General features: G+C 36.2%; 5 protein-coding genes across 7 annotated transcripts; 1 reads left to right on the forward strand and 4 right to left on the reverse strand.

Annotated features, from left to right (window-relative positions):
• Positions 1–2,948: 2,948 nt before the first annotated feature.
• NRPA2 (nuclear RNA polymerase A2) lies at positions 2,949–57,375 on the reverse strand. Of its 2 annotated transcripts, none has more exons than XM_082867034.1 (27): positions 57,003–57,375; positions 56,204–56,286; positions 56,003–56,122; positions 54,024–54,096; positions 45,741–45,804; positions 41,120–41,190; positions 39,692–39,769; positions 39,561–39,606; positions 32,052–32,232; positions 31,920–31,972; positions 31,688–31,761; positions 31,393–31,510; positions 21,267–21,354; positions 19,938–20,053; positions 17,394–17,521; positions 17,208–17,287; positions 15,848–16,089; positions 15,606–15,770; positions 15,266–15,430; positions 15,086–15,160; positions 13,478–13,581; positions 13,321–13,396; positions 11,231–11,359; positions 11,014–11,154; positions 7,420–7,632; positions 4,737–4,991; positions 2,949–3,665 (listed from the first exon to the last, which is right to left on the reverse strand). In XM_082867034.1, exons 6-27 carry the CDS (start codon positions 41,185–41,187, stop codon positions 3,249–3,251), a joined length of 3,012 nt encoding a protein of 1,003 aa, XP_082723160.1. In that variant the 5' UTR covers positions 41,188–41,190; positions 45,741–45,804; positions 54,024–54,096; positions 56,003–56,122; positions 56,204–56,286; positions 57,003–57,375; the 3' UTR covers positions 2,949–3,248. The 2 variants fall into 2 exon arrangements, with proteins under 2 accessions (XP_082723160.1, XP_082723159.1); XM_082867033.1 differs by having other exon boundaries at positions 54,020–54,096.
• On the reverse strand, positions 43,492–44,666 carry LOC145789728 (uncharacterized). The gene has a single exon (XM_082867035.1). It carries the CDS (start codon positions 44,580–44,582, stop codon positions 43,515–43,517), a length of 1,068 nt encoding a protein of 355 aa, XP_082723161.1. The 5' UTR covers positions 44,583–44,666; the 3' UTR covers positions 43,492–43,514.
• Positions 57,376–65,276: 7,901 nt separating the features above from the next.
• On the reverse strand, positions 65,277–66,767 carry LOC145824273 (uncharacterized). The gene is made up of 2 exons (XM_082923896.1): positions 65,890–66,767; positions 65,277–65,715 (listed from the first exon to the last, which is right to left on the reverse strand). The coding sequence occupies exons 1-2, from the start codon at positions 66,765–66,767 to the stop codon at positions 65,277–65,279; spliced, it is 1,317 nt and encodes a 438-aa protein (XP_082780022.1).
• Positions 66,768–85,037: 18,270 nt separating this feature from the next.
• On the forward strand, positions 85,038–86,945 carry LOC114307848 (amino acid transporter AVT3C). The gene has a single exon (XM_028253285.2). It carries the CDS (start codon positions 85,135–85,137, stop codon positions 86,692–86,694), a length of 1,560 nt encoding a protein of 519 aa, XP_028109086.2. The 5' UTR covers positions 85,038–85,134; the 3' UTR covers positions 86,695–86,945.
• A 12,635-nt stretch (positions 86,946–99,580) lies between these two features.
• On the reverse strand, positions 99,581–125,782 carry LOC114307847 (uncharacterized). 2 transcript variants are annotated; one of them, XM_028253284.2, is made up of 14 exons: positions 125,367–125,505; positions 124,034–124,161; positions 121,601–122,774; positions 114,568–114,786; positions 114,255–114,478; positions 110,465–110,539; positions 108,315–108,386; positions 108,131–108,229; positions 107,909–107,977; positions 107,721–107,835; positions 106,473–106,541; positions 105,861–106,242; positions 105,540–105,663; positions 99,581–100,647 (listed from the first exon to the last, which is right to left on the reverse strand). In XM_028253284.2, exons 2-14 carry the CDS (start codon positions 124,052–124,054, stop codon positions 99,823–99,825), a joined length of 3,468 nt encoding a protein of 1,155 aa, XP_028109085.2. In that variant the 5' UTR covers positions 124,055–124,161; positions 125,367–125,505; the 3' UTR covers positions 99,581–99,822. The 2 variants fall into 2 exon arrangements, with proteins under 2 accessions (XP_028109085.2, XP_028109084.2); XM_028253283.2 differs by lacking the exon at positions 124,034–124,161 and having other exon boundaries at positions 125,367–125,782.
• Positions 125,783–144,179: the final 18,397 nt, after the last annotated feature.

Raw genomic sequence — 144,179 nt, forward strand, 5'->3', positions numbered from 1 at the left:
GGATTCTCAATTCATAAAGTCACATGACAACAGTGAATTCACTGATTTACCTTACATTGAGCATATCCTTATTTTGTCCGTATATGCAGATGGATTGTCAAGTCACGTGACTTGGTACACAGTATTTGCTTTTCTTTGTTTTTTCAATCTAGTGACAACTCATACCTTGTTCATATATGTGGGATTGTCATGCAGAGGCATCTTTCTAAAGCCGTTCATAACCAACTATATAAACGACTAAAGGTGAAGACACAACCTTACAACTCATTTCGCCCTACAAAATTATCATTCATTTGTTTTAAAAAATTAGCATGGCTACACGATTCATGGGAGAGAGTGGGAATCGCAGAGGTGGTAGGAACTTGCAAAGGGGTGGCAGTTCACGATGAGGAGAGGGAAGGGGCCGTGGCGATGCTGAAGACGATTCATGGGAGGGAGTGGGAATACCTGTTTTAGATTATGCTTGTGGTTATCGTGATAGGTTTGGGAAGTGACATTTTTTGATGCCCAAGTATTATCCAGTTCAAGGAGATTCATGTATAGAGCCATCTGACAATCAAACAGGATATGGTTTATCTGACGCTGCTCGTCTCAAGTGGCCCGCACTATTTATAGAGCGGGTACAGCTGGAAACCTTAAGTCGGAAAAATCAACTTAAGGTGCCAAAAGCACGTTCTGTTGAGATCCAAAAGGAAGATCCTGATAATGTTGATCGACTATGTGAAAGACGACAACGTGAGATTTCTCAAATGCGCTGTAGGTTAACCCGCGATATGCAGCTATACATAGTTAAGAAGGATGCCCAGAAGAACAAATCAGAACCAAATGTTGCGGCTATCAAGGGTATCATGGAGGATCCTGAATTTGTCTCTGACGCTGAGCTTTCGGATTATTCAGACTCTGAGCCACCTGCTGATTTAAGCGCAACTTAGGTGTTAATGTCTACACTTCGGCAATATTAGGTCATGCATTAATATGTAATGTCTGTGTTAGACTAAGTATAACTGTTATGTTATGTTTATGTTTATGTATTGTGTCTGTCAAATGTTGCGGCTATTAATATGCAATATTTGGTCATGAATTAGGTGCTTGTCTGTCTAACTGTTATGTTTATGTATTGTGTGTTCAGTTCAGGGTATCCAGGATGTATGTAATGTGTGTTCAGTTCATGGTGTCCAGAATGTATTTTTGTGGGAGACTTATGTCTGTACTACCTATGTAACTAAAAACTATTACATTTGCAAGTTCAGTTATGTTGTTTTCATGCCTGTATGAGTATTTAGTAAATTAGTGATTTCGTATATTATGTATTAAGTTTTATTACAAAAATGTGGATAAAATTTATTTTAGGAGCTCTCACGGTGGCCTTCGTCTTCTTGGCCTACTCCGTGGTGCTCTTCGCGTCTCACCCTTCGTCGTTGCTCGTCGAACTACACAGTGTGTGGGTGTGCTTCGGACTGTAGAGCATGCATGTCACCTTCTAACCCAAAACAAAGACGAAAGAAATTTTTTTATTTTTTTAATGAAAACGGATACAAAATGGTTTTACTAAACTGGTTTTCTGAATTACATTCTCACCTTGTAACCCAAAACAAAGACAAAAGAAAAAAAAAATTTACATGAAAACGGCTTTAGTAAAGCAAAAAAATATATATTAATTACATTATCACCTTCTAACCCAAAACAAACACAAAACAATAAACAAAAAAAATTTACATGAAAACGGCTTTAGTAAAGACAAAAAAAAATTCTGAATTACACTTTCTAAACCAAAACAAAGACAAAAAAGAAAAAAAAAATTTAACATGAGAACGGCTTCAGTAAAGCCAAAAAAAATATATGAATTGCATTATCACCAAAACAATGACAACAGGAAAAAAATAATAATAAAAAAAAAATAAAAAAAAATTTACAAAAAAAAATTAAATATAATTTAAATGAACAGTGAAATCGTGGTTTCAATCCATTCTTACTATGATAAACAGTGAAAGCATGAATTTTGTAAATGAACATGATTGGCTTAATAAAATCTAAATGAACATGATTTTAAAATTATATATATGAAAAATATTATGTAAAATTAATATATGAAAAGAGGCTTTTCCCATAAAAATTTAAATGATATATAAATTGGCTTAATTCCCAAATGTTTAGTAATTAGTTAAAAATATTATGTAAAATTAATATATAAAGAAGAAGCTTTTCTCATATGATGTAACACAAATTAATATATGAAAAGAAAAAAATTTTCCCATATTATGTAAAATTTCTGAATTACACCTTCTAAACCAAAAAAAAATTCAACATGACAATGACTTTAGTAAAGCAAAAAAATTTATGAATTACATTATCACAAAAACAATGAAAACAGGAAAAAAAACAAAATATTAAAAAATAAATAAATAAATGAACAGTGAAAGCGTGGTTTCAATCCACGCTTATATTTATCAACAATGAAAGCACGATTTAAAATAACATTTTCTTCAGGGAAAAAAAAATTATATGCAGAATGAAAGCGCGATTTCAAATAGCGTTTTCGAATGCAAAGTGAAAGCGCGATTTCAAATAGCGTTTTCTGTATAAAAAAATTTTATGTTGAAAGCTTGATTTGCAACCACGCTTTCTTAATTAAAAGCGTGATTTTCAATAGTGCTTTCACTATTCATCACATTTTGAATTCCAAACAGTGAAAGCGCGATTTGTAATAGCGCTTTAGCCTAGTTTGGAAATTCCATACAAACTATGCCTAATTTGGAAATTAAAATACAAAACAGGCTTAATATGGAAAAAAAACTCCCCAAATTAGCAGTCCTGAATCAAACTTTATTTAGCAGAGTAACCTCCAGCAGTGTGGTGTTGGGATCAACCAAGAATTGATGATCTCCTAAAAATAACCTTATACATGCGCAACATCTGAAGTTATTCAATCAAAGCACAATAACATCACATCCCAAAACTTTTATACGCTTTCATGATTCATGATTCATTTAAGATGTTATCCACAAAAGGGGGAAAAAAGTGTTGCATAAAAAAAGTAATTCATCAATTAAATTTTACAAGAGAGATAATAAGTTAGCTTCTTAGATACCACTCTCAACTCAATGTTCAAATCCTTTCACCTTCACTTGAACCCCTGATCACCTGCTGCTAACCGATTGCGCATACGCCACTGGTCACGCAGAAAATTATACTATAGTAGCTGTTGAACACAGTAAACCAAGCTACCAAAACGCAATCCTTGCTGTCTATCAGGCTCCTGCCCCGTTACTTAGCTGGAGTGTCATTTTTATGTTCATAGCAGCTAATTCTGCAGCCAAGTATCTAAAGACATAGGGCATTGCAACCGTCTCCATTCCCTTGCTTGTCTGGCAAGCAGTACAGAAAACCTTTTTCGGGGCCCTACCAGGTGGGAGCCCGCCAATCTCACGCACTGCTCGCTTCTGTGGTTGATGGATGAGTGATGTTGTGAGGATGCTTCCACAAAGGGAACACACATCGGCAATGTGATGATCAGAACATGTATGTAGCCTGTCATGCAATAAATATGCAGCCCCATGAGCAAGGAGAGAATCTCGTTCCATTTCTCCAAAACGTATACCCCCGCCACGCTTCCTTCCTTTAATAGGCTGTCTTGTAAGCTGGTCCACAGTTCCGGTGGACCGAACCTGTAGATCAAAATGAGGGCAAATTTAATTAGAGAATCCATCATTTTCCTCCCTCATTAACCGGTGATTAGAGGACATGTAAATGTAAACCAAGAACACAGCTCCCATAAAAGCTACAAAAACAACGACAATATTAATTGATTAACAAATAAGTTAAGAAAGATGAACACTTCCAAGGAGAAAGCGTGTCATCTTGGATACCCATGTTACACACCGACACTCTTAGACACTCCTACATGCAAATGTGACACTTCTTCAACTTGGCTTAATTAAAAAATAAAATTTATAATATCACACACCTCATCAACACTTACTAAACCCACCAATACCTCCATTATAACAATGCTCTGCATTCTTTAAAACACAACTTATACACTCGAAGTATGATTTGAAACATTCATAAGAATAATACATCATGTATATTGCAACGTTCTATAATTGTTTGCATTGTTTAGAATGTTATTGTTACGTGAATGATAACTTGATGTTTAAGTCATGAAAAATAACTTCTGAAGTAATTAGTGTTATATTATATTTTTTTTATTATCTTTGAATAAATTATTCAAACATAATAAATTTAAAGAAATATAAAAAAATTTAATGTGTTCCAAGCGTGTCATGTCTGCATTTTTTGAAAATTGGCATATTAGCATGTCTGTTTCGTATGCTACTTATAGCTTGTATAGCTAATAAAAATTTCAAAAGAACACCAATCTGCCTGCCACTAAGGGAAAATATTTGCACTTGCATAAAATAATAATCAGCAATAGGTCCAAATTTCTGACTTCATTGTTGGTTGACAATTCATAATATACAGAACGTTGAAGGGAAAAAAAAACACACCACACAGATTATTGACACACAGAGGCCAGCAAAGACCATTACAATAGATAGTAAAAGAAGAATTAATGGAGAAGGTTTTGACGGATTTAAATGGAGAATTAAATACTTAATGGGAAGATAATCTAATGTTCAATTCAAAATACATGATCAGAAATAAAACAGATGTAAAATTATTACCAACTAAAAAATCGGATGCATATTTATCAATGATTGTTAGGAAGTCCATACCTGAAATTTGTCTGAAACCATATGTCGAAGACGCTGATAATAAACAGGCCCAATAAAAATCTCGCAAGTTAATTCGGTCCCATAAACTCCACTATACAATACTTCTAAACCATGGTAATTAAAACCACGTTCAGCTAACATGGAACCAAGTTCTTTAACAAGTGAACTGGATTCAGATTCTGACTCTCCCCCAGCCTTCTTTACCGAGCTAGAAAACGGTGTCGCATCCACAAATTTTCCATGTAAGCAACCTCCCTAGGACAGGACAAACAGTAAGCACTAAAGACATTTTCTGTATCTATGCGCTATTAATGGAAAAGCATGATAAGAGACCGACACCCATGTGTGTGAGCTGCATCTGCATGTTATTTCAAAATTTTGACTTAGATTGCCCTCATACAAACCAGTCAACCTCTCTTTCGTTTTTTTTGTTTTTCCCAAAAAAGGGCAAGTTAAACCAGTAGTCCTTATAGTTTGTCTCTTGTGCCGATTTAGTTCTTGTAGTTCTAATTGCATCAATTTTAACCTTAAATATTTTACATTGTGTCAATTTAGTCCAATTGACAATGCCCTATAAGAAATTAGATTAAAATCAAGGAGAAAAATAGTCCGTTCACACTCATTAAAGTGATTGTGGGGTTGGTGTTCAATTTGAAATGGTTCATATCCTTTTTAACGGACTTTTTTTTTTTTTTTTTGATTTATGTCCAATTTCTTAATGAATGTTATCAATTGGATAAATTGACATAATATGAAAAAATTAAGAGGCAAAATTAATACAATTGGAGCTACAAGGACCAAATTGACATGAGATAAATTATACAACTTATGAAGCACGAACACATCAAAATAGGTGTTGTAGTGGTGTTAGACACATATGTGGTGTGTCCCTATATTTAATTAATTTGTTGTTTTCAGGGGAGACATTGGAGACACGCCAACTAGTTTTTTTCACCTCTTCTTTAGTGCTTTTGATGGATGTTAGATGTGAAATGTTTATTACTTTTTGCTTAGATTTAAATAATTAATAGATCATTCATAAAAAAAAATAAACGATAAGAGTTAAACTTGAGTGGAGTTTTTTTAATACTGAATCTATTTTAATTTTGATTGTTTATGGATGTAATATTAATATACATAACAAATATATATATATATTATTTTATTGTTGTATACCCACTATGTTCGTGTCCCCAATTCGATGAACCCATAACAACCCCTGATTGGGTGAGCTAGCACATTTGATTGTACGGCGTGAAATCCATCTAGACCCAAAATATCTAGCTGTTTAACTGGCCATCTGATGCAGGACAATTAGGTACAACAGCAAATCTAGGGGACAACTAGGGTTTGTTTAGGGTAATAAGTAGGTAAGAGTTGAAGCATGAAAAGATGGGATTTTGGCACTGTTTAGGGGTGTGAACAGTAACTCATGAATAGTAAACTAAAACGGAAAAGAAGAAGAAAGAAGAGTAGAGGATAGGTCTAGGCATCGCACCTAGATCCCTTAGGCATCACACCTAGGGTTAGGGTTGCATCACACAAATCCAAAGAGGCTTCAAAGCTCTCAAAATTCTATACAAAATCAACTCTCTTAAATTACAAGTATTAAATGGCTTTATCATCACTTCTCTTAATTTAGACTTTCTTGAGCTTCTTATACTCTACATCACCATCTAACCCTAGTCAGCCACAATGCCATAAAGAGTATTAAAAATGATTAAGCTTCCATAATCCGTAGTGTTAATGTGAAAAGCCTTAGCATCTAGACTTCACATCTAGAGCAAGTTGTAAAAGTGTTACTATTATTATTTGCCTACTAAATGTATAAAATGTAGAGAAATTACATACATGATAAAAGTACACAATTAAAGGTGTATGCCCTCAAACGTATTGAAAAGACCGATAAAGGCAAATGGATTCATGTGTTAAAATTAGCCACAAAATTCCTTGTATCCTTACTTGGAGAATCTAACTTAGTATCTATGCCTACAGGACAACAACCACCCATCCAAGGGAACTTCCCTTTCAGGATTAAGCCTCAATCAACTATGTATAACAATCAAAGCCATTGGTGCCTTGACCTTGGTATTGTCAACAAAAGACATAACAAGGTACTCTCATTAGCTTTTCAACAGCTCAATAATAATCCTTTGAATTGTAAATAGACCGCCACCTGCATATACTCTTACGCATAGCAGATAACTACATACAGTAGGCCTCTATCTGTCCTTACACACAATACCCCAAAGGAACCCTACATACATCTTTGGGATTTCTCCCACTGTAACTTCTCTTTCACTTCCACCCTCTCTCATTGGAGACAGTTCTCACCCTATTCATCTCTCCGCACTCCCGCACCATCTTATGTGTTCACAATCCCATCACTCGCTGACACCAATCAACCTATCCTTCAAAAGGCAATAAGCCTAGGTCACATCAAAGTACATATTAAATTTCTTTTAAAAAAAAGAACCCTTTAAAGAAGCTCACAAAATTACGCTAAACCATTGCGCATAAGTATATAATGAGGTTTCAACAATGTATTCATGAGACAAACAAATTTAAAGTTAGTGAAATAGCATTTTTCTCTATTTTATTTTCTAACTACTAATTTATTATCACCAAACAAATACAATAAAATACAAATGAAGCAACTAGGAATGATGCATATTGATAGTACCTTTGCAGCAATAGATTCCAAAAGCATTGCAATTGTCATCCTTGAAGGAAATGCATGTGGATTGATAATAAGGTCAGGTCGCATTCCTGTAACTCCTGAAAATGGCATATCAATATCTGCCCACAACTGTGAGCAAACACCTTTTTGTCCATGCCTACTGCTAAATTTATCACCAATTATAGGATTTCTGGACCGTCGAAGACGTATGTTGACCTGCTCAAGAAAAAAATTAATTAAACCACATAGGTGCATACTGTCAATTATATGAACCATACCAAAGCATTTTGCACAATTAACTTTCATACTTTAACTTATAAAATTCTAGACATTTACAATTCTTTAGTGTAATGTTGACAAATGATGTCAAACAATTGCCATCTAGTTACCAAACAACATCCTGAGGAAAGAATGTCAATACTTTACTAGATAGGATGCTAATCAAAAGCATCTCACAAAACTATCTTATGCTCTTTCATATGTTAGCCATGTAAGTGCTAACTTCATGTCAAGTCCTGAATATCCTCTAATTGCTAGACAAAGTTGACATATTTACCTTCAACTATTTATAGCTATATTTTCCAAAGCAAGCCTGAACAGAACAGATGAATTTTTTGCATTGACACACACACATAGAAGTAAATATATACATGCAAAGGAAGTTTGATCCAGATTTGTTTGTCTTGTTAGATTTTTTAGATGATTTTACAGTTTAGGGGGTGGTAGGTTCTCTTGGTAGTTCTGTATTCGTTGCATCTTCTTGATGCTCTTTCAATAAAGCTTGTTTATTTATCAAAAATATATATATACATGCAAAGTATACACTTGTTAACATTCATCCTTATAGATCGACCACAAGATTGTTAATAAGATTATTGTATACTCATGAAAAAGTTTCTTTTGCTTAACTTAAAAAAGAATATGTCATTTATATGGATTCTAAATAGGTGGATAGGTCCTTGAGAATTTTTCCTTATAGAAACTCAAGCCCAAAAAAAAAAAAGAGTCAAACATAAAATTACTTTTCTACAATTTTTAGAGCCCTTTTTTCTTTTAATCACATCCTAAACTTTTTGTTCTAATTATAACTTTTTTATTTTCAATATCCCCAAATTCATACTTTCAAATTTGGTTTAATTTTTAAAAATAAAAAATTGTATTATTCCTTTACCAAAATTCAAGATTCACACATCTGCTCACTTTTGTTTCTTGCTTGACAAACTAGATGCTCACATCAAGAGTTTAAAGGGGATGAAATATATTTAGTTAAGGAATATTTTAGTCATTAAGATAAGTAGGGTGTGCTCTTTAATTATGCATATAAATAAGTGGGTTATGTGATTAAGATAATATACATTTTTTTGCCTCATATCTTAAAGTTAGTTCTATAGTATAATAGGCTAAGAGACAACTATAGCACATAGAAAACAAATCAATCTTCGATAACCACCCAAAAGCCAACCGAATCTTAACTATCTGATTAGGTAATCAATTTTTCACCATTGAAACGACCAGGTAATCGCCAAGTTCATCAAAATCTACGATGGGAAACAATATCAAGCAATTAAAAAAATGGTCATCGCATGAAACATATTGGAAATATTAGTCATAAATGTTCCAACTATTACAAAGTTGGGTAAGTCTGAAGAAGCCATGTTTTATCAAAGCTAACAATTTAAGTAAAGGACACAACAATTCCTAGTGGGAAGATATGAACAATATGGATCACTTAATAAAAGGCCAATAGTGACCAAAGTTGTCCCCATGTATGAGTTTGAAAAAGGAAAAACCTACGGGGGCAGCTACTTAAACCCAAACATTCAAACTGTAAAAAAAGAAGAGGTACAATGACTAATTTTCTCTCTTGCCAGTGTTTTGAGGCTCTGTCTCCCTCAGTGTTTTTTCTTTTCCTTCTACCCCCCCCCCCCCCCCCCTTCAACCATCTATCTCTCTGTGGTCCTGTGTCTTTATTCATTTTGACCACATAGTTGCTTGATTTTCTGCAATTAGGCATTCCTTTTGGACAAGTAATTAGGCATTTGGTTGGATATTTCACAGCAATTTTTTTTTTTTCATTTGATGGGTATAACTATGCTGGTTTAATTTTTTCACTTCTGTTTCTTGGGTTTTGCTGCAACTTGCAATTTTTATTTTTATTTTTTCAGTATTTTCTTTTTCTTGTAAGCTAGCTAGAATGTAATTTTTTTTTTTTTTTTTGGGGGGGGGGGGGGGGGAGGGGATAAATAAGCTAGCTGGAATGCAGTATGTACCTTAACCTGCAATTTACTTTACTGAATCAGGATGTTCATTACTTTCTGGTTATGCATTTTAGGTATCAGGATCAACAACCCATGATTTAAATTTTCTATTTTTATTCACTTCAAGGTAGGCCAGGTGGATATTTTTTCTTCACTTATATTCATAACTCAATATCATTTTTTATTATATGACATATATGTACAAGTTTACAATTGCAACATCCATATATTGCAAATATACATTGTTATTTGATTTATATGGAATTCGATCCAACATAGACATTATTTCAGCAAGCCCCGTGTCCCATCCTGGGTCCTGCTCCTGATGTCCAGGAGACATCAGTGCTTTAGTGCACTGTGCACCTTAAGCCTCATCCTAGGAACCAGCCCTGGTGGCATTAATACTAGCCTTTCTAGTTATTTAACTTGATCTCTATTATTTCCCAACTCTTCTACTTATGTATCAATAATTGAAGAAATATAAAGATTTAGAAGGAATAGATCTTTTGCTTTACACCTTGTCAAGATACTTTTATCTTTAAAAACACCAATATGAAAACAGGTACACTTCCGTAAAACGTCTGATAAATATATGTCTTCAGGCTTACCATGAATTGATAATCACATTTAAAAATAAAAATAAGGACAATGATATTTGTTGCTGGATGTATTTCACCTCTTACGTGCATTCATATAATAAATACCATGTGTGTAAGAATCACCATATTTAGAAAAAGTGAATAGTGAATACTAACAATTGCCCTTGGCGCATGATTAACGTTGGAAAATGTGTAAAAAGCATATTAAAATATGTGAAAAGTGAATAAATATTTATAAAAGTGTATGGGAATAAATGAAATGTGTATTGAAGTTTTAAATTGTCTTTATTTGACTCTTAATCAATGCCCTAAGGGCGGTGGTTAGCAAGAACCTTTAAAAAATAATGGGGCCCACCATAAAACATGGGAAGCCATACATTAGGTGAAGAGTTTAGGCGAAATATTCTGGTCATATATGGCTGCCCTCTAATAATAAATGTTTGAAGTAAAGTGTAAAACTGCACAAACTATCTACCATTAAATTGGTATTAATCCCTGTTAGTTCCAGATTATCAATTATCTTATGGTACAAACAAACTTGCACAACAGTTTTTCACTGAATTCATAGAAAAAAATTCCATGTCCATATACAAAATATTTTAAAATTCATGCATGAATAGCAGATATCAGAGCAAATCTTAAGATGGCAAGGAACAAAAACATCAAGATCCAAATATTATAATGCTGATTGGATGCATGACAATTATAATCCTGCAACAATAATAATACGACCCACTTACCTTCTGCAGATTCCTTTTGCTCTTCGCATCAACAGCAACATAATCAACAACAACAGGTTCCAAACCCTTTAATTTGGTAGTTTTTGTAGTACTTGTTACCTCATTATAGACACTACAATATGGATCATTTGGGTTTATTTTCTGAAAATTAGAAATCAGAGTTGGTTACTGTAGTAAAAATGACCATTAAAAAAACACTAATATATAGAAGGCTAACCTGCCCAACGTAAGGAAGTCCATCAGAATCAATCAAAGAATGCACTGACTTATCAAGATTGCTTCTTCTAAATATTCTCTGAGAACGATCTGACCTGCCACCTCGTTGGGCCAAGTCAAAAGTTTCTGTCTGCGAAAAAACAGCTCATAAAAATCATTAAAAAAAAAAAAAAGCCACAATTTTAATCAAATACCAACCAAAAATCCTAAATTTAATGGATGTCCTCAAAAATAAATAAATAAATAAAAATCAAACAAAAAATAAATTATTATGACCTTTAGTTATGGATGAGTTGATGAGAAATATTCAAGATGATATGCCATGGTATATACTTTTTGCAGATGATACCGTGTTAGTAGATGAGACTAGAGAAGTAGTTAACATTAAGTTGGAGACTTGGAAAAAAACACTTGAATTTAAAAGATTTAAGATAAGTAGAATTAAGACCGAATACATGGAGTGCAATTTTAGTAATAGTAGGAATGAAAACAGAGAAGAAGTGAAGATTGAAAACCAAGAACTACCTAAGAGTAAATATTTTCGTTATTTAAGCTCGATTATCACAATGGTTGGGCAGATTAGAGCAGATGTGGTCCATAGAATTAAAGTTGGCTTAAGTGGAAGAGTGCGTTTGGGATACTATGTGATAAATGAATACCCACTAGACTAAAAAGAAAGTTCTATAAAACGGCTATTAGACTAGCAATGTTATATGGGGCGGAATGTTGAGCAACTAAGAAACAACATGCAGATGAGTGTTAGTGAGATAAAGATGCTAAGGTGGATGTGTGGTAAGACTAGAAAAGATAGAGTTAGGAACGAGTATATTCGTAAATGGGTAGGACTAGCACCGATAGAAGATAAGTTGAGAAAGAATAAGTTGAGATGGTTTGGTCATATATAACGAAGACCAACAAAGGCAGTAATAAGTAGATGCGATATAGTCATAGTAGATGGAAATGTTAGGAGAAGAGACAGACGTAGATTGACGTAGGATAGCTTAGTAAATAGAAAGATAAACCTCCTTAATTTGATTAACCAAGTAGCCCTTGATAAAGCTGAATGGAGAAGAATGATTCATGTAGCCGACCCATTTGATGGGACTTATGGCTTGGTTTGGTTTGGTTATATAAAAACAAAATGATAAGGATTCTGCATAAACTACAATATTGCTGTTAGGGTATGCTATATATCAGACTACAGGTGTTTAGGAAACAGATTGGAGGGCTTTGGAGTTAAATTGGAGCTCATGAGGGTCATTTTAATGATTTATAGGCTGCTTCTCACTGGAAATTGAAAACAGAATATTGCAAAGCAACTAAGAAAAACTAAAAGAAACTAAGACAATGAAAAAGAAGAATAAGTCAATCACAAATCTAGGCAAAGCATCAAGCAGCAAAGAGTTGACTAGAAGATCATTAAATTTACCAGTTTTGATAACAAAGATTTCATAGACTATAAAACCATAAAAACACTAATTGCACAAAACAACTCTTTGCCAGCACCCAAAAAGACGAAAGTAACCATGAGTTCATTACTAAAACATGAATAGTAGCCACTATAGTTAGTTGTACATGGAAACAATACAGCAACTAGAAGTTTCTATGGTCCATTTAAAAATTAACAAATAAAAAATTTAGGAAATGCAGACCCAGGGGGCTCTCAGTTTTGCATGGTTTCTATAACAATCTTTCTACCAAGTATGCCTTTTTCACTGGACTACAACTAGTACTTCAAATATACGCGCGTGCACACACACACACACATATATAGAGAGAGAGACAGAGAGAGAGATCTGGAAGAGAACGCTTGAGTTTACCTCAAATAAGACTGCTTGCCTACTATATATATAAACTATTTAATCATCGTAGTACAAAAATACCCCTGCCACTTTTATTTTACCATACTGAACTCTCCCAACAGATTGCATTAAGATTATCTTGTCACAATTTCTTCACAATGGTAAGAAAGGGAGCATAAGAAAAGAAAAAGATTGGGGCCAAAGAATCCAATAGAACCAAAAATAGGTACTAATTGAAGTACCGAAATCAAGCCAAAGCACAAATTTTCAAATGGTAGCAACAGCATACTTGGTATATGTGTCCATGACACAACCCACGATCCACAGATGATTTATTCAAAACCATGGCATCCTCCATATCATATCTGCAAAATGTAAAAGAAAACACATCATACAAATGCTACAACATAAAAGTGATAACCCACATACTTGTCCAAAATGTTTACCCTGAATATGCCAGAACAGCAACGATTGCATTTGTTCCTAATGGGAATTCATCTAAGCTGTACTTTTCATATGCTTTGGTGCGTACAATGGGAGTCTGAGGAGTCTGTGAAGACATTATTACAACATGAGAGAGAGAGAGAGAGAGGGGGGGGGGGGAGGGGGAGCACAGAGAGAGAGAGAGTTTCACACGCACACATACATGAAGCAGGTTAATGGCAAAGTAAATAAGACCCCTTCACATGAGAGTGTGTTGTTTCTACATAGAATACCATATCACATAAAATCTAATTTTCAGTACAATTGCAAAGATCTGGGTTTTTCATCATTTACGAAAACATGTACCAAGAGAAAAGGCAGAGAAGATAATAAACGTAAAGAAAGATTGCAGAGACTTCTCAAGTGTCTCAAAAAGTTTGTGCATACGTTAAATGTTGATAACAGATATCTGTTGGACATGTAAGAGAGTCAACAATAAGAACTGACAGGAATCCTCTCATACGCTTATGTTTTTGGTGTACCTAGAAACAATTCTGCGACACCACACAAAATATGTTGAGAAGGAATATAGCTAAATTGTTCGAGTCTGAAATTTCACATTCTTCCACAACAGGAACAAAGAGGGGGCAAGGTTTACTAATTATTATACATTGCCTCGTGGAAGTGCAAGTGCCATACATTTACATCATGCTATTAACAGTGTGCATGGATACCATGATCGTGTAATGCTCATGCCACTGAGCCAGAATTTTTTCTTCAAAAGTAAGGGCATGTATGATAGTGTAGGACTGCAGCCTAGAAAGTTTTAAGTGGGTTCTTCTCCATATGTATCTGTTTTCTTCTTGTAGGTTTAATTGTTTCCACATGGGAAAACCATCATAGTCAATTTCAAGGAGAACCATTAAACATGACAATTTTCTATGTATAATATTTTCTACCTTAAAGTACCTAATCAGTAGCTCTGATGTACATTGGCAACAAATATGGTTGCTAACAAAGTTGCGACAGTCATTCTCATTAGCAAACACGTATTTCAGAGACACAAATTTGACAAAAATGAGGTCCTCGCATTATTAACAAAATAAATAACAAGTCAATGACCTTGAAGGATGCACCTAAGAAATGAAAGAAGAGAGGCCGAACAAACATGGAATTTGATTTTCCGTTAATTTTTTATATTACTTAACCTCCATTATGCGCTGTAACCTCTTAATCCAAAACTGTAGCCATTTCATCACAAGTTTTGAATTTTGTTCTAAACCATTTCATCCCAAGTTGAATTAAATCTTTTCTGTTTTACACTTACATTTTGTAACTTCTTAATCCAAAATACTAGTGATTTCACCTAAACTTTTGAATTTAATTTTTAATATTCTACATCATGTGATGCAAAACAAACTATTTCCAGCTATAAACTATATCTCATGGCATCAGCATCAGCATCAGCATCAGTCAATGGAATAATATTATCAACAGAAAAAGTTGAAGGTAAAATACAGGCAAACAATGAAAGATTGATTAACAAACAAATTGTCCAAGCACAGATGATTGTATTTAATTACGACTTCTCCCAAAACAAGTAAACTAACAATAAAAATTTTGGACCAGACCTGAAGATGATAGAGCTTTTGATCTGCACGGCAGTGAATCGCTTGTGAAGAGAAACCCATTGTTTGTTTTCCCATCTAAAGCTCATCGAAATGAGTAAAGTAAAATACTGATCATTTAGAAATTTTAATGTACAAGATATAAAGCACAAAGGACCCCTTTGGTGAACATGTGAAAAAAACCTGACACTGGTACATGTTACGCGGACTCTGATTATGATCAGACCAAGGTGTGAGATTAGCAACCACACTGAGAATTCCAGTAGGATGAATTTCTTCATGAGTAGCAGGTAAACTATTCCCCCTTCCTCCATCACCACCATCTGCACACCTTATTTCCATATAAACCTACTCACATGACAAAGATAAATAACTTAGCTATTAGCATATTGTGGTTGTTACATAAAAATCCGGGTTAAACAGACTTAACAGAAGTTTTTAATGTATTAATTTTCAAAAAATAAATTACATGCAGAAAGACCTCTAATAAGATATAAAATGGTAAATGAAATCTAGCCTGTACCTGTTCAAAGGGACCAATAAGTTCAATATCATTATTTTTCTCAGGAGGGACAGAAATATTTCTGACAGGCCGAACGAATCTAGACGGAGATGTGAACAAGTACAAACCAGGAAATGTTCCACCCATGCTCAGAGGAACATATCCCACCTCCAGATCAGCAGGAATCTGATACATATTATGTGAATGTTAAGTCGAGGAAAGGAAAATAGGAAATGAAGCAAAGGGAATTGGACAAAACAGACCCCTGCGGTTTCTGAGAGCTTTAATCTCCGTAGGTGATTGACAGCTTTTTCGACTATATCAGATGGAATGAAGCCAACAACACGACCATCTAAAAGAACAGAAAGCACTTCAGGAGGACCAGCTTGCACAAGCTTTGGCAGTGAAGGTGCCATACCAACTCCAACCAAAATACTAAGAATAGACATTCGCATTTTGAAGAAGTCTCTAACATTTCCTTGTGAATCATAGTACGATGTGATACCTAGAACAGAAACAAAATGATAAATGTCATTTGCTCTGCATCCTCAAAATACATTCTACTAAACAACAAAGAAATTTTGATTGTTGGACCATACTAAGCAAGCCAAGATCCTGCACATCAATAAAATAATGTGATAATATCTTCCCAGTTCAACTCTTTTCATAGTTAGGGGAAAGGCTAAACATGTATCTATGCCACATCATAACCCAAAGTGGTCTCTGATTATGAATCAAAGTGGCGTTGGCAATGAATTTGAAGTGGTGATGGGGTCAGTCTATGTCAAATCAAGGTGGAGCGAGTATTGATTATGGCACAAAGTGGTGAATTGGTAATGAGGTGAAGTAGTGTTATAGTTATTATGACCCAAAGTAGTCTTGGTTACAAGGCAAAGTGATGATGGTTATGAGATAAATTGTCTCATAACCAAGACCACTTTGGGGTGTAACAGGACATACAGTACACATTTTGGGTGTGTGCATGATAGAATTAGCCAGGAACACTAGATATTAATCTTTTTTTTCAGTAACATAGAAAACTTTTTTCTGTTGAGTAAGAAAATAAAATTAGATATGTAACACTGGAACATTCTATGTAAGATTGTTTTAGTACACAGAAGAATGGTTTGGTTGATTGCAAGCAGAATGATCTAGTTATAACATTTATCTTTTGTAACGACTAGATCATTCCACTTGCAATCAACCAAACCATTCTATTTATCATGGAATGAAAACCTGGACCATTCTAATTGCGGAAATGGGAAGGTTCAAATGGGTATCTACCACCAAATATTACCATGTTATCTTAAATGGGAAAATTTATTGAGTGAGAGAGAGAGAGAGAGAGAGAGAGAGAGAGAGAGACTCCAAATCACAATCTATACTCGTCTGTATCGTAGTTTTTTTTCCGTCTCTGTTGTGGCACTTTCCTGAGAGCCCCAACCACTAATGGTTAGCCATGCACCTAAAAGTAAGTACTTTTAATTAAGGAACACCTTGCATAGCATTGTGTGATTCGGAAGGGATTCCCATTCTGCCTAATCGCATATGAAATTACAAGCAACAGTAATCAAAAAAATTTCAGCAGGAAAATATGACATGGTGAAATGGAAATAAACTTACGAGAACTACAAGTCATATGGTTCAGCAGCCCACACGGCTCCCCATCAGGTGTGTGAACAGGGCAGAGAAAACCCCAAGATCTGTAGATCATAGTAAAAGGGGGACCAATAAAACAAAAAGACAACTGAGAGTAACCATTCATATAAATGAATAACTTAGCTAAACAAACAAACAAAAAATACATACTCAGGTAACAACTTCCTCACACTTGTACTGCGAAGTCCCGCAAATGAAGCCCCTCGATGAACAGCTCGAAAATGTGAAATAAAACGGAGAAAATTAAGCCTCTCTGCCTGAACTGTCATGCCAGCTCTCTAACAAAGATAAAGGTAATCAATGACTTACAGTCCAAATATCGAACAAGCAACATATTCACAAACTCAAAACATCATGTAAACCAGAGATCAAGTCTGGGATTTTCCACTTACTTTCAGCATTCTACATAAATCAATTTGAGGGGAGGGAAGAAGATCAAATGGGGGAGGGAACTGACCCAACCATTGATCTAAATCTCATACTAACTTTCAACAACAAATTGCCATAAGAACTCACGCACAATAAGAAACCTCTAAAACTACTTTCCAGGAACCACATTGTTCTTGAGCAAAAGCTTTGTTTTTAGTTTACAATATTTTGCAACAAGATCCCTTTTATTTTTTTATCAGCAACAAATAAATTTTATTGATAAAATGAACAGCAAAATCAACACCTTGTGGTATGGCCTGGAAGCACTTTTGGGGAGGAGGCAGTGGTGAGGGAGGTTGCGGAGATGCAGGGAAGGATGAGGTGACGGAGAAGATGGGGAGGGAAGGAAGGAAGCAGTGGCTGGGAGATCAGGGAGGAGGGAGGCAGTGGGGGAGGTAGCTGGAGGGGGTGGTGGAAGGGATAGGTTGGTTAGGGTTTGAAGTTAGAAGATGAAGAAAAGGGCAATTTTGTCTTTACACATTGAAATTTGACTTTGACCTTAGAAGCACGGACACTTCCCGACACGTGTCTGATACTCGTCAAAACGTGTCCTATTTTTTAATTTTTTTTAAAGATCCAAACACTCTTCAGACACTTGGAAGATACACATATCTATTGCCTAAACACACGTGCCTATCAATTATACACAGGTGAAACTAATTATAAGTTCGAACAAAACAATTTAACATATGATAATAAAAGAAAAATCATATAAATTTATAAGAATTAATGTCATATTGCATTTTTTATTATCTTTAAAAGATATATTCACATATATATAATAAATATAAGAAAATTATATATTTCAGCATGTCCCCCACGTGCCATGTCCTTCACTTTTTTAAAATTAGCTTGTCGGCGTATCCGTGTTGTGTCTTGTGTCTGTGTCATGCTTCTTAGACATTGACTAAACGAACATTCTTCCCCACTCACATGGCGTAACTCTTATCCATTGAGATGAAAAATTTAACAAAAGCACTTTAGTCCAAAAACATGTGGGCGGCCATTTGCATATTTTTAAACTACAAGGGATAAAGTGCTCTAGGGCTATACCATGGGATAAATTGGATTTTGCCATGAGAGAGAGAGAGAGACAGAAGTCCACCACAAAATATGAAAGCCAACCAAAAGATTACAAAGCTTACACACCCCTCCGACCCCTACTAATCAAAAACAAAGGAATTCTCCTAAAAGAAGAAGAGATACAAACCCAAAAGGAAGATGCAAAACAAATCTTATCCCATAATTCCTCCATATCCCCAAATTATCATTAAAAAAAACCTCACTTTCCTTCAAATCTCCCTAGGTATAACAACAGTGACTCAATCCCAAAGCAATTGAGCTTTCTTATACGTTCCAAATCCCGTATAGCCAATCAAAAGCATCTATATAGAAGAGCCCCATCCACCGAAGAAATGGTCAATGCTTTCTTCACCCCTTCTACACAAAATGCAACCATTGAGGGAGCAAAGAGGAATTTGGTCTCCTTCATTGAAACAAATCGTTAGCAATATATCTTATTATTAGCCAAGGACCATAGAGAAACTTCTTCTAAGTGAGGAGGGGTCTACTCTCACCAAGAATTGTCAATCAATATTTGCCTCTAAGAAAGTCCTAAGAATTTAGACATACTTTCCTTCTAGATAATTAAAAGTCAACTCTCCTCACTTGGACACACACACATAGATACAGAGAGGAATTTCCTCATTTAGCACTGTAATTCATACAACAATTGTGAACATTTCATGAGTCGGTTTTAGCATGTTTACTATAGTTTCTATATAACATGTTTGCTGAACTTACCAATAAATCAATTCCAGAACAGGTCTCACTCAAGCACAAATTACTGATAATTATACAGCGCTTGAAACATCTCATCTTAAACAGTAAGCACACAGCCGACAAAAACCGTGATCTTGTCAGTAGTTCAAATTCAGAAGAACAAAAATAAATTCATTATACCATGTGTACTTGGGCTCGGCCCCATGCACTCGAGTGATTTTGTCTATACATAAAAATAAAACAAATCTAAATTCTTGAAAAGTATTCCTGTATATACAATGCTTGAACTCTTAGATTCAGCCTCATGAACTCAAGTGATTCAGTTAACTAACATTGTCAGCAGAAGAAAAATGAAAAGGTACAATCGATCTAAATTACTAAGCCATCATACAGTTATTACAGTCTCTGTAAAAGAAGAGCATGGCATTCAGTTATGAAGTTAAATATTAAAAGAAGAAGACAATCCCCAGTATATGCCAATACCTGCGGTAAATCTAAACCTGATAGTGTGGCAAGTCTTCCAGTTTTCAACATATTCTCAATTGCTGAGCCAATCTGTTTAGGATGATTTTTATCCATGATCTTCTTCACACAGGCTACTGCATTCCATAAGTCAAAAACATCAAAAAATAAAAATGTGAATATTTGTTCCATTCCTTGGGGGGATGAATTAGGAATTTCGCAGATCAAATTTGATGTAAATAAGTGATTACAAGAGTACATATGTCACCTAGTCCAAGATTTGACATATAAGTACCATAAATTGGTAATGTAATTTTTAATTTCTCATTCTACTTAGAACATTGAAAAACCATATATTATCCAAGCCAACAGAATACAACATCACTGGAAATCTAAAAATATGAAGCATAAGCTGTCAAGAAATGACTTGATGAGGAGCTGCTCTGGCACTGAGACAGAGAGGATGCCATGCTACCATGTATTTCAACATAATAAATTTTGTACTTGAAAATAGAAAACACTTCAAATAAATGTCAAGTTTTTAGATGAAACCCAGATAGCAGTATAGCAAAGAATGAAGCTGGACCAAACAAGTTCAATGCGTCTGTTGCCGAACCATTCTGTTACTACGCACCTCCTGAGGGTATAAACAACGGTTAACATTTCACAAAAAGAAGGAACCAAGCACAAATCCTTAATATTCACACCCTTGTTTTCTGCAGCCCATATCAAGCAAGCATTGGTGTTTCCTCTCGACAATAGGGGAAAATCAAAGGCCAAAAAACAAGTAGCTAGCAGAATAGTTACTCATCATGCAAACACTCCCTGGGGTAGGTCTCTCATGGACCCTAAGGACATGAAGGCTTTCTTCTATACTCTGTATTATCTAATTCCTATTCATCTTCTTAATTGCTAAATTCATGAACCAAACCGTCTATGAAGGAAGAACCAGATACTTCAGTGGCCACCAATTGACACCAGGCAACCAACTTCCTTCAACTCTACAAAATTGATTTAGAGGAACATCAATGTGGAAAATGATATTCTTCTCTTGACAAGAAAATTATCCAGCCCGAGATATTCACAAATAATTTGTATACGAAACAAATATTCAGGACCTTGGAGACCTCCCCAAAGAGGAAAAATAATTATCAACAAATTAAACATGCAAACCCTGCATCCTCTTCCTACCCACACCAGAACCCATTCAAATCTAATAAAACTGGGAAAACTACAAGATTCATAACCCAGACAAAACCATATAAACAAAATAAATAAATAAAAGGTCGATCAAAATATTTAGAACTGACTAGCAACTGAATAAAATAATAAAACAAGGACATAACATACAGCTGGTGAAGTCAAAAGTTTTGCTCTCGTTATTAATTTCATCATCAAGAAGTCGTTTTGCCTTCTCCAGCCAGTCCTGTAGCTTTTCCTACAAATGACAAAACACAATTCAGAATTTTTATCAACTCAAAAGGCAGACTACAATAGCAGTAAATCTTAAAGTGAATATCCAGCATAAAATGCAATGGTATTATTTATACACAAGCAAATGATTGTTACGTAGAAGGCAGAGCATTTAATTTGTGTCATTATAATGACAAATAATAGTAATAATAATAATAATATTTAAAAAAAAAAAACAATGCATGGGCACCATGCGAAGTAAACAGAGGTGTAGAGTGAATGTTAATAGCTACAAACAACACTGGAAGGATATAGCATATATTTTGCAAAGCACATGAAAATGCTTCCACCAAAGGTGGAATGTTGCAAATTGAAAGTCTTATGGTGAGAGCCTACAAGCTGCACAAAAAATATCACACATTTAGTAGTATACATAAATGAACAATATAACTTTTATAAAATTCCAAGGGCCATGGAAGCAATTTTTCTCAGCATTTAATTGACAAGCATCAAGTTCCACATCTTGGCAGAAAAAATTATCATAGAAATCCTAATTTCAATATTAAAACTGGCAAAAACTGCATGAATTACATAAATGAGAATTTATGCTTAAGTTCAAGAAGACAACAATCTAATATGAGCCATCAATGATCCAGTTCACAAGTTGGTTAAAAGCATGAGAGACCAAATTACATGGGCCTACCTAATCCTGTCTAGCTGTGCCTTGTTTTTGGTTTTAATCCACTTCTTTAAGTGGCATTTCAGTCCAGGGAATTAGTCTCACAGTATATTATATGGGCTCAAGCATACATGTTGCATAAGAATAGGCTAAACATCAAATGCATTTAATTCCCAACAAAAACATCAGAATGGCTACATATTCTTACCAAACCATCTTAACATGTTCTTGTTCAACTTATCTTCAATAGGTGCTACTCCTACCATTTCATGAGTATATTCATTTCTAATTTTATCTTTTCAAGTGTCAACATACATCCATCTATACATTCTCATCTCAATTACACAAGGCCTAGTTTGGTTTGCTTTGCTTTTGTTCTTGGATAAAATAAAGTGCTTTGATATAATATATAATAAAAAAATCAAGCAACATAAATTTGTCATAAAAAACAATATAATATACAACATCATGAATTGAAATCTCATTTTGAAGCCGACTTGTCCCCCCCCCCCCCCCCCCCCACCCAACAAAAAAAAAAAGAACGAACATAATAAAAGACTTTTATGTACAAACACATCACAAACTTGAGGCAAGAAACATGCTTGCTAGTAATGACGAACTAGACATGTTACATGCATATATCCTTTCCCAAGTATCATACATCCAAGATGGGCATCATTTGATTCACTAATTCTTCTGGCAAATAACACAATAAATAAAAAACAAATCAAGCCAAATCACTTAAGCCAGGGGTAGTGATAGTGATGTTTTTTTTTTCGTTTTAGGGCAGCCATGTATGAATGTTTGTTCTAAAGATTGGGATACACTTTTTATTCTATTCTAGAAATATACAGAAAAGCAATTTTGGGCATATTAAAACCCTAGAAATCATTGTCATCTTACATCCTTTTCAATTTACTACATTTATTTTAATTTTTCTATGATATAAACCTAAATAAAGTGCCATTAATCCATTTTCATGGGTGATCTCATGCTTAAGGATACGATTGCGCCAGGGTCAATTCCATCCAAATTCTTATCAAACCTACAACTAGACAAACCTTGGTCAATAATAGAATTCCAACCCAAAACTGAGTGGAGAAACAATCTACTAATATAAATAAAACCAAATCAAAAATCCTTGGGTGGTAAAGGCCAGTCTAATTTTCAATTGAAAAATAAAGTTCTACAGCAATGGCCCTATTTGGTAGGGCTTATTTGCAACTTATTTTAGCTTTTAGCTTAATTTAAGCTATTTTGGTGCGTTTGGTTCAACTTAATAAAACATATTATAGCTTTTGGTAAGCCAAAAATCAGCTTTTTCTTTGAGTGGGAGAAGAGAAGCTTTTTCTTTTAGCTTAAGCGCGCAGCTGCCATTTGAGGGCCAAATTTACTTAAATACCCTTCACCAATTTGAAGTATTACCAAATTGCACTATATAAACAACAAAAGGTCATTATTCACTTTTTGAGAGAGAGAGAGTGGCGATTTCCGGCGCGAGAAAGGCGATTCCTAGCATGACGATCGGCAATTTCCGGCATTGGGAACTAGAGCTCTCTCTTTCTCTCCCTCCCTCCGCCGTTGTGAACCAGAGCTCTCTCCAGCGTTGTGAACCATCGCTATGCGATCTAAAACCCTAGCAATTTGAAACCCTCTCTTTCTCTTCGCGATCAACCCTCTCTCTTCGCGATCTAAAACCACCGCGATTTGAAACCCTCTCTCTCTCTCTCTCTCTCAACGCGATTTGAAACCATCACGATCTGAAACCCTCTCTCTCTCTTCGCGATCAACCCTAGCTCTCTCTGTGTTCTCTCCGATTTTGCAGAGGGTGGCCGGCAGTGGCTAAGGCTCTGGCAGTGGCTAGGGTTTGGTATGAATTAATAAATTAAATTATTGTAATGAATTAATAAATTAAAAAAACTTAGCAATTTTTACAATATTAATTTATATTGTAATGAAAAAAAATCACAATTTTTATTTCACAATTATTGATATAAATTGCACAATTTAAATAAAGAAATAAATAGCACAATTTTATTTCAATTAATATTGATATAAATTTATTTCAATCAAATAACTTCTATTAAAAGAATTTTATAATATAAAATTCTTTGGTATTGTAATAAAAAGTATAAAAAATAAAAATAAAAAATTGTTGCTAATTGATATTAATGGGAAAAAAAATGAAATAATAAAAAAATTGAAATAACTTCTATTAAATGAAATAACAATTGTTGTAATGAAATGAAAACTAAAGAAAGAGAGAGATTAACAACTATTAATGAAATAACATTATTGACTTCTTAATGAAATGTTTTTTTTTTTTAAATTAATGACAAAATTACAATTTTTATGTTCATAAGGGCAAAAATGACAATTACACAACAAAAAGCTATTTTACAACCTTGTTACCAAACACTACTCTACTGCTTAAATCTATAATCCCACAGCTGCACCAAACAGGTTACCAGTTTATGTTCACAGCTATAAGCAATAATCTGTTAGGCTACAATCTATAATCATTTTCTCACAGCTCTACCAAACGAGACCAATATAGCAATATTTCACTGTTAGCATATTATATTAAGTGATAGCATTTTATATTCGCCGAAAGGCACACTAGGGTCTGTCTGTAATCACTGTAATCAGCACTCAGGGATAGCACTCAGGGATCATCTTGTAAATTGCATTTCTTGTAAACCCTAATCTTCTTTTATAAATAGGGGGTGATATTCTATCATTCCCCAAGCTGGTTACCCAAGCTTCATGGTATCAGAGCAGAGCTCTAGGGTTAGGGTTCAAAACCGTACCTAGTTGGATCATCTGCTTCGTCGATCTTCAGCCACCGTCTTCATCAGCCGCTTCGTCTTCATCAGCCGATTGGATCATCTGCTTCGTCTTCGTTGATCTCCTGCTTCGCCGATCTCCTCAGGTCCTCAGCTCGTCTTCGTCTCCTCAGCTCTGTCGTCTCCGTCACTCGTCGCCCTCTTCGTCTCCGTCAGCTCTGTCGTCTCCGTCACTCGTCGTCCCTCGTCGTCCTCACTGTGGTATACTCTCCGACTCTAGTCTATCTATAAATATATATATATATATATAAATAGCCTGATATATATATATATATATAAATAGCCTGATATATATATATTTATATATAAATATATGTATATATCCTGATATCTACATAAATTAATCAAAAAAAAAAAAAATCAAAAAAAAAAAATCAAAAAAAAAAAAAAAATAAACAAAAAAAAAAACAATCAAAAATAAAAAAAAATAAAAAAAAATAAAAAAAAAAAACAAAAAAAAACAAAAAAAAAAAAAACAAAAACAAAAACCAAAAAAAAAAAAAAAAATGGTTTCTTAATTTTGTTATATCTTTATAGTGGTCATTGTGCCTGTTATATCACTACCACCTTCCAGGTTTGTGATTACCCCTAGTTGTGTTGCGGGTTCGGTAGTATTGTATCCATGACAGACTCCACCAGTGTGTCTCCTTCTTCTCAAACACCAAAGAGTGAGAGTCCCATTCTACCTACTGCCATGATTGAGAATCCCAACCCTAGTCTGAAAATCACCACCTCTCTATTTAATGGTCAGAACTACCTAGCATGGTCCCAAAGTTTGACTATGTTTTTGAAGAGCAGAGGGAAGATGGGATATGTTGATGGCAGGATACAGGCCCCTAGTACCACTGACTCAAGTTATGAACAATGGGAGATTACCAACTCTTTAATTATGAGTTGGCTTATCCATTCGATGGTTCCAGAACTTGGTGAGGGCTACTTGTCTATGGAGACTGCCCAGGATGTTTGGGAGGCTGTGGCTGTTACCTATTCCCGCAAAGGGAATTTTTCACAGGCATTTGAGTTGCGCCGCTCTATTGAGAGCACACTTCAGGGGGAGCAAACTGTTCTTCAGTACTTCACTTTCCTCACCAACGGCTGGAAACGCCTTGATCACCTGGAAGACTATAAGCCCGTTTGCCCTACTGATTCTATCGGGTACAAGAAGTTCATCGCACGGGAACGGGTCTTTAAATTTTTGGCCGGCCTAAATGTGGAGTATGATCCAGTTAGGGGTCGGGTTCTGAGTATGGATACTCTTCCTTCACTTCAGGAGGCATTTTCCTATGTACAAAATGAGGAGAGTCGCCGGTCTGCTATGATGTCCCCTGTCTCTACTGACCGTTCCGCATTACTGTCTACTCCTCGAGATGGCCTCAGCCTGCCTCATCCGTCTGCTGCTAAGGAGTCTGTATTTTGTGATTATTGCAAGAAGCCGCGGCATACTCGTGAGACGTGTTGGAAGCTTCATGGGACTCCCTCCGGGGGTCGCAGTGATAGGTCTGGTTCTCGAGGAGGTCGGTCAGGTCCATCTAGGGGACGTGGTTCCTATTCCCGGGCTCATCAGTCTAGTGCCGTTGATACCCTTGATACTACTTCTACTTCTGTTACCCAAGCTTCTGATACTGAGCTGGAGGATGCTTTGCGCCAATTGTTGGACCGCCGATCTTCTACTGCTCTCAGTACCGCTTCCTCGTCCTTTGCCCGCTCAGGTAACTTAGCATCTTCTCCTTGTGCTTTTCTGTGTCATACATCTTTGCCTTGGATTATTGATTCTGGTGCCTCAGATCATATGTCTGGCTCCGCTGATCTTTTCTCTGTCTATAAGCCCTCTTCAGGTCAGGACAAAGTTAGGATTGCCGATGGAACTGTTTCTTCCATTTCTGGCAAAGGTTTAGTCCAAGTCACTCCTACCATACATCTATCTTCTGTTCTCCATGTCCCCAAGTTTTCTGTTAATCTATTATCCTTAAGTCGTCTTACCCAGGATTTGAATTGTCGTGTGACGTTTTTTCCTGATCATTGTCTTTTTCAGGACCTTGTCACGGGGAGGACGATTGGCAGTGGTAGTGCAGCAAATGGTCTCTACTTCCTAGATCAACCGGACAAACTTGCTTATTCTTCCACCACGTCTTCTACTAACCCCGCTGATGTATGGCTGTGGCATCGGCGTCTTGGGCATCCCTCCTTTCATTTACTTAAGCATTTATTTCCTTCTAGTTTCGCAAATCATCATGTGTCTGACTTTCTTTGTGAGTCTTGTCAACTTGGAAAACAACATAGAGCTTCTTTTGCTCCCAGTTTGAATAAAAGTTTTGTTCCTTTTTCATTAATACATTCTGATGTTTGGGGTCCCTCTCGTGTTCTGTCTGTGAAAGGTCATCGCTGGTTTGTTACATTTATTGATGATTTTTCTCGTGCTACTTGGGTGTATCTCATGAAAGATAAAAGTGAGGTTTTCTCTGTGTTTCGCACTTTTCATAAGATGATTTGTACTCAGTTTGGGGCCACTATCAAAATCTTTCGTTCTGATAATGGCGGGGAATACATCGATTCTGGGTTAGGACAATATTTCTCTACTCATGGCATTATCCATCAGACCTCTTGCACAAATACCCCTCAACAGAATGGGGTGGCCGAACGCAAAAATCGGCATCTTCTTGACATGGCTCGGTGCATGTGTTTTTTTATGCATGTGCCTCGACCCTATTGGGGCGACGCTGTTCTCACCGCTGCCCATCTTATTAATCGTCTCCCTACCCAGGTCTTGGCCAAACAGGCTCCGCTTCACGTCCTCCTCGGTTCTCAGTCCTTGTTTTCTATTCCTCCTAAAATATTTGGTTGTGTCTGTTTTGTCCACAATCACTCTCCCTCTCGTGGTAAGTTGGACCCTCGCTCCCTCAAGTGTGTTTTCCTTGGTTACTCTCCTACTCAAAAGGGGTATAAATGTTACCACCCTTCGTCTCGTAAGTGGTTTGTGTCCATGGATGTCACTTTCTTTGAATCCCAGTCCTATTTCTTGTCCTCTCCGGTGTCACCGTCCTCATTTCCGGGGGAGCCTTGGTGTGAAGTGAGTCCTGTGCCTCCTATGGTGGAACCAGTTGTTCTTGCACCACCCTCTACTACTGTGCTTCCTATGGTGGAACCAGTTGTTCTTGAACGGGGACTATAGAACCCACTGTCACCAAGAATACGGATGGGCATGTTTATGTCCGGGACATAGACAGAAAACAAGTTAACTGGATACACGGGACCGTTTCTGCTACCCCACTGCCATCGCCTGCTTCTGATGAGAGTCGAGGTAATTTTGAATCTCTCGAGTCCATTGATCTTGATGTTCCTATTGCCAAGAGGAAGGGTGTGAGATCTTGTACTCAACATCCTATCTGACAGTTTGTATCATACTCTCATTTGTCATCCTCATATAGAGCGTTTGTGTCCAATATTTCCTCTGTTAGCATTCCTAACCATTTTCAGGATGCTCTTGCTACCTCTGAATGGAAACTAGCCATGATTGAGGAAATGAAAGCACTTAGGAAGAATGGCACTTGGGAATTGACTGAGTTACCTCCGGGCAAACGACCTGTGGGATGTAAATGGGTATATACTGTGAAACACAAAGCAGATGGGTCTATTGAGCGTTACAAGGCAAGACTTGTGGCAAAAGGGTTTACTCAGACATATGGCATTGATTATCAGGAGACCTTCGCACCCGTGGCTAAAATGAATTCAGTCAGAATACTTCTCTCTCTAGCAGCTAATCTAGATTGGCCGCTTTATCAGTTTGATGTCAAGAATGCTTTTCTCCATGGTGACCTCGAAGAAGAAGTATATATGGACATTTCTCCGGGTTTTGAGGATCATCAAACAGAAGGCAAAGTATGCAAACTTCGGAAGTCATTATATGGTCTCAAACAGTCTCCAAGGGCTTGGTTTGAGAGATTCACTCAGGCTATGATTAAATATGGCTTCAAACAAAGTCAGGCAGATCACACATTGTTTGTGAAACATTCCTCACACGGTAAGACTACAGCACTTATTGTTTATGTAGATGACATAGTTCTTACAGGCAATGATAGTGGGGAAATACCTCTGTTGAAGAAATATTTAGCTAAAGAGTTTGAAATCAAAGACTTGGGCAGCTTGAAGTATTTTCTGGGCATTGAAGTTGCTCGCTCTAAGGATGGGATATTTATTTCACAGAGAAAATATGTGCTTGACCTGTTGAAGGAAACTGGGATGCTTGGTTGCAAGGCATGTGCCACCCCCCTGGAACCCAATCAGAAATTAGGGGATGATGAAGGAGGAGAAGTTGTGGATAAGGGGAGCTATCAACGATTAGTGGGAAAGCTCATTTACCTCTCTCACTCCCGTCCTGATATTGCTGTTGCTGTCAGTATAGTTAGTCAGTTTATGCATGCTCCTCATCAGATTCACCTTGAGGCTGTCATGAGAATCTTGAGGTATTTGAAGTCTGCTCCTGGTAAGGGTCTGTATTTTTCAAAGTATGATCATCTTCGTGTAGAAGCCTATACAGATGCTGACTGGGCTGGGTCAGTAACTGATAGGAGATCAACTTCAGGGTATTGCACCTTTGTTGGCGGCAACCTAGTTACTTGGAGGAGTAAGAAACAGAATGTGGTTGCCAGGTCAAGCGCAGAAGCTGAGTTTAGAGCTATGGCACAAGGTGTGTGTGAACTTTTATGGATCAAATTATTGTTGCATGATCTAGGTATTGATCAGACGGACTCCATGCGGTTATACTGTGACAATAAGGCCGCCATCAACATCGCTCACAATCCAGTTCAACATGACAGGACAAAACATGTTGAGATTGATCGCCACTTCATTAAGGAGAAACTCACTAGTGGTATCATTTGTACTCCCTTTGTCCAGTCAGGTGAACAACTTGCTGACATTCTCACCAAGGGAATTGGGAATAAACCATTTCATGACATCGTAGGCAAGCTGGGCATGATAGATATCTTCGCACCAGCTTGAGGGGGAGTGTTAGCATATTATATTAAGTGATAGCATTTTATATTCGCCGAAAGGCACACTAGGGTCTGTCTGTAATCACTGTAATCAGCACTCAGGGATAGCACTCAGGGATCATCTTGTAAATTGCATTTCTTGTAAACCCTAATCTTCTTTTATAAATAGGGGGTGATATTCTATCATTCCCCAAGCTGGTTACCCAAGCTTCATTCACTACTGTACCCCAAATCTTGTATGAGCAAGAAGACCAAACAATTTTAACCATGGTAATAAAATCAAGTCTTTGAACCCAAAAAAAAAAAAAAAAAATTTCAAACCGCCAGCCAGTACATTGTAATGGACCCCATTCCTGGACATTTAAAGGGCCTAAGCAGTGGTCTACATAGGGAAATGAGAAAAGGACATTTCTCTGGTAGGCTTAGGTTATACAACCACCCAAGTTCCAATACAGAACTAAACCAAAGTTTAGTCAACTTAACTTCCACCCAAGGCCTTCAAAAACCAAGCCAAACCAAATCAATTCGTCTCATTCAGCTCTCTGAGTCAATTGATTCCCACGTGCAACCTTACTAAATCAAAATGTGGAAAAGGAAGACAGCTCGACGAAAGGCAAGAGGTAGCCCTGAAGTGCATAATTAGAAATCTATCATAGATTGTGCAACTGCTCCCACACAATACCATGCCAAACAATGAAACCCCGTGGAAACTAACATCAAGTGTGGCTTGAAGCCTTTGTTTACACAAAAAGAAAAAAGAAAAAGAATAATAAAACTTTTTAAAGAAGAAAGAAAAGAAAAAGAATACTTCAATCATTACCATTGAGATTAAAGAAGTCATAAATGATTGACAAACGAAAATGATGTTGCTTTTCAAGCCAGATCTACACATGGGGGTACATGATTGAAGTTACTGATGTCCAATAAAGAATGCATGAGTTAGACTTTTAAGACTGTCAAACTTATTTTGGACAGAAATGGGTAATCTAAAAAGAGAGGTTCTACATGTAAAGACAAATTTAAAGAAACACAAGGGCACTCAAATTCTGCTTGAAGAGCAAAATAAGGGACTAAGGCAAGCAATGAAACACACAAAGTGAAGCAATTCAACCGTGCCACAATAATGAAATAACATAAAATTAGTCATTCCAAAAAAATCAAACCTCCATGTTCCATCATCCGTTTTCCAATCCATCGACTTCCTACGTTTACTCAAATGTCTCTCTCATCCTTTCACATGTGGCTCTCTCTTTTACCTCCCTTCGATCTTTAATATCAACTGTAGTTATATATACAAATGAGTAATGGTCACATGCATCTAGTGTGCACCACTACTAATATCTTAGACATCAATTTGCATGTGTATCATATTTCCTTGATATTAAGCTTTCAGGCATATCACTCCCAACCTCACAATTGATTTCTAAAATTAGAATGCATACATGATACAAAATATACAGAAGCAAGTCATAAATCATTTGTTGACCACATATAAAATAAGAGCAGATTGAGACAGTTCATTTCAACAGAATGAAGTTCAAAACTACCTTCAGGTAAATAATAATCAAATGACCGGGCAGTAACACTTCCTGATTTTGCAAGGAATCTGGGTTGTCCGGCTCAGAAGTGTGGTCTATAAGTGAGAAAAGCTTCTGCAACAAAAATCTGAAGTGAAGAACTATGTTAATGAGATATTGATATAGAAATTGCCGCCCAAAAAAAGAATAAAGAATAAAGAGAGAAATTATAGAAAGCAGCTACACATAAGCCAAAAGGGGCAAGAAAACATATTTAAAGACTGAATCACAGAAGAAATTTGAAGTTGTTTAGAAAGTAGCTAACATGAGCAGGTTGAATTTGTCCTCATTGTTTTCGAGGTGGACAAATATGTAGTCTCTTAGAACAGCATTTGCAACCTACAAAAAGGAGGAAGATAAAATAAATATTAAGGCATGAATACTCTAAAAAACTGTTCCAATGTGAAGACCCATTGAAACCCATTGCACTTTGTTTTCTCTCTCTCTATTGTTTTGGGAGAACCAAATGAAACAAATGATTGGAATGATAAACTCACATCGAAGTAGCTTTTATTTTCCATTCCATACATAACAGGTTGGAAATACTCTCCTGAAGAAGGAATAAGTCAGTGTGGTCATCAAGTAAATATTGAAGATCAATGAACAATTATGAACAATAAATTAAGTACCAAGATGCTGCAAACACTGAATGCGGGTAAAAAGAGACAAGTCTCGCACTTCATCAAGAATAATTTTCACTCTTTCACCCACAAGCTGCGTGCCAACACAGCCCTTTCCTCTCCCATGTTTCTCATTATAGAAGCATGTCAAACTAACATAGATTTCATGATCGGTTGTATCAGCAAGGGCCTGCCATAGGAAGTCACGTAAAAAGTGATTCAAATATGTAAATAAAAACAGGTCAATAGTAAATGCATTTAGCTGGACAAAGCCGACATAACTTTGTATTGAAGTCAATCTACACAAGCCTTTAGAGAGAGAGGGAGAGCATCTGAAAAATTACTTCATATAGTTTTAGGGTTGGAGAACAAAAACTTAGTTACCTTCATGCACTATTCACTTTATCAAATTCTAGTAAGAAATTACTTTTCAAAAATCTTGAAGAATATTCTCAGGATTATTTTTGACTTTCAACAAATTATGTGAATTGACATAATGACAACCAAAGTAGTAAAATATCTCCGGAAGCCTAATTAAAACAAATCAGAAGCCTGATAAAACCAATGAATAGCAAAGCAGAGTAACCCACCCCAGTGCCAACAGAAACCACTCACCATCACTCTTAATCCTCCACCACCTGTCACACCCGTACCTCCAAGAATACAAACAAAAAGATAAAACCCGTCACTTCTGGACCATCTTGTTGAAGGCACATAATGCATTATTCTATTGCCTTTGGCAACTATTATTTCTCTTATCACCATTGTTACTACAGTTACTGCTACTGTATCAATCTAAGAAGCATGGACACGGACACATTACACAACACCGACATGCCGGCATGACAATTTCTCATGCAATTCATCTTCTCTCACTTTTGAGACTCGTAGTGTTGCTAGATCTTTTGACCATCACGACAATGCTTAATCAAATATCACATTCCTTAATGTGTAGCAACAAGCAATTGTGGGTTCACAACACCTCCATCCTTTCCTTTGATTGTCGTAGCTCATAAAGATACATTGAATCACCTTCTGATCAAACTTACTAAGTAATTGATCAAGCACAAATATATGGCACACTATCAAAGGCTCAAAAGTTGCTCACCACTGATTTAGGGTTCCATAACTTCTGAAAATGTGAGACAAACCCGAGTTTTTCCTAGGAAAGCATGATATAATTATATCGGTTGTCATCTTCATACCTTAGTAGCAAGAAACTCCTACTTAGGTGATGTTTCTTACTAAGAAATGCGTTTTTGAGCTCCCAAGCAAGAAACTCTCTCCTATTGAGAAAGAAACTCGCTCCCAATTAAAATAGAAACTCTTAAATATACAAATATCAAAGAAACAAAAGAAAAATAACTTACTATAGTACTTTCTATTTACATAATATTTATTCATACTTGACAAAGACAATTTGTAATTGACATCAATCTCAAATATGTATTCATATCTTAACACATATTACACAACTACCTAGAAAAAATAACAGTTAGAATATATTTATATATTTAACATGTAAAACACATACACACTCCCATAGGCGCTCCAAACCTTAGAAACTTCTATATGCTCCCCCCCCCCCCCCCCCCCCGGTGCTTTGTGCAACTAAGCTTCATACACTTGGCCCAAATCTCCATGGCACATTTTTCACATGTAACATGCTTCAACAGATTTCTGCAACATGTTTATTCTTTCTCTCAACTAGGCCACTTTGTTATGGAGTGCTTGGACAAGTTAGTAGTTGTCATATGTTGCACAAAATTCACATGAAGTATACTCTCCCCCATTATTTGTACGAAGAAACTTAATATCTGTACCTTCTTTATTTTCGACTTTCAAATGAAACACCATAACATATGAGGAAGTCTCAAATTTTTCCTTCATAAAGAATACCCAGGTGTTACATGAAAAGTAGTCGATAAAATAAATAACCATGTATCTGTAAGTTTTCTAAATGATCTGTATATTCAATTGTGAGTTTGTAATATAAGAATACATCGGTATATATAACAATCTAACCCTAAAATTGAAAAAGGAAACAAAAAATATTTACTCAATCCCTAATATATACAAAATATATATACTACCATATATACATAAAACCTAATATTCTCACACCCCCACTCAAACTTAAGGTGTTTTAGCAAAAAATACTGAGAGTTTGCCAAGAAAAGACTGAAACCGAGCAATGAATCTTAGTAAAGAAGTCAACAAGTTGCATAGATGAAGAGACGAAAGAAGCGAGATAGAGCCAAATTACAAATGCTGACGGACAAAGTAACAATCAATCTCAATGTGCTTCGTCCGCTCATAGAAGACAATGTTATGAGCAATCTGAATAGCATTGTGGTTGTCACAATAGAGAGAGGTCGAGGAAGACTGAGGGACTCCCAAATCAAACAAAATACAATGAAGCCAAACAATCTCAGCAGTGGCATGGGTCATAGCACGGTATTCAACTTCGGCAGTGGAATAAGCAACAACAATCTATTTCTTCCTCTTCCAAGAAATCAAGGAATCACCAAGAAACATGCAGAAGCCAAAAGTGGACTTGCGATCAATGACATCACCAGCCCAATCAGAATCAGGATAGGCCACCAAGTCTAAGAAAGAAGTAGAAGACAAAAAATCCCTAAAAAAAAATTTTGCGAAGATAACGAAGAATCCAAACCAAAGCAACCCAATAGGTAGAGCGAGGAGCAAAAACGAACTAGCTAACCATATGAACAACATAGGTAAGATCAGGGCGAGTAACCGTCAGATAGACTAAACAACCCACGAGTTCTTGATAGAGCGTAAGATCATCAAGAGGGACACCATCAGTAGTGTTAAACTGCACATTAAGCTCAATAAGGGTATCAGAAACCTTAGTGTCAATAAGACCGGCACGATGAATAACCTCATTGGCATACTTAGCCTGCGATAGAAAGTAGCCCTTAAGAGAAAAAGCTACTGCAATACCAAGAAAATACCACAATGGGCCTAGATCCTTTACTTCAAAGAAGTGGAAGAGATGCTCCTTGACCTCAGAGATAGCAGAATAGTCAGAGCCAGTGATGATCATATCATCCACATACAGTAATACGCCAACAAAAGCAGCAGACATGTAGAGGAGAAACAAAGCTGAGTCATGGGCACTAAGATGAAACCCAAAGTTATTAACAACTGTCTGAAAATGATCATACCAAGCTCGAGGAGATTGCTTCAAACCATACAGAGCACTCTAAAGACTGTCCAGAGGAATGAGGAAGGCCAGGGAGAAAACGCATGTAAACGTTTTCAGCGAGATGACCATTAAGAAAAGCATTCTTCGCATCCATCTGATAAAGAGGCCAATGACGAACAATAGCGACAAAGATCAAAGTACGGACAGTAGTCATCTTGGCAACAAGGACAAAGGTGTCCTCATAATCAATATCATACTCCTATGAGAAACCTTTGGCAATCAGGCGAGCTTTGTAGCGCTCGAGAGAACCATCAAAATGAGTTTTGACTTTATAGAACCATTTGCAACCAACCAGATTCTTGCCAGTAGGCAAAAGAACTAACTCCTAAGTAGTACTCTTCTGCAAGGCAGACAACTCATCCTCTATAGCTCGAATCTAATTAGGATCCTGACATGCCTCCTTGTAAGAATAGGATTCTAAGAAAGAGTAAATAGCAGACAAAAAGGTGCAGTATGAAAAAGAAAATTATGTTTTAGCAAAACCAAGTTTGACTAACTATTTACGGATGCGAAGGAGATGCTTACAGTTGGCAAGATCAGAGTCATCAGAGGCAGGAGGATCGACAGCAGCGGCAGAGACAACCGATGAAAGGAGAGCTTTGCGACGAGAATAGACTAGCAACGAATGAGGAAATGGAGATCGAGATCGAGATCGAACCAGAGCAGAAGGAGAAGGAGTTGGAGTTGGAGGAGAAGAGGGAACAGACTTAGAGGGGTCAGTGGAAAGGGGCTCATTAAGAGGGGTGGAAGACGGAACAAATTCATGGGAAATAATAGAGATGTACTCATCCGGAGGGATCTCAGAAGGAAATAGATCAATGTGAACCAAATCCTCTTTAGAAACCGGAGTAGTGAACGGAAGAAGCTAAAAGTAAGATAGACGTTCGAAAAATACAACATGCCGGGAGACATAATGACGACGAGAAACAGGGTCATAACAACGATAACCTTTTCTGGGTAAGACTGTAACCCAAAAAGACACACAAAACAAACTAGGTACTAAGTTTGGTCCTATCTTTACAGGGAAGAAGGACAAAACAAGCAAACCCAAAAACACATAAGAGGGAGTAATTGGGAAGTTAGGAGAACGAAGCCTCATAAGAGAACAACCAAAGAGGAAGGGAGTAGGCATACAGTTTAGAAGAAAAGCAACAGTAAAAATTACTTCACCCCAAAAAGGAGTCAAAACAGAGGCAGAGAAAAGGAGAGACCTAGTTGTCTCAAGGAGATGATGGTGCTTATGCTCAGCGCAACCATTTTGGGCGGATGTATCAGTGCAGAAAGTTTGGTGAATGGTATCCAAATTAGCCAAATACTCACAAAACTTAGTTTTAAAATATTCTCCACTCAAGTCAGATCGTAACAATTTAATTGTAGATCCAAACTGTGTAGTGATCATAGACTAAAAAGTACGGTATATCTGGTAGAAGTCAGATTTACGAGTCATAAGATAAAACCAAGTATAGGGTTGCAATCATCAACAAAAACCATATAGTATGCAAAACCCCCTTTAGTGAGAACAAGGGAGGGTCCCCAGACATCAGTATGCACAAGAGAAAAAAGAGAAACATAAATAGTACTTTTATTAAATGGTAAAATTGACATTTTGGCAAGTTTACCCCCCTCCCCCAACATTCATCAATTTGACTAAGAGAAACTTTACCCAACAATCTTGACTGAGCTAAAGACCGTAAGCAATCACAAATAAATGACCTAGGCGAGAATGCCATAAATAAAACTAACTCAACTGAGAATATAACTGAAACGAGGAAAGTGCAACTGGAGAAGTGGATAGAGGGAGATGCAAGCTTTCTACCACATAGAGATCTCCAACTCTACGACTGGTTCTAATCTGCTTCTTGGACATCCGATCCTACACAAAACAGACAGAAGAAGAAAAGATAATATGAAAACCAGAAGCATCAAGTTGACTGATAGATAATAAACTGACAGATAGCTGAGGGACATAAAGAACAGAGGGAATAGTAACAGCAGACGTGGCAAAGGTAAGACAAACCCAATAGATAGAGCAGACATACCAGACCCATTAGCAGTATGAATAGTAATAGGAACAAGAGGGGAGGGGGATACAGTTTTGAAGTTTGTAAAAGTGAAGAGTCATATGATGAGAGGCACCAGAATCAAAAAGCCAGACAGAAAAAGAGATACTTGAAGAGGACCCAAGCAAATCTAAATAAAGAGAGGTAAGAGCAAAGGTAGGTGGGGATGGCTAAGACGTGGACAAGATATGTTGAAACTGAGCAATCTGAGCACTCAAGGAAGCCAAGTCAAGATTAGGAGTCAAAGTAGATGCAGTATAAGCGGCAGGAGGCCGAAAAGTACTTGAAGCAGGACCTCAGAACTATGTATGAAGCGGCTGAGAAGACGGAGCCAACTGACGTCCCTTCTTGGGACAGTTGTACTTCCAATGGCCCCTCTGATGGCAAAAAGCACACTCATTAGAAGCCAGTGGCCCCTTCTTGGGCTTCATAATGGCCTGAAGCTGAGAAGGAGGTGGGGTCGATAACAGAGAAGGCTAAGTAAGAGCCAAGAAGACAAAGGGAGAAAGAATCTAACTGGCCGTCTTAAGACGGGTTTCCTCGGAGAGGAGCTCACGAACAATAACATCCACAGAGGGAAGAAAAGACCGGTGAAAGATGCCACCATGAATAGCCTCATACTGAAGGAAGAAAGCTATTAAGAACTGCACTAAATGACCCTGCTCCCGAAACTCAACATAAACATCTAGGACCTTGAGGCTAGATGGTTCCATGAGAACCAACTAATCCTAAAGACCTGTCATCTCAATGTAGAAATCCTGAATAGACTGATCCCGCTGACGAGCACCCTAAATAGTTGTTTCCAACTCATACCGCTTAGCAAAATTGGGTTGCTGATACATACCTAATAAATAGTCCCACACCTCCTTGGCAGTACTATATTTGAAAAACATCATCCCAATACGGTCATTCACAGAATTATGAAATCAGGTCAGAACTTGGGCATTGTCACAATCCCAAGTGTCATAGGAAGTCAGATATCCTTCTTTTTTTGGATCCGATGGACGAAGAACAAAAATAGAAACATAGCCCTATTTTTTCTAACCAAGAAGAAAATTCTTTATAACACTTGCCCAATAAGTATAATTGGCACCAATGAATTTGCATCTGATAGCTTAGATTTTTGTGTATTGTAATAAGCCAGAGATGGATTGAAGTGTAATAAACCGAAGCCTAAGGGTTCACACTATTATAAATAAAAGAAAACAAGAGATTAACAGAGAGAGAAAGAACTAGGGTCACAAAGTAGACGTCGTGAATCCAGAACCAGAACGACAGAGATCTCACGAGCAAATCAGATGGTTCGAAGGGCTTGAGGAGTCGCGATGCTGATGAGGTAGAGAGAGAGAGTTACGATGAACCAGAGAGAGTCAAACCAGATGAACAAATGAATCAAATGAACCAGACCCAATCTCAGATTGGTTGGTTCAAACCAGATATGTCACGAATCGACAATGATAAATCGCGATTCGTAGCAGATGGGCACAACAAGGAATCGTGATTGAACCGAGAGGCAGAGAGCTCTGGGTCAACTTCGAATAGTCTTCGAACCAGACGAAAACTTTGAGTCAAGCGAAGAACTAGATGGAGCAAACCCAAACTCAAATGAGTCAACTTTGTGAAATCAAAGAACAAACTCATAAATGGCTTGACTACGGCTACTAGGGTTTCGAACCTTGAAGCTAGGGTTTCAAACCAAGCTCTAATACCATGTAAGTTTTCCTAATGATCTGTTTATTCAATTGTGTGTTTGTAATACAAGAATACATCGATATATATAACAATCTAACCCTAGAACTGAAAAAGGAAACAAAAAATATTCACTCCATCCCTTATATATACAAATATATATATATTACCATATATACATAAAACCTAATATTCTCACAGTATCACATCTCACTGACAGATGGTTGGCTTTACACTAAATACTAAAGAGGCAAGAACCCAACAGGACATGCAGGCATGTGCTAACCTATTTAACCTATCCCATGGAAAAAGCTTTCTCTTTATTCATCAGGTTTCTCAAACAAATTCCGTTTTTAACATTAACATGACATCAAAGCACATTTGAATTAGACATGTAAACATGTATGAAAATGATGTTAGCCCAAAAAATAGAGGGGACAAATAACTAGTTACAAAATTTTAAAAAAAAGCACAAGGGATTTAATTACAATAAACAACAAAACAATATCAAAATGAGTGAGTATGCATTCACAAAACCTTAAGAACAACGCCCACAGGAAGCAAATACTCCCTCCCTTGTATCCTAAAAAGATGAACAAAGAATTTAAAATTCAAGACAATTGAAAATAAAAATCCTATTGTATTAGGCGACAGTTAGCTTGGCTCACCAGAATCCAAGTCTTGCACTTCCATTATTAAGATAATACAACTTAACTGATACTGCAGATTGATCTTCTCTAACACATCTGAAATGAGAATAAACAAAATCTCTGTCACAACAAAACTATTGGAAAACAATGTGCAAGTCACAACATCAAAACATGAAACAAAATACTGCAGAACAGTTTGGTGTTCCAAAAAATAACTTTCTAAAAACTGTACCAAGCTGTCAAAATATGACATATGCATTTAAAAAATAATGAAACCTAACTAAACATGAAACTAAGGGCATATTAGTAGGCATGGGAAATTAGAGCATTACAGGAGATTACCCAGAGTTTTTCAGTACCCTTAGCCTGAAACAATCCAGAAATATCTAGTCAAAGGATGTGGCTACATGGTTATGGGGATGGATTCTCAACTCCAGTTCCCAACACCAACACCATTACCACAAACCCACACAATATGGCCCCTAACTGCCTTGGTGGTCAACTATACTTTGAAACACCCAAATATGCTCCCTCCACCTCCCTCCACAAGTTATCCTTTTCAAAACAAATCTAGACAAATATATTTCAAGCAAAGATTTATCAAATAATTTAGAGACAAGCCACCTAACTCCAGAATAGACAAGGGTACACATTCTCCACTCCACTATATAGTCCTTCTATTCATCATCCATCACTCCCCACAAGTAATCCATTTGCAATTTCATAGCCTCCTTGCTATAGATGAAACAAAATAGCAAAGCCTAACATAAAGTTCGAAGCTTGTACTGAGTGATCTTAGTAGCCTCCAAGCCTTTCAGTTATGGAGGGAGTTTCACCAAAAAGCTAAAGGAATCTATAGAATTAAGAATTGTTCCTTTATTCTTCTCTTGGTTGGTCATTGGTCATTGGTCATTGACTCATTGGTACTGGTCACTGATTGTCGGTCATAAATCTATCATATCTGAGTGCTTGGTTTCTTTCTCTCTCTAACGTACAACAGCAAAACTCAAAGCACTTAACCAATCCTTCATAACTCTCCCAATGAAATTAAACATCTGTTTTTTTAAGTAATCAAACGACATCATAGATAGTTATCGATACTATTTATGGCCCTAAAAGCAAATATTAGCATTCATATTATTAAACATATATATAATCATTAATACTTGCATCAAAGTGTTAATAATAGGTTAAACAAAAAACTAGTAGACAATGCATATAACGTATTATTGCAATGATCACTTACTGGATTTCAAGTAGGCAAAGGTCATCAATCAATTTCATACCTTTTCCATTTTTTTATTTTTTCTCTTTTCTTTTGTCTTTTTTTTTTTTGTTTTGGGTGGGGTTGGAAGGGGGGATGGGATGATTACATAATAAGATGACAATCATAAACAAAGATAATAGCCAAAGAGGTAATTGCATGTGTATGATATGGAGAAAAACCTTATGACAACAGCTTTATCAGTATATCCTTCTCGTCGATCACGAAAGGAATTACGAACCATACTCATCGGCTGCAATAAAACACATCAATGGTGCGATATAACACCGATTAAATTAAACCGAAAAGAAAAAGGAAAAATTCAAGTGAAGTAAGTCCAATCATATAACATATACTATATAAGAACACTTATACTTTTAACGCATAGAACCTTGGTTGAAGTCTTTACCCAATCTTTGGAGACATTTAACTACTTTCCTGCCCGAAATATGAGTTTTTGAACCCCTAATCTCCAGGTTTAAACCACCACTCCTTAAATTTTAAAACAAGTCAAAACATATTCTAAACTTTCATTGTGTTTAATTAACACTGTAAAAAATAAATTGATGTATATTATTGATTGATGTCTGATTGATCTGATATATTGATGTGTAAATTACAGATGGTGAGGTACTAATTATATAGGAGAGGATTGGGGAGTAGGTGAGTGTGTGTGGTAGGTGAGGTGAGTGTGTGTGGTAGGTGAGTTGAGTGGAGGTGGTAGGTGATGATATATTTTAACAGCCCCCCGCAAACTCAAGGAGGATAGAAACTAACCAACTTGAGTTTGGAGAGAGGAGCAAAACAAGAAAATACATAAAAATAAAAAAAGATAGGAGACACTGTATGGTCGTGTCAGACCGTTGGTGAAGACACTGAAAGGTGGTGTCATAACGTTGTAGAGGACACTGTATGGGGGTGTCATAACCATGTAGAGGACACTGTATGGTGGTGTCATAACGGTGTAGAGGACACTGGATGGCGGTGTCAGACCGATGTAGGAGACAGTTTATGGGGTCATGTCGGACCGTTGAAAAAGCTAACCGGAATCAACTGTCGGGACAGTTTATAGGGTCATGTCGGACCGTTGGAGATGCTAACCGGAATCAAATGTCGGGACAGTTTATAGGGTCATGTCGGACCGTTGAAAAAGTTGCACCCTCAAAAGGTGTGCCCAATGTTGTCAAAAGGCGTGCCATCAAAAGGCGTGCCCAATTCATCAAAAGGTGTGCCGGACATGATGGCGAGGCACGTGGGCGCCTTGGCTTGCGTGCCCGTTTGTCGGCTGGTGGCAAGAGGCGCGCGATGCGCGTGGCTGCCTCGGCTATAAGACGGAGGCTGAGGCTGAGGCAGAGAAAAGCTGCGAAAAACCTCTGAAAAAAAACTTCGTTGTGCTGAGAGAGAGAGTCTGTAACACTCAGTTGTCCAGAAAATGGCCTCGTCCTCGTCTTCCCGTGGACTGCTCACCCTCTTTCCCGACCTCAACGAGTCAACGAGAGAGAGAACTGGTGCGGTGGCACTGGAAACTCAACCAAGCGCCCCGGAGTTTGCCCCGTTGAACTTTCCGATGCGGTCTGTGGAGCAAAGAATGGCAGTGCAGTCGGATGTGGAGGCCAATCAGTATACTTTGAAGGCATGTGTGGAAAGCATGACGGCGGTCACAAATTTGTCGAACCGGCTGCAGAGTAGGACAAATGAGGTGCAGCAGCTAAACGCCCAACTGGCTCTGCTCCAACGCATGTATAAGGATGCGCGAGCAGAGATAAGTGTGCTAAAGGCAGAAAACAAGGAGCTGAAGCGGAAGGCCACTGTGATGTTCCGATTTGGAGGTCCGCCATATGCTGCAGTGGAGGAGTATGGGGGTGTGAACGTGCTCGGTGGACTAGGAAGCACTGAGGCAACACCGTCAAGGGCTGCCCAGGACGGAGGCAAGAAGAAGAGACCGGCGGCTGAGTAGAGAAGAAAAATCCCACTGTGGGTGTGGTTGTTTTTTTGTTTGTTTGTTTGTTTTTTTTTTTTTTTTTTTTTTTTTTTTTTTGGTGTAAAATTGTGATCGGGGTGGATCTCTGAGATGAATAAAATATGGTTTGGTGTGCAAAGCTATATGGTATGAATAGAATGGGAAAAAGATTAAAAATAATGTGAAAGAAAAATAAAGAAAGAAATAATAAGAATATATGTGAAATCAAAATGAAAGATGGGGGAAATAAGCAAAGTGGATGGAGAAAATAAATAAAAAAGAATGGAGTTGGAAATCCAACGGAGGAGAGATGATTTTTTTTTTTTTTTTTTTTTTTTAAATAAAAAAAGAGATATATATATATATATATATAATAAAAAAAAAGTGGGGAACAAGCTGAGAGCATCAATGAAGGTTTAGAATAAAAAATAAAGTTTGATTAAAAAAAAAAAAAAAAAAAAAAAACGAGAGTGAGAATCAGGAACCAAAGTGCAGCTGTATCCTTGAGTTCTCAGGAGATAGGAACCAAAGTCTGGTTGATGAATCAGGACCGCTTTATTATGGGGGCAAATCTGATTACTTTGTCTATGCCGAATATTGCTGAAAAGCAGAACTTGTTACACTCGGAAGGATTGCTGAGAGAACAATACAGATAATTTGTTCCAGTCCCAGGACTCCATGCTTGGGGACATGACAGCAGCACCGACACCGAATGCAATGATAACAAAGACCATGCTTTTCAAACACCCATGGCCACGTGATAGCCTTCCCAATATTAGCTTACAGTACTTGTCTGCATCCTTGAAGAGCGATTGACGAGCAGTATCCTCTCCACCAGCCAACGCTTCCTCATTCTTGTGCCTGAAACTCTTGAGGGTTTCTCTCAGAGCATCAAGAGAAGACTGCTTCACAGAAAACTCCTTCCATTCCTCGGCAAGCTTTCTCAGAATAGAAACACTCACGTCTACTTTTTCAATATAGATCTTGTCCCACTGCTTGTAACAATCAGGGTTTTGTGTCAAGCACCAGATAAAAATGCCCGTTGCTTCCTTGGACAGCTCAGGGTTGCCTTCTCCAGCTGCTTTCAGTACAAGAATCATTATTTGCTGTGAAACTTGTTTCATGGCTTTGCTTCCAGTAGAACCAGCAAGAGCCACCTCTTTGAGAGCAGGATATACTGCCTCAAACCTTTCAGTTGCTGTTATTCGAGCAGAGGAGGCAGGGAATGTCACCCGCATCAACAAGTCAAAGGCCGAAGGTGGCAACAGACGCTCCCCTCTTTTGACAGCTCCATTTACCAAAATGGTACGAGCTTTGGGGACAGACAAAATTCTTTCCACCAACTGTAAAATCAAATCTCTGGATTGCGGATTACAATTTGATTTGCCACCAACTATAGGCAAGAGGTTGTGTGCCCACGCATACAACCCTACAGTAAGATCTCCTTGACAGGCCTGAACTATAATCCATACAATGACTGGAAGCTTATCTGGTCCTTGAAACTTAGAATTTTGATTCAATTGGATATTGGTAATGGAGGTGGAGTACGCCTGCGACGAAGCAACCGTTCTTGCCGAGGACTGCGAAGGTGAAGCGGCGGCGCGCGGAAGTCGTAGAAGATGCGGGATGGGGTTATGTCGAGTGTTTGTGTGTGTGCTTGGACAGTAGCTGGGGAGGAAGCACATGCAGAGTGATCTGGTATGTGTTGAAAAACTCCAGCAGGCAGCGAAGGCAAAGTTGCCGGCCGGCTGCCTGCCGGAAAGAATGGAGTATAGGCCTAAATCTTATTGCTCTGATACCATGTAAAAAATAAATTGATGTATATTATTGATTGATGTCTGATTGATCTGATATATTGATGTGTAAATTACAGATGGTGAGGTACTAATTATATAGGAGAGGATTGGGGAGTAGGTGAGTGTGTGTGGTAGGTGAGGTGAGTGTGTGTGGTAGGTGAGTTGAGTGGAGGTGGTAGGTGATGATATATTTTAACAAACACCATAATCTTTTCAATACATAACCTCCAAATTAACAGGAAGTGCATGTGACTGAAATTTGATGAGTTTGACCAATCTGTCCTCCCAGTCACTTTATAAGCATTTAAACAAGAAGATCATGCTCCCACTTGTATTTCTTATTCTGCAACTCTATTTAACTATATTGGTCACAGCAACATGACTGCCAAAGTTATACCATGAATCAGGTAACTACCAGGATTCAATCTAGTTCCTGCAATTTTTACTATGATGGTTGTAATCATTCAAGTAGGGATATACTAATGTAGACAATGGTGACTGGTAAGTAGCATCAAAAACAGAATTACGTTTTATGATCAAGGTTGCAAGAATTGAACACCCTAACTTTGAGTTGCGACATGATAAATAACTGCACACTAACAACTGAGTACCATGAACCATCATATTACCAAAAATTAAAAAGATCACACAATACACAGAGCTCTATCCATGGTGGATTCTGTTAGTATTAGTACTAACATTAGGTTAGCAATTTCATAACTTGTGTGTGCAACCTTGGGTAGAACACAAGCCACTACAGTGAGGAAAGCACATTGGACTGGCTGCATACTTTGGAAGCTTAAAGTGCTATGAGAGATCTTCAAAGGCATCAAAGGGGGGCTACGGAAAACTTTCATCGGCATAAAGAATACTTTGGACAAGGAAAGACATTTGAGCATATATGTAGGACTGAAAGTGTACTTTACCCAATAAGTATGTGTTCTGTCTATAAATAGGACTGAAAGTGTACTTTACCCAATAAGTGTATGTTCAGAGCAAAAGACAGATACGTTGGGGGAAGGCGGAAGAGGGGGGATTTTTACTTACATAGTTCCGCTTTGGCAAAATTATAAGTCGAATGACGCTTTCAATTCCATTCAAAATAAAGTACCTAAAAAGCAAAGAAACCAAACAATTACAAGGGGAGAGAGAGAGAGAGAGCCAAGTCTACATAGAAAGACAAATCACGTTATAAACATAAAAAATAAAAAAAAAAATAAAGTACTTACAAAGAAATATAAAAGTGAAAAGTGATGGAAAAGCAACTTTACAATTCAAAAAAAGGTGTAAATAGGCATGTCAAATCGATCTTTGCAAGATAAAAGAAACTAACATCACAGAGCCCAGTACAACTTGACAGACACAGTGCTTTATGTGCTGACCATGCAAATTATAGTTTATTCTCAGCTAACAATATCATAGTATACCCTTCTTGGTGTAGAGCAAGTACTTAACTTTTGATGTTTTTCTTTTTTCATTAAGTCAAAGGTATTTTGATGCAAAGCATGCTAACATACACATATATCTGATATTCTTAAATTTATTCAGGAAACCAATAAAATCTTGCATAATGAGAATTCTATCCAAATATACCTTGGGGCTGGTGAGGAAATGATGTCAATCTGATTTTTTAGCTTTTTTGTATTGATTCAAAAGTACACTGTACCACACCTTGCTAGCTCTAATCAAATTGGTTTAACTGTGTTTCCTTGAGTAATGGCCTTATCAAGGTTTCTATCATTTTTGCAAATAAAAAGTTTAAAATATTTGAGTCACACCATCAAGTAATAAGCCACAGGTAGCATAGATAAATCAATGCATTCATTCAATTCAATGGCTTGAGAAGGCTCTTAAAACTTTACAAAATGGTCATGTAACCATAACCCTAAGTGTGAAGTCAAAGCATTTGATAGGGAACTGGGATTGGCACTTTATTATTTCCATTCTTTGGGATGTAAGGTTCACGGGAAAGGACTTGCCAGAAAATTGATACGGAAAGTGGAAATGCCTAGAAATTTGCCAACAGATTGGGTGAAAAGTGAAAGCATTCTGTTCTCTTTTTAGCAAGTCTCCTTTACTACAGCTCTATCACCCTCTACTTTTTTCGATGGGTAAGTGGTCGGTCCCTCTCTATAATGGTTCTATCTCATTTATATGCTTTAGATTTTAAGGTTTTTGGCTTCTTAGTTAACTTATTAAACTCAAATTTGAGGGTTTCCTCCTATTTGTTTTGAGCTTCCATAACTCAATCTCTAGTCTAGAGAGGGTTCTAGTTCACAAACTCATGTTTCAATAAAGGCAAGTTCATTAAATGGTTGTAACCTCTGTTACATGGACTCTTCTACTTTCCCAGAGTACCCGTGTCTACTAGATATGACATGGGTAAGGATGTAGGATGTGTCTGACACTTGTACCCAATTTAGGCACTCAGATCCTTTAATTTGTGAATATATGAAGAAGAAGAAGAAACTCAAATTTACTCATAAAGCCATATTTTTAGCCTCTCACATGAATTGGATATAGAAATTTCATATTTTTCCTAAATCCTATTTAATTTCTAATATATTTCTACGTAATTTACATCATCTCATCCGAGAATAATATATAATATGCAATATATACGTGTATATACCTCATACCCATATCCAATTTTGCATACATAATATGTATCCCTAGATCCTAAAATTTAAATTTATGAAGGTATGACGTTTGGATACACACCCACACCTGATACCCGAGTCCATGTAACATAAGTCATCCCAAATACTTCATTATCACCAGTAAACATTTTTTAGGATGCTATTAAACCATTTGACTAAATCCAGAAAGCTAGATTAGGGCAACAAATGGAGAGTTTGGTTGTAACATTTAAGTGGATCGCTGAGGCATGTTTGCAAGTCCTGGTTGTAAAAAATGTTGTGCAGTCTGAAGGACATGCGACTAAGAGGCAGCGAAGCATTACCTTAGTTTCAAGGACAACAACCACAGTAGTCTAGATCTACTCTGACCTTAATGCATGAAACAACATCATTTTCACCACACACACACACACAAAAAACAGAACACAAAAAAAAAACAAAACAAAACAAAAAGATAAGAAGAAGAGAGAGATCAACTAATTATATTGATATATCATAGTTTTACATGTATATATATAATGTAGTTATAATGATATTAATTTCATTTTAAATATTATGTATGTTTTTATATGTATATACTACATAAAATTATATATATGATAAATAAAGTGAATCTTACAATTCACGATCACATTTTAGCAAAACGATTCATGACTCGACTTGTGATTTGACAACAATGGTGGTCGATGCCTAGAAAGTTCATGCCTTGAAAAGATAGAAATCTTGCATGTATGTATTATTGTCTATTTTGTTTAAGTTTGGAATCATTTTGAGAATTGAGGGGGGTTTTGGAACCGATTTTGGACTCCTAGCATGAGATTTTGTTTTCAAGTTTCTGGTCAATTCCATAATCGATTAGCTAAATCAGAGAGAATCCCACCAAACAAACCAAAAAGGTCGCTAATCAATTCTCCCATTCTCCCACTAAGCATACTAATAGAGGTTGCTCAATGCTAATCGATTAGAAAAACCAAAAAGATCATAAAATTGATTCCTCAATCTATTCTGTCACTATTTGAACAAGAATCCAAGTGTGTTCTAGGGCTAAGTAAGCACTCGCACACCCAAGTGTTCCATTATTCCGTTATTTTCAAAAAATATCTATTTTTACTAACCCTTGACTTATTTACCATTTATATGCATTTTTAAAACTTTGATTTAACTTTTGGGGACTTTTATGGCATGTATTATCCCCTTAGAATTTATCAATTGATTTCCCTCTTCCCTGTTCATGGACTCAAGTCACGAGATCCGGGACATAACAAGTAAATTTCATCAAAATCCCCACTTCTATAATCATAACCTTTGTTCAATTCGTATATGCCCTGATCCTAAACCATAACAAATTGTATACAAGATAAGAAACTGTTAAGTATTAGTGTATAAGGGTAGTTATGTCTTTTGTTCCTTTAGTCTTTTATTATAAGTATGTGTAACCTTAATATGTTTAGTGGTGTGAAATAATATACAGCAGCAGCAGTGCTCTCTCTTTTCTTCCTCTCTTTCTTTTCGTTCTTTTATGCAAATCTAACATGGTATCAGAGCTTCATCTTCCTCCTTAAAGATTCTTCTCTTGTTTCTTGTTTCTTTCGTTCTTCCCTCTACACAGAGGAAAAAAAAAATTCCTTTACGGTCGAAATTTGATGGGTTTCCACCATAGATTTTTATTTTGATTTTTTGATGAGTTTTTAAGTGTTTTTTCAATTTTTGTTGATTTTTGGAAAAATCGATTGATTTTTTTGGAAGTCCCTGCTGGGGCTTGTTTTTGGCTGTTTTTTCCTTCCTCCCTCTACCTTGGGAACCGACTGGGACTATCCTAGGGTTGGGAGGACTGGTTTTGATGATTTGGCAAGGTTTCACTCTATTTTTGTCGATTTTCCTCAGTTTCAGCACGTTTTCTCTCGGTTTCTGACTGGTTTCGGCCTCTCCAGCCCCTGTTTCGGCTTTGTTTTTGTCTCTAAAGGTAACTTTTGTCCCTAAGTTGAGTTTGTGGATTCGCCTCTGTTTGTTTTTGCTGTTTTGGGCTGGTATTTGTTTTTTTTTTCTATTGTGGGCATTAATCTTGAATGGCTGAGGGTGAGACTAAGGATACAATTAGTGATGAGGGTGGCCTCCGTCGTGTTATGACTCTTATCGACAATCCCTCTCTTCAAATTAGTCCCGTTAAATTGCATGGTTCCAACTATTTGATTTGGTCACGCTCCTGTGATCTTGTTATTGCTGCTCGCCGTTTGACTGGCTACATTACTGGTTCTCTTCCCCTACCGGATGGTGATGACTCACTCCATACTCAATGGATTTCTGAAAATGCTCTTGTTATGACTTGGCTAATCAACTCTATGTAGCCCACTATTAGTCGAAGTTTCCTTTTATTAGATACTGCTCATAAGATTTGGACAGCTGCAGCCCAAATATACTCCCAACAAGGTAATGATGCGCAGGCGTATGAGTTGAGGAAGAAGCTTCGAAGTTTAGATCAGAAAGATAGATCACTCGTAGTCTACTATGCTGAGTTGAGTAGTTTGTGGTAGGAACTAGACTATTACCAAAGCTTCCAGGCTGTTTGTTCTCGGGATGCCACGTTGTTTCAACAAACCGTTGAGAAAGAGCGTGTGTATGACTTTCTTGCTGGCTTGAACTTGGAGTATGATCAAATTCGCGTCCAGGTGTTGGGTCGTTCACCTTTTCCCACCCTACGCGAGGCTTACGCCCTTGTCCAACAAGAGGAGAGTCGTCGTAGTGCTATGGTGCATTCCTCTATTTAGGATCGTTCTGCTTTAGCTATTGCTCCTCCTACTCAGGCTCTTCGGCCTAGTCTGGTTCAGGGGAGTCAGGGTACACTGGTTAATCGAGATTGCTTGAAGTGTGATTATTGTGGAAAAGACAGACATGATCGAGAGCATTGTTGGAAACTGAATGGTCGCCCTACTTGGGGTCGAGGTTGTGGTAGTACAGCTCGACCTCAAGCACATGTGTCCGAGATTGCTGTGAGTCTTTCTGAGCCTAGCACTCTTTCCCAGGATGAGTTGCACACTCTCAGGCGTTTGATGGCTCGACTTGACTCTCCTTCTACCACAGTTTCTTCTACTTCCGCTTCTTCCAATTTTGCCAACACAGGTATTCCTGCTAGTACTCTTAGTACCTTATCATCGCCTTCTTGGATTATTGATTCCGGTGCCACCGACCGCATGACAAGTGCCTCTAGTCTTTTCTATTCTTATTCTCCTTGTTCCGGCCAAGACAAGGTTCGAGTGGCTGATGGCACTTCATCCTCTGTCTCTGGCAAGGGTTCGGTTCATTGTTCATCTTTGCTTTCTCTTTCATCTGTGCTTCATGTTCCTACTTTTTCCACTAACCTGCTTTCTGTTAGTAGTCTTACTACTTCTCTAAATTGCTCAGTGACATTTTTTCCTACTCATTGTGTCTTTCAGGACCTGGCTACGGGGAAAACAATTGGCAATGGTAGAGCACAAGGTGAACTATACTTTCTGGATGTCGTTCCTCCTGTCATCCCATCTCAAGCTCTCAGCACTACTGGCTCTTCTCTTTCTCTCCTTCATCAGTGGCATCGCCGTTTGGGTCATCCCTCCTTCAGTATTTTAGAGAAACCTTTTCCTTCTTTAGTTCGTGATTGTCCTAGGAGTATTTTTTGTTGTGATGCTTGTGAACTTGCAAAGCATAAACGTACTTGTTACCCTTCAATTAATAAAAAAAATACTTTTCCTTTTATGCTTATTCATACCGATGTGTGGGGCACTTCCCCTATGGTTTCTACTTCTGGGTATCGATAGTTTGTTACATTTATTGATTGTTTTTCCCATGTGACTTGGATTTACTTGCTTCGAACTAAAAGTGAAATTTTTTCTTGTTTCCAAACTTTTCATAAAATGATGACCAATCTTTTTAATGCTCAAATCAAAATTCTTCGTAGTGATAATGGGACTGAGTATGTTGATGGAATTTTTCGGGCATACCTAGAGAAGCATGGCATTTTTTATCAGACTAGTTGTGTTGGTACCCCTCAACAGAATGGGGTTGTCGAACGCAAGAATGGCCATCTTCTTGAAGTTGCTCGCTCTCTCTTGTTTACCATGAATGTCCCTAAGTCATTTTGGGGTGATTCTGTTCTTACCGCTGCTTACCTTATCAACCATATGCCTTCCAATATCCTCCAATTCCAGATTCCTCTTCAACTGCTTCCTGTCGCATATCCCACCTCTTCTCTTTCTCCTCGTGTGTTTGGGTGTGTCTGTTTTGTTCATTTGCAACATCATACTCGTGGAAAACTCGATCCTAAGGCTGTGCGTTGTGTCTTTATTGGTTATTCTGCTACTCAGAAAGGTTACAAATGCTATGATCCTCACACTCGTAAAGTGTATGTAATTATGGATGTCACTTTCCGTGAATCTGTGTCCTCTTTTCCTTCTCCTCCGCCATCTCCTCCGGGGGAGAGTAGTAGTGGTATGGATGAGATTGCGGATGAGGAGATGGCCTATCAACACGAGTTGTCTTTTTTCCTTCCTAGTCAGGAGACTATTATTTGTGGTGAAGGGGAGCCTAATAGTTCTCTTGATGTGGAGCCTGACATTAGTGGTCATTTGGACAGGGCTGATCTTAAGACTTATTCTCGGCATCCGAAAGAGCAAGCATCCCTTGTGCCACCAAACCCATCATCATCCCTCATGCCAGTTCCAGGTAATGCATCTCAATCTATCCCTCTACCTATAGTTGAGAGTCCTGTTGTCAATGATTCGAGTCTTCCTATTGCTCTTAGAAAGGGGGTTAGGGCTTGTACTCAACACCCCATTTCTAAATTTGTGTCATATGATTCATTGTCTTCTATATATCGTGCTTTTGTTACGTCTTTGTCTTCTGCATGTATTCCTCAGGGTTGGACAGAAGCTATCAATGATCCTAAGTGGAAAGTAACTATGGTAGAAGAGATGCAAGCTCTAAGCAAGAATAACACTTGGTAGTTGGTTTCTCTTCCCGGTCGAAAAAAAGCCTGTAGGGTGTAAGTGGGTGTTCACCATCAAGCAGAAAGCAGATGGAACAATTGAATGATACAAGGCACGATTAGTGGCCAAGGGATTTACTCAAACATATGGAATTGATTACCAAGAAACCTTTGCTCCTGTGGCAAAGATGAATTCCATTCGAGCTATTCTCTTATGTGCAGCTAATTTGGGATGGCCTTTACAGCAGTTAGACGTGAAGAAAGCATTTCTCCATGGTGATTTGGAAGAGGAGATATATATGGATATACCACCAGGATTCTCATCTCAGTCTACAGTTGGAAAAGTTTGTAGGTTAAAAAAGGCGTTATATGGTTTGCAACAGTCTCCTCAAGCTTGGTTTAACAGATTCCTAAAGGCTATGTTGAGTTTCGGGTATAAGCAAAGCAATACCGATCACACAATGTTTGTTAAACGTCACGCAAATAAGGTAACTGTGCTTATAATATATGTGGATGACATAATTGTGACAGGTAATGATGAGGAAGAAGTGACACATCTTAAGATGCTGTTGGCCAAGAAATTTGAGATCAAAGACCTTGGTTCGTAGCGGTACTTTCTTGGGATTGAAGTTGCCAGATCTGACAAAGGCATATTTCTTTCTCAGCGGAAGTATATTCTAGATCTTCTTGAGAAAACTGGCATGTTAGGCTGCCGACCTGCTGATTTGCCAATTGAGGCTAATCACCATCTTTGTAGTGGTGCTGGCGATCTTGTGGAGAAGAAAAGGTACCAGCGACTTGTGGGAAGACTTATATATTTATCTCACACTCGTCCAGATATTGCCTACGCAGTTGGGATAGTGAGTCAATTTATGCATAAGCCTCGTGCCCCTCATTTGGATGCAATGTATCGTATTTTGAGGTATCTTAAATCTATTCCTGGAAAAGGGATTTTATTTTCTAATCATAGTCACTTGAGGTTAGAGGCATTCACGGATGCTGATTGGGCTGGTTCTATAGATGACAGGCGATCTACCTCCGGTTATTGTACATTTGTGGGGGGAAATTTAGTCACATGGCATAGTAAGGAACAAACAGTGGTGTCCAGATCTAGTGCAGAGGCAGAATACAAGGTTATGGCGCATGGTACATGTGAATTGATGTGGCTTCATTCCTTGTTGAATGATATTAGCTTTGTTTGTAGTGAACCATTGACACTGTACTGTGACAACAAAGTTGCCATTAGGATTGCTCACAATCCTGTTCAGCATGATAGAACAAAGCATATTGAGATCGACAGACATTTCATCAAGGAGAAATTAAATAAGGGTTTCATATGCATGCCTTTTGTGAAGTCAACAGATCAATTAGCTGATGTCTTTACTAAGGGTCTTAGTAGTAAGGTTTTCCATCCTATTTGCTGTAAGTTGGGCATGAGAGATATCTTTGCACCAACTTGAGGGGGAGTGTTAAGTATTAGTGTATAAGGGTAGTTATGTCTTTTGTTCCTTTAGTCTTTTATTATAAGTATGTGTAGCCCTAATATGTTTAGTGGTGTAAAATAATATACAGCAGCAGCAGTGCTCTCTCTTTTATTCCTGTCTTTCTTTTCTTTCTTTTATGCAAATCTAACAAAAACCAAATGTTGGTGCCATGCCACGATTAAGAAATAGTTCTAATCATAGGAAAAATAAATGAAAAGCAGTTAAAGAAGCATAAGATTTACTTACCCACCCATTTCTGATGACTCTTCTTTGCGAGAAACTAGCTTTTGTGGATTGGCACCTCTCAAGTGACAAAGATTTGACTGCAAATAATAAACTCAACCCATCAACTTTCAGGCAGTAACCAAAGCCATGATTAAGATGAAGGTGAAGGTGAAAACATTACTTCACATACAATAAAACAAACCTTCTCCCTACACCGATCAAGGAGTCAATTTGAACTTTAACTTGGAAATTATGGTAAGATGGGAATCGTTTGTAATTTTAGGAATACTATAGATGGAAATTGAAAGATATAAACAATGGCCTAAGTAGCCACTAAACAACAAAGGGAATATAAACCTCCAACTCACAATAATCATGTTCTCAAGCAACAAAAGGATTAAGCAATTAACATTAAAGTACAGTTCAGAAAATCACACAATAGAAGAGAGAAACCTGATTCCAAAGCCAATACAATCAATCAACAAGATTCTAGTATAGATACCACCAAGCTCACTTAATTGCTCAGTTCGCATTAATATTAGTGGATTTGGTAGATTCAAACAAATAGCCCAAGTGTAGTCTATAGTAGGCCACCAAGCTCTTAGCGTTCATGCCCAAGTTATTTCTTTGTGATACAAGGTGCATTTGGTGCGGTTGCCCAAACTATAATCTCCTATTCACTTGTTCTCAGTATTTTTCTCTAACCCCCAAGCTATCATTTAATAAGTTGTCTAGTCTTTGTTTTGGTATTGAATGAAGAATTCCTACATCACAAGGTTGGTGGCCCAAATCTATTCCTCGAAGCTGGTTCAACTCCCTATCAATTGCTCAGTTTATTGACAACCAAAGCAAATAGACATGGTGATGGGTCCCCATATCCAACCAAACTGCTTCATCAAAATCAAGCACCCCACGCCTCCCTTTTTCTCTTTTGCCCCAGTTCTCCTATTAATAGAAACATGAGATAATTTGGTTTATTTTAGCTTGAAGGCATTAATTTTTTTTTCCCTTCCAAAAGAATTGTGGTTTTCAATAACGGTACTAAGGTACGTATTGTATTGGTGATATAGTCGTATATTGACTAATATCAATAGTGTAAACAAATACATCATGAGTACTGGTATCAGAAATCCAAAACGGAAATCCAAAATTCCAATACATAATGGTCAATACGATACATATTGGCCAATATTTAAATCCCTAAGGATAGTACAATACATTGATTTGAGACAATATTATGTCATTGCAATTTTAACAAATAATTGCTTTTGACTAAAATGTTCAATTTAGACAGTGATTTCACGTTAGTTCACCGTGGAACAAAATATTTAGGCTATTTCAATTCACGCAACATGAAACTTTGATTCTTGGAATCATTTACAGTTTTTTCAACTTTCATATTCATAGAATCATAATTATTCAGAATAATTGTATTAAATTTAATTTAGAATTTGCTCTATTATGGTTGAGAGATGAGTAGTGTTCACAACTAAAAGAATCATTCACTCGAGCAAGACTCCACAACATTTCATATAACCTATGGCTTTATTGATTGTATCCTTTTATCAAACAAAATCAAAATGTGATTTTGTAATCGATCTATAAACAATTTCGAAATTTTCTACTTTTCTTCTACTAAAATCTTTTAACATGGACCCTAGAAAGGTCCTCAACCACTCCAGTTGCAAATATATCATTCAATTTGAAGAACAATGGCTGTACACCAATAGCCTTGGTCATTGACTAGTACCCTGATTGCCAACTTCATAAATTCAGTTCTTGTCCATCACAAACACGGTGGTATGAATTTTCCGTAGGGATCATATTGAACTTTTCAGGAACCAACTATCCACTTATTCACACGGATCAAATCACAACTACCAAAATGAAATTACCCAATATAATAATATATACACGCATCTTTAGCTAAGGAGATAAACATTAGCCTTGAGACAAATAGCACCCCTTTGATGAAAGAGAAACACGAGAGATAGAGCCACTAACCTTTAACATTATAGGAAACTGCCCAAAATTGAACTTTTCTCTAATAACAGCTCCATTACCATATTGAAAGCAAACATCCGCCAGGAATTTCCCCGAATATGTAATTTTAGCTTGTCTACACTGTTACAATAAAGTGCTTTCCTAATGAGACCCAAAAAAAATCAAAAGTTCTAAAGTTTAGGTGTGAAGGTAATCGCTTACTTCAAAAGGATACAAAGCTTCGTGCATTCTCTGGGAAATGCCTTCCTTTTGAGGACGGAATAGTCGTGGCTTTTCAAACCAGAGTACGATGCGAGTCAAGAAAGAACGTCAATGAAAAAAAATCAGAAACTCGAATAAAATGGCTAAAATCGAAAACAATAAAATTCAAAAATATTCTCCAAAAGAGCATAAAAAAGAATTAACCCTTTCCGCTGCTGCAGAGAAAGTGGAAGAAAATAAAATTGTAAGCTCGGTTCAGTCCAAGAATCATCACTCTTTCTGATAATAGAATTACCAAAACTCAATAATCACAATTTTATGCATCTTCAATCCTTTATCAAAAAAACAAAATTCATCAAAACTGCACCAAAAAAAGGGGAGGCAATTTTCCCATCAAATCCAATCCTTGGTCAATTTTTTCATCAAATTGGCTAAAAGTGTGCTTCAACTATTTCATCAAACCTGCATCAAATAAAGGGCGGGAGGCAATTTTGTCATCAAAACAATATGAACCAAATCTTTCGCCAAATTCTCAAAGTTCCTATCTTTACTCAAATTTTGATGAAATTTGAAAAAGATGAAGGAATAGAGATGGTTTTATTTCATCAAAAATGGCTAAAACAGGATTTTAGGGTAAGTTGGAAAATTTTCAAAAAATATTTGATAGGACATGCTTTTAACCAAATTTTCACTCAAAATCCTCTAAACCTTATAATCTTTTACTTTTTTTTTCCTACGATTTTTGAGCAACCAAACAGAACATGAATTAAAGAATGAGAAAAACGGAAGTGAAGGATATTTCGCAGCTTCTTCTTGGTGAAAGGGTCGAAGACTTCAACGGGACTGATGCTGACGAGCATGGTCTCCAATCCGTAGCTGACCATGTGATCGAATGACTCTATGTGGTGCTTTACCAGCTCTTTCAGAGGCTCGTAGTCCGGAGGTGCAGACGAATAGCCCACCATTTTTATCGACACTTGTTCGTTTTCTCTTAGGTCTCTCTGTTTGTGTGTCTCGGAGCTTTTGGTTGTGTGGTGTTTGTTCTTACAGACGTTTATAAACGAAAGGGTTTGTTGTGTGAGACTCGGTTTTTCGAAGGCCTTTTCGGCGATGAGGGTTTAGGGTTTTGAGAGACACTGAGCCGGTTCTGTTTCAATCGACCACGTGGCAATAGAAGGCACCTGCTGAGAAGTAGGGAAAAAAGTAAATTTTTTTTTGTTTTCTCGTTTTTTATTTTATAACGTATAAAACAATAAATAAATTGTTGTGATTTACATAAGTCAATAAATTTTTTTGTTTTTAATTGGCAAAATAACTGGAGATGTAACACGTGGCTTATTACCAATAGAGGTCGGTGGAGTTAGTAAGGATCGAACTCTTCAAAACTTAAGGTTCGATTTTTGCTATGGATGTTACGAGTTGAGTTTGTGACAGATTTGTCTTAATTTACCCCACTCCTTTTCATATTAGATACAGGATAAATCGGGAATGGCCGGTGTAGGGTAGGGATGGATTTTTTTTATAAGTTACAAAATAAAAGTATTAATAAAAACTATAATATATTATGGATAATAATTCATACTTAATAAGAATGGTAACAAATTAGATATAAAATAAATAATTAAAATTTAATATTAAGTATAGTATTCTAGTATTTTAATTTTATTATAATAGACAAGATTAAATTATATATATTATATACATATAAATATATTTAATAAATATAATCGGGAGCGGGGGAAGCAAATCCCCGCATCCTTAATGAGAGAGGAAAACCCGTGCAAGGCGAGGGCAAATGCAAGACAAGGACAGAGAAAATGGCTATCTTTAATTTTCACTATTAGCAATTGTAATGACTCCGACCTCCGATTAATGCTCATTCATGATTAATTATGCTTAATAGTAATTTAAGAAGGATTTGGGATTTAATTGCATGTGTGAGAGGGTAATTTTTGGAAAAAATTGGGCCGAGCTTCGAGTTGGGTTTTGAGGCCCAAAACGCAGAGGACTAGGTAAAAAGGCCGTACTGAATACTCCGGCCTAGAGGGCAAGGTTACTCCGGCCTTGGGGAGACAAAGTTACTTCGGCCCAAGGAGGTGAGTTTATTCCGACTCAAGAAGAGATAGTTGCCTCGGCCCAAGGAAGAGTAAGGCTACTCCGGTCCAGAGACAACTCGGAGTAGGACCGGTCTTAGAGTTAGTCCGGTCGCAGTATGTTCTGGGAAGACCGGTTTCGGAATTAGTCCGGTCGTAACACACTCTGGTTAAGTCGGTCAGAACTTGTTACTTGGAAGTTTGATCTAAGCACACCAAGGTTGAACAGGGGCAGCCGAAGTAATGAGTTAAAGGAGAAGACCGAGCTAAGGATAGTTCGGCCTTCTCTGTGGCTCAGCATAGCCAGTGTTATTTCGGTCGTGTGGTAGTTCGGCTATGGAGAAAACCATCCCACTTGGTTTAAGCAGTGGGGGAGGGTGTAAAAGGATAAGCATTATCCTTTGGAGTATGAATCCTAGGAGGACTCTGCATGGAGAAATACAAGTCCTACCAGGATTGTGCCACGGGAAACTTATAAAAGCCTACAAGCATCACCTTGGAGGAGGTAATTGAACACAATACTTTTGGAGAGCATAAAACTTTGTCTATTTGTCAAGCTTACTGACTTAGGCATCGGAGAGGTTTCCGGCACACACCCGCCGGCTAGCTCACGTTTGTGTTTTCAGGTGACAAAGCAACGTCGTACGGAGGAGCGTGGACTTGGTCAACAGGATTATACGAGGAGAATTATTTCTTCCCCGTACAATGTGTATTGCATTATTTATGTGTTTCTATCTGTTTGTGATAAAATGATATGTTCATGTCTTTGACTTTACATTGAGAATTGAAAGCCTTATCGGCGTCCGAATCAGAAATCGACTTGATTTATGCGCCAGTTAGGATTTATAGAATTTTATGGTAGGTTTAATTAAAATTTGGTTCGAACCGATTAAATTAGATTAAATCATGTTAATTTATACTTGTTTGAGTAAATTACCAAAATATCACTTGGTGGGCCACTATCTAAACCATTGTTTAGACTTGAATTAGGTGTTTTGTTTTCATCACTCTTCTCCATCCACAAGACCAATTCGAAAGAGAGAGAGGGAGAGTAGGAAAATTTGAGTTCATCAAGAATTTGGCTAGGAAATTTGAATAATTGAAGAAATGATTGTATAATTAGGCTCCTACACCTTAACATTCAAGACATAAGGTAGAGAATTCATCTTTTCCATTGTGATTTTGAGTTACTTCTTGCATGGTTCATGGTGAATTAGAGTTTAGAGTCAAGTTTTGATTCTAAATGTTGAATTGAGTAGGAATTATTGCATGCATGTGTATATCATGAAGTTTGAGGTTGTTTTCATAAGAATTCTTGCATGCATGTCCACATTTTTGTTATAGTTCATGAACTCACCATGTTTTGAAGTTAAATCTTGCATTTGATCATGTTTTGGAACTTTGGAGTTTCAAGGAACCCATGCATGTGTTGAATTTGCATTGTTCTTCCTGTTCTAGAAGTTTCTTTGAAAATTGTGTTTAATTGAACTACCTTTAGGTTTTGATTTTGCAAATTGATCTTTGAAACATGTCATATTATGAGTTTACTAGTGTTTTCCGGAAAATTAGCCCAAAAGGATCGCAATTGATGCATTGTAGTTGAGTTTTGAGCTTGAGGTTCGAATTTGGAAATTCCAGATTTTGGACTCACGCTCAAGCAGGGAACTCCACGCTCGAGCGTACATACTAGGTTCATGCAGTACGCTCGAGCGGGTAAAATGACGCTCAAGCGGGAATTTCGTGTATCCAGTACTTCGCCTGTGTTTACAGTCCGCTCGAGCGGGGTAATGCACGCTCGAGCGATGACTTGTGTCTCACGCTCGAGCGGGTATCGAGCGTCCATTGAGCGTGAATTTCATGCATCCAGTACTTTTACTGTAGCTTGCAGTCCGCTCGAGCGGAGTAATCCACGCTCGAGCGGATTCCTTTTGCCTGCATGTTCGCTCGAGCGTAGAAGGCCATGCTCGAGCGGGACCCCTGTTTCAGCAAAAAATTTTAAATCGCATCTCTGCATCCTCATTTCATCCTAGGCATTCCTAGGCCATGTTTTAGACCCCATAGTGAGGGTAGGAGATTAGAAACACACTAAGAGCCAATGAAATAAGTTTTGTACAAGTAGAACGTGTGTTTCAAGTGTATATCTGTTATGTGTCGTGTAGGTCACGTGCCATGCCCTGTTTGATCGATCTGCTCTGTCTGTCTATCTCCAAGCCCACTGTGAGTAATAACTCTGTAAAGTTATGTTCAACTTAAGTATTTTCTAACTGGTATTGTATGATCTGTTTTCTGAAATGCTATCTTATGAATTATGAATGAATGTCCTATTTTCTGAAAAGTAATTGTGGTACCCTTAGTTCACGTGGCCCTTGCCTGGGGGTAACAATACCATCGCTACTTGCGCGCAAGATATGGACCCTTGTGGTCGTTGGTACCAACTATATGTGTGGGTCTCCGGACCAATCTGATCTGATAGCTAATAGGTGTACCACGTATGATCTTATGTAAAATCTGAATATGATAATGTATATGAATCTGTTTCTGTTTTGAAGTCTGATTATGCTCTGATTTAAATGATGGATTATAACTTGTGCTGGACATCATTCATATAACCCATTTACTCTGTTATTATTCACTGGGCATTCGCTCACAGTTTATATTATATATGTAGGTGAGCCAGCATTTGACCAGGGCCAGAGTTGACGGCCTTCTGTTTCGTTTTTGTCAGCCAACCGCTGTGCCTCCCGAGGAGGTTCCGATCGAGTCTAACGCCAAGGTTGTTTTTGTATTTCATGCTAGTCTTTGTGTAAACACTGTATAGTCAGATCTTGGGAAGTTCACTTCTGTAAATATTTTGTAAATACTATGTATCTAGACTGGCATGTTTATATATATATTTATAAGTTTTGAAATGTTCTGTCCCATGTACGTTATCACAGCTCATTGGACCTTGTTTATTTTGTATTATTGCTTCCGCAACCCCTTATTATTTGTTAATCGGTTCAGAGGCCTTTGGTAATCCACGGATTACTGGCCGGTTACGATGCTGAACCCATAGGGGCGGGTTTGGGTCGTGACAGCAATCCTCCTTAATGGACAATTTATAACTCCAATATAAGTTTTCGTTGAGACCTTTGGCTTGCCCTGACTCTAGATTGAGGTAGTCTCCTCTCAACTAAACTTTTTAAGGTAAATTACACTAACACCCCCTAAGGTTTATGCTTATTACAGTTCTCCCCCTCACCTTTTGGAAATTATATCTCCCCCCTAAGGTTTAAAGTTTCATTACAGATTCCCTCCTTCAGTAATTTAATTTTTTTAAATACCAATTTTGCCCTCACTAGGTAAATTACATTGACACCCCTCACATTTTAGAAATTACAATCCCCTCCCTAAGGTTTAAAGTAGCATTACCAATTGGCCTCTCGGTTAGTATTAGTTGGAAAAAAAATTAATTGGAAAAAAAATTATTTGAAAAAATAATAATAATTGCAACAAAAAATTTGTTAGTAAAATTTTTAAATTTCTTTTTAAAAACTAATGTAACTCATTTTTTGAATTTACGTTTTTTCCTCAAATTTATAAACTGAGACTACCATTTATAAACAAAAAAAAATTATCAAACAAGTTTTTATGATAGTTTTTAAAATTTTTGTAAATATAAATTGAAAACTGAAAATGAAATGATTACCAAATAGGTTTCAGATGGTAAAAATATCGTAAAATTAACAAATAATTAAATAAGTTACCAACGTAAGAAATGACTTATCAAAAGATTCTTAGGCTATGTATGGTTTGATTTTTATAAATTTTTTTAAAAAATTAAAAATTAATTTGGTTAAGAAATAAAAAATAAAAAATAATTATCATTTAAGGGTAAAAAAAATTACCTTTCCATTTTGCATTAGTACACAGCCCAATCCTTTATACGAAGCATCACTGTAGATTTGAAACCCATCAGTACCATTAAGTAAGGTTAGGATCGATGCAGTCACCGGTCTGAATTTCAATTCTTGAAAGGCTGATTCACGCTGACCATTCTAATCAAATTGTACATTCTTCTGTGTCAATTGTGTCAATGGCATTGCAAGCTTTAAGAAGTCTTTCACAAATCATCTATAATAACCAGCCAACCTGTAATAACCCTCATCACTGCTTACCGATAAACATTGATTACCGTCAAACTGAACTGATTATGACTGATAATTGAACTGATTAAAGTACTGAACTGACTGACTGAAAACTGGAACTGAATTGACTGAGTATGTGTGTTAATCTGTATTCTATCTGTTTGATTGTTTACTTGATCTATTCACGTTTTATGTTTAAACTGCTAATTGAAGGCCTTATCGGCGGCCGAACCAGGAATTGATTGATGTTTTATGATCCTCATAATTAATGTGATTTTATGGTGTATTTGTCTGAAAACTTGATTAGGTATGATTAAATTAGATTAAATATTGATCAATTGCTTAAGTTGGCCCTATTTACTAAACTAACCCTTAGTGGCCCACTCAATACAATATATTTGAGCCTCATTAGACACGTAGGCAACATTTTGTTCAGCCATTTCCTTGCTCTTGCCGACTTGAAAGGGAGGGAGGGAGAGAAAGCTTGAGTTCTTCACAATCTGCTTAGAAACTTGAAGAATTTGTAGGAGATTTGCATAGTTGAGCTTCCTTGCCTTGAATACTAGACTTAGGTAAGAGAATTTAACCTTCTATTACTATATTTGAACTTGTTCGTGCTTAGTTTTTGAGCCTCTAGTGATTTGAGCCTTGAATTGGTCCATATATGTTAAATTGGAGCCTAGCTCATGCATACATGCCTTTATTTTGAAGTTTTGAAGTTATCTATCGTCAAATTGTACATGCATGCCCATATTTTTACAAAAGACCATGAATTCATCATGTTTTTGAAAGATTTGGCTCACTGGAGCATGAAATTGAAGCTTTGAATTGGTTTGAATTCATGCATGTTTCCATACTCTCCTTGTTCATGAAAATTGGTTGAAATTGAGTTGAATTAAACACCCTTGGGCTTTGATTTCTCAAATTGAGCTTTGAATCATGTTTTACTATGAGTTTATAAGAGTTTTCCAGGAAATTCAGCCCAAGAGGATCGGTTTTGATGCATTTGAACCTGGTTTTGGCTTGGAGGTGCAATCTGGAATTCCCAGATTTTGCACTTCCTCTCGAGTGGGGATAGTGACGCTCGAGCGTGGAATCCAAGCATCCAGTATTTCTCTGCACTGTTTTACAGTCCGCTCGAGCGTAGGATGGGCGCTCGAGCGGAGGCATGTGTCTCACGATCAAGCGGGCGTCGAGCGCCCGTCGAGCGGAGATTTCACCCATCCAGTACTTTTACAGTACGCTCGAGCGGGAGAGTTGACGCTCGAGCGTGTACCTTTGTTGCATGTCCGCTCGAGCGGGTAAACCTGCGCTCGAGCGGGACTCTGTTTTTCTGAAACTTCTGAAACTGCTTTTTGAGTACGTCTTTGCATCCTCATCCCATTCTAGGCATTCTTAGGCCTAGTTTAAGGCATCTTACTGAGGATATAGATGTAGAACACACCGAGGCATTAGGGGTTAAGTTACTATCTTTCTCAGCTGTGTAGCTTAGTGTGTTCAATCTGTTAACTGTGTAGGGTTGGCGACTGGGGAGGCACGCTCTAGCTTACTGTAACCCATAACTCTGTGAGTAACGATTGTGTAAAGATATGTTCACAAATGATTATCTTCTGAACAACTGAACTATACTGTTTTCTGAACTGATACTGTTAACTGAATGAATGTATGTCCTATATTCTGAACTGTATTGTGGCATCCTTAGCACCTACTGTTTACTGTTACTGTGACAGAAATCTCTGTCGGTTTCCTTGTTGGAACCATTACTGTTTACTGACTGATGGCCATCATTACTGTTCGGTCTTTTAAGACCTACTACTTACTGTACTGTTATGCTAATGGGTGTACCACATATGACTGTACTGACTGAACAACTGAAATACTGTTTAATTGAACTGTTTTCATACTGTAAGGACATTCATTCTTAACCTCTTTACGCATTATGTTATTCACTGGGTTTTAGCTCACTGCTCATATATATATGTAGGTGTTCAGGCACCAGACCGCGGCTAGGAGCGTCAGAGTTACTCCAATTTTGTCAAGCCAGCCTATGTGCCTCACTGCGATGTTCCGAGCCTATCGTGTTAAGGCTTAGGGGTGTTTTACAATTCCTCCTTCTGTACTGTCTTACTGTTTTGTAATAACCGAATGGATTGTATAGACTGCATGTTACTGTACTGTTATGTAATGGATGAAGTCCCTAGTCTGAATGATTGTAAATATTGTGCATACTGTTCTGCACTGTCTACGTACAAATGTATGAAAAGTCTTTTTGCATATAGACTATCACAGCTCATTGGACATTGTTTATTTACTGTTTTGGCTTCCGCCAGGCCCTGTACTCTGTTTTACTATTCTACTGTTCTACAGGCCTTCGGTAATCTCGGATTACTGGCCGGTTACGGTGCTAAACCCATAGGGCCAGGTTTGGGTCGTGACACAACCCCAAGAAATTTCTAACCTCTGTTACATTTGTCGGTCTAGGCCAGTCCACAATAGCTTCGATTTTCTGAGGGTCAACAGAGACGTCATCTTTGTTGATTACATATCCCAAAAATGCTACACTGTCAAGCCAGAATTCACACTTGGACACTTTAGCATACAATTTCTTTTCTCTCAGGATCTGCAAGGTAGTTCTCAAATGATTTTCATATCCTTTCATGTCTTTAGAATAAATCAAGATGTCATCAATAAACACAACGATAAATTCATCGAGATATTGTTTGAAAACCCTGTTCATTAGATCCATAAAAGCTGCAGGTGCATTTGTTACCCCAAATGGCATTACCAAAAATTCATAATGCCCATATCTAGTCATGAATTCAGTTTTCTCTACATCTTCTACTTTGACCTTAACTAATGATACCCAGACCTAAGATCAATTTTAGAGAACACTTGGGCTCCTTGGAGTTGGTCAAACAAATCGTCTATTCGGGGTGGTGGGTATTTGTTCTTAAGGGTTACTTTGTTCAGTTCTTGATAGTCAATACATAGCCTCAAAGATCCGTCTTTCTTTTTGACAAATAAGACTGAAACACCCCAATGTGAGGTATTTGGGCGAATGAATTTCTTGTCTAAGAGTTCTTGAAGTTGGACCTTTAATTCCTTCAATTCAGAAGTCAACATCCTATATGCAGTCTTGGAAATGGGTTGTGTTCCAGGTATTACATCAATGGTAAATTCAATTTCTCTGTCAATTAAATCCCCGGGTAAATCATTTGGAAACACATCAGGAAAATCACAAACTATAGGCACAGTCTCTACACTAGCACTGTCCGAAGATACGGTCAACACACTACACAAGTAGCCCTGACACCCTTTTCTTAACAGCTTTTTGGCTTTGATGAATTAAATCAAGTATAGCGAGGGAACTACTCCATTCCCAGTGAAAGTAAACTCAGGCATACCGGGTGGATGAAATACAACAGATTTACTCACACAATCAATGGTGGCACAGTACTTAGTCAACCAATCCATACCCAGAATACAAGCAAAATAATCGATGCTCAAGGGTAATAAATCAACATATAATATGATTTCGCCAATCATGAGATCACATGCCGGATAAACATAAGCACATATCATGGAACCCCCAGATGGTGTAGATATAGATAGCAAACAGTTCATAGGTTCTAACGGTCCAGTTAATTTCTGAGAAAAATCATGCGATACGAATGAATGTGTGGAACCAGAATCAATCAGCACATATGCATTCTGAGCATAGATAGAAATGATACCTAACACTACTAATTCAGTGTTTTGTACATCTCCAGACACCAAGGCGAATACTCTCCCTTGTCTCAAAGCCTCTTTCCCTGTATTAGCTTTTGTATTCATCTTGGATGCAGAAGCGGATCCGAGTGAGCTTGCCGCTGGATGGTTGGCATTTTTGAGTCTGATAGGACAATCCTTTATCACATGACCAATTTTTCCACACCTGAAGCAGGCGCCTGAAGCTCGATAGCAAACCCCTTTGTGTTTTTTACCACACTCTAAGCAAGTCAGTATAGTACCACTACTTTGGCTTGAGCTACTGCAAGATCCTGTATTTTGTCTTTTATTCCCAGTAAATGAACGACTCTTTTTGAAATTACTTCCAGACCTTTTTCCCATCCAATCAGTTCGTGGGACGAGAGTTTGTTTCTTTGCTGCCAAAATAGCTTCCGCCATTAATGCCCTGTCCAACACGTTCACATACGTGGGTAGATTCAGAACTCCCACCCGATCCAGTATATCTAAATCCAGCCCACCCTCAAATTTGCGGGCCTTTTTGTAGTCTGTGTCCACCATATGAGGAGCAAACCTGGCTAACTCAGTAAACTTAGCCTCATACTCAGCTACAGACATTTTGCCTTGTTTGAGTTCTTGAAATTCTAAAACCTTCCGGTCTCGAAAGCACTGGAGAAAGTACTTGTCATAGAAAATTGCATTGAATTGGGTTCATGTCATGTTCTCATTGCCATTCCGAACTAGCAACCACCATCTTCGAGCTTCGTCGTTCAGAGCGTAGGTGGCCAATAAGACTTTCTGAACTTCGGAATAGGGAAATACTTCGAATAATTTTTCCATCTCTAGCAGCCAAGTTTATGCCTTTAGCGGTTCAATGCCACCCAAGAAAGTTGGCGGCTTAATCTTCATAAATTTTTAAGTCATGTTGATTATGTCATTGTTACCCGCCTCAACTTGAGCCGGCGGGGGTGGAGGCGATAAAGGTTGTTGCCCCTGTTGTTGTATTACCACTTCGGTCAAGGCTGTAAGCATTTGTTCCATTATGTTCATTCGGGCATCTGAGGACCCTGTTGCCAATGTTTTAAAAATCGGACCGGTGATCAAACCGAAAAAGTGATCGGGTGGACGGGTCACTGGTTGAACCGGAATCGAACCGTGACGCAACAAATATATTAAATTTATATTTAAATAAAAATATAAGTAATAAATTAAAAATAAAATAAAATATTAAATTATCTTAAATATTTCTCCTAATATTTTTTTTACTAAAAAATATAATAATATATTTTAAAATATTAATAATTTTAATTATGGAAGAGAAAATCAAATATTCAATATTTCCTCTATATGATTTTAATTCAAATAATTTAATTGAAAGAATAACTAAAATTTTGGAGGGATATCAAAATTTCAATTCTCCCTCCAATAAATTTGATTGAATCCCACATGGATTTTTTGAGTTTTTTTGGAAGATTTTTTTTTCTTATAAATAGGTAGAGACTCTCACAATAATTTCAAGCTCTTAATGGGATTCCTCACGAGAGGAGACCCTTGAAAAAGAGTTTTCAATTAAAGTTCTTTTATATATATATATAAAAATAAGAAAGAAAGAGAAAAGAAAGAAAGAAAAATTAAAAAAATAGAAAATATCCAAAACAGTTCAAAATTTTCCATCTAAATAACCCAGTGAACCGGCGTCGGGTCGACCGGTTCGGCGGTTCGACCGCCGGTTTTCCCGGTTCTCTTTAAATACACTGGTTTTTGGCTTCGACCGGTTCAGAGGGTATATCCGGACCGGAACCCCGACCGGTCCACGGTTTAACCGGTTGAACCGGCCGGTCCGGTTCGATTTTTAAAACCATGCCTGCTGCATCATCACTTCTTACATTGTCCATTTGCTATAGGTAAACAGAACTTTATAAACATAGGCAAATAGTCCTTGTTACCTCATTCAGATTCATATGATCATATTTGGATTTATGCTTTCGCTTTCAAACTAACACATTTAAACATACAGATGGAATGCCCCTACTTATTACTAGGACATCCTAAGCTCATACGGACTCGTGTGTGCGGTATAACTCGTGCTCTAATACTAATTTGTCACTACCCAAACCCGCCCCTATAGGTTTAGCATTGTAACCGGCCAGTAATCCTTGGATTACCAAAGGCCTCTTGGCATAATAACATATAGCAGGGGCTGCGGAAGCAGATATTTAAGACATACATAGTCCATAGAGTTGTGCAGACATACAAGGGTCAAATAACTTAAAACTTTTTATAACAGAGATGCAAACTTTACACATCACTTCAAAATACACATTATCAGACATCTTATCCAAACACGACGTAGTGTAAACAGCTTAAAGTGATTACAAAAATAGCCATGAAACTTGACTTCAATTGGAACCTCCTCGGGAGGCATAAAGGTTGGCTAACAAAACTGAAACTTAGGCCGTCAACTTTGGGCCTGGTTGCGTGCCTGCTCACCTACATACACAATATAAATAGTGAGCGATTTCCCAGTGAATAATAACAGAGTAAAGATTTTACTGAATGATGTCTGTACATAAACATAATCTTGTACATGTTCGGATGTCATAACATAGTAGATTCATTGGCATGATTGCATTTGTATTCAAAACTTAAACATACAACATATCATGGTACGTGGCATATCCATTAGTATTAACAAATCTGATGACCCACAAGGGACTGCCATGAAGGCTTTCTAATGACTCATGTGCACAGAGATGTTTTCGATGACCCATAAAAGGGACCTGATGACCCATAAAGGGACCTGATGACCCATAAAGGGACGCATATCACATAATGTTAGTGATGCCACGGATAACTTTTAGAATTTTGGACAATCAATCATTCCTTTCAAACATAGCATAGCATTTCAAAAACTAGTCGTTTCATATCATAATGTTCGGAATATATTTAACATTGAACGTAACTTTACAAAGTTATTACTCACAAATAACTGGTAGCTCTGAATAGACGGCGACGTGGGCAATTCACTTATCTTGGAGCGTGTGACCTACATAACATGATAGATACATACGTTGAATACACACGCTTGGTTTGAACATAACTTATTTCGTTGTTCTTACTGTGTCTCTAGCCTTTAACCTCATTATGGAGTCTTAAACATGGCCTAGGAATGCCTAGGATGGAATGAGGATGCACAAATATACTTGAAACACTTAGCCAAAATTTTGTTGAAACAGGGGTCACGCTTGAGCGTGGCTTCCTTCGCTTGAGCGTATATGCTAAAAGTGAGTGGTCGCTCGATCGTGGACTCCTTCGCTCGAGCGGTCTGTAAAATGTGAAAAAGTTCTGGTTGCATGAAATCTCCGCTCGACGCTCGCTTGAGCGTGAGACACAGTTCCTTGCTCGAGCGCAAGTCTTGTCGCTCAAGCGTTCATCTAAACACGCAAATTCCTGAGAGCTTGCAATTTACGCTCGAGCCAGCCTTTTGTCGCTCGAGCAGGAATATGAAAATAAAGTGGTTGCTCGAGCGTAGAGTCCTTCGCTCGAGTGTGGAAGCAAAATTCTGGGTTTTCCAAATTTGCTCCCAAGCTTCAAAACATGAATCTAACACCTCAAAACTCATCCTCTTGGGCCAAAATTCTGGAAAATATTTAGAAACTCACAAAACATCATGGTTTAAAGATCATTTCATGAAATCAAGGCCCAAAAGTATGCCAATGGAACAAAATTCCAACATAAACTTTATGAATGTTTCAAGAACACAACATGCAAGAATTTTCTTGAACTCAACCTCTTCAAAACATGATCAAACTTGACAATTGGATAGAAAACATGGTGAATAACCAAAATGTAAGTGAGATGAACACATGCATGAAAGAATTCTTTGAAAACATCCTCAATTTGTGAAGAAATGAACATGCATGCATGGCATGGCCCAAATCTTCCCAATTCTAGTGCAATTCCTACATGAATACACTTAATTCACTAATAATCTTGTAGAATCTAATTCAATTGCTCAATTAAGAGTTTAATTTCTTACCTAGAGGCTTGAATCTACAAGAGTTGAAGTTGAAACCCTCTAATCTTCTTCACTTGACCACAATTCTAGCAATCATTGGTTTTGAATTCAAATTCTCAAGGCTTGGACCAATTCTCTCTTCTCTCCCTCACTCTCATGTTTGTGTCATCAAAGGAATGAATTTGGAAGTGTTTGGTGCTCAAAGAAGTCCACTAATGCCTTAATTAGATTTGGACAAAAGTGTAATTAATTTAAAGTCAAATAAAAGGACATTAATTTAATCTAATTTAGTCGTTCCAAATTGACTTTTAATTAAACTTACCATAAAATTCTATAAATCCTAATTAACATATAAATAAAGTCAATTTCTTAGTCGGATGCCGATAAGGCTTTCAATTCACAAATCAAAACTAAAACATGAATAGATCTTTCTATTTCGGACAGATATAAACACAAAATGATGCAATGCACATATATTTGACTTGGGATTTCTTCTTAATTACTTATTTGGCATACTTAAAAATGGATTAGTGTTACTCATAGGTCGGGGTTGTTACAATAGGTAATCCAAGGTATTCACCCAAGTAGTAAAAAAGTGAACAAAAGAACAAAAACAAATTCTCATACGTGAGATGTTCGGGCTAACTCCACAAAAGTTGACTTCCTCTCACATTCTTCACTAAGGTTGGGTCTGGACATCTCTTTGCTCACCTACATACATATAAATGAAAGTTAGCGAAAACCCAGTGAATAATATCAAAATAAAGAAGTTACATGAATGAATTTCGTAACAAACATATTAAACGGTCTAAGACCCATTCATGTTTCTATCTAATACATCGAACGGCCTCGGGTCCAAATATATCAAACGGCCTCGGGCCCAATTCATTAATGTCAAATGGCCTTTGGCCCAATCATTCATGTCAAACGCCCTTTGGCCCAATCATTCATGTTTATGCACATTTCATGCTTGAGATCATAATCATCGTCGTATTCCAACGGTCTTATTCAATCGTTGGCATAACGAATATTCGTTCACAATTCAAATTAACAAATCTGTGAAACTTATACATAAGTAAATATTTGGAAAGTAGCATACTTTAAAATAAATTTACTAAGATATTACTCATAGTGTTCTGCCGATAGATTTGCCCTTGCACTTGACCCTACACATTTCATAACACATTAGGTCACAAGCGATTCAATCTGTTTTTAATTTATTTATTTCTCTTAGGCCTCATTTTCGTCATTTTAATTCATTTACAATGCTTAATGCATACCTAAAAGTGCTAGAAATGAAAGAGAATGGAAAACGAAACATGAAATAACTTTTCAAAATTTCTGAAACAAGGCTCTCCGCTCAAGCGTTCTATAAAGTTCTGTAAAAGTACTGGTTCCATGAATTTCACGCTTGAGCGAGATCTCCAATGCTCAAGTGAGGAGTCTTGCAAAATAGGGTTTGCTCGAGCGTAAGGCTTGCCACTTAAGCCACTGTGTAAATCTCTATAAAACTTTTGGGAGCTAAATTTTCACGCTCGAGTGAGACCGACTGGTCGAATTCTAGGTTTTCCAGCAAGCTATTTAAGTTTCAAAACACAACCCCAAAGTTCCAAAGTTTGCAAATTGATGTAAAAAACCTAGAAAAACATTGTGTATCATAAGAACTTGGATAATTTGAGACCAATTGTCCAAAATCATGGTCTATTTCCAAAATCATTCCAAATTCTCCTTATCAATTTCAAAACTTATGCATTCAAACTTCATATCTTCATGAATTATGCATGCATGTTAATTTTAACTCTAATTCCATTTCAAATGGTATAAATGATGCTTATAATCACGAAGTTCATCAAAATTATGCATGCATGTAAACTATGGTGCATAATTCTTCATGTTTAACATACCTTATGCTAGATCATGCAATTTCTTAGAAATTCATGGCAATTCTATATATGCATGAACATATGGACCTCAAATTCTTCATATTGTCCTTGAACTCACTCAACTATAGATTTACACTCATAGTTTTGAGGTCAATTACTCACCTAGAAGCTCTAATCTTTCAAATTCTAGCTAGTTCTTGAGTGAATCTTCTCAATCTCCAAGCCTCTTACTTAATTCTCATATTTTGCATGTACTCTTTCTCTAGAATCGTCTCTCTCTCTCTCTCTCTCTCTCTCTCTCTCTCTTTCTCTAGAGTGTATTTCAGATTTTGAGCTAAAAAATGGATAGCTTAAGTGCAAATAGGCCTATATATATGCTTGCCTAATCAATCTTGATTAAGGCTAATTAATTGTCAATCAATTAAATTTAAATTTAATTGATTTAATTGATTTGGTCCGAATCAATTTTTAATTACATTTCACTGTAGGCTCTAAAAATCATGCTAAGCACAAAAATACAGTCAACTTCAGTTTTTGTCGCCTCTACGACATTTAATTAAGTTTTATTGCAGAAAATCAAACAGATTTTCCTACGGTGAACAAATAGAAATTCAAAACTACATATAATCATATAAATGGCACTCAAAATCATATTAAGCACATAATCACAGTCATAAGTAAGATTAATTAACATAACACATGACAAGCTTATCACAGTAAATGTTCCTTGATTTGAATATTCACACTATCAAATTATTTAATGTGAATGTTCACATCACCAAATTATTAAAGGGTCCAAAAAATATTTATAAGGATAAAATTATCCATAAAATACATTAAATACGATAATTATGATTTGGTAGATGAAATGTCAAAAATAATAAGATTTATTGAAATATAAGAATATCTTATGAACTAATCAGAATACAAGTATTTGAAAGAAAATTTTATAATTGTAGACGCGCCCGAACGTTTGTTCATTTGGGCTTACTACAGTTCGGACTCGATGTCACTATTCTGAATCTAATCTTGCAAAGTGCAATGCAAGATCGATAAATCACCAAAGAGTCCAAATCCAGCAAATCGTTTTGGAAAACTGATTTTTATAAAGAAGTGCCAAACATGGACTGCTTTGCCAGATACAGAGTCGCCACCTAAATATTTTGTTTTTGGAGAAATTTAAGAAATCCTGACTCGTGCCTAAGTGTCACGACCCAAACCCGCCCCTATAGGTTTAGCATCGTAACCAGCCAGTAATCCTTGGATTACCGAAGGCCTCTGAACAGATTAACAAGATTAAGGGGCTAGCAGAAGCAAATACATAAATATAGTTATCCAATGAACTGTGCTGACTTATATGAAACAGAATATTTAAAACTTTATATACATAACCGGTAGTCAACCATACATTATACCCACACACATTACAATATTTTAAGTACAGCCAACGACATCAAATCAAGTCTTATATAAACAAAAACCACAGAACTTAAACACAGGACGCTTCGGGAACCTCCACGCGAGGCACGAGGGTTGGCTGACAACAGAACACAGATCCAGACAAAAGCCTTTAGGGTCGGGCTCCAGAATGCTCACCTATACGTATATATACACACAATGAGCTAAAGCCCAATGAATAACATTAAGGTAAAGGGGTTAGTGAACGAAATCCGAATATATCAAAAGCAGAAAGCAGACCAGAGCATAATCATTCTCATATCAGAACATAATAATGGTATATCCCATAGAACACATCACAGAACGTCTTCCGACTAGAGTAATCGGTTCCGGATACCGATTAAACACATATCACCACAATGAAATGGCTAACGAGATCTCGTAATTACTTGTATGTCATGGACCCACATTTTCATGTTGTCCCCCATGACTTGGGACTATCTATGAATGCCATAATAGATTTCAAACTTGGGATGTTCGTTCACGTAAACAGATATCATTTCAGAAATCATAGCTTATCACATTTCATTTAGAACATAATTCATATCAACATATCTTTAGAGAAATGTTACTCACAGTGGTTCCTGTAAATGATCAATCAATCCTCGAGTCTTGACCTATAATCACAAAATACATAACACAAGCATGTCTTATCATTACACATTCATGTGGCCAACACGGCTTAGCTTTCATTACGTTGGTTCTTGTTATTTCTTATCACATTGACTAATCACACACACACTTGCAATTCCTTGACGTAGTACATTCATTCCTTAGTGTGTTTCTAATCCATAACCTCATTATCAAAGCTTAATTAAGGCTTAGAAATGCCTAAGATGCAATGAGGATGCCAAAACATGCCTTGGAACACTTAGGAAAAATTTCGGAAAATAAGGTTCACGCTCGAGCGTAGATTTCCTCGCTCGAGCGGACATACAAAATGTGAATGGTCGCTCGAGCACACATTCCTTCGCTCGAGCGATCTGTAAAAGACATGAAACTTCTGGGAGCTTGCAATTCACGCTCGAGCGGACTTTTGGTCGCTCGAGCGGAGTGCACACACTCAGATTGGTCGCTCGAGCGTGAACTCCCACACTCGAGCGTAGATACAAATTCTGGAATTTCCAGATTGCACCTTCAAGCTCAAAACTCGAATTCCAACCTTCAAAACACATCTCTTGGGCCCCAAAACTTGAGATAACATAGTAAACTTGTAAAACATGAAGAATTTAGGATCATTTCATAAAATCATGGCCCAAGGGTTTGCCAAAAGTTCCCAATTTCAACTTAAAACATGATGAATGTTCATGAACACAACATGCATGAATTTTTCTTGTATCAAACTTCTCAAAACATGATCAAACACCACAAAACAACTTGAAACTTGATGATTTCCCCAAAAGAAGATAAATTTCAAACATGCAAGAGAGAATTCTTGGAGTTCATGCTCAATTTGTGAGAAAATGTACATGCATGCATGAATTGCATCTCAAATCTTTATTCTAAGCTCAATATACACATCAAACTCATAATCTTGAAGAAATTTCATGTTAAATGACTTAGTTACACAATCTAGATGTTGTAATCTTACCTAGAGTCTTGAATTACTCTTATTCTAGCACAATCTTTGATCAATTCAAGCTATAGCCTTCAACTTCTCTTTAATCTCTTTATTTCTCTCTCTAGAATTGCACTCTCTCTCTCTCTAAAATAAATCTCCAGAATTTTGCACTCAAGAATGAGAGGAATGAGCTCAAATGATCTTAAGGGCTCATATAGATAGTTATGATGCTAAAATAAATTAATTAAAACATAAGGCTTGCCAAACGCAACTTAATGAATCGTTCTGAACCAATTTTTAATAAAACTTGCCATATGGTTCTAAAAATTCCAAATAACATATTGGTGGAGTCAATTTCTGTTTCGGATGCCGATAAGGCTTTCAATTTACATATTAAAGTGGAAATTCCAAACAAATATGTCTATAAGTAACAGATAGAAGGCCAAATATCATGAAATCACATAATAAACCCATAATTTATTTTATTCACTCATTAACATCGTTAAATGCGGATTAGTAGCTAATTACGGATCGGGGTTGTTACACTAAGGCCACGTGTCCGTCATCACCAAAGTTGCCTCGGCTCGAGAACTTGGGTACGAGAGGGGAAGGTCATGCAATGAGCACCCCCACTCGCCCGATCAAAGGATCGGCCTATACTAAGCATGATATCTTGTTTTTGAAAACACATGTGCTCTTATTCCTGTTATTAAGCCTAGAATTACTATGTGATGCGCACAACATACAAGTATAGACTAGATCGCCTAAGTTGGAACAAAACATTGCATATTCGTTTGTTTGAAAATGGTTTGAAGTTTGCTACTCGCAAGTAGTCTAAATCGAGGATTTCAATTAATTGTTGCAATTCAGGTAATCCAACCTTCACCCACAGGCATTCAGACAATTATATCACATAAGCAGTTAGCCTCATGGCAAGCATGCTATCATGGCAACACTTACACTCATGCAAGATGCTAAAGCATAAACACTCACAGTGTACTCCGAGCCAAAACAACAACTAGTTAGTAATCAATGCATGATCCTAGTTCATGTTAAGATGACTAATGCAACACATGTGAAAATGCATCTAAAATATGCTCGGTTATTCTAAGATGACATGTGAAATGCGACTTGATAATCATGTATTCAAGTAGGGATTGAAATACAATGCAGTTAGTATGATGCGCCGAGCCCGGTGCATGTAATACAAATGAATGGATGCAAACATGCGAGCATAAGGATGCTAATTGAAACATGCCTTAAAACTAACCACTGAAAGCAGGTAAGTAAAAGGGAGAAAGAAATGGGGGTTGGAAGACATGCATCGCACACACGCACGCTTATTACAACAATACGCCCTCTCGACGGAGGGTCCGAATGAATACGCTAAGCTAGCTAGGCTAAGCTAATCAACCAATCTAATAATCTAATTAGACTAATTATTACACAATCAAATTGAATAACTAACTACAACTAATTATTACAAAACTTTAACTAATCAAACGAATTAATTAAATTACAACACCGAATGCTAATTAACAAGTAAAACACTAAATCAGGCTGCCTCAGCTTTGCCTTGAACAAAGAAGGATACATGCTCTCAATTCCCGTCCTGAAAAGCTCTCCAAATGCTCTTTTAGAGGCTCTGTCTGCATGGTGTCCTTGAGAATTAGCTGCTGAATCTTACCAAAATAGTGCTGAGGAGTGCACCGGTGGCCTGCCGGCCATGAGGAGCTGCTACCGACCATCCTGCCGACCAAGAGGGCACACTACCGGCCATCAACAATGCATTGCTGGCCAACAAAAAGGGGGGTGCCGACCACTGGTGTGCTGGGACACCAAGCTGCAGCAGAGCAAAAAATAGAGAAAATGGGGGGTCTCCCGAGGGTATGTACACACTATGCCACCCCATATCACTTCCAAACATCAATGGAATGGGCATCATTGGATCCAAGGCCATCAATCGCACATCTCGATGCATGATGGCCAAAGATCCAACATGTGCAAATTTCAATAAATGCATGACAAATAAGACACCAAGACCATCTCCTTATCATGAGAAATCAAAGGAAATGGAGACCGAGGGAGATTGGCTCATTTCATCACTTCAAGTATGAAATGAACCAATCTTCCTCGTGTTCAATGCAACAACCGATTGAACACAATGCAAAACATGCAAACAAAATGGCACGCAAACAACATGCTAATGATGGCATGAAATGCACTACTCTAAACATGCAAGCATGATGCAATGTAATAACATGGAACAATATGCAATGGAACTAGCATGCAACAACATGCAATGTACCAAGTATGCGACAACATACAAGACAAGCATGCAACAACATGCAAAGACAAGCATGCAAAGATGGACTTAAACCAAAATTGATAGACCTCAATCATGTCCAAATCAGTGGCTAATAGTACTGAAATGATGGTATGAAAAGGCAAGACAAACATGCATGCCAATTGGTTTAAGGATTAAGGCACAAAGATGCGACTCTCAAGCACACTTAAAGAGTGACAAGCATGGATATGTGACAGCACCATAAGTTCTAAAAACATGCATGGAATGGTGCCAAACCACCCTAGCAAGACAAACAAAACATGCAAGAAAGCTTAAAGCTCGAAACTAGCAAAGGGACTTAATCCATGGCCATGCAAAGCAAGCCTCAAAGGGTAAGGGCATCCAAAACAGTCCCAAGACAGGTCAAGGTGAGACTAAAAACATGCTTGAACCTAGCCAATGCAAGCTAGAACAAATTGCCGAAAACATGAAGCATGCAAGGCTACAAAAGGGGTATTACACTACACCTATTAATACCAAACATGGCATGACTTGGACTACATAAAACAAAGTTACATCATGATACAACAAGACCAAAAATGCACTGATATAATGGCCCAAAGGCCTAGGCTTGATGGCATGCACAAAAATTCATTATTGAGGCATAAAGAGCCAAACCTCCAAGGCATTAAAAGAGTGGCAAGCACAAGTGTATGACCATGAAATATGCACTGATATAACATTTCAAATGATGCCAAAGCATGCAAACATCACAAGTATAGCATGGTAAGGGCCTCAAAACTCAAGACTAGCCAAAGCATTTGCACTATAGCTATACAAAACATGAGTGATATGACCATGACAGCCCAAAACAGTTCTAGAACAGCCCAAAATATGAATAAAATTATGCTAGAGCATAGCCAAAATATGCTAGAATGATGAGCCAAAACATCATGCACACAATGCTAGTAAGCAAGATTTGCACTACAAGTACATGAGCCACTCAAGAGACAACCAAACCAACTTTAGACAGAGTTATGAGATGTCAAATGATGGCCAAAAACCTATTGAAATGAAGCCAACACGTGCTAGCAAGACATGCTACTTTGATGAGCCACAAATGGAATTACACTACACATACAAGATGCATGCACAAGGTGACCATACCAGCAATGGAAAGAGTTAAGGTAGGCCCTAAAAGTCACAAAAAAGTGCCTGAACTAGGTCTCAAAAGTATAGAGATACATGCTCATTTGATAGGCCAAAAACTCAAGCAAACAAAACAAAGAGAGAGGGGGTCACCCCCTCTGATTTGGGCCCTTAGAATAGGGTTTTTACCACTGAAAATTCTCTGGATTTCAGTGGTTTTGATGCCAAAAAGAAGTTGTTTGAAAAGTTTGAAAGTTAGCTCACAAGGCCTTATAAGCCAATGAGCAAAAGGGAGGACAACCCCCTAGCCAAACATGGCACAAGCCAAGACTTTTAGGACTGAAAAATAGAGAAAAAACAGAGGTTTTTTTACTTCAACACCACCCCCAAAACAGCCCCAAATTAGTGTGAAAAGATGGCCAAGCAAATGTATAAAACAAGCTTAAAGGGAGAGAGATGTTACCCTTGATGTACAGCTGCAAAACCAGCCCAAAATCTGAGTCAAAACACCTTTTGGAGCTCCAACAAAGTCCCAAGTAAGCTTCAAGCAACCTCCTCCCAAAGATGGACCACTTTTACCAAGGATGTATAGGCAAAAGAGAGGTATTTCTCTACTTGCATGCACAAAAGGCAAGAGGGAGAGGCTTTAGAGAGAGAGGCAGAGATCAAACTCTGAAAATTGTAGAGAGAGAGGGAGTTTTAGTGAGAGGAGCTCTCAAAACTTGCTCAAGAAGTTCTCCAATGTTCTCACCCTTGAAAATGAGATGTAAGGCTCTTATATATAGCAAAAGGAGGGCCTTTGGTCGAAAATATCTCAAGAAAGACAGCTGGAGCAAAATATCTGTCGCAATCTGCTTTCTGGCATCAATGGCCGGCACCTTATCATTGTTGGCCGGAACCTTACCATTTTTGGCCGGCATGGGGTCACTTTTGGATGGCATAGGGCCGGCATTGGCCATTCATGGCCGGCACACTCCCATAGAGGCCGTCAGAAAAAATCAGTCTTAGTCCCCAGATTAAAGCAAGCCTAACTCGTTCATCTGGATGCCTTTTCAGGTCATTCTTGTGTGCAAATTGAAGCCCCGGAAGTAAGATTTCCAATGGTGGAAGCCTTGCATCAAAATTCCAATTGTGAAAAAAGTTATGCCTATTTTGGTGAAGCCACGCAGTTTTGGTCATATCCGGATTCATGCCAAACTTCTCCCAAACTAGTTTTCTTCTTTCATTTCCCATTTTCTTCAACTCCAAACCCCTAAACAAGGTGTTTTGAAAGATTTTTCAAAGAGTTCACCTCTCTCTCATTCATTTCCACTTTGTCCTTTCTCAGTTTACCGAAAGGCGCAACTTTTAACAAAATGCGAGCATCGGAACATCGTAGAAATTTCTTTTAAAAATATTTTGAAAGAAAGGGTTTTAAGGTCTAAAAACCATTCAAAATAGCTTTGGTCCAAAATGAGGTGTAAGGTTGGAGGGTTTGACTCTCTTCTTACCAAAGAAATTGAACCTTTGCCCTGCACATTTTTCACCACCCAGTAAACCATCAGTAGTGCCCAAGTCTTAAGGGCGGTCAAAAATAGAATGTCTACAATAATATTTTTGCTTTGCCTCATTAAAGAAGGTTTTGCCATTTCTTACATGTGAATAATTATAGAATTTAAAGAAAATTAACCAGATGCAAATAAACTACTTCATTAATGAACAGAAACATTCTACAGATCTGTACAGTTGTTGGAACTAAGATAAACTAAAGAAATTAAAGGCATTCTTGTAAGCCAACAAATATTTTAAAAAAGTAATAAATAAAAAAATCTTTTTTTATCTCAAATTATCATTTTAATTTGAGAGAGCATTTGAACTTAATAGATCCATTTTAGAATCGATTTCGGTGATTTAAACTATTCACTTTTTTTGACTCATTAAGTATAATATTCACACAAAATCAAAATGATTGGATATCAGTAGTTATATGTTCAAATCATATTTGTCTTGAAAAAATGGGCAACAAATATAATTTAAAGAATAACTATACATTTTTGTAATGTAAATTTGATTCAAACATATAACTATCAATATCCGATCATATTAATTTTTTGAGTGAATATTCTACTCAGTGAGTTATAGAAAGTAAATAATTCAAATTATCGAAATGAGACTTGCGGTGGACTACGTGTGTCTTTCAAGTTCGTGTCTTTTGCTTGGTAATAGCCCACTTCTCATGTATACTGATTTTTTTATTTTTTATTTAAAAAAAATGATTTATGTATGATATTACAATGAAATTTAAAAATGACAATAATAGTAATAAATATTAAATACAATTCAAACTTTTTACAAACAAACTTTTAAAGTAAAAAAGAAAATCTCAATTAACACTCAAGAAATAAGACCCAGTTGGAGAGAACTACTGACTTTTTAGTGAGGTGTATGAGTTCTAACAAATTGAGTTAACTCAATTGGTTCTCATGTATAGTGATTAAAAGACCTTATGTTGCATCCATATGATTCACCTTCTTAATCGCCATCAACTCGTTACTCTACTTAAAAAATAAGAGATTTCGCTTATATCTAGTTGAAAGTTGAATTGGACTAAATAGTTAACAACAATGATAGAGACCACTAATTTTTGAGCTCTAAAAAGACCACTAATGACATGGCACTCAATAAAAAAAGAAAAAAAATACAACACCAAGGCTAAAACATCAAATCATTCCTGGTGGGGCCCACTGTCACATCATTAGTGATAGCACTAATTAGTGCTCTCACTCATTTTCCAATAGTTAATGTCTCTGGCTAGGAAGAGTTTATGAAAACATGATTTAGTTGAATTTTTTCAAGTCAAAATATTTCGTTTAATGACTCTTACCGGCCAGAGTCTTCTGTAAAGACATCAACTGTATGGCAAGGCAAACCATTTCAAAAATATAAAATACTTGTAAAGATTTTTTTTAAATTTTTAATAAATACAAAAAAAAAATACTGAATTTTTGTTTTTTAATTTTTGTTTGATATTTAGATTCCGTTTGTTTCAATGTAAAATATTTTATACACGACAACATATATATTTTTTTGTAAATTGATTTTATACACAAAAAAAAAAATTGTTTATTTTTGTAACGTTTAGTTGACATTTGAAATAAAAATATTTTATTGCCTAATTTTTTTTTTTTGATTCAATAAAATGTTATTTATAATTTTTTAGTGAGCTATGAAACTTATTTGGAAAAGGTAATTTTGTTGGAAAGGTGTTGAATGAGGGTCAATTTTGTAAAAAATAACTTACCGATTTTTTATCATTTTTGAAAAAATAATGTAAAAATATTTTACGTCAAAATAAACGGAGTTTTAGTAAATTATTAAAATATTTTTTCATAATTTTTTTCTTACTTTTAAGTATATTTGAATTAAATAAATCAAAAAAAATATTAAAATATTAAAATTTCATTAAAAAAAATTACAAATTACAAACTCAAAATTTATTTTTTAAAAATCAAAACCAAACAAGTAAATCTCTCACAATCACACAACCAATAAACTCTAGCGTTCAATGAACTTGAGATGAGCTGCCTCAATTTTTTATATGCCACGTGAAAAGTTTTGTTTCTTACTCCAAATAATTAATTAATTAATCATAGTCGCAGCCCCAAAGCAAAGCAGAGCAAAAAGCCAAACCCAACTCCATTTCATATGAGCCATGGATTTGACCTGCTAGATGAGATATTGGCTAGGTTTGGAGAGGGGTTGACTTTTTGGTTTTTTAATTTTTTTGGTTATTTTAGTTTGGGTTAAAAAGTTTGATTTGGGAAGGACTTTTTGGCTTTTTTAATTTTTTTTGTGAGAGAAGAGTGTAATGATTATGGATTGGATGTGATGTTTTGTTTTTTGTGACTAAAATAGCCTATTTTATTTTTTGTGGCTAAAAGAGCCAAAAAAGCCCCCAATCCAACTTGCCAAACGGAGCCAATGAGATTTGGAGGTTTGGCCTCTCTAATATTTTAGATTTGATGTATTGTTTAATGTGTAATATATTAAAATTTGTATTTTTTTATTAAAAAAATTTATAACTAATTCATAAATAACACTTTAATAGCTGATAACTGAAAGTTGGTTTGAGAGTATACTTGGGTTGGGATGTTCTAAATAAGTATACTTTTTGACTTATTGACTTATATGAGTTGGGTTTGGGTTGGGTTTGATGTGATGTGTTAAAAATGTGGTGTGATTTAAATAAGATGATGTGACTTAAATAAGATAATGACTTTTTGACTTTTTGTATTATTTAGGTTATGCCAAACTTGGTCTTAGTAATTTTTTAATTTTTTAATAAAAATATAAGATGAAAAAAAATAATAAATTTATAATATTTTTTTATTTTTTATAAAAAAAATGCAAAAAATAAACAAGAAAGAAAATATTTGGGACATGTTTGGTTTGAATTTGTAGAGTGATTTTGGAAAAAAAAAATTTAAAAATTTGTTTGGTTTGTAAATTTTTCAAAACAATTTTCAAAATTACTTTTTCTCTCTTACCTATCAATCAATCACTTTTTCTCTCTCATCTCTCATTCTCAATCACTTTTTTCTCTCACACACATCTACTCAATTATAACAAAATATCAAATCATTCCAAACTCCCAAACTCCAAAACTACTTTCCAAATACACAACCAAACAAACCAAAAAAATTTCTAAACTCTCTCTCCCAAAATAATTTTTAAAAGCTACTCTTCCAAAATCAAACCAAACCAAACATACCCTTGATTTTTTATTTTATTTTATATAGTGCCATTTTGGGAACATGGTAAAAAGTCACGTTTTTGGACAAAATGTCCAAAAACGTGGCTGCCAAAAACGCCAAAAAAGCCATTTGGCAAGTGCTAAAAACGCAGCTCTAAAATTACAAATTAGGGCCTATGAAAAATAAATAAAAAAATAACTCTCTTATGTTGGGTAAGGGTATTTTGGTCATTTTAATTTGATTTGACACCATAAATAAATATTAAACTAAAAAGTAAAAAGCTAACTTTTTACCAACTTCCCAAATCACTTTCAAAAAAGCCAAAAAGCTTGGTAAAAAGCCAAAAGCCAGCTTTTTACCAACTTCCCAAAACAACCCATAATAGTTCTCAAACTTACCCTTCAAAATGTCATAATTAGATTACATGAGAAATCTTATGGTATGCACACCTATAAGTTTATTATAAAATTTCATAATATTAATTATAAAATGTGTAATCTCGTCATAAATTGATATAATAAAAAATATCATAATCAAATCATAAATTTAAAATATTAATCACAAAATTTTAGATATTTTATTGTGTTAATTTATAATGTATTTACATATTTTGTACTTAATATTATAAATTTTTGTGATAAAATTATATGAGTAAGGTGCATATAAATAATGTACACCATAGACTTTTCATATATAGAATTTCACCTCTTTCTCAATCAAGAAAGACACTGGTACACGTTCTTTAAATATGCATACTATTAAAATCAGATTATAATTATAAGAAAAAAAAGAAGAGAAAGGACGAGGTTTCCTTGATCGGATTGAAGGGTGGTGTTGGATCGTGGGGGCTTATTACGGGCCTCGTCTCGATAATCCGAATCGTTTAATGTGTAGAATTCGTCGAGTACTATATGTTTGTAAAAAATTATATTGATCGGATATCGATAGTTATCTCATTGGATCAGACTTCTGTCAATCGTTTATTTTTTCACCGTCTATTTTTTTATATACAAAACTGGTTTGATCACGTAGCTATCGATATCCGATTAACGTAATTTTTTATAGGCATATAGTACTGAATAAATTCTACATATTCAACGTTTCAGATTATTGAAACGGGACCCGTGGTGTGTCTCCACACATCCAACAGTACTCTTCAATCCGATCACGAACTGAAAGGAAGCCATCTCCAAAAAAAAAAAAAATTTAATCATGACTGAAAAAGAAAAAGGTATATTACAAATATACTTTACGGTTTGATTAAAATACGAATTACTCTTTGTGGTTTTGAAAATTGCATTCCACCCCCTGAGATTTTTAATTTCATAACAAATTGTCTATTAACAATTTGTCTACCCCCTGAGCAATAAACTATCAAGTCAATTAACAATTTTTAATAATATTAAAAATATGTTTTAATTAATAATTTAGGTAATTTTATTATTGTATAAGAGAGCAATTATGAATTTTATTTTTTTAATTAATTCTGTTAAATAAAAAATTACAATAAGAAGATATTTGTAATTTTTCAAACTATAAAGAGCAATTTTTATTTTAAATAAACCTCAGAGGATATATTTATAATTTACCTAAAAGAAAAGTTTCGTTCGGTTTTAGAGTTTTAGCTTAAAAAATACAAAAAGATATATAAATCAATGAGATAAAATGTCACATTTAAATAATAATCATTATATTTTTTATTTTACGAAAATAAAAAAACCAAAAAAATTAAATCAAATGAAGTTAAAAAAACCAAATTAAAAAAGTTTTAACACAAAAAAAAACTAATTAAAAAGTGAATGCCAAACAAACGAAGGCAGAATCAATTAAAATGTGCATATTGTATATGAGAGGTGTATTAAAAAGTGCATATTTGAGAGGTGTATTAAAAAGTGCATGTTGTATATGAGAGGTGTATTATTATATTATATACTTCTCCCTCTCAACTATAGGAGAGAGAGTCATCTCTGTCAGCTCAAGTCATCTTTAAGGACTCCTGCTCTCTCCTCCATTGCTAACAATTTGATCAGAACCTCATCTTCCTCCTCTATCTTCTTACTGTATTCTCTCAAGAAAAACCCATCATCATCATCCTCCTCTCTCTCTCTCTCTCTCTCTCTCTCTACATATATATCAATTACAGAAGAGGAGGAGAAAATGGGATACGAGAAAGAAGCAAGCTCATCCTCACATGCCCTCAAAGTCCCACCTCTACTACTCCCCAGAGAAGACACCCCTCTCCTCCTCTCCAAATCCAAACCTCTCTCCTCCAATCCCAAGACCTTCGCCAACGTCTTCATCGCCATCGTTGGCGCCGGCGTCCTCGGCCTCCCCTACACCTTCAAGCGCACCGGCTGGGCCATGGGCGTCCTCCTCATCTCCGCCGTCGGCTTCCTCACCTACCATTGCATGATGCTCCTCATCCACACCCGCCGCCGCATCGCCTCCCTCCACGGCGGCCTCTCCAAGATCTCCTCCTTCGGCGACCTCGGCTTCGCCGTCTGCGGCTCCCTCGGCCGCCTCTCTGTCGACTCCATGATCATCCTCTCCCAAGCCGGCTTCTGCGTCAGCTACCTCATCTTCGTCGCCACCACTTTAGCCGTCGTCTTCAATTCCTCCCCAACCACAAACCCTAATCCCCAATTCCTCGGCCTTTCTCTCAAATCAATCTACATCTGGGTTTGCTTTCCCTTCCAATTGGGTCTCAATTCAATCCCAACTTTAACCCATTTAGCCCCCCTCAGCATCTTCGCTGACATAGTCGATCTCGGAGCTATGGCCGTAGTGATGATCGAAGATGTTACAATTTTCCTTCAACAGAGACCAGTTCTACAAGCTTTCGGAGGCTTCTCTGTGTTTTTTTACGGTTTAGGTGTGGCCGTTTATGCATTCGAAGGAATCGGAATGGTTTTACCACTAGAATCAGAGATCAAAGAGAAAGACAAGTTTGGGAAAATTCTGGGTTTATCAATGACATTCATTTCTTTGATGTATGGAGGTTTTGGAGTTCTGGGTTACATGGCTTTTGGGGAAGACACAAAGGACATAATCACAATCAATCTAGGACCAGGCTTGTTGAGCACTATAGTTCAAATAGGTCTGTGTGTGAATCTCTTCTTCACATTCCCACTGATGATGAACCCAGTTTATGAGGTGGTGGAGAGGAGGTTCTGGGGAGGACAGTACTGTCTGTGGCTGAGATGGGTGCTGGTGCTGGTGGTTATTTTGGTGGCTCTTTTGGTTCCAAATTTTGCAGATTTCTTGTCTCTTGTGGGGAGTAGTGTGTGTATTGTTCTGGGTTTTGTGTTGCCAGCTCTGTTTCATTTGATGGTGTATAAAGATGAGTTGGGTTGGATTGGGATGTGTTTGGATGGTGGGATTGTGGGGTTGGGTTTGGTTTTGGCTGTGTATGGAACTTGGTCTTCTCTGTCGGAGATATTTTCCACCCACGCTTGATCAACAATGGAGTTCATCTTCTGTGTCTAATTTTACGGTTTAATTTGTAAAATTTTTTAGTGGGGGTGTTTGCTGGTAATTATTCAATAATTTTAGAATATAAGCATTGTAATTGATGGAGAAGATGGATAAGTGAAGTATTGTATTAGGTGAGGGAGAAACGTAAAAAAAAATATCTTAATAATGATTAGTTAAGAAGTTCGGATATGTGATATTCCGGATATTTTAAAATAAGAACAATTGTTAACCAATGGTGTTGTGATTATTTGGTTTATTGTTTGTTTATTATTATTTTTTTATGAATGTGATTCATGATCTCTCAAGCTGGCAAAGGCAGCTGTGTGTTAGGGGAAAATTCAGGTGTAAAGAATAAATAAAATAAAAGTTTGTAAAATAATTACTATAAAATAGGGAACTTTTCTAATTACATTTATATTTTTATCAAAATTTTGGATATGCTTGGTTTGAGTTTGAGAGATGAGTTTTAGAGATAAAAAGTACGAAAAGTTGTTTGATTTAGTTTTTTTCAAAAGATGTTTTGGAAAATTATTTTGAGAGAGGGTTTTGGAAAAAGTGATTGATTTGATGTGTATGTGAGAGAGATTTGTTTGAAAAACTTATAAATCAGATAAGTTTTGAAAAAAAAATTTGGAAAAATTTGTTTGGTTTGATTACTTTTGAAAACTTATTTTTAGAGAATTTTTCTCAAAAAATTGAGAAATACAAACCAAACAAGGCTTTTGTTTTTGTATTTTCATTTTTAGATGTGTGAGACTCTTTATACTTCTAATCTAACCAAAATAGTTAATGAGGCTAATCAAAATAAAAAATTGAGAGATTAAAGTGTGTAGAATAAAATTTTAGTAAAAGTGTAACTATGCAAATGAGATTAGAAAAATGTTAAATATAATGGAAATGATAACTTTCGTTAATTTTGTTGATGTCAGATGATTAGAATGGTTATATTATAACTTGTTTTAAAGATTAAAATGTTAACTTTTACAATTAAAAATGAAATGATTAAAATAAATTTTTGATGAAAATATAAAGGAGTGTTAAACAATTCATAACTTATCCTCCCAGCCTTCGCTTTCTATCACTTTTTTCATACAAACACTAGCATTTTGGCATCAACAGTTTTTTGGTTTTTTTAATAAAAAAAATCAATTTTTTTACCCAAAACAACCCAATTTTTTTTTGTCAAAAAAATCATTAAAAAAATCAAAAAATCAAAAAATCATCTTTTTATCAACTTCTCAAAATATCCCAATTTGTACTTTCTCTCTCACTTCCTTTCATTGAAGCCAGACACCCTTCCACTCTTATCTACTTTTCTAACTCATGCTCACCGTCACCTTTCCAATCCTCTTCTTCAATTATGTAAACCCCCCCCCCCCCCCCCCCCCCCCCTCTCTCTCTCTCTTGTCTTTAAAAATTTACAATTTATTGAATTATGACAAACCACCCCCCCCCCCCCCCCCCCCTCTTGTCTTTAAAAATTTACAATTTATTGAATTATGACTCCAAATCTTGTATTTCAAGATTTTTAAATGAAGGGTTTTGAATTCTTTTGTTTTTCTATTTTAAAATACTCTAGAATTGCTGAATTATATCTCAAAATTTTGTATATTTTTTAAATTTTAGACATTTTGAGGATAATAATTAGTTTTAGATAATAATAAAACATTAAAAGAAAAATGAGAGGTGTACGAGGAGGAAATATCCGTCGCTGTCCGTACTCCTTTCGTCCAAGCTCCGTGTCTATCTGATCAACCTGTGAATACAACGGTGGTGAGCTACCTGGTGGTGTGTTCTCAGAAAACCCCTCCAACGGTCAAGTTAGCACACACTCACAGAGAGAGAGAGAGAGAGAGAGAGAGATTCAATCAATGTCAAATTATATCTCACCAAATGATGTTCCATCATCAGCATGAGGGGCGCAGTCATGCTTATATACTTTCTGCACTCTACTCTGCACCCATTAGTCTCTTGACACGTGGAGTTACTCTCTCTTTTGTCGGCACAAATCCAGCGAACACCACCTAACTAAACCGCCAGACAACATTAGCGGGAACTCGGCAGCCCGGCGGCATCACCTCGGCCTCACACGACCGTGCTGCGTAACGAGTCCGAGTGTTCCGCTCGTCGAGCTCCATAACAACCGAGCTCAGTAGCATGCCGGCAGAGCCGAGTTCAAGACAGGTCGAGTCGGTAAACAGAAGGCCTTTCCCGCCAAGCTAAACGTGCGAACCATGGAACCCGGGTTGGCAGGCGATCATCTCGGCCAAGTAAGCTCGGCCCAAACACGGGATCTGATCCTTGGCCAAGCAAAACTGACACTGGACATGGACAAACCCAAGTAGCTCGGTCCAAACATGGTCTTAGGCCTCAATCGGGCAAAACCAACTCTGGACAAGCCTAAGTTAGCTCGGTCCAAACACGCTCGACCCTCAATTTTCCCGGCTTCTACCACGGCCCAAGCTAGCCTATAAATCTCCCTCTCAATTGCCCCTTAATTCTGTCCGCAAAAGCGTAACTGGGATTACATGATCCGACCGGGATAGATTCTCCGATGGTCTTTCCTCTGCAAGACGTTAACCGCGCTTATCCCCACGCTCGGTTTCTAGACTTACTCGGTCGACGCCTCAACTTGCCATCCTGTCTCTTCAGTATTGACGCCGTTGCCATTATGGACACATGTCGATCACTTATTGGCCTCGAGCAGCCAACCTAGCCGTCTCTTCATATTCGAATTTTGGCGGTTCTTTTCTCCTATAAACACGTCACTTGCCTCCTTCACATTTTCTTCCTTACTGTCTCTCCTCTATTCCAGACAACCCGTCGCAGCAGTGCCCTCATCTCTGTCAAACACCTTTCTAGCCCTGGATTGACTTTGAGCTCGAAGATTCGACTGTCGCCCTCATTCTGGTAAGTTCTTCGAATCTCTTCATTGCTTTTTCATTTGGTATTTCACATTTTAGGGCACAAAAGCCATAGGTTTTAGGATATAGCTCCCCAAAAACCTCCTATGCCCCTGCTCTCTATACTGTTCTTTAACTTCAGTGATGAACACGCAAGGATTTGGGGCGGACCGGGCTCCAGGTTTTCTTTTGATCCAAAAAACCACTGAAACCGAGCAAGTTACGAGTTTGCAAAACTCGTGTAGAAACCGAGGTAATGGAGTGCTGGACCGCTCGACCGAGCTAATATCTGGTCCGCTTGAGTGGCCGAGCTTCTGGGTTTACCTTTGTGACCGAAATGGTCTGGTACTCCATCTGACCGAGCTAAAATCGAGCTCGCTTTGCGCGACCGTGCTCCTACTTATACTTTCTTTTACTATAGAGTTCAAGGGGATCACGCACTAACACTGAAGCTTTCAAAGGCCGAGCAGCCATCAAACGATAGTTTGCCAAACCAACACAGTCGTGCTAACACCAACCGGCTTCACATGGGGTGCTACCCCTTCCTGGTTGACACGCTGGTCGCATTAACCGCGTCTCGAGAAGAATACGACGTCCCCGCTGACCTACATCTTGAGCTCGGTGCCATTTTGGGCCATTTTGAGTTACCTCGTGAGTTGGGTGATAAATGAGGTTTGTCCTTACATAATCCAACTTTACATATACTAGTGCTAGTGCTTTGGGAGAAAATCATTATTTATTTTTATTTTTATTTTTTTATAGTTGAGAGTTTGAAAAAAAATTATTAATTGATTTTGAGACAATTTTACGTATTTGCACCTATACTATTTTCATTGACTAGGCCCTCTACTAGTAGCAAGACGTTTCTGAATAATATTATCAGCTCACCATCAATTCATCATACTACTAATCACAATACTGTGGATTGGGAGTACCAGCTTGGCCTTGATTGTAACTTCTTGCCTTTGGGACGTGAAGTGGCTAATAGGTAACAATAGTTTGAACGGTTTTGCTTCATACACCCAGTGGGGCTCCAGTGGCATGGCATGGCGGCCACTGGTCGAAAATCAAATAAAAAAAAATAAAAAAAAAATTATTTTTTTCGGACCAACCCCCAGCTGACACTTCACTGGGTGTCACCCCCAGCTGGGGGTAAAATGCATTTTCCTAGTTTGAATTCCCCAAGCAATTATTTAGGTCAAGTTTGACAACTCAAAAATAATTCATCTTTTTATTTTTTTATCTTTTTTCATCACATCACCTCTCTATTTTTCTGCACATCTTTTCATAAAAAGATAAAAAATACACTTATTTAGGTCATTCCAAACAACTCCTTAACTGTCACAATCAACTTTAATAGTTATAGAGTTAACTATTTAGTAGTCACAATCAACTTTAATAGTTATAAAGTTGGGTCGGATTGGCTAAGGAAGTTGTAATTCAAATTGTTGAAATATATTACCATTGAGCTATTTAATTTAATTAGATTTGTATCTTATATTTATTTAGTTATGGAATTAGATATTTAGATTTGATTATTCTATTAAATTTATTTAGTCATAAAATTAAATGTTTAGATTGAATTATTCTATTGAATCTGGTGTGTATCTTATTTGATTTAATTTTATTACTAGAAATTTTAAGAAATTAAATAAATAGAACATTAAAAAAAATTATATAAATTTATTTTAATTTTTAGTTGAGATTTTTTAATTTTATTTTAATTTGAACTTTTAATTTATTTTTTTATTTTGGTTGAGATTTTAATTTTATTTCAATAAGCTCAGGATAATTCAAATCCTAAGCTTTTTGTCCCACACCCTCTCCTGGGATAGAGTTGTCCTATATACGAGGGACCAAGGTTTTAAAAAGCGGCCGCAACCGTTACGTAACGCCGTTACGCAACGGTTTTGGTGGTTACCGCCACCCGTTACGGCCGCTTTTGCAGTGTGATTGAGATTCACAGGTGTGTTGGCCGTAGCGGCCGCTATAGCGGTCGTAACGGTGCCGTAACGGCCTGTTACGTACCGTTACGTAACGGTTCCGAACTGCTTCTTTAAAAAAAAAACATAAAAAAAAAAAAACTGAAAATAGGGAAAAGGAGATAGAGAGAGAAGAGGGAAGATGAATAATATGTTATTGATTTGTTGAAACTGTAAGACCTATGATATTCTACTCAACTACTATCAGTCAACCATTTTATTTGTATGTATCTATCTATATATTATTTGAAAATCATAATAATAATGTGGTCATTATCGATTTGGCTTGATTAAAATATATATATATATATATATATTTAGACTCTTATTTATTCTCTTACTTTTGTCTTGGTTTATCTTATATATAATAATTAGTGATTGATTTTTTTATAAAATATCTAGAAAACATAACACCTATAATTATATATTAATAGATATTTTACACATGTCAATTTTTATTAGTTTATTTTATTTTTATTTATAGGTTATCTAAAAAGAGAATGAATATTCAACTGATCCAAACCCCCCCAAAAAAAATTCTTTATAATTTAGTTTTTAATTTTTATATGATTATATTAGCATGTCTAATTTATTTTTTAAAAACTATTCAAGTTAAAATTTGCATATGCTTCTACAAGTATAATAATTAAAAAATAAATTTATACGTCTAACTCCAATAATTTTTTTTTTACCACAAGTGTAATATGGATTTATGACATATAAAGTCATTAATTAGTAAAATAAAATGTAAAAAACTCAGTTTATAATGATTTAAAAATATGAAATATATTGAATCATACTTAAAAATTTATAAAAATTGATCAATATTTATTTTAAAACCCAATAAATATGATTATGGAAAAAGAATATGCGTATCGGTAAGTTTTTTTCAAATTGTGCAAAAAATAAAAAAATTCACGGTTCCGGTTACCACAACCGTTACGCTACGGCCTTTACATCCCGCAACCGCAACCGCGGCACCGCCACCGTTACAGCGACCGCAACCGCTTTTCAAAACCTTGTGAGGGACTATTAGTCCCGATGAACTCACAATCCGATACAAATTTTTTAAACCAAATAATAGACTATTCCGTCCACCAGATTGTGAATCTTATTCCATTCTCCTATCTTTCCAAACAAACGTGATTGTTGATATAATATTTTAAATTAATAATGCGGTGAAAATTTATTAATGAAATATATATTAACTTAGTTTTTTTAAGTAATTAAGAGATAAATAACAACTCACTCTAACATGGTATTATAAGTCATATTTTTTTAGCTTTTTATAATGTGAGATCATATTAATAATTTGTGATTACCAAAATCATATATGAAGCGGCTAAATAGGTAACAATAGTTTGAATTCTCCAAGCAATTATTTGTCACAATCAACTTTAATAGTCATAATCCACATGTGGTATTTTTTATATAATATTTTAAATTAATAATGCAGTAAAAACTTATTAGGGAAATATGTTAACTTAAATTTTTTAAGTAATTAAGAGACAAATGACAACTCTATGTAATATTGTAAGTCATATTTGCTTAACCTTTTATAATGTGAGATTAGATTAATAAGTTGTGATTACCAAAATCATATATGAAGTGGCAGGTAACAATAGTTTGAATTCTCCAAGCAATTATTTAGTAGTCACAATCAACTTTAATAGTCACAATCCACACATATGGTATTGTTTATATAATATTTTTAAATTAATAATGCAGTAAAAATTTATTAGTGAAATAGGTTAACTTAGATTTTTTTAAGTAATTAAGAGACAAATAACAACTCACTCTAATGTGGTATTGTAAGTTCATATTTGTTTAGCCTTCTATAATGTGAGATTAGATTAATACTTTGTGATTACCAAAATCATATTTGGTTGTGAGAAAATGGAATTGGACTAAGCTACTAATCCCCTTGGACTACTAATTACTCTAATCTCAAAGGATTGAAGGTAAAAAAATTATTTTGCTTTTAATTTATAAAAATAACAAAATCTCCTTTTATGTAATTTTATACATTTTTCAATTAATTAATACTACTACATAAGTACTCAAATAAATATTTTATTTTACATCTCTAATTTTATTTTATTTTTTGAACGGAATCTCCAATTTAATATCACTATACCATTCAATTTTATCGCGCCCACAATTTCAATCAACCTAATTTGAAAATATTTATCTTCAAAAAATATCCAATACTTTCTAGAATTTTAAAGCTTTTGACGCCATGTAAAACATGTGCCTTTTAGCATTTTTCAGGCTGTCTTACTACACATTCAGAATTTCTAACTCAAATTTTATTTAAATATCAACATATAATTTTAATTTATTTTATTTATGAATTTCACGAACTACTCATTACATCTTAAATCACACATTAGAGCATCTCCAATGATGCATACCAAATAGCATTGTCAAAGTTATAATTTGGCATACTATAATAATCAATTGTCAAATTATAACAATGGTGTCACAATGGTGCAATGTCATTTTGACGCAATCCCAACCAACTTTTCCACCTATTTTTTAGGTACTTGGATATAATTTTTTAAGTGATTTTTTGTTTTTTGTCTTTTTTTTTTTTTATATATAAATCTTTTATGACCTCTTTAAAATTTCTTCTAAAAAAGTTATATATTTATAATTTAAGCAACTAGATAAATAAAAAATATAAAAAATTCTAATTCTAATTCACCTGCATTGAAAATTGCAAAATAAAACCCATTGGAGATAAATACCACCTTGTCCCCACCCATTGGAGATGAAACCCATTGGGAAATAAAACCCCTCTTTCTCTCTGTTTTTCTATTCAAAGGAAGAGAGGGAGGAAGGAAAGGAATGAATCAATTGGATTTTGAGTAAGTTGACAGATTTGACTTTTTCTAAATGGAGAATTTTTTTCTGCCCAAACTACCAAATTTCAACAATAACAGCTATTATAGCAAACCATTACTATTAGCTCTTTTAAATATTCTCGGACATAACATCAATAATATTTTCCGGAAGATGCTTAGGGATTTGTTTAGGGATTTGTTTGGAATGTGGGTTGATTTTTTAATTTTTTGGTTTTTTTAATTATTTTAATATGGGTTAAAAAGTTTGGTTTAAGAAGAACTTTTTGACTTTTTAATTTTTGTGACTTTTTTTTTGAGGAAAAAGTGTAATGATTATGGGTTAAATGTGATATTTTATTTTTTTGAATTAAAATAACCTATTCTATTTTTTGTTATTAAAATAACTTTAAAAAAAAAAATCATATTCTTCTCCCCAAATGGTGCCTAGGTCAGTTTCTTTCGTGTGGAACTTCGCGTGGACTTCTCATTGTCATTATTCTTGATCCATGCCTTCGTTATCAATACCGCCATGTATTTTTATTGGGAAATATTATGGTGCACGGGGTATCCACCATATGAATTTTATAATTAAAAATAAAAAAAACATAATTTTATTTTCTTAATTATAATTAGAAAAAAATATCATAACTAAATACAATATGAGACATAATTAAAGAACCCATAAGTTATAATTAAAAAAGAAAATAGTATAATTAGAAAGCACATACGGTACACAATTTTTAAAAGAGTATGTACTGACAATTTTATTTCTACACACCTATTTATTTCAGTAAACACTTAATGAAATTTTATTTTAATAATAATTACAACATAAAGTAAAATGACTATAATGACGTCAATTGCAAACCCAAAATCCCTTCCATTAGAATTCTGGATAGGGAAATCGATATCGAATAGCTTCGGTGTTTGAGAATTAGGCCATGAAAGCCATCGAGGAGTTACGTGAGATAGAATTAACCTGAAAATCCCTGTGCAAGTCTTGGCCGTGCGTTTGCACCTCTTCTCATGCTTCAAATGATCTCTCCACCGACATTTTCAAATCATGAAACTGAAAAAATTAACGGCGAGCTCAAAAATCACTGTAGTTTGGCCTAGTTTCGACAATGATGATAATGGTAATGAAATGGAAAGTTCTTAGCTTATGACCTTAGAAGCCATAAAATTTTAGGATTTCGATGCTTGAAGCTCCAAAGATGGGGAAAATTAGGGCTATGGATGTTAAAAAAATACAGATTCGAAGATGAAGCTGAACTGGTTTACAAAAAGAGGGAATAACTAGGGTTTGGAGAGGCGATTAAGATTGAGATTTGTGAAACATAGTGCAGAGAGAGAGAGAGAGAGAGAGAAGTGATTCAGAGAGGATTGAATCGAAGATGATGGGTGTGTTTGGTTTTTTGAGGGAGTAATTTTCATTAAAAAAATTGGGCGAGAGTTTGAAAGTTTGAGATAATTTTATATTTTGTTATAATTGAGTAGATGTGCGTGAGAGAAAAAATGATTAAGAATGAGAGATGAGAGAGAAAAATGATTGATTGATGTGTAAGAGAGATAAAATAATTTTAAATTTTTTTTTGAGAGAACTAACAAATCATACAAAATTTTGAATTTTTTTTTTTAAAATAACTTTTCTAAAAGCAAACCAAACAAACCTGATGACTTTATGTTCGTCGGTGGCTATGTGAGTGTGTTTGGGTTAAAAGTGTGGGTACAATATTTGACTTAAGGGTTATAATTAGAACATATGGCGTGAAAAATGAGATAAATAATATTTAATTAAATTTATAAGTGTGTGTATTAAAAAATAATGTGCATTAAAATAAATAAGTGTATAGAAATAGAATTTTTCGTATATATTAGAATGTTCCTTCTTGATAATCTTATATTTAGGTATGGGCATTACTTACATTCACTTTTAAATTAATTATAATAGTTAAGATAATTCTTTTGCTTTGATAAAAAAGAAAAAAAGGTAAATCTTTTGCTCATATCTTTTCTAAATATCAATCAATCATTTTACACACACATGATTAAAGTGGGTCTAAAAAATGGACACATATATCAATTTTTATTTAGAAATTTGATTATCTCCTTATCATGGTTTGGATTGAATGGCACTCTTTGAGCTTGTGGAATTTATTATGAGTTTTATTTCAAAAATTTGAACCGTTCATTTTATCAGATATTTTTTGTATATCAATCACACAAAAATTAAGACAATCTGATAATCGTAACCTATTTAATTGGTCATGTTTGTCACTAAAAAAAAGAGAAGTATGTTTTTAAAAATAAGCCATTCATTTTGGAATCTATTGCGGTGATCAAAACTGTTCATTTTTTACGACTCGTTTAGTAGAATATTCATACACAAAATCAAGATGATTGGATATCAATAGTTATTGTACAAGCGCGAAATAATATTTTCGTATAATCCTGTTGATCAAGTTTGCATTCCTCAAAACAATGTTGTTTTGCTACCTGAAAAACACAAACGTGAGTTAACCAGCGGATTAGTGCCAGAAACTCCTTCGATGCCTAAGTCAACAACTAGACAATAGACAATAAACTCTGTGTATTCTAGAGTAAGAATTGTGATACCTGTATATAGGTCATGCTATGAGCTTTTATAGATTTTGCCTGGCACAATCCTAGTAGGATTCCGACTCTCCTTATAAGAGTTCTCCTAAGAATCATACTCCCAGTGAAGAGTGTCTATCATGATAACACTCTACTCACTACCAACCAAGTGAGATAGTATGCAGAGTCCTCCTAGAAGTCTCATGCCTAAGGATAATGCTTATCCTTAAAACACTCTTATCACTACAAGCCAAGTGAGATGGCCACTCCCTTATGCTCGGATATACATTCCTGACCGAGCTGCCTTATCTCGGTCCCCTGTCATTCGGGCCGTGTGATTGAAAGCTGATTTACCGAATTGCATCCTGCCGAGCTATACATAGCTCGCCTTTCTCCATTGACAACATCTCGGTCCGATAAAGGACTACCTTCAGATAGCTAGGTTCAGCCCTAAGCAACCCATCTTTGACCGGCCTAGTGTCTTCTTAGCCCAAGACCGAGCTACATCAGCTCTTATCTCGGCTCATTGTGTCGCCTGACTTCCAAATAAGACTTTTCTTAGCTCGACCTAATTTGTTTACAAATTATCCTCTCAGTTATATATTTGAATCTTATTTATTTTTAAAAAATGGAGGGCAAATATAATTTAAAAAACAACCATTTATTTTTGTAATAACAATTTGATTCAACACATATAACTACTAATACTTAATCATCTTTGTTTTTTACATAAATGTTCTACTCAAAGTGTCATAAAAAGTGAATGTTGAAATTGATCCCAAACTAACTTACTAAACTCAAACGCATTCTCAAATTGAGATGATCAATTTAAAAGAAGCTGAATTCTTCTTTTTTTTTATTTAGTCGCATTGATCATAAATACTATGTGTGCATGTCTAGTGATATTTCAAAGGAGAGTGGACTGGAGCGTACTGTTGGGCTTGTGGGCTTACCACGGGTTCCGTTTCGATAATCCGAATATTCAATGTGTAGAGTTTGCTGAGTATTTCATTTTGTAAAAAATCACGTTAATTGGATATCGATAGCCCCTTGATCAGAACACATTTTTGTCAATGGGCCCAATAATACACTCCAGTCCACATAGTAAACGTGATTTTTTGTCAATGACAAAAATGCATTTTGATCAAGGGACTATCAATATCCAATCAACCTGATTTTTTTTTACAAAAATGAAGTTCTCGACGAGTTCTACACGTTGAATAATTTGGATTATCAAAACGGGACCCTTAGTGGGTGTCATGAGCCCAATAATACACTCCAGTCCACACAGCCACAATGGAAGCAGAGGAGGATTTAAAATTGAGAATCAAGAACTACTTAAGAGTGAACATTTTTGTTATTTGGATCGATTATCTCAACGACTAGGGAGATTGGAGTGAATGTAGTCCACAGAATTAAGGCGTGGCGGATTAAGTAAAGGAGTGCATCTGGAGTACTGTGCGATAAACGAGTACCCATTAGATTAAAACGGAAGTTCTATAGAATGACTATTAAATCAACGATGATGTATGGAATGGAATGTTGAGCAACTACGAAACAACATATAGATAAGATGAGTATTGTTGAGATGAGTATGCTAAGGTAGATGTGTAGTACGATTAAAAAAGACAGAGTTAGGAATTAGTATATTCAATAATGGGTTGGAGTAGTACCGATAGAAGATAAGTTGAGAGAGAATACATTGAGATGGTTTGGTCATATACAATGAAGACCAACAAAGGTAGTAGTGAAGAAATGCAATACAGTGACGATAGATGGTATTGTTAGGAAAAATGGTAGACCTAAATTGACGTGAACTAGTATAATAAACAGAGACATGAATTTCGTTAATTTGACTAACGAAATGGACTTGAATAGAGTCGAGTGAAGAAGAAAAATTCATGCAACCAATTTCATTCGATGAGACTTAAGGCTTGATTTGATTTGGTTTGATTTACATATTTTATTAATGGCAAATTATAATATAAACCCCTTTAAAAAGAGTGTATCATATACACCTTAATTATACTATTTTTTGTAATTACAATATTATTTTAATTATACTCCATATTATGTTTAATTATGACATTTTTTTTAGGTATGACTTAAAAAGTATAAAATTTTGTAATTTTATTTTTTAATTATAAGATGCATACAATACACACTCATTAAAAATTGTGTACTATAGTGTTTCCTTTATTAACACTCTCATGATGTAATCAAATTATTAAAATACAAGTGCATTAGAATACCATATAAAAATTTTGAAAATTGAAAATCTCGTGTCAAAATTATGAACAAAACTAATTTCTAACACCTGATCGAAAGCAAGAGGCAGGCAAACAGAAGTCAAAAGAAATGACAATATAATACGGGAAATATAATAAGTAGGGGACATTACATTACATGAGATTTGTACTCTCTTTTTTATTTATTTTTTTTTTATTTTTTTTTATTATTATTATTTTTTTTTACATCTAGGTAAAATACAGGACAAATTAACAGTGAAAAAAAAAATTCATCAGTATATATAATCAAAAGATGAGGGGGAAAAATAATAAAATAATGAAATAACCAAAATTATACATGTGCTAAATCCACAACTCATGTCCTTCACCTTATTGTCACATACTCCATATCAAATTCCCAAAAAAAATTACAACAAAGAAAAAAAAGAAAAGAAAGAAAGGATCATGACAGTGACACCAACCCACAAACCTCACGTGAACGGCTTCAAATGAAATCGAAAAAAAATGAATATGAATCAGAAACTGAACTATTAGACTAAAAAGCTCTCCAATTATCTGAATCTCTCCTTGGAGTTTGACTATCCAGTGAGGTCTTAAACGGCCCACTTGACCCGAATGGATCTGCATCATCAAAGGATTGGAACCTATGACGATCATCTGAGTCTCTGGTGCTACGGATAGAATCAAACCTTGCATATTCCCGAGGTGGAAATATCCCTCCTTGACCATAATCAGACTCGCTAGTGCTGCGGAAGGAATCAAATCTTGAGAACCCTTGACTATAATCGGAGTCTGTAGTGCTGCGGATCGAATCCACCCTCGTGAGCGACTCGTTTGCTGGAAAAACTCCACTGTCATGCATATTGAACGAATCAAATCTCGAGAAGCTATCAAATGTTCTATCTTCTGACCCTTCACTGAACCTTTGTGGAGAGTTGCTAAAGTTGTACATGGGGGTGCTCGGAACAGAATCAAATGCAAATGTGCTCTTCTGTTGAAATAGGGTATTGGCCTGTGGGGTGCTCGGAACAGAATCAAATACAAATGTGCTCTTCTTTTGAAACAAATTATCTGCCTGTGGGGTGCTCGGAATAGAATCAAATGCGAATGTGCTCTTCTTTTGAAACAGGTTATCAGCCTGCGGGGTGCTCGGAACAGAATCAAATACAAATGTGTTCTTCTTTGGAAACCTGTTATCGGCCTGTGGGGAGTTGCCAGAATTGTGAAGGGGGGTGCTTGGAATGGAATCTGCAAAAGCAATTGTGCTCTTCCTTTGAAACGTATCTCTGTTAGAGGAACTGATTCTTATTGGAGGCAAACCCAAGCCACCAGAATCGAAGAAATTATCACCATCCATTTCCTACAATAGCATTTGGTTTGAACAGATGAGCAATGCAGCTACACGACACCACATCTATAATCCAATATTATGAATAATCAAGTTCAAAAAAATCTCTCAAATGAAAAAAAAGGGGGACATTTTACTGTGCAAAAAAGGACATGGGATGCTTTAAGTAAAAAAAAAAAAATTTCTTTAATTTAACTAAGCAAAAAATCTTTGACAAAGCAGAATAGTGAAAAATGATTCATGTAACCAATGTCACTTAAATGGGACAATAAGACTTTTGTTTGGTTTGGTTTAAAAATTGGACGAAAACCCTAAGATATTCTATATTAGATTTTTTAATAAAGTAATATTATTACGAATTTATGACATATCCATTTGTAAGGGGGTTCAAGGTTAGAGAGGTGATTAGAGAGACAAAACTATACTAATGGTGCAAGAATGATGGAAGTGGTTGGAGTTTGAGTAGCAGCAACTGTCTGGGAGTTGAAGAGTGTATAGCTAGGTGAGGGTGAAGCAAGTAGCTCCAGAAGAAATGTAGAGCAGTACCAAAATGGGCTGCATCTCCCCCAAATCCTCAAAATTCTTCTCTTTGAACCTTGGGAAATGGGTCCTATTTATAGGCTTTTCCTTAGTGCCAACAGCACACCAAGTGGCCAAATAAAGATAAGACATGTGTCCTAGAGGATCACATAGAATATTCTGCCTTGAGCCACCAGGCTGAAGGTGCCACGTGTCCCTCTGCATGTACTGTGTACTATCTGTTTGCCTCCTCAACTATCTTTTTGAGCCTCAGCAACTCCCTTTGAGCCTCAGCAAGTGCAGTTGCAACGGGAGCATTTGCTTCTACACTTGCCTTCTCAGCTTGAACCTCAACAAGTGCACTTGCAGTGGTGAACTTTGCCGCTGCACTTGCCTTCTCAGTTCTATTTAACCAGTACATACATTCTCAAGACTCCATTAGTCTGCTATCGGCTATGTTTGTGTTCACCTCAGCGAAGCCTTCACCCATAGCCACCTAACCACAAACTCCTCAACTTCTCAGGGCCAAGGCTACAACCAAGTCTGCTATCAGCCATGCTGTGTCTTAGTACCAAGCCCAAGGGGGCTTCCTTAGTCCTGCCTGTGCGACTAAGGCAGGTCCATGACCTAGGTAATGGAAAGGGGGTCCCTTATGTTCGGGCTACCCTACTCTCATCTTCACGGGGATCGCCGCGATAGAATTGGTATCTCTAGGTCTGCTATTAGCCCTAGACTAGTAATGCCATGAGGCTTGCTATCAACGCCAAGCATTAGCCTTTACTTGCAGAGGGAGGCCTCTCTCAAAGGCTGCTATCACCTTGGCAGGATATTCTCTCTGCAACTTAGTTGTTGCGGTCGTAGTTGCTGAGGTAGTCATTTCCCGCGGCAAGTTTAGACAGCAGGACCAAAGATATTAGAGATGGCGGCGCCGACAGAATGCCTCTGCAACTTGGGCGCTGCAAGTACTACCTCTACAACTTGGTTGCTTCGGTTTTCTCCTTTCTTCAGCAACTCCAGATGGTTGTGGTACCGATATTACTTGGAATGGCGGTAGCACCGAAGATACTTGAAATGGCGGCGCTGAGACAAAGTGCCTCCACAACTTGACCTCCGCAACTTGGCCGTCGCAAGTGTTACCTCTGCAACTTAGTTGTGTTGGCTTTCTCTTTCCCTCAGCAACTTTAGATGGCAGCGGAACTAAAGATATTAGGAATGGCGGCACTGAGGCAAAGTGTCTCAGCAACTTCACCGCTGCAGGTGTTGCCTCTGCAACTTGACTTAGGTATTTTCCTTTATGAAGTCCACTTGGACCCCTGGCTGGTCGGACCTGCTTCGGCCCACTTCCCTTGGGCTTTGGCCTATGCTCCTTTTTCATCCCTGGTCACCTCTTTGTGGCGACCTTAATGCTTAGGCCCATACTTAGTTTGGGGTATAATTTCTGACCTTCTACACCACTATCTATCTATTTGTAAAATGCTTTTTTCCTTTTAGCTATAAATTACAAGATTTTATAGTATTGGGACACAAAGCTTAGCTTTCAACACTCTTTCACACATTCTTCTTGTCATATATAGTATATACTGTAATTTGAGATATAAAATAAAAAATGAAGCAAAATTTTCAATGAGTCAGGTGCTTTGCAACGAAACTAACAAGGCCAAAAATTCAACAACATCCAGTTTGGTGAGTACATGATTGACACCATCACAACCTCACCACAACATCCCCAAATCACAGAGGGTCCCATCTGTCAGGCTTGTGAGGTGAAACACAGATTGCTGAAACAGACACTCATGTTTCTTGATTGCACTATTGGCTCAAGCCAAGCCAGTCATGAGGCCTTAGCCTTGGACCTGGGTGCTCAAGGGAAATCCCTAAAGACACTCTCAGTACAGTGCACATGGTGCTGCTAAGCTCAACCAAGTGAACATCCACCCAAGCATCTTGACTCTGTTGAGCAGTTCCAAAAGTATGTCCCTCCTATGTAGGGCTGTTCATACAAACCGCGTACCCGATGAAATCAACTCGGCCCGACTCGGCCCACATCACCACGGACGGTTTCGAAATGCTTTTGGGTCGGCAACAGTTCTGATTTAGGAAAATTATTGAGTCCGCGGTCGGCAACAGATTTAATGTATAATTAGCCGTCGAAACCGACCCGACCGAAAATGGCTTACATATTAGCTTTCTTCAGCCATCCACCTGTGAACTATGCATTTAATTTCAAACCTTTGAGATTGCAATCTTTGAATGCTGACTCTGCCTATATCACGTGATGAAATGACTTCTCAAAGTAGACACCCTCTCTCTCTTTCTCTCTCTCATATTTCCAAACAATTGGCACTTACAATACTAAAAAAAAAAAAATTGCTCTCTCATATTTCCAAACACTTGGTACTTACAATACTTACACACTTTCATATTTTTGAAAAACCAAACAGCAGAGCAGTAGAGGATACGATGACTCTTTGCCTGCCTCTCTCCCTCCCTCCTCAATCATCTCTCTATTGCCATTTGGTTCGATCTCGTTAGTTCTCCCTTAAGTTCTTTCTTCAATCTGCTAGCTAGTTTGAAGCATAAATGCGACAATGTCAATCTTCAACCCTAGAAGAGGGTTTTAATCTTCCAAATATTTGAGGTATCTTTCTTAGGATTTTTACTTTTGGTCCTGATTTTTTTTACCTATATTTTGATTCATTGGTTTAAAATCTTTTGAATTGACAATGATGGTTGATTTAGGGTTTGTACTTAGTTTATGTTTTCATATTTCATTTAGGGTTTAAAATTTTTATTTTATTTTATTTGTTTATGTTTTGATTTAGGTTTTTAACTTTTTTAACAATTGATTTATATTAAAATAGGTCCAACATTCTATCTGTCAAACCCGTTTAACTCGACCGCAACCGATCCGACAAACCGAACAAATGCTCGGTCGATTTCCAAAGTCAAATGGTTCAAAAGTAGTTTCACTAATTGCAAACTCGACTATGTTCAGTCGACCAGCAGATTGAGACTAAACCCGTCCCGGACCAACCCGTGAACACCCCTACTCCTATGTTTCATAGTCCATTCTGTCTGATGGCCTCAAACCACTCTAGGTTATGAGCAGGTTTGAGAAACCCCCTTCAGTGCCGGTACAGTGGTAATGGAGCCTCTCTCTCTCCTGTGTGTCTACCAGTCTTCCGAGCAGGCTCTCATAGAACATAAAATCGTCTCTAATCGCTCACACCGTTGATTTTCACACACAATGGGTTCATTGAGCTAAAATCAGCTAGATCAGGTGATAATGCATAAGTATAATATTCTTGCAGCCCCGTCCTAGAAACCGTGATGGCATGAATTATCTAAATATTGTTCAAATACAAAATCATGGATATATCATATGATTCAACTTCCTAAATATAGACAAAGAAAGTTGTGGTGAAAGCAAGGTGGCAGATATGACTCTAAATGGGATTAACGCGTTCTTAACTTTGGCCCTGTTTAGTAGGGCTTATTTCCAGCTTATTTCAGTTTTTAGCTTAATTTAAGCTATTTTAATGTGTTTGGTTCAGTTTAACAATGCAACTTATAGCTTTTTGTAAGTCAAAAATCAACTTATTTTTTGAGTGGGGGGAGGAGAAACTTAATTTATAAGTCAAAAATCAGCTTATGTTCACAGCTATAAGCTATAAGTTATAAGCTGTTAGGCTATAAGCTATAATCACTTTCCCACAGCTCTACCAAACAGGGCCTTTAGCTCGTTGTGGAAGCGAGGAGAATAACTCTTTACTTGACCACTCTTGACACAAGAAAGCATAATAAACAACCTATACCCCATCCTTCTCTAGTCCCCATCCCACTCTTCTCAGTTTCTTACCCACACCATTTGGATGAGAAATACCTTTACATCTCTTTTATAAACCCATGCTTCTCTTATGGTGTGGGTACATCCTTCATTGCATAACAATTTATCATTGTCTAACATCATGTTTTATCACAACATGTCCAATTGAAGTAATAAGAAATTCATGAGTACAAGCTACCAATGCCAAGTGTTTCATTTCCCAGAAGGTGCCACTTTAAAGGACCAGTATTTTCAGAGTTACAACAAATTCAAAGAAGTAAACCAGTACTTGCATGCACGTCTAAAGGATAATTGACCAGGGCAACAAACAAAGGGGAAAAATAAAGCTCAGATACATAAAAAGAAGCCAGTAACATTAAACACCATTGGTTAAACCATAAATGCTGGAAAAGGTTTCTCACTTCAACATCAAAGAATGATGAGGATGAATGATCAAAGCAATATGGATAAAAACTAAACATGCACGGCTGCACTGCATGCCTCTTATTGATAACAGAGCTAAGTAGATTGCCACACACATCAAGGAATTTTCATATACCTTAGTAGGACCAGAACCAAAATCCCAGACAGAGTCTGTATCATAATGAGTGTCGAATGTACCCCAGCTAGGTTCATCAAAACTTTTGTCCCCAGAGAGCACAGATTCAGCACCCCCATGTTCACTGCACTAGTAAAATACATAGAAATTCAAAATCTTTAATAAAAGACTAGCTAAAGATGGATGATGCAGAAAACCAGGGAAGAGCAGTTGTTTGTGCTACAATATATGATGACACAAACTCAAAGGTTTAGACATCAATGGAAAGTTAAACGCCACTGCAGAAGGAAAGCATCAAAAGATATATATTTTTACTCGTACCTAAGGGTCTCTGCAGCATGGGGCGAACCATCTGCATTGAAGCTCTTTCTAGATGGGGAATTTTGGAATTTTTTAGATGGGCTCCCCAAAGCAGGAGTTGGGCTGTCAGGAGGACTTCTAGTTACACCCTCTTCACTGTGAGCATCATCAGGAATCCTTTCCTCTCCACTTGGTAGCGTCTCCGACTTACGATCAGCATTAGATGTCTCTGACTTACCATCAGCATTAGATGTCTCTGACTTCTGATCACCATTAGACGAGGAAACATCTGTTACCCCCTCCTTCGCGGAAGAAGCTTTATTTTGAAGTGGTGAGGATTTTGGTTTGGGAGGGGCTATGACATTTTGCACATCAAGAGTAAGTTCTTTGACAAATGTGAAACCTGGAAAGTGGCAAGAGTTCATCAGTATTATAACGCAACTACAACTTACACATCTTAGCTTCAAATTCTCTATACGAAAAGAATTTCAATCCACAAAAGATTTAGTCTGATCAAGAGGGAGTATGTTTTTAAATGCCGGGAAGAGCAACATATGGTAACAACTAGTAAGGATGACAACAGATTCATCATCAAATGTTCACTTAATCCTATATCCTAACTGTTTGGCATACCTTCATCTTCAAAATTATCCCAATTTTCATCCCAATCAGCTGCTCCTTCTTGAATCCCAGGTTGCCAGCCTTCACAAAATCAACAACGAAGGAAGAAAAGAAGAAAATTATTGCAGAATGAAAACAAATAATGAAAATACAATTAAAGCAAGGAAAACTTATTTTGAGCTTTTGGTTTGCTAGATATAAAACTTCAAGTTCGTTCAACTTTTCTTCTCCTGGCATATCATTAGTCATGTCAAATTAATTTGTCTTCTAAATAATTGATATGCCACTGCACATTTATGATGCAAATACTTCACAGTTAGTATTTTCCATGCTGTTCAAACTTTGCCAAGAAGCAATAGGCAGATAGTCCCCACGGTGTAGCATGTCATAAAGAAGACAAAGTGGCCACTTAAGACACCTGACTGATTGTGACCAACATGGAATTAAAAATAGGAGTAAAATTTCTGACTTTGTCAACTATATGCTTACAGAGGCAGGGTGATACATACAAGATTTGTAGAAAAAGGAAAATAAGGCATATTACCATACAATTTTCCACAATCTAAAACTTTTGTAGTTTAATATAATCTTAAATCATCAAAACACTGTCACATCAGCAACCGAAGAACTAGAAATCTGTCAAAGGACAAAAAACAAAAACAAAAACAAACGAAAGAAGAAAAAGAAAAAAGAAAAAAGAAAAAAAGAACAGGCTGTGATGGAAATTGATCACTGAATCCAGTTCAACTAAAAGAGTTAACCTGCGATTCACATCCTGTAGGATATGTTTGCTTACCAACATGAAAGCTAAGCTGAACCACTTTAATCAGCCTAGTTAAAGCGATTGCACATTCCGATATTAAATTCCATTGTGAGCTTGAAATGAATATGCGGCTCAGAAAGGGATGAAAACCAATAACCAAGCATACAACCGCATAACAAAGTATACGAAAAGTAAAACAGAAGTAAATATCATTTTTAGATCTCATATGCCAGTGTCCAGGAGTGATTTTAGTCAGTAAATTCATCACCAACCCTTAGAAAAAAAGTTATCCCGAAGTGTGAATTCTACATTTAAACTCCTTTCTTACATTAATTACCATGCCTCAAAATGAACAGCAGAGGTAATCAGAAATAATTTATTTGACTCTTTACTTGCCTAGAAAGTAAGAAAAGTAAGCAGTTGACTAGAGAGAAGTTAGAATTAAGATCAGAGATGAAGCATAATTACACCAAAAGGTTAGCATGATAGAGAAGTACCAAAAGGAAGTTCAACCAGTGTGGTTGGTTTTGCACGTAAACCATAATTTTTGCAACGTTCATTCAAGGATTTCACTAGCTCCTCCAGTTCTGATTGGATTCGATCAACATGCACCTGCAGAGGCCACAGAACTCAACTCCAACAAGTCCCAAATGGCCTCGACAAAGCATTCAACGCAAGAATATACCTGAATACCATCAGCCTTGCCATCTTGTTCCATTTTAACAATTGCCCTATACAGCTCCATTTTTTTCTCCTACAAAGGATTCAGTGCAATATGATATTGTTTGACAAAGGATTCGGGGTAAATCACATCACATTAGTACTGACTGCACCATGGAATTCACACTAACCACAGAGCTGAACCAGTTACTGGTCATCAGTCAACCAAAAGAAGTAATTGATATACCTGAATATCGCGAAATGTGGCCTCTTCAATACTTAATTTAGAGGCTACATCTCCACTCTGCTTGTATTTCTCTTCATATTTCTTTGCAAGTGACTCAGCCTGGAATACAAGTTGCTCCCATTAGTCCAAGGAAACCAAAGTTTTTGTAGATGATATAACAAATCCTGAAAACTAAAAGAAGTACCTCACGTTTGTCTGCAGTAGTCCTTTCAGTGATCTCATTTAGCCGATTGTCACATCTGCTTTTGTATAATACCTGACACCCAATGGCAGAAAATTTAAGAGTACTGAAGTATAAATATAACATTTTGAAATTTAATATTTGTGCTGAAAAAGGACTTAGTTGCAAACTAAAAACAAAGAAATATATTTTTCTTCTATCAAATCACACAGAACATAAAAGTTATGCAAGTTTACTTCATATTTATCTAAAGATTTATCAGAAATGAGAATGTGGTAAGCCATATAAGACTACTTTAATCTATTTAGCTAATCCACCCCTAGCACACACCTGACTTTTAAGATTTTCCTCCAAACAGCACATTGAGGAGGACTAGATGTCTGCCCAAGACTAGTCCTATAACAGAAAGATCTAAATGGAATGGCACCCTGAAATGATTGATAACAACTTAAGTCCAGAACAATTAACACAATTTGACCAAAGATAAATTTAAGGTAATTTGAATAGTACTACCTGAACACATCAATAAGAAACATTCTGCTTACAAATGATTTTTCAAAGGGAAAAATGGAAATTCTCTAGGTCAAGGTTCTGAGTTCTAATAGGAAGAGGAACACTTTTTAGGGCTTTTAGATGTGGAAAAAAGATCAAATTGGATTGATTTATAAGTTTCTTGGTGGTTGGGTGGAAATTCTAGACAGCAGCTATTTCTACTCCACCTATGTCATGCTTAGTGGTTGTTTTGTTTTTTATACCATTGATCCCAAGCCCGGAGAAAGAAAAAGGGTTGTAAAAGGTTGTCAACCAACATAAGAGTTACAGTCATACCTTTATGAACATAGATCCTAAGAATTCTTTAGTTGGAGTGTTCCCTACTTGCAACGCATAGCATCATAGCCCAGATGAGTGATAAATAGGCAAGTGTTAACTATGGTTATACCCCAAAGTGATGGGCTACATATGTGCCTGTATGTAGTGAGAAGTGGGCAAGGGTTCCTGCACTTTAATGAACGAGAGCGGGCAACCTAGTTAGTCCAACAAATATTGAATTATTTCCTTCTGAATAGACCACCCAAAGTCAATTTCAACTATTCTATATACTGAAGTTATAAGCAATTGGTCTAAACAGTTTGCACTGTTCTTCCAAATTCCAATGCTATGTCACGTTGTGGGACTTTAACTTCAAGTAACATCATACCAAGAAATGAAAGTTTGCTGAGGACGGGACCTGTGTATCACATAGGCAATCCTTCACAATTAAGGGTCAAGATCAAGATACTCTCGGACTCATCCAAAAAAAAAAGGAAGATAGATACTCTTGGAATTCTCAAAGTTCAATTTACAATTAGTAATTTTATGGAGTACAAATAATTAAGACACCAAGGTGGGGAGACTTCAATCAAAATTATAAATTAAAAACCTTATTGATGAGTAAATAAAACATTTCAAGGAAAAATGAGAGAGGGAGAGAGAACTGAGAAGAGAAGAGAAGAATGAAGAAGAATATGATCACTTACAGCTCTTTCAAAAGAAGAAAGTAAAAAAGAAAAATGTGTTTTAATCTTTTTCATTTTATTAGTCAAATTTTTTCAGTTAAATTGTCATAGTCCATATAAATTAGAACATCAGTTCTTTTTCAAAATTTCTCACTTATGCCAAAATGTAGATTCAAATTTTTATTTTTTTTAATATTGGGATGATCAATATTTATTGCGACACTTTTTCTAAGACTGTAATCAGCTATATATTGAAATTGAAAAAAAAAATATCACTATAAAATTTTCAATTTTGTATGGAATTTTAAACACAACTTTCCTTTTCTTATTTCCTTTCAATCTAATCTTGTAATTTATCTTCACCCAATTTCACCATAACTGCAAAATTTTTATGTTTTTATTAAATTAATGGTATATGTTATCTGTTGCCCATGTCTTAATCTTACTGGTCATAACCCCACACCCCACACCCCCCCCCCCCCTCTCCCTTTCTCTTTCACAATTCTGCAGTCATCCTAGTTCTGCCCCAGAACATAAACATTTAAGCATAATCCCAAAATTTACCCACAAAATGATTCATTTATTCCTCAAAAGGTAAGCACTGACAATTACTTAGAAGAGTAGAAGTGTTACGAAAAAAATGAATGAAATACTCACAAGTTCCTGCATCTTGGAGCGGTAGAACTCAATCTTCTCCCTAGAATCTAATATTTCCTTCTCCAATTCTTCAACCTGCAATTGGAAAGAAAGAAAAAAAAAAAAAAAATTAAATATTGGGAAGCTTCAAGTAAATATTGATGCAATCAAGAACACAAAATAATTAATAATGATAATAATAATAATCACTAAAATGTGAGCCATAACCACAACAGACCCCATTCTACCAGGACAAAAGTAGTTTGCACAATGCCATAGCTCAAGAACACAAAATACAAGCAATAATCATTAAAATGCGAGGAATAACCACACCACATAACAATGGCATTCAGTATTGTCTTGATTTCAATCCTCTCAATAGGAATATTGTATAAGGTGCAGATCCAAAGTAAAGCCATAAGGGATAGGTGTGAAAACCAAATGTTGATTTTGTGCTTTGTTTTGAAAAGAGGAATGACATAAATTTATTTTGATGTCCAAAATTAGTATTAAAATAAGGCCTAGTAATAGAGAGGGGCCCTAGAAGTTAAGAACTTAAGAATCAGAACAACACAGGAGAGAAGGAAATACAATTTATGTTGCTAAAAGCTCAAAAGGGATAGAAGGGGGCCTAGAAGTTAAGTAGGATCGTATGGGGAGGTGCAGGATCACAGTAGGATCGTAAGCAGGATCGCTGGATTTATGATTTTTCACCTTATTTTTTATTATATATGTATCATCCTGATTTGTATTTTTACTTTATTTTTAATAGAAAGTAGAATCTTACAATCCTCGATCTGATCCATAAGACCCTCTCACTGATCCTATATAGGATCCCGATTTTAACACCCTTGGTCTTTATGCACATTCAGATATTCTTGTCATAATTATTTCAAACATTACCTACAACTACATCTTACAAAATAATCTAAATACAATTCCTGCAAGTAGTGAGAGAAATTTTATGTTGCTAAAAGCACTACAAATCTAAGCAAAATTAAATGTAGAAATTTTTATAAGCAAATAGGAAATAAATTTATTAGATAAACTGAGCCAAAACTCTAGTTGAATGGTTAGTAACTTCAAACTCGGAAATTTACACATTTCTTACCCCCACCACTCCACCTTGCACATAAGAGATGGAGGTCTTATCTTGAAAATTTTTAGTCAAGCATGTCAATGGTGGAAGTACACCACATACCAGACTTAAGTCTCCTTAGAAGCTCAAAACCCATTTTCACCAATTAGATATGCAAGAGGTTTTAAACAAATAACCACCATAAAAATAAAAATAAAAAAGAGCAGCTCATCAAATGAAATATAGTGGGACCTAACTTCAATCACCTACGTCTCTTCACTAAAAATTAACAAAATCTCTGCAGGTGGCAATACAAGCAACTCAAAGGTTTATGTAGAACTCAAAATAATAACAATAATTTCATTCAGTAACCAGAAGGAACTTGTTAGCATGATTTCCAATAGCTGTTCAAGAGAAACTAACCTGAAGCTCGTGAAAGAGCTACCTTGTGTAAGTAATTAAAAAGAACAAGTAACCTTCAGTATCAACATGTCAAAGCGGGAAAAGAAAATTTTTAAAGGACAAAAAAAAAATAGTCTGATAGACAATATATGCAATAATCTCTCCACTTCAACATGTTTTAGTTTTAGTATGAGGTTAACATGAAACCATTCATTACATTCTATGCACATGCTTAAAATTACCGATCCTTTTGATTTTTTGATTTTGGGTAAATGACACTGACCTCCCCTGAGTTTTACCTTAATTACAGGTACCTTCCATGTAGTTTCAAAAATAACACTGACCTCCCCCTACTGTTAGAAGGACGTTAATAAAGTAACAAAAACAGTGACATCAATCACAATAAACACGCAAATGTCCAAAATACCCTTGTCATCCTTTATAAAACAATACACCCCCTTCTAACTATAATAATAAAAAGCTTTGTCTCTATCATTAATGTTCCAAACAGCCTCTCTCCATCCCCTTATACACATTTTAGGGTGCAAGAGATGTAGTTTCCCATTTTAGAAGAGAATTGGAAATAGAGAAAATGAAGTGTTCAAAGCTTTTGGGAGATGTAGTTGGAGATGGGTAAGATTATGAGATGGAGAATGTGTATAAGGGGATGGAGAGAGGCTGTTTGGAACATCAATGATAGAGACAAAGCTTTTTGTTATTATTATTATTATTATAGTCAGAAGGGGAAATATTGTTTTATAAAGGATGACAAGGGTATTTTGGGCATTTGCATGTTTATTGTGACTGATGTCACTGTTTTTGTTACTTTATTAACGTCCTTCTAACAACAGGGGGAATCTGTGTATTATTTTCAAAAGTAGGGGAGATCAGTGTTATTTTTGAAACTACATGGGAGATACATGTAATTAAGGTAAACCTTAGGGGAGGTGTCGGTGTAATTTACCCTTTGATTTTTGATTATTTATGATTATTTTTTTTATGACAAGTAAATATGTAATTACGCCAAAAACTGGGGCATGGTTCCAACTTCCAACAAACATCTCATCATCAACCCGTTTTGTCCATTCATGTCAAGGTTCTTCTAGTGTATTGACAACCAGAATTGGCACAATTAAGATTATTTGTTAAATATTGATTCGGTTGAATGGAATGGAATGGAACTTGCATGCATTCTAAAGTGAAATACAATGAGGGTCATTCAAGTCAGATGATCCAACAGTTTGCAGTCTAGGTTAGTGTTTAATTAGGAGGTGCTACAATAAAAAAACTATCTGTGTGGTGGGTAGGTGGTTGGGGGGGTCGCATGACGCGTTTTTGACTTAGGTGTCAAGGGTAATCAGTAATTGCAATGCTTTGACAGTAGAGTCATCAAACATGAGAGCTACTTGACAGATGGGTCGGCCTGGTCAGAGGTATGTTTAATCTTGTGTTGTAGTCCCCCCCCCCCCCCCCCCTCTCTTGCCCATGCACTCACACATGTTATTTGACAAATTTAGGAATTAGTAATTACATTCTTGTATCTTACATCTATCTTTTTCCAACAAGATTGTAAGATAAAATTAAAGAGGGGGGGGGGGGGGGGGGGAGGCAAGAAGTAAGATGGATATGTAAGAAGCTTCAGCACAATTAGTAAGCTAAAAATCAATTTTAATCATAATCTAATGCAATAATCGTTGATAAATTAAGTAGCGTACATGTCCTCATTAGTAATCCAGTATAGAATTCCCAAATGTGTTTTGATACTTAACTAAGATTACATACTCTAGCAATAGCTGAAAGACGTGGACAAAAATGTAACCACCTTATCAAACAGGTATTCTTTTCTATTTTCTATTTTCTTTTTCCTTTTTTCTGCTGATGAGCAACCCTCCTAGGCAGGGCCACTTTGGACCAACCCCTGCAGGGTAATCATAGATACATGCAACCACGCACAAACCACACACGAGCTAAAGGTATCTGGTAAGCCCGGAGTTACCAACGTGAGTTGAACACAAGACTTCCAAGTTTACAGTTGGTCCCAATCATAAATTTTGAACTGCTGGACTACCTTGATGAGTTATCAAATTGGTATTCCAGACTACAGGAGATGAGCATGCGCTACTAATTTCCCCAATGAGTGCAGGGAAGTTCTGGGACTTGAAACGAGAATGGATGTCTACATGGACATATATGTAACCAAGAGACTTGCTGCTTGACTTTCATTTACAATGACATTGATTATTTTATCAAAGAATCCAAAAAAGAACCCAATGCCTTGGATGCATGATTTAGAAAAGCAGACAATTAGCAAACAACAAAAACAGAAAGTACCTTTTTATTTGCGTCAGTTGCCTCTTGAAACTTTTTGTTCAGTGAATTCTGTTCCTCTTCACTAAGTTGGTTCACAAGATGCTTCTCCAGCACTGGAACTTTGGATTTTTTCTGAGTGGGCTGAATGTCTTCATCAGACAGAGGAACAGCAACCTGATTTCGTGGTCTTGCTCTAGCAGGAGTAGCTGGCTGTGCACCAGGCATCACTTGTGCTTGCTGCAAACCTATTCACAAATCGACAATAATGATAATATAGATGAATAAATAGGTACATGATTGGTAAATGCAACTTTGAGATAAGTAACAAATATACCAGGAGCAGGTCTCCAAGTTGCATTGCCATAAGCTGCAGCAGGTTGACCAGATGCAGGGAACAGTGTCTCATCAAACATAATGCCAGTTGGAAACGTTCTAGGGAGAGAACGGCCTTCCCTATTCCGTTCCATCAGGTACAATGCAATACAGAATTCTCGCAAAGAAAGCATGCTGTCATTATCTTGATCAGACAAGTCCCACACCTGCTTTAAGACCTCTGACACACCAAGAATAACAGAACAATGAACATAATGTTATCAGGTTATCAGTGAACACAGCTACCACATTTGAAAAAAAATGGTACACAAATAAATCGAAATTGTTAAAACCTATCACCTACTTCACTCCACTAAACCTAACCCACTACACCACTACCACCTCCACTTCACCTACTCCACCTACCACCTCCACTTTACCTACTCCATCTACCATCTACTACCACCTACTCTTCTATATATAGGAATCATTGTAACATTCAATATATCATTCAATAATACATCAATTTTTAACTTGGTATCAGAGCAGGTTTAGAACCTAATATTTTCGCTTCCCCGGCGGGCGGCAACCTCACCTTAGCTGCCCGCCGGACCCCAACCTCACCGCACTGAAATAATCGATCAACCTATCTCTTGCTGAGTCACTGTGGCCCACGTCTTCAAAATCATCTGTTGCATCTTTCCCAGTTGCTGTTAGCAAGACTTCATCACCTCCAGGATGATCATCCAAGAATGACGTTACATCATACACCTTTCCAGAGATGATAATCCAGCAATCCTGTTTGTGCTTGTGATTTGCAACCTCCTCAAACGAGTGGACTTTCAAATTTGAACTCATATCTTCCTCTCCTACAACCAGTTTTCCGGCGAGTTTCCGGACTCCGGCACATCTCCGTCGACGACATCGCCATCCGAGGCTTCAACCCGACGTTCCTCTCCCTGATATCAAGACGACGATGAGAAATCGTCTCCGTCTACGTCGCCGTTGAAGTCGAAGGTTTACCGGCTCTTCGGAAGAGAGAAGCCTCTCCATAAGGTCCTCGGCGGCGGAAAACCTGCTGATGTGTTTCTGTGGAGGAACAAGAAGATATCCGCTGGAGCCCTGGGTGTGGCCACCGCTATCTGGGTTCTGTTTGAGTTGCTTGAATACCATTTGCTCACTTTAGTTTGCCATGCCTTGATACTAGCGCTGGCTGTATTGTTCTTGTGGTCTAATGCTAGCACCTTCATCAACAAGTCAACTCCCCATATTCCTGAAGTTCACATTCCTAAGGAGCCAGTTCTGGAGTTTGCCTCTGCCCTCAGGATTGAAATCAATCAGGCTTTTGCAGTTCTAAGGGAAATTGCTGCGGGAAAAGACCTCAAAATGTTTCTATCTGTGTTCCACCAAACACACCACAACAAAGCTTCCAATGTTATTATAAAATATTATCCCCATCCCTCTCTTTTTTTTATTTTTTTTCTGCAGCCGCTTCCCCTTTTGCACCCACGTTTCCCCTTACTTTACAACCCATGTGCACCTTTGTGACATCCCTGTAGGTCCAGGAGCTATTCCACATACCAACCCATGTGCACTTTTTTTTTTTTTTTTTTTTTTGTTTTCTTTTATTCTACGTTTTTTACCACCTCATTTCTCACGCGTCCTCTCCTCTCACTCACTTTTCTTTTTTTAATCACACCCATTCACCGCCTAACTTTTATTTTTTATTATACAAATTACTTGGTGCTCTCTTTTTCTTCATTATTCTATCTTCATCATCACCCTGCTTATCATTTCATCCCCCTCTCCATATTTTTTTATTATTCAATTCCCTTACTTTAAAAAAAAAAAAAAAAACAAACAAACAAACAAACAAACATTCCTCATTCCACAAACTCATTTTATTCATGTCGGGGCTCACCCCGATCACCATTTTACACCAAAAAAAAATAAAAAATAAAAAACATAAAAACAAAAAAAAAAAATAAATAAATAAATAAATAAAAAACACAACAACGGCTTTGTTTTCTTTTCTGCAGACGGCCACACACCGACATCCCTTCTCTACTCTGCCGCCGGTCTTTTCTTCTTGCCTCCGTCCTGGGCGGCCCTTGCCGGTGTTGCCTCCGTGTTTCCCACTCCACTGGGCATGATCACTACTCCCTGCTCCTCCACTGCAGCATATGGCGGACCTCCAAAACGGAACATCACGGTGGCCTTCCGCTTCAGCTCCTTATTTTCCGCCTTTAGCACACTTATCTCTACTCGCGCATCCTTATACATGCGTTGGAGCAGAGCCAGCTGGGAGTTTAACTGCTACACCTCATTTGCCCTACTCTGCAGCCGGTTCGACAAGTTTGTAACCGCAGTCATGGTTTCCACACATGACTTCAATGTATACTGATTGGCTTCCACATCCGACTGCACTGCCATTCTTTGCTCCACAGACCGCATCGGAAAGTTCAACGGAGCAAAATCAGAGGTGTTTGGTTGAGGTTCACGGGCCACCGCACCAGTTATCTCTCTTGTTGACTCGTTGAGGTCTGGAAAGAGAGTGAGTAGACTACGGGACGAAGAGGCCATTTTCTGGGCAACCGAGTGTTTCAAGATTTGCAGCTCTTAGAGACAATCTCTCAAAAAAACGAATATCTTTCTAAGCAAAACGAAGAATTTTTCAGAGGTTTCTCTCAGTTTCTCTGTCTCAGCTTCTGCCTCAGCCTCAGCTTCCGTCTTGGTTAAATAGCCGAGGCAGCCACGCGTATCGCGCACCACTTGACGCCAGACGACAAACGGGCTCGCCAGCTAAGGCACTCACGTGCTTCGCCATCATATCTGGCACGCCTTTTTATGGATTGGGCACGCCTTTTGATGGCACGCCTTTTGAAAGATTGGGCACACCTTTTGAGGGTGCGACTTTTTAAGGGTCCGACAAGACTCTGTAAACTGTCTCGACATTGATTCCGGTTAGCTCCTTCATGGGTCCGACAAGACTCTGTAAACTGTCCCGACATTGATTCCGCTTAGCTCCTTCATGGGTCCGACAAGACTCTGTAAACTGTCCCGACATTGATTCCGGTTAGCTCCTTCATGGGTCCGACAAGACTCTGTAAACTGTCCCGACATTGATTCCGGTTAGCTCCTTTATGGGTCCGACAAGACTCCGTCAACTGTCCCGACATTGATTCCGGTTAGTTTCTACAAGGGTCCAGCAAGACTCCGTAAACTGTCTTCTACAACGGTCCGACATGACCCCATAAACTGTCTTCTACGTCGGTCCGACACAAGCCAGTGTCTTCTACATCGGTCTACCATAACCATACAGTCTTCTACAACGGTCTGACACGACCATACAGTGTCTCCTATCCTCTTTTATTTTTTATGTATTTTCTTGTTTTGTTACTCTCTCCAAACTCAAGTTGGTTAGTTCCTATCCCCCTTGAGTTTGCGGGGGGCTGTTAAAACCTATCACCTACTTCACTCCACTAAACCTAACCCACTACACCACTACCACCTCCACTTCACCTACTCCACCTACCACCTCCACTTTACCTACTCCATCTACCACCTACTACCACCTACTCTTCTATATATAGGAATCATTGTAACATTCAATATATCATTCAATAATACATCAATTTTTAACAGAAATTTTTATCAATGTGCTGTTGCACGTCTATTATGAGTTCAAGGGGATTCACACAAGTCTTGGGTTAAATAAAAAATGAAGTAGTCCTGATATGAAGAGGCAATTTATTATGTAACAAGTTACTGACTTCCATCAAAGACACAAAACTAAACCTTCATAACAGTTGACTTGGATTGCCAAACCACCACAACTACCTAAGTAACCCACCATAAACCCTGAGGAACAACTTTTAAATGGATTCCTTTGATATAGCATTTTCCAATTGGAACTTATCAGCTTAAGCTACATGCATTACAGATAACAACCCAGATTCCGAAACATAGACTGCATGCATGTTCTCAAACACAATTCAGGTCCTAATGATCAAACCAGAAGCCAAGATAGCTTAACATCACAAGATTAATGGATGTACAACTTCGCAAGTTGGACAACTGAAACTAGAAATGGCGTAAGTCATCACCTATGAAACACGGACACAGACACGTGACACAACACGGACACACAGACAAGCAAATTTTCAAAAAATGGGGGACACGACAAGCTAGGGACACGTTCAATATATAAAATTAAATTTATTTATTACATGTCATAAAATTATAAAAAAAAAAATCATTGAAAGGTAATAAAAAAATACAAAATAACACTATTAATAAAAATTGGTTCCTATGATAAAATTAATAAACACATATCATTAAAATTAACAAAAACTAATTTGTTCTTATAAAGTAATCAGCCAAAAAAAAATATATATATATATATATATATAAATAATAAATAAATAACATATAGAGACCAGAAAAGCCAAAAAAAGAAAAAGAAAAAAAGAACAATATAAAAAATAAAAATAGCAGAGAGAGAAGAGAGAGAGCTATTTGGCATAAAAAGAAGAAAAAAAAATGAAGAAAGAGAGAATGAGAGCGACAGAGAGAGAGACTGAAAAAGAAACAGAAAGAGAGCGACTGACAGAGAGAGAGCGATTGAGAGAGAAGTTGAACGAAGAAGAAGATCGAAAGAAGAAGAAAGAAAGAGAGCAACTGAGAGAGAGAGAGAGAGAGAGGGAGAGAGAGAGAGAGATCAAAAAGCAGAAGAAGTGGAAGAAGATCGAAGTAAGAAGAAGATAATTGGAGAACATACTTTCGTAAGAGCAATAAGCAGCAAGCAGTTTTCTCTCAGCCTCTTCTCCTGTTTTTGTTCAACATGCAGGTTAGGGCTTGATTTACTTGTTTCAATTTTTGTTTTTTACAAATTGACCCCCAATTGAAGTTTCAAAAATTATGTTTTTGGCCCCGTGGTGTCCAAAACGTGTCCATAGCATGTCCGGCTACAAAAAAACCAAAAAGAAGGGGACACCTTCTGAGACATGTTGGATAGTACCGTGTGTCCAACGCATGTCCATGCCCGACACTGAAACGTAGCCCTCAAAGAGGTGTCCATGCTTCATAGGTCATCACTCACAGCCATCTGAAAATACAATTTAGTATCCTCTTCCAGTCCTCATCAATTTGGAGATTTAGAAGCTTTACATCTCGAAAAATATCATCTAAAAGCAATGTTTTGAAACTAGGGCCATTGATCAAATCGGAAAAGTGATCAGGTTAAGGGTCACTAGTTCAACCATTGGGTCAAACAGAATTGCACTCTGACGTCATAATTACCTAATAAATATATCAAAAGTTATATTAAAAAATATAGATGTTAAAATTACAACCCAAAAAAATACTTAAAAACTTAAATTATCGGAATATATGTATGTATAAATGTATTTATGTATAACGATACATTATTTAATATATGTATCTATAAATATTTATAAATAAAAAAATATTTAAAATTTTTTCTACACTAATTCCTTAGAAACAGTTATTACAGTTGTTGCACATATTACATTTGAAAATCTAGCATTAGCAGATTGCCTCGCTCTGATACATGCGGCTTCCCACATCGAACACAAATTGAGGGTGACAGTCTCAATTCTCTTATAAAAGCAAAGGCTGTTTTGGCTTTTAGTTTACACAATCCCACATTGGGAAAAGAATGAAAGAATGAGTTGTTTCACTTATATAAAATGAACCTCATGCTCCACTTAATCTTATGGTGCTTTGCATGAGTTGAAGTACACCGGCCATCGAACGCAGTTTAAAAGTTTTTATTAATTTTTACGCGTGTTGGTAGATCTGACCCGCTCGGTTAGGCTGAACTGAACTGCTTCCGCTTTGACCAATTCAGTGGTTCAACTGCAGTTTTCAGCAATTTTATCAAAATATACTAGTTTTCTTCAGGAGACGAGTTTAAGGGTTAGTCCAAGCCGGAAAGAGGGCCGGTTAATGGGTTAACCGGTTGAACCGGCCAGTCCAGTTTGATATTTAAAACATTGCCCGAAAGATTTTTCCCCTTCCTAAACTCTTTTCTACATATCTGGAATTTACAGCATAAGGAGAATACCTGCAACTTATTGCTTAATTCATCCTAACAATTTCAACTTTCAAAACATGAGAAGCTAGATTTGCATGGAGAAACAGCCTTGTCGCCAACAAAAATTTATTTTTGGGCTAACACAAAAGCAAGAGAGATGTCAAAATAGGTGAATCGGAATGACTTTGAATATTATAAGAATTAGGAGAAATGAGAGTCAAAAATATAATAATAGAAATAGAAAATATCACAATAAAATAAAATAAAAATGTAAAATAATAGAATAATTACAAGTAGCTTATTACTCAATAGTTCATCTGCAACTCAACAGTGACATCTTTTAACCATAATGATATTGTTGAGAGTATAGAATAAATAATAAAGTTGTCTCTCTCTAACAGCTTAAACTTTTAGACTTCCTCTCATCCTAATGGCTTCTTCAAATTAGATTAAATTAAATCACTCCAATATACAAGGTGTCAGTTGGTCCACTCCACATTGCACAAGGCCAAACTATTTCAAGCAAATACTTGGTTTTATCATCAATATGCAACCTTTTTTTACTTCCTGAACATGTATTGATCTCTGTTATATTCTCAAGTAACACCAGTCATCCATCTTGATATTCCCTCTAGCTAATTATATTCTTAAACATGTTGTTTCTTATCCATAAAACATAGTTGGCATTGTAGCCATCTATATCTGTGAAGCAGAGCGTAGAACATCACATATTATGTCATGATGCAGTTCAATTCAGACAATCCATATAGAATTAAAAATGAGGTCCTCAATTGCAAGCAATAGTACTAAGTGCTAGCAGCCAGTTGCATCCACAGTACACCTATTGTGCTTCTCTAATTTATCCCACACTATATTTTCACCTTTAATAAGCAATAAATATTAGATGAAGACAGAATTGAACTTCTAAGAAAAAAATATTAAAAGAATGGGGCAAACTGTAAGATTCAAACTAGAATTAAAAAAAAGCATGTCCAACCTCGTGGCAATCTCCAACTTAAGAACAGATTGCGTGCCTGTTCACCAGTTATTTTCCCATCTCTATCTGTGTCTACTGCCACAAATACTTTAGTATATTTCTGAACATCAGATTGGGTCATCCTTGGCCATGGAACCAGGGATTGGCCAGAAGCAGAATTTCCAGCTTGAAAACCAGCAGTAGTGGAACTCAAGGTTGTTGCACTCTGCTCTGAAACTTGTTGGTTTCCTTTGACCGTTGACTGAACTTGCTGATGCTGACTGCCCACAGATTGCTGAGCAAAGGCACTCTGTAAAGATCCAAGTGGGTTTGGTTTAACTGTAGATTGAGGCCCAGTAGTAGCAGGAACAATGGCTGATGCAACGGGTAAGTTAGTGGCAGAAGATGCAGGTGCCACGGAATCCTGCTTTGGTTGAGACGATGTTACAGAAAATACATCTCCAAATACCGAGTCAGATGCAAACCCCTTTCCTGAAACAGCCAGAGCTTTAGAATCCCTAGCTCCCACCTGGGAGGATGGCGAGGTTGGACCGAGGGGTTTTAGTGCAGCAGGTTGCATCAGCCCAGTGGTTGCCTGTGGTCTAGGTTGTGCAGAGGGTGTCATACCTGGTGCTGTCGTCCCAAATCCACCTTGTGTTGTAGGACTAATCCCTCTATTAGAAATTTGAGTAGCTACTCCTGCTGGGGGACCACCTGTCCCTCCACCAAGCAAATCCGTGGAGATATTTGTACTCGGGGAACGAGAAGCTGCAATTGTACCTGCCCCAGTCATTCCTTGACCACCTTGCTGTGCACGGTAAAAAGTGCTGGAAGCCATGGGTCGAGGTGGCTTTCCCAGTTGATTTTGCTGAGATGGGAAAAACTGCTGGTCCATGCTTGCATTTGCATATACCTGTGGCCCTCTGACACCAATATTTTGAGATGGCGTTGGAGTTGCTCCACTCAACTGTGGGACAGGTCTACCTACTGTAGGATTTGGTGGAGGAGCAGGTGTGGCTGCAAAATTCATCTGGGGAGCAGGAATTTTAGCTGAAGCAGGACCATATAATGCCGCCTTGACAATGTCTGGAGTCAAGTCTCGCTTACTTTGTGCCACAGTGACAAGTTTGAGAGCATTATAAAACTCAGTTCGGCTGAGGAAACCAGTTTTATTTTGATCCGCAAACATCCAAATCTGCGTAAGAGCCACAAGAATAACTTGCCAGTTAGAAGGGACTTCCACACAAACAGAGAAGGAAAGCTTTACTCAAGTATCCAAAGATTTGCAAATGTATAATTTATAATCATATCTTCCTTCTATAAGAATTTACCAAGGGAATGGACATGCCACGTCTGTAAAAAGTTAATCTACCATCATTAAATGTCATAATTGTGTATATCAAGTATGCTATGACATACATGGAATTAGTTAACAAGAAGTTGACCCCTCAACATTGCACAAAACAACAAAATTTGTGACAGCAGGAAATTAATTTTTCATTCCAGGATGATCACCTACCCCATTTGTTCATATATACCGTGTACATAGAGATATGCAGGGATAAAGCAGCAATAGAAGGATATGAATTAGCTCTCTTATGTGATGTAAGTGCCATCTAAACTTCCATGGCAGATATACATACTAATAAAACAAATTCCTTAAAACTCAGCAAAATGTTACATCTTGTATTTAAGATAAAGAAATTACCAAGCTCAGAATTATGTCATACAAAGACACCCTCTTGTTAGTTGTTCGTTAATAAACTGGATGGAAAGTGTTCACATCACCATCCTAAATCCTAAATTTTAATAACAAGTTTACCACTATCCAACAAATGTTAATTAAAAATAATTTATGTATGGTTCCCCTACATGGCACACAATGGCTGTTCACAGGCCAGATCAGGTTGAGTTCATTGTTGCCACTCCACCCAAACTGATCCTTTCATGTTGGACATTCCATCACCTGATTTTAATCAACAACGTTTTGAAATCGACAACCCATTTTATGCAATTTTTTGATCGGGTTTCAGTCAATGTTTGGTTTTAAACCAAACACAGAGAGAATCTGGGGAACATGGAATCAACAAACAAAGCTCTAAAAGAAACCATTCATAAATATTGACATTCGATCAAAATGCCCCCCAAAAACCAAAGTCTCAGAACCCCTAATCTACAGTCCAAATGGTCAGTCTTTTACTGATCATCTGAAAATGCATTAAAAAAACCTAGAAATGTATAGTAAAACTCAAGTCAACGAATGAGATACCAATATATCAGAAATTAAATATGAGAGAGAGACACACACACAGACATAAACCATTGACACATTCAAGAATATCAGTCCCTGTGCTCTCATGTCAATCCTATTAGCCTTTTATCCACATGGAGGTCAAAGGCCATGTATTGCGAACATCAAATAGAAAAGATCGATTCAGTAGTAAGTAAAAATACCAATGCTTTAGACGACTTCATTCTTGAGCCATCTCCTCCTATGTTTTGAAATAGATATCCAACCTTCTTTAGCAAACACAACGACCCCCAATATCTAATGTACTTGGTTCCTTTTCATGCTTATCCTTCTTCAATTATATGACATGTGCATGTATAAATATATGTAAATGTAAATGTAAATGTAAATGCATTTTATATAAAAAGAAATAGCATCACCATCGCATATTTATTCACAATGATAGGAATCGGAAAAATAGAAGTTGAAGCAGAAGAAATTGATAACATTTTGTGTTGAATGTAACACCTAGGCCAAATGGATGATTAAAACAATAAATAAATGGTGAATAGCCATGAATTGAAATGATAGTAAGGTATAATAAAGAAGAACCAAACCAAACTAACCCTTGTGTCCCAATCAAGTGAGATTGGCTACATGGATTCTTTTCTCTATTTAGCTCTATCAAGGATTATACGCTCAGTTAAATTAAACAAATCTTATATCTTTTTTCACTAACGCATCCTTGTCAACTTAGATATTCCCCTCCCCCTAGTGTCTCCACTTATGGTGATCCTATCACTCTTCCCTACCATTGCATCTACATGTCTGTATTGTACATGACTAAACCATCAAACATGTTCTCTCTTAGTTTATCTTCAATAGGTGCTACTCCCTATGTTACATGGACTCTTCAAAATAAATCAAATACCCGTGTCGGACACCCGACACTCGGACAAGGGTATGAGATATGTGTCGGATACTTTTGAACGGATACTTCTTATATAATTGTATATAACACTATTATTATATGTACATATTGTTGTATAATTGCTATAAATGTCATTTTGACACTATAAGTTAAATATAATACCATTTTATCTCACACATTAGATTAAAAATATAAAAATATGACATTTTTTTGCCGAGTCCGCGTATCCTTAAATTTATGATTTGATGAGTCCGACCTCTAGATACATACCCGCACCCGACACCCGTACCCGAGTCCATGTAACATAGGCTACTCCACAATTTCACAAATATATTCATTTATAATTATTCTTTTCTAGTCTTACTACACGTTCATATACACATTCTCATTTGAGCTACGCACATTTTATACACATACTGTTTCTTAGTTGCCCAACTCTCTGTCCAGGACAGTATCGCTGGTCTTATAGATGTTATAAATAAATTAAAAATTAAAAATTTATTTTCAAGGTAAAGAAAAAAATGCGAAATTCAATATCAATATGTTTCGTGTATGGTCAAGTTGTCCACATTGTGAAACCTAATTGGATTGAAAACAGAGAACACGTAGTAGTAGTAAGAAAAAACCTGAGCGAGGACTGGTTTGGGCAAATTGGAGGCCTGGAAGAAGGAAACAGCCTCAGCACCACTGATCCGACCGTCATAATCCAAATCTGCTCTCCGAAAGTAGGCATCGAATAGATCCGTATTCGGCGTCTGGTTCGGGCCCGCCATTTTCAAATTGTGAAATCTATCTATGTATATGAATTATTATGTGTATATTCACCAAGAAAAACCGAAAATTCAAAAAAATTAGAAGATCGGGAAGGGGTAGAAAGAGAGGACATGAAGGACAAACCCTAAGAACAATGTATCTATGTCCCTGCAATTGAAGATCCGAGGCGAGAGAGAGATCGAACGATTGGCCCGTGGCCTGTTCTCTGTTTTTTGATTCCTGAACAGCGCGACAAACGCCGTGGCCCCAAATTACTTGGACACCCCCTGATTATTATTACTATTAGTTGTCATTTAATGAGACCTCAGATAGGGTAATTGAATGAGACAAAAATGCCAGAGGCCCAAATATTATATTCAAAATTTTATTAATTGGTACGAGACTACACTGTGTTTGTTTGTGTGGGTATCATATTCATATAAAATATTTAATAAAAAAATTTATAATATTTTTGAGACCTCTAATATTATACTTAATGAGACCTTATTGTTATTTAATGAGACCTTAGCAATGTATTATAGCAAGGTGATTTTATTTAACACATAACATCACCAAAAATGTTATAAGTCCTAAATTTTCTATCAAATAAATAATCAAATGTCTTATATGGATGTGGGGTTTACAAAGGCTTATTTTAAGAAGATGGTAAAAAGTGGCTTTTTGACTTTTAACCAAGTTTTTGGCTTTTTTAGACAAATGATTTGGCAAATTAGTAAAAAGTGACTTTTTGGCTTTTTTTATTAATGTTTGTTTATGATGTCAAATCATAATAAAATGACCAAACTACCCCCATTTATTTAAAATATTTACAACTTCACCTATGTAACACATTTTGACTCATGAGGGTAAAATTGTAATTTCACCGTTGGCTAAAAACCAACTTCCCAAATGAAAAAAAAAGACAAAAAAGTCAACTTTTGGCTTTTGCTACAAACCAAAAAAAGTGACTAAAAGCCAACTTCCCAAAATAGCCCAAAATTACAGGTCTCACATTTATGTGAGACATTTGATCATTTATTTGGTAGAAAATAATATCTCTAACATGACCCTAAAATCACATCATCTCTATTTGCACACATTAAATTCACTCAATCCACATCCTTAATGAATATTTCTTCAAAAATGCTAAAGATCCAAAAATTTATATTAAAAATTCTACCAAATATCTCATATGGGTAGGAGACCCACATTGTCGCTATCAAAATAAAATAAAATTATCAAAATAATATTATATTTATCATTTAAAATATTAATTCTCAAACTCTAACTTTTCATTCTAAACCCAACTATTAATCGTCGCTATCATTGTCGCAACTGTCGGTCTCTTATCCGACCACCCCAACCATCTCCCCACCTCTCCACCTCCAGTGAACCTTTTCTACCTCTAATGCACCTTATTGTCATGATGTCCACTGCTCGCAACCCCTTCACCTTCGTGATCTCTATTACTGTGGTCGCTCACCCTTCGCGCAATATTCATGTCGGTAGGTAAATAAAGGGCTAGGGAGGGGTTGAAGGTGGAGATTGGCACTATAGAGGGAAGAGGCAGGACTAGAAGTGGCATAAGACCAAAAAAGAAAAGAGGTAATGCCAGCACCGATGCTAGTGACGACAGTAATAGATGGTGGCCAGTAACTACATTAGTTTGGGAGTTAGGAGGTTTATAATGAAAATTTTGGGATAAAATTGTGTAAATGAGTAACAATGGAATTATTTAGTATGTGAACTCAGTAAAAATATGCATATAGAAGAATAGTTGTATGAAAATATAAACTTCTTAAAATCACATATAAAATTTTATTACTACACAACACATCAAAAAAACAATAAAATATAATGCCCAAATAATACACATTTTAACTTTATTTTTTATACCAACCACCAAACATATCCTCATTTTTACATTTGTTTACACTCTATTTGGGCTCAGGACAGGAGAAATAAAAAGGAAAGTTAGTTGTGAGGGGGCAAATAAGGAAACGAAGGGTTCTCTTCTCTCTTTATCATACGAACCCCTACCAAAATATGATCATTTTGATTACCTAGTAGTATTAATTTTTAAATATAAAGTGGTAATCATTTGATTCCTTATCGGTTAGTTTGTTAATAATTATATGAAAATAAATTAGTAGCCGTCAAGGCGTGAAAACACTTATCAACATCGGAAAGAATGTTGTATCCGAATTCTGAGATAGTTTTGGTGTGTTGAACGACGCGTATAATAATATTGTAAAAAACGTAATTATTTGTTATTTTGTGTGGGAATGTCGCACAAAATCGTTTGTAAGGGCGCATTTGAATTGTAGATTGAAATATTGTTATTAATAAAATAATTGATTACAGCAAATTTTACATCGGCCTCTGTTGTACAATATTGCGACGTGTCTCTGTTTTAATGTCGCCACAATCGACTGAATATTCAGTCGATATCCATCAAGGCGTGAAAACATTTATCAACGTCGGAAAGAATGTTGTATCTGAATTCTGAGATAGTTTTTGTGTGTTGAACGGCGCATATAATAATATTGTAAAAAACGCAATTATTTATTATTTTGTGTGGGAATGTCGTACAAAATCATTTGTAAGGGCGCATTTGAATTGTAGATTGAAATATTGCTATTAATAAAATAATTGATTACAACGTATTTTACATCGGCCTCCGTTGTACATTTATTTTTTGGGCTGATATGGATCCTTTTGACTGCGGCCTTTACAGCTTCTGCTACTAATTTGGACGCCTCATCCGTAGTGAGCCTTGATGATTCAGAATTATTGGATCCGGCCTCACTTATCAAAATATTTCAATCCACAATTCAAATGCGCCCTTACAAACTACTTGGCCGCCCCAAACTAGTGTCCACTTCTTTCATAGTTTAGATGGGCCTATGTATAATGGGCCTATGAAAATCATTGGAGATGTTATGGGCCTTGTCACGTTATATAGGCCTCTGGCCTCTTAATTTGCAGCAGTGTAATTGGGCCAATGTAGATAATTTGTTGTCGATCCAAACCAATAATCACATTAATTAAATGTATCTCAACATTTATTATTAATTAATCATGAAAATGTACATAAATATTTTCCCACAGTCAATCTTTTACATAATATGAAAGCTCGTCGAGTACAATGGTCAATGCGAGACAATAATTTACAAGGCTTATAATGCAAAGTTGGATAATTTGTTCGTCATCTTGCGTGCAATAAATTGGGTAAATACAGTCTCCGCCAGGCTTCTGAGACCGCTGTATGTCAGCCACGTATACATTGTGACAGTGAACGTCCGGACTCCCAGCGCTTTCCAGATGTTGTAGTTGAACAGGCATTATATCTTGTATACCTCTTGATTCCCCGGCATTGACATGTTTACGGCTCTGAACCACATCGGGTTCCTCAAAGTGTCGTAGAAGACCCCTGACAGCATCTTCTCTCTCCCAGTGGATGTGGTTTGATACATCCGTTCGTATGGAATATCGAACAGCCGCATTGGAAATGGAATATCTTCCTGCGTTGGGCCTTATTCTTCTCATTGCGATGCCTCTTATTGATCGGTTCTGGCGAAGAGAGGCTGACTAAGTGTATAGAACTCTGCATTTCGGATCGTCCACACTTGGAGCCCGGCGTGTTCATGTTTTTCCAAAAATTCTTTGTAACTAAAATTGGCTTCGGTTGCATAATATAATACTTGGAATCTCGCCTTTTATTTTCTTTGAGCGGACATATTTACAATTTGAAAAAAAATCTCGTTGCGCTCCAATAAATTCCAGCCAATGTTTCAAATATTGCGGGGCCACATCATCGATTATGTTGTAAAAAGTCTCGTCATTGTGGTCCCTCAAATCGATGTGACCGGAATAATAATTATGCGGCCCCAAAGATCGGACCCAACATGTTTTTCCAATTCTAGATGGGCCTTCAATTATAATGCTCTTGGGCTTGTGTGGTCTTTGGGCTTCGTCGCTTATATTTTCTGCAACCCATTGTTGTATGGCTATTGGAACGATCCATACTGTATCTGTAAATTGATGAACATACAGCAATGGTGGAGTAAATGAAATCCTGTCGTAATTGGATGACAACTTGTCATAATTTAACCAGAAACATTTTGGATCGCCATTTCTTACCAGTGCCAGTGCTTCTTCTTTACTTCCGGCTGCAAGAGCTTCGTGATATACATTTTCTTTGTTGTCCTTGTTAGCCCAGCGACCCCTCTCATGGAATTCACCCCATTTCGTGTAGTCCCCGTATTTGGAGATGTATTCCAGCACAGCCTGATGGTTGTTAGCCCCTTGTATATTTAGATGGAAATGGCGATTATTGCGATCGTAAGTAACGTCGAAGAACCGTTCATCCTATGTCTGAAAGCGGTATGAAAATTGGACGAGAACATGTAGGTGTGGTTCACCGTCCTCGTATAATTCATGTGCAACCCTCACATAATTTGGTGGCCTGTTAGTGAACAACTTTCTAATTTTCTCTAACAATCTCTCATTAGGTACATAACATCTGGGATATGTGAGGAAGATGTTCTTGTTTTGAACTCTAAAACGACGTCGCATTGAGGCCATAACTCACTCTCAATAACGTCACTCACTCTCTCGGATGACGCAAGTCACTCTCTAAAAACTTTATTGGTAGAAGAGAGTGAGGGAGTGACTTATATATGATCCCAGGAGCGTCCCTATAATATTATTGGGACGCTTCCCCCCCTCCCGCACCACGTGTCGTCCCCTGATTGGTGCGTCCTTCCGCATTTGGTGCCGTGTTGTCAGCTATAGGGCTCCGCTCCGCCCCCAGATCTGCGGCTAGGATTAAAAGATATAAAAAGGCAAGCACAAGCGGGAAACTATTTAATCCAAAATAATTAGGGATTTTGAATTATTTTGCAATGGATCTCGGAGATCTAGATCCATTTAGGCGGTTGATTTTAAAATACGAGTCGGATCTTTTACTGCTGCACTGGTCCTTGTTGGTCGTCGGCGAAGAGAACTTCAAAAATTTAATCCGACTCATCAACGCCTTACAGCGGCAAACAAATGCTCTATTCACCGGTCTGGAAGCTTGTTTTACGTTAGAGACTCAAGCGACATCTCCGTCCATGGAGACAATGGAACGATGTGTAGACACATCTGTGAGTGTTGAGTTTGATAAACAAGATATATCAAAATCCGACTGTGAACTTAGAAATAGTGACACAATTTCATAATTATCATAATTGTATAATTGTTACTATTCCTTAATAAAATAATTTGTTCAAATTTGTTGTAGTTCTGTCCTCTTCTCTCTTTATCATGTGAACCCCTACCAAAATATGATCATTTTGATTACCTAGTAGTATTGATTTTTAAATATAAAGTGGTAATCATTTGATTCCTTATCGGTTAGTTGTTAATAATATTTTTTCATAAATTTGAATATAAAGTCTCACTCATCTTGGTACTTAAGTGTCCTCTCTATGACCACTTAGGTACTCTTTTCGTTTACAAGTTAACACTTAGGCCTCGTTTGGGAACCTTCATTTTTAGCCAAAAAGTCAAAAAGTTACTAGCCAAAAAGCCAACAACCCATACCAAAAAGTCAAATATTCTCCTTTCTCTCTACTTTTTGCACATCTTTTCGTAAAAAACTAAAAAGTCATCCCAAACATACTAGTTTTTTTTAGTTCATATTTTAGCCAAATAGTCAAAAAGTTACTAAATTAGCTTATTCCCAAACGAGGCCTAATATTTTGGGGTGTTTTGAGAAATTGGTAAAAAACTGGTTTTATAGTTTTTTTTAGCTTATTTTATCTTTTTGTGGATAAATTATGTGAGAGGTGATGTGACCAAAAATAGATAAAAAGTTAGAAGTTGACTTTTTACCAACTTCCCAAAAGACTCATTTGTCTCTTAAAATTTTACTATAAAAGTAATGGGTCTCATGGCTGAGGCCAATCGTACTACTTTGGAGTATCACATAAACTCGTTCAGGGAAAATTTTGTCAACCATGCATTTTCATTAAGATTTTGTTAATGTGTGTTTTCGGACATATTAAGATGCATAAAAAAAAAAATGTAAATTGTGCAAACAAACGATTATATTAAAAAAATGCATCATTTTTTCAATGGGTATTTTTTTTAAGGTCCTTGATATTATGATTTTATAGTATAAAGGACATCAAATATTTTCATGATGTCTAAGGTACCTCAACATCAATCCAGAGAAAATTGGTTCAGAGAAAATTCAAGTCAGAGAAAATTGATAATTTCTCTGGACTTCCCTAAACTTCCCACTGTAAATTTCTCAGCCCTTTTTTTTTTTTTTTAACATAAGAATTCCCTTACCTCAACTCACTTCCTTGCTATACACTGCACATGAGATGGTCTACAAGACAGCTAGAGCCATGGGGCTATATTCCAATGTGCTTTACAATCTGAGCTAGTTTTTCCCCATTGATTCTGGTTTCTTCTACCTTGTTCAGCTGCATTTTTGCGAGGTGAATCGGTGGATTAAAAATGTAAACCAGAGGGTGTTTGACATATTCATCAACAATGAAACAACTGAAGTTAAAGCTGATGTTATTGCTTGGAGCAACGGGTACGCAGTTCCAGTGTACCGAGACTATGTTGTTTTGGTTCTAAAAGTAAACAATGGGGAGAAGCAAGACCTGTGGCTAGAGCTACACCCAAACACGAAAATAAAATCTCAGTACTATAACGTCATTTTAAATGGAGCTGAGATCTTCAAATTAAGCAACTATGATGGAAACCTTGTTGGCCTTAATCCCCCAAAAAAGATTGTGGCTAGTTTGCCACCAAAGAAACATAACCCAAAATCATCAAAGAAGATTACCTTGATTATGGTTGGATGTATTTTTGACGGGCTGTTAGTTTTTCTTATTTTCTCTTTCCTCTTTTATATGAACAGACCAGTTGGTGGATGATCCGAGCAGCTAACATGCCGACGAAGCAATATCACCATTTTCTCTAGAGAAATTCAAAATTTCTCTGGCTGCATGGTTAGAAAATAAGGTAAACTTAATCAATATTAAAGTTGCATCACAAGTTAGAACTGAAATTTCTCTGCTTTGAACTGAAATTTCTCTGGGTTGGTCCAGAGAAATTCTCTGGTTTGAATTGAAATTTCTCTGGGTTGGTCTAGAGAAATTCTCTGGGTTGAACTGAAATTTCTCTGGGTTGGTCCAGAGAAATTCTCTAATTTTAGCTCAGCTTTAATATGATCTGGATCAGCAGTTGGTTGGTTAATTTTGTTTATGGCTGGGATTATTGTCAGGTTAGATTCAAAAGCAAGATAAAAGTTATCAACAGTTCACTCCATTGAGTGAATAAACAACAATAGCAACATATATATATATATAAATTAAAAGCTAGCCCCAAGCTCCAATGCAAAACCACACCAAGAGGACTTCGAGGTAGCAACGTAGATGTAACAAACTATCTTGAATCACTACTTAAACATAAAATTCATTGGAACATGATAACTTGATTTTTTGTGTTCCATAAGAGCATGCATCAAATGAAAAACTTGCATGGCTGCCCAATCAGGATAAACATGAATGTTGGTCTGATCCTTTGAATTTTCTATGGGTTGAATCAAGAGAAAATTCAAATTTCTCTGGGTTGAATCTAGAGAAATTTGAGAAATTCTTAGGGCATGAGCTCAAAGACAGACCACAACCTTGCAGCTTTAGTAGAGTTGGATCCCAATTTGGATGTTGAAGCTTCGTTGCAGTCTGCCAAGTACTTTCCAGAAACGTTTTCAAGCTTCGGATGCGTAGCAACATAGCAAGTCGTCGCAGCGGCTTGAACAAAAATTCAAATTCATTAACACACTTGCACCTACTTTAAATACTTACAATAAGATATATAAATTAAGTGTATATCATCAAAAATTTCAGCGAGTGATTAATAAACACTACCTGAGGAATTGTCTTCAAGAACTTGGAAGCCAAGAAGAATACCAGATCTGCATATTTTATCGCTTCAATTTTACAACCTCAAGACTCAACTAAATGCGTATATATATATATATATATATATATATGCATGAATCTCAGGTTTAGAGAATAGTAGCGACCTGTTATGAGGCCGGGTCGCGGAACTGGGCGGTGCGGAGGTCTGCGACGGTGCCAGAGCGGAGGGAGGAGTCGGAGGAGAAGGTGTTGAGGAAGAGGTCGTAGAGGAGGGTGGAGAGGAGGGTGGAGGAGCAGAGCTTGTTGCCTTGGATCTGGTAGACAGTGGGTGAGAGGAGAAGAGAGAGAGAGAGAGAGAGAGAGAGAGATAGTAGAGTAGAGACAAAGAGTCAAATTTCTCTGATATATGTTTAGGGACCTTAGACATCAAAAAATAATTTTGTGAATTTCTTCCATTACGAAAAGTGGGAGAGGGACCCTAGACCAATTTTTCTTTTTTTCAAATCCTCTTAACATGTGCCAAAAATATATTGATCTGAATAAAAGATACATTGAATTAGGTGAAAAGCGTTTCATATTGTTCAAAAAATTTTTTTTATTACGTTCGTCGTACACTAAAGACACTTGTCAAGAAGGTTATTTTTTAATACGGCTGTGATTGAGGCCTCGAAAATGAGGCTCGAAATTGCCTCGAATGCATTTTTTTTTTTCTGGGCTAATACATTGCAGAAAAAAATAAATAATAATAATAATAATAATAACAAGCAAAGCATCAACCCAGCAAAAAAAGAAAAGAAAAGAAAATTCGAGCCAAAAAATTTGAGGCATCAATCATTAATCTTTTTAATAACATCCTGATACAAGCAAAGTTAAGTAGTTTGGGTTGGTAAAAAAAAAAAAAATGGTGAAAATGCATCATTGTGTGGACTATTTAAAATTAGTGAAAAGTGAGCTATTATATTAAATATAGTTTATTAATTATTTTTTGAGCAATTTTTTAAATGAATTTTCTAAATATATATTATTGATGTAGGTTAGTGCTATGCCATGACCATCTAAATCAGTGGGCCAAGCATGACTAACGTTAACACTCCACCAATTTGAATGGTAATAGAAATGGTACGGATGCCAAATTTGGAATCAAAATTTAGATATTATTTTAAATTTTTAAACAATACGTATAATAACAGGGAGAATTACAACTCATATCAAATGATAAAAAATCACACATTTTTTTTTCTTCTCTTGTGACCTAAATAAGCTAAAACTAAATACACAAAAAAAAAAAAAAAAGAAAATAATTAGAGGTTAGTATAGTCAAGAAGTGATCTTTTTATTTTTTTTTATAGTTGAAACCAAATGGGAAATTCTATTTCTACACACTACTTCTTCTCTTTCCACATATTTTCTCAATACACACACTAAATAAATTTAAATTATCAACTTTCACTCAATACACATCTTACCATACCAAAAATACCCTTACCATCTTCATCCTCCAAACCCTAATCCTAACAAGCCACCACAGCGGTTGCCGGTGGCGGCGGCACCTCTTCCCCTCCAAGGGTCACTAATCGACCCCTTGTTGGAATTGTTAGGAGAGGGAAAACACCCAACAAAGATTATAGTTGGAAAAATAACTTCTGCATAATGAAAAGCAATGCGCAGAGCAGATTATGCTTGTTGACTTGGGAATGAATGACGTCGGAAAGGTTTAGATAGTGTTTGGTAGAGTTTTGTAAATGTGATTTGAGAGTATGAGTTGTATTTTGAGTTTATGTGTTGTGGAATTATGATTTGAGTGTAGAAAATTTGTTTGGTAAAGAGTTTTGAAAATAGTTTTGAAAAGAGTTTTGTTTGAATGGGGAATTGTTGATGTGACATTTGATATGCGATACAAAAATTTACAACTCATAACTAAACATACAACTCAAAATTATTTTAAAGCACATAAAAAGATTTTAAAATTTCAGAAAATGTTTTTTTATTATTATATAAATCAATTGCAAAAAAATTTTTTTTTTTAAAAAAATACTATTCTGGTCAATCGGCCAGACGACCGGCCGGACGTCCCGTAAGGCAAAATTTTGAAAAAAAAAAAAACTAAAAAGCGCGGCTGTGCAGAGAACTCTACAGAGTTTTGGAAACGTATTTTGAAAACACGTTCCAAACACCATTCTGAAATCACTATGTAGAATCATATTTGAAAAGCAAAAACAAACAGAGCCTTATACTCCCTTTTACTAAATTATGTTGGTATAAATCTGCATTTTCCAAAAACTCCCAAGTATAGAGTTCATACACAATGTTTGTACTAAATTTCTGGGTAAACCTTATCTTAAATGGATGAAATATCTTGCCAACCAAATATGAAGGGCGTCCTACAGTGAATATCCTCAACAGAGCTGTCAACATTTGCACTCTTTTCTTGCCTTCCTGATAGATCTATTTCCGAAACTTTGGATTTGAATTAAATATTTTAGTTTTTGTTGATCTTGGATGGTACAATCATGGGAGGCAAGGTCACTAATTGACAAATGGGGGGTCGCAATGGTGTGGAAGAGTGGAGGAGGGGAGCGGCGGCGGGCATGGATGATGATGGTGGAAACTGATGGTTTAAGAGAATTAGAGTTAGGGTTTTGGGAAAGGGATATTTTGGTAATTTAATTTTAGGACAAAAATATAATTAAAAAAAAATCATTAAGTGTGTGGAAAGAGAGGAAGTAGTGTATAGAAATAGAATTTCCCAAACCAAATAAAGTTGAAATTCATGAAGAATATATTGCCTGATTGAATAAAATATATGTGAATGAAAGGTTATTCGTGACAAACACGAATAAAGATAAGAAAAATGCTTTATATCACTAATTTAACATCATTAATGTACCACTAATGACATGGTATTATGTGGATCCCACTATTGATGTGATAGTTTGGCCTTAGTTGTTTTTTTTTGTCACCTCATTATTGGTGCTTTTAAAGCTTCCAATTTAATGCTCAAAATCGGGACGATAAAGATAATAAGACTATTATGCATCGATTCTAAAATATGAAACTTCTTTATAAACAACTATAAAGTTATTTATATTTGTTTGTTTAGTTTTATTTTTTTGTTCTCAAAATCAATATATTAAGATTTTTTTTCGTTTATGATGTGAAAAATTGCATTAAAGTTGGATACGGGGTGCTTGCTATGCTGGGGGCACAGCATGCACTGTTGTGCTAGTTTATGGACTTATTTTGGGATTCATTTTAATAATCCGAACCTTTCACATTTTGGAGTACGTCGAATAGAACATACTTATAAAAAATCAAATTAATTGGATATCGTTAACCCTTTCATCCACTCACATTGTGATTTAAAGTATTAAAATGAATACAAATGTGAGTGGATAAAAGGGTTAACGATATTTAAGCCTTCGTTTGACAATTACTTTTTTAGTTGACTTTTTAGTTTTTTTGACTTTTTTAGCCTAAGATTTTTTTGTTCGTTTGGTATTCTTTTTTGGCTTTTTTTAGCTTTGGAATGGTGGATTTTTTTTTTGTCTTTTTGTGATTTTTTGACTTTTTTTTTTTATTATTTAGCCAAAAATGAAAACCAAACACCAATTAACTTGATTTTTACAGGTATGTTCTATTCGATATACTCTAACATGTGAACAATTCGAATTATCAAAACAAATAAAAAAATAAGCCTTAATACAGCATAACAGCACCTGATGTGCTGGGGGTACAACAGGCACCTTAGATAAGGTAGGAGTCACCATTGAATATAAGAAAGACGAAACTACCAAACCAATGCAATGGTGTCACATAAAATAAAATTTTGATTGTTTTTTTTAGCAGAGCGCTAAGGGAAAGAGAATTAGGCCCAATTTTGACGAAAAAGACTCTAAAAGGGATGAGATTTGATTTTAAGTCTTGATAATTTCACTATTCAACATGGATTGATATGAGAAAGTGATTCTAATTACTTATTGAAATATAAATTAATTTTCCAAACTAACGAACTGATCCCCATACTCTCCATCGTAATCTAAGCCCGGATTGTCTAAATTCGACACTACCATTACTCCTAATAATTATATCTATAATATTGAAATTCACATTTATACTCCTTGATTAACTTCATTTAAACGTAACCTAAGAAGATAAATGTACGTGAAGATGAATTACAAGACTAAACTCATTGCAAAAATGTATATGCCAGCGTGATAGATTTGAAATTGATGATGATACTTATCCTATGAGTTTAATTATGTTGATTTATATAGTTTAAATATTTTTTGTGATTTAAATTTTAGAGCTTCATATAGGAGTTGTTTGAGATATTCTAAACTAGTATATATTTTGATTTTTTATGAAAATATATGTAAAAAAATAACGAGGTGATATGACAAACAAATTATAAAAAGTCAAAAAAAATTACGTTTTTAATGCTAGTCAAAGAGTCTCACACTAACATATGGGTCCCAACATATCAACTTGAGTATTTAAATAAATATTGTTTGTGATATGATTTGGAGAGTTTCATATATTGATATATGTAAATTTTTTTATTTAATTTTGCATATGTACGTACAAATTTTCCCAGTAAAATTTTTGTGGTGATATTATTACTGTAAAAATGAGATGGGGTGACGCATATCAACATTCCTCTCCCACATTTGATGACTCCACTACACCTAATCGTAGCACAATCCCGACGCGCACGTTAGTGGAGAGGGTAAAACCATAAAGTAACAACCAACGTGCCATGGCTAATTTTTAGAAGGCTTCTATTTGCTTCCATTTTTTTCACTTCAGCTTTTCATTTTTTTGAACTCCACTAAGAAAAATGAGTTCTTATCATTTTATTTTTGAATTTCTACATTAATACCAACTACACCTTTATCTCCAAACTAAACACAAATCCTAGTCCCTAACCTTAATCCCATCCCCACTAACTTCGGCCAACAATTCCATCTCTCCGATGACCTCTCAACATCTCTCCCACCGGTGACCACCCTTCTATAACCTCTGACCACCGTGACCCCTATCATATTTTTTTTTTTGGTTTTAGATCTGTGACAGGAATCACGGCGACGACTCTCCATTCATTGAATTAGTTTGGGGAGAAAAGAAGAAGAATACTATACCCACGCGGTGGCTAGGGTTTAGCGTTCAATTTCTCTCAATTTGTTGCTTGATCTCTCTCTCGCGCTTGATATTTCTTTCTCGTGGAGACTAAGGTTTGGCAACTAGGGTTTGGTGAAGATGTGGTCGACGATGGTGGTGGGTGGTGATGGTGAGGATGAAGATGAAAATAGGAGAATGAAGAAAAAAAAGGATTGTTGGTGAGGATAAAGATTGGAGGGGCAATAATAGCGATGTGGAATATGGTCGAATTTGCTGAAGAAGAAGAAGAAGAAGAAGAAGAAGAAGAGAGAGAGAGAGAGAGAAGGTCGTTGGCCAGAGTGGAGATAGAGGTGGAAGTAGAGGGTTAGGGTTAGGGTTAGAATTAGGATTAGGATTGGAAGGATAGAGATGGGTAAAAATGAAAATTGGTGTTAGGGTAAAATTGTAATAAAAAAATAAAAGAGATGAAAGTCCAAAGGAAAAAGGTATGCGCTAATAGTAACACCCAATTTTTATTTTTAATGATTTTTTTTAATTAAAAAAATTATTAGATTCAACTCTAGACGAATTGAAAAATTAAAAACATTTCAAAAATTATAAACAAAAATTCATAAAAAAACAAATAAGCAAAAAAATAGTGAACATTTTTTTACTTATTTTGGTTTTTTCCTTTTTTAAAAAAATTAAATTCGTTTGCATAACATAGACTGGGAAAATAATTTTTTTTGACATAATTAAACAAAAAATTTGAAAATATGTATAACTTGTTTAGATATTGTGAAACACCTCAATATGAATACAATGCATTGCTATTAAAAACAAAAAAAAAATTAAACCTAATTTTCAAGCATAGTGAGGCAACAATCAATTACGATATTAAAGGTAATATTCTCTCTCTTATATCTTTTCGAATAATCAATTAATCATATTATTTACACATTATTGGGTCATAAAATGAGTCTAAAAAGTGGATTTATATATATATATCATTTTTTATAAATAAATTGGATAAATTACAAATGTATTATTTGAGATTTAATTAAAATACGAATTACTCTCTGTGGTTCTAAAAATTACATTTCACCCTTGAGAGTTTTAATTTTATAACAAATTGCTAATTTTATTAATAAATCATTAAATCAATTAATAATTTTTAATGATGTTAGAAAATGTTTTAATTAATAATTTAAATAATTTTATTATTGTATAAGTAAACAATTATGAATTTTATTTTTTAATTAATTTTGTTAAATAAAAAAATTTGACAATAAAATATAAAAAAATTTCAAATCATAAAAAATAATCTGTATTTTAAATAAATTTCAAATAATATATTTATAATTTACCAACAAATTATACTTCCTTTTCCTAACAATGTAGTTAGGTCCCGCTGGTTTGTCAGGCTATATTATATGTAATTATTAGTTGATAAGATTGAGTGAGTGGATGTATTGGATTGAAAATATAAGGTAGATTATATTTATTTGTGTAATAATGTGATGATGTTGGTCTATATTTATGAATTTACCTAAAAATTTACAATGACAATTATGGAAAAAGTCAATTTATTAATTTATTAGTTTATTTTAGTAATATCATTTTTTTATTTTTTTATATATATTTTTTAAAAAGCCAATAAATTAAAAAGAAATCACTTCCTAAAATAGACATATAAATTACTAACTTTTTTATTTTTATGAAGTGGAAATATAATCAAATGGGATTTGATTGTGAACCCAACCACAATGGGCCAATAGCCTACCACCTTTGGAATAAAACAAAGAAAATTGCTTGGGATTCATTTTTTTGAAGACCCCTATAATCCCTTTTAGATCTCAACTATTGATGTATGTGTAGGACCCACTCATGTATATATGAGGCCCACACCATCAATGGTTAAGATCCAAAGGAAGTTATGGAGGTCTCCAAAAAAAGGGGGTCTCAATCATTGTTGATTTATTTTTTGTAACCTAAAATCTCTCACCCATACCCATATATCACACCCACTCGCTCTTCTCTTTTTCTTCAAATGCTTCATCACATTTGATCACCCAAACCATTAATCAATCAAGATGGGTAAGAGAAATAAAGAAACACTATCAATGGGGGTGATTTTCTGTGCTTTGTTCTTGACTGCAACGTTTCAAGTTTGTTTCTCGACTGCCAAACAGCTTCAAAGTAACATGATGAGGCAGATCCAATTGCCCAATCGTTTTGGATCCTCCTTGGTTTTTCCTGTTTAAGGAGATGTCTATCAAAATGGGTATGTGTTGCTCAATCATTTTGACTTCCATTCAATACGCTTAGTTGAATTTGTGTATATTTATGTACATAAACATTGTATAATCTTTATGTAGATTTTGTGTTTGGTAATTAATTAAATTGTTGGGGATTTTTGAGTTTGTGTAGTTTGTTTAGAATAGCTTCTTCTTTTTTTTCTCATCATTTTGTCTATATATTATTTTCTCAATTTGCTAGAAAAATTTATGACCCATTTGTTCCATGTACAAATAATTTTGCTGCTTAAAAACAAAAAAATTGTTTACATTTAAGCTTTTGGATTTGGTACAATTTTAACATAACTACTTGAAGGTTGTTATAAGATTTCCAGATTTAGAAAAGGGTTGCCACTAGTCTTGTCTAGTAGATAAATTGCTCGAAAAATCTATCTACTAGACAATATAGGATTGGAGATTCATATTTTTATCTACTAGACAATATAGGATTGGAGATTCATATTTCAATTAGATTTTCCCAAGTTTATGGACATGAAGAAGCTTTTATGATTGAGTAAACACTGCTTTTGTCATTTAGACTATAATTAATTGATCTATATGCTTTGGAACCAGCTTAAGGTGGATGGACTTTTTGAGTGCTGATATGGTAGATGGGGTTATATATATATATATATATATATGAATATGATTTATCTATGAGTTTATCTTTATTTAATTTTGTAGTTTAATTTTATCTAGTTTGGTTAAAATACAAAGAAATTTGTAAGTAAATCAGAGAAATTTTAACCCAAATAAATTTCAAAACACAGAGAAAATCGGAGAAATCGAGCAAACCAGAGAAATTTCAAACCACAAAGAAATTTATGTGTTTTGAAATTTCCTTGGATCAAAATTTATTTGAAAAAATATTACATATCTTTTATACTATAAAATCTTAATATTATGGACCTTAAAAAAAAATATTATTTTGAAAAAATTGGTCTAACATCCCTCTCCAACTTTTAGTAACGAGAGAAGTTCACAATATTTTTTGTGTAGCCTAACGTCCCTCACCTATTTATGAGTATGTATCTCACCCACACCCATATATCACACCCATTCTCTTATCTCTTATATATATATTTTTTCTTTTTTGAACTTTATCAATGGTGACTCTGACGAAAATTCGCAAGGTGTTCGAGTCAGTGTACTCGGTAATCGCCATAGTGTTCACCAACACCATCGATTTCGTAGAAACCCATGTCTCCGTTGCCCTGAAACGCTATGATGATGGCGTCCTCAAACTCAACAACTTCAACGATTATTACGTCCTCGCCGGCAACGCCTCTAAAGCCAATGGCAATGGTGGTGGATAATAGTCTGATTACACTGGAGTTTCGGAGGCAAAAGGCTAAAGAGCTTCAGGAGTACTTTAAGCAGAAGGAGCTTGATAAAGCTAATCAAGGCCCCTTTTTTCGTTTCATTGCCAACAATGAAATCTCCAATGAAAGGTAAAATCATACACTAATTTGTATATTTTGTGATTAAATTAGGTTTTGTTGAGGATTTTGTAAATGGGTCTTTGAAATTAAAGTTCAATTATGAAAATTGAACAGTTAGATGATGCCTTTTTTCCCTCTGTTTTTGGTTACTGAGAGAACTCAGGAAATAAGTAGGAAAAGGAGAATTCAATTTTAATGTTGATGGATAATGTTGTTAATCAAAATTCAATGTAATTAAGCAAGGGAAAATTATTTATAAGTACTATTAGGGAGACTTATGCTACATATGGTCCTACTAAAAAACTTATGTTTCCATAAGTCTTGTGAGAAGTTTGTTGACACATTTACCCTCAATATTAGTTGTTAATATCATAAATAATAGTAAAACCATATATAGGAAATTGAATGTTACCATAGATCATATCTATATAAACGTAACGTAACGTGACACCTACGTACACGTAACGTGACACCTATGATCTATGGTAACATGCAATTTCCTATATCTATGGCAACATGTAATTTCCTATATAGGAAATTGAATGTTACCATAGATCATATCTATATAAACGTAACGTAACGTGACACCTACATAAACGTAACGTGACACCTATGATCTATGGCAACATTCAATTTCCTATGTAAGAAATTGAATGTTACCATAGATTATCTTTATATGAAACGTAACGTGACACCAACATAAACCAGTAATATTTTCACGTTCAATTTAAAAAAATAAAAACTCATTAAGTTTGCGAAACGTAACGTGACACATTACGTTACGTTTATGTAGGTGTTACGTTACGTTACGTTACGTTTATACAGGTGTCACGTTACGTTACGTTTATGTAAGTGTCATGTCACATTACGTTTATGTAAGATTTTGTGGAATACATTCTTATCTAAATAGGACTTGAGACTCTATAAGAAATTATACAAGACTTAACCTACCATAAGTGTCTGAAAAAGTACTTATAAATAAGTCTCCCATTAAGCAACCAATTGAATTGGGCAATATGGTGGTGAAATATTTGAATTTCAAAATTTTGTTATTGATCTGAATGCTGGCATTTTGTGTGTGTGTGTGTGTGTGTGTGTTTTTTTTTTTTTTTTTCTATGTATTGAAATCGCCTTGTGTTGGCTTTTTGATCAATTTTTTCTAGTTGAGTCAAAGCATAATTTTCTCTACTTTGATCAAAACACAAAGAAAATTATGAGCAAACTAGAGAATTTGGAAAAGATGAGGAATGAAGTTGAAAGAGAAGAGAGAACTGTACTTAAACACTCTCATGTGTGTAATTTTCTTTGGCATGCTTAATTTTTTCTACCATGTATAATTTTCTCTGGCATGTTTAATTTTCTCTATCATGTGTAATTTTCTCTAGTATGTTTAATTTTCTTTGCTATGTGTAATTTTCTCTGATTTGAACTTAGAGAAATTCTTGTGAAAACCAAAGAAATTCTCTAGAATCCTGATAAACACTCTAGGCTGCAATCCAGAGAAATTCTCTGGCCTTTTTAGAATTTCTTTGGAGAGAAATTCTCTGGATCTAATTTTTTCTGGATCGATGTTGAGGGACTCTAGACATTATAAAAATATTAGATGTCCTTTATGCTATAAAATCTTAATACCATGGACCCTAAAAAAGATCCCCAAATTAATTCTATATTTTTAATATAATTACAATGTACTTTTTAATATTTTAATTCACATTAGATTAATTTATTTTTATTAGTTGCACGAATAAAAAATAAATAAATTACAAATATATCTTATAAGATTTACTTAAAATATGAATTATTGCATATGATTTTAGAAATTACATTCCGCCTTTTGGAGTTTATAATTTTATAACAAATAGTCCTTTTTTTTTTTTGGTGAATAACAAATAGTCTATTTTATTAATAAATAATCAAGT

This window comes from Camellia sinensis, chromosome 4, assembly GCF_055761805.1.
Source record: "Camellia sinensis isolate YWXY chromosome 4, ASM5576180v1, whole genome shotgun sequence".
Taxonomy (NCBI): Eukaryota; Viridiplantae; Streptophyta; class Magnoliopsida; order Ericales; family Theaceae; genus Camellia; species Camellia sinensis.

What these genes read in the sequence shown, in the direction of transcription:
- LOC145789728 (XM_082867035.1), bottom strand. Translation starts at nt 44,582, where the DNA reads ATGTGCTTCCTCCCCAGCTACTGTCCAAGCACACACACAAACACTCGA.
- NRPA2 (XM_082867033.1), bottom strand. Translation starts at nt 57,168, where the DNA reads ATGGTGGGCTATTCGTCTGCACCTCCGGACTACGAGCCTCTGAAAGAG. An exon ending in AGTGCAAGACTTGGATTCTG is followed by an intron (nt 39,607 to 39,691) that starts GTGAGCCAAGCT and finishes TCATCTTTTTAG; the next exon opens with GATACAAGGGAGGGAGTATT. An exon ending in CCATATGACTTGTAGTTCTC is followed by an intron (nt 16,090 to 17,207) that starts GTAAGTTTATTT and finishes TTTCTGTTCTAG; the next exon opens with GTATCACATCGTACTATGAT.
- LOC114307847 (XM_028253283.2), bottom strand. Translation starts at nt 125,513, where the DNA reads ATGGCGGGCCCGAACCAGACGCCGAATACGGATCTATTCGATGCCTAC. An exon ending in ACTGGTTGAACTTCCTTTTG is followed by an intron (nt 106,542 to 107,720) that starts GTACTTCTCTAT and finishes GATTTTGTGAAG; the next exon opens with GCTGGCAACCTGGGATTCAA. An exon ending in CATGCTGCAGAGACCCTTAG is followed by an intron (nt 105,664 to 105,860) that starts GTACGAGTAAAA and finishes TTACTAGTGCAG; the next exon opens with TGAACATGGGGGTGCTGAAT.
- LOC114307848 (XM_028253285.2), top strand. Translation starts at nt 85,135, where the DNA reads ATGTTGTATATGAGAGGTGTATTATTATATTATATACTTCTCCCTCTC.
- LOC145824273 (XM_082923896.1), bottom strand. Translation starts at nt 66,767, where the DNA reads ATGTCTGTAGCTGAGTATGAGGCTAAGTTTACTGAGTTAGCCAGGTTT. An exon ending in TGTATTCTGGGTATGGATTG is followed by an intron (nt 65,716 to 65,889) that starts GTTGACTAAGTA and finishes CTACTTGTGTAG; the next exon opens with TGTGTTGACCGTATCTTCGG.